The 122,700-nt window shown below is 36.8% G+C and overlaps 3 protein-coding genes, 1 long non-coding RNA gene and 1 pseudogene across 4 annotated transcripts; 2 read left to right on the top strand and 3 right to left on the bottom strand.

Moving 5' to 3' along the window:
• Positions 1 to 1,406: 1,406 nt before the first annotated feature.
• Positions 1,407 to 2,997, top strand: LOC132605235 (uncharacterized). The gene is made up of 4 exons (XR_009569107.1): positions 1,407 to 1,633; positions 1,806 to 1,886; positions 2,528 to 2,567; positions 2,705 to 2,997. It is a non-coding gene; the product is annotated as an uncharacterized LOC132605235 (long non-coding RNA).
• Positions 2,998 to 3,671: 674 nt separating this feature from the next.
• LOC132606570 (isoflavone reductase homolog) lies at positions 3,672 to 32,336 on the top strand (annotated as a pseudogene).
• Positions 20,317 to 26,433, bottom strand: LOC132606571 (uncharacterized). Its single transcript, XM_060320143.1, has 2 exons — positions 24,962 to 26,433; positions 20,317 to 20,600 (listed from the first exon to the last, which is right to left on the bottom strand). The coding sequence occupies exons 1-2, from the start codon at positions 25,388 to 25,390 to the stop codon at positions 20,520 to 20,522; spliced, it is 510 nt and encodes a 169-aa protein (XP_060176126.1). The 5' UTR covers positions 25,391 to 26,433; the 3' UTR covers positions 20,317 to 20,519.
• Positions 32,337 to 36,231: 3,895 nt separating the features above from the next.
• Positions 36,232 to 41,484, bottom strand: LOC132606568 (isoflavone reductase homolog). Its single transcript, XM_060320142.1, has 5 exons — positions 41,222 to 41,484; positions 39,335 to 39,469; positions 37,087 to 37,324; positions 36,728 to 36,931; positions 36,232 to 36,627 (listed from the first exon to the last, which is right to left on the bottom strand). Exons 1-5 carry the CDS (start codon positions 41,402 to 41,404, stop codon positions 36,461 to 36,463), a joined length of 927 nt encoding a protein of 308 aa, XP_060176125.1. The 5' UTR covers positions 41,405 to 41,484; the 3' UTR covers positions 36,232 to 36,460.
• Positions 41,485 to 67,912: 26,428 nt separating this feature from the next.
• Positions 67,913 to 69,724, bottom strand: LOC132605234 (transcription factor RADIALIS-like). Its single transcript, XM_060318448.1, has 2 exons — positions 69,216 to 69,724; positions 67,913 to 68,139 (listed from the first exon to the last, which is right to left on the bottom strand). Exon 1 carries the CDS (start codon positions 69,491 to 69,493, stop codon positions 69,230 to 69,232), a length of 264 nt encoding a protein of 87 aa, XP_060174431.1. The 5' UTR covers positions 69,494 to 69,724; the 3' UTR covers positions 67,913 to 68,139; positions 69,216 to 69,229.
• Between the last annotated feature and the right edge of the window lie 52,976 nt (positions 69,725 to 122,700).

Raw genomic sequence — 122,700 nt, 5'->3', positions numbered from 1 at the left:
AATATATATCAAATTTAACAAAACTTCAATAAGTCTCACTCAAGCTTCATCCTGATCAAGCGTTTCGAAAAATGTTATTTAATTCGGACATTGGAATAATACCTTTATCGATCTACTGTAATTAGATGTGTTCATCAATCGACTCGATTTAATTATGCAAGATCTTACTTGTAAGTTTCAAATAAATTTTCAATAAAGAGGTGACTATATTTAATTACTTTTGATTAATTAATATCGAATTTGAACAAAATTTCACTAAGTCTACTCAAGCTTCATCTTGATCAAGTGTTCCGAGAATTCATGTTATTCGACTCGGACATGATCTATCAGAACAATGCATTTATTAATCTAGTGTAATTAGAGGTGTTCATCATTCGACCCGATTTAATTTTACAGGTAAGTTTTAAAAATGCTTTCACTAAATAGGTGATTATATCTAATTAATTTTGATTAACTAATTATATCGAACTTAAATAAAACTTAACTAAGTCCCACTGAAGCTTCATCTTGATCAAGAGCTTCCAGAATTGGTAACCGACTTAGACTTGTTCGACTAGAATAATCCATTTATCGATCTAGTGTAATTAGAGGTGTTAATCATTCGATTCAATTCAATTTTATAGCTTGTAAGTTTCAATATTACTTAAATAAATAAGTGATTATATTGACTTCGATTAACTAATCATATCAAATTCAAACAAAATTGCAATAAGTCTAACTCAAGCTTCACCCTGATTAAGAATTTTGAGAATTATTATTTGACTCGGACATGATTTATTGGAACAATACCCTTATCGATCTAGTTTAATTAGATGTGTTCATCATTCGACTCGATTTAATTTTACATGATCTTACTTGTAAGGTTCAAATATAATTTAAATAGAAAGGTGATTATATCTAATTACTTTTGATTAACTAATTATATCGAATTTAAATAAAATTCCACTAAATCTCACTCAAGCTTCATCCCGATCAAGTGTTTCGAGAATTCATGTTATTTGACTCAGACATAATCTATAAGAAAATATTTATCAATTTAGTGTAACTAGTGGTGTTCATCATTTGACTCGACTCAATTTTGCAGGGTCTTACTCGTAAGATTCAAATATAATTTAAATAAATAGATGACTATACCTAATTAACTTTATGACCTACTACTAATTCAATTACTTAATGATTGGCGTAAAATTATAAGTAGTTGAACTAAGGATTAATAATTTGGTATAGTTAATATAGAAGGGTATCTATATACCGTAATTTATATCAAATTAAGTAATGTTGATTAATAAGTTATAAAATAAAATGGAAAAAATCTAATTACTATATATGGAATGTATAGCAACGTATTTTATTATGAGATTTCTTACCAAAACTTCTTTTTATTGTTATAATTATTAGGGGGAAACATGAATTCACAAATTCAAGACTTGGAAAAAAAGGAATTCCCTCCTAATTATTTCGGTCTAAAATTTTTGTGCCTAAATTATAGCCTTCTTCATCTATTAGATTGAACAGTAAGATTAGAAAATCAAAAACCCTACAAGCCTAAAGCTTTCAAAATCAATCATTTATAGAGAAGGAAAATTTCTCATTAATTACTCATGTGAATCAACCTAATATCCCCAGAAGAAAGGTTCCGTCTTCTTCTTCTCCTCTGTCTCAATCTCCAATTTCAACCTTTACTTTTTTTTATTATTGCAAATTTTAATCTTAATTTAAAATTTCTCACTTTTCTTGTTCTTAGATTGTCAAACGGAATTGGGTTACTCCAACATCTGATGTTTTCTCTATTTGTCTTCTTACAGATTCGAGGCTTTATAGCGGATTCATATAGCTCAACGACTAAATTACTCTTACTATGCTTTTGGACTACACAGGTTCTTAAGGTCCTTATCTTTGACATACCATTTTGTTACACTCTGTGTGTATATATATATATATATATATATATATTGCTACTTGTCTCATTCATCATTGCTTTTAGAGAATTTTAATTGATTAACAAATGTTATGTACAAAAACAGGAAGCATATTTTTTGTAATTGAATTGTGTACTTTATTTTTTGAGTTTTTTTTTTTTTTTTAAAGATTTTGTGTCATACCCATAAGGAAAAAGAACTCACTCCAACTTCATTGAAAAAGATGTGGCTATATAATGGGTACAATATCTCTTAAAATTCATACTCCGTGATATTATAGACTTTGTTGTTATGGACCATCTTTTTTAACAACAATCATTTAGTAGTACTAGTGTAACAGATTTATATTAATTACTCTAGAATGGTAAAATTTTCAATTCTACATTAATTATGAATTCATTTTAGGACAATGGTCACTACTTCAAAAGAAACAGTAACTATTGCTAACTTTTGAAATCATTTTTACATGACTAATACAGAATTGGACAAAGGAAGAAAACGTTAAAATCCTGCAATATTGAATAATGACAATTTGAGCTTGTGATTTGATACTTGTATTTTTAAGTTGGCTAATTTTTGTATTCTCTTTGTTGGGAAATCTGTCAAAGGAGGGAGGAATTGAAGACTAAGAGGAAAAAGATTTTACCTGTGAGTTTTACTGATTATTGCAATGGTTTTATATATATATATATATATATATATATATATATATATATATATATATATATATATATATGTATGTATTGTTTCTGCTTTCTGATGTTAAAATACTTTACTACTGATAGGTAAATTTATGGAATTAGAGCAGAAATGACAAGCTAAAATCGATGTTGATCCAGCTAAGGTACACTTGGAGACCCTGAGCGGAGAGAAAGAAGAAGACTATGAGACTCTAGATCTCAAAGAAGATGGTGTTATAGAGGAATTCTGTATTGTGAATGTATTTTAATTGAAATTTAAAATTATGTGTAACTTGAAACATGTTTTGGAATCTAAAAACTTTTGAATTCTGTTAGCTGCATTATTAAGTTCTCAAAACTAACAATGCTTGTGGCAAATTCTTCAGTTTGTAGCAATAAATTTTTGAATTCATAGCTAAAGGTATATATAATTGCTACGTAACAAGAAGTTTTTGAATTCGTAGCTAAAGGTATATGTAATTGCTACGTAACAAGAACATAGCAAGACATTTTTACTTTCCGTAGCAAAATGCAAAAAAACTTTAGCTATAATTCCATATATTTCATGGCAAATGGTATGGATTCTTAGCTACAACAGAAAAATATTTGTGGCAAATTCTTTTACTCATAGCTATTAATTTTTTTATTCGTAGCTAAATACGAATAATACTGCCATGAGATTAAGCTGTATAAATAGCGACAAAACATGTGTTTGCGTGGCAAACAAATCAAAAAATTTGCTACAATAAAACACTTTGTGGCTACAATATGAAGACAACTACAACTTTTATCTGTCATGACAAAAGAATACGATTACTTGCTATAAGTATATATTTCGTGGCAAAAAAGTTTTACCATCACAGCTACGACACAAAAATATTCGCAGCAATAAGTATTAGTCCTTAGCCACGAACCATGTAAAGTCTGTAGTTAACCTTTAGCTACGCTACATTTTGCTACAAATGCTACGGAAAAAAATATTGTAGCTAAAGTGTTTATCTACAGAAATTTTCATGTTTAGCTACGCTATATTTCGTAGCTATATATGTGTAATGTTGTAGTGACCGATTCAATGGCCGGAAAGAGTAAGATTCTTTTCAACGGAGGTACTGGTTACATTGGAAAGTTCATTGTGGAAGCAAGTGCTAAAGCTGGTCACGACACCTTGTCTTGATCAGAGAATCTACTCTTTCCAATCCTACCAAAACCAAACTTATCCATACTTTCAAGACTTTTGGTGTCACCTTCGTCCATGTATGTACACTCATTTTTCTTTTGCAGTTATTTCTGTTGGGATCGAAATAACAAGAAAGTCACGCGGAAGCTAATAATTGGAAACATTTATCGATAATAAATCAGACAATAAAGAAGAACATATTAAAAGAAACATAATGTTCTAATATGGCTTGGTCAATTAATCTACATATAAAAAACTAATATAAAAGCATAAAATCTTTTGAGAGAAAAGTCTAAACGATTACATTGTGGATTGTATTGCATTATTTGTGAGAAGAAAAGATTTCTATTTATAAACGTCCAAAACTTTCCTACAAGAAAAATGATAGATCATTTCCACAAATAAACTCTTTTCTAGCAAGTAAACCTTTTTGAGGTAAAACACAATTATGGTAGATTACAAATAAGGTAGGAATTCAGGGCAAACATAACAGTTTCAGGATTTAAATTTAAGTATATTCAGAACTGCACTTTTCAATATTTATGTGTTCAGACTAAATTCCTTAAATTCTGATGTTTTTCTATCATTTCTTAAATTCCTTTCTTAATTTACGTTCACTCTGTTTCTGAGAATTATGCACTGTGTAACCCAATCCGTTTGTACCTTCAAGATTTCCAGTGTAACCATCGCCCATGCACATATAATTTGTTCAGTTCAAATTAGAGGTGAATCTAATTTTTGAACCTGGTGGATATAATAATGTACTGTGACAATGGAATCGGACTTAATATAATATAAATATATATCTTTAAATATTCTCAACTATGTTTGAGAAAAAGGTTGGTGTGATCAGTGTTGTTTTTACGTTCATTTTGATTTGTTAGTATTTTTCACCGTTTTATCTGTTTTCGGGAGAATGGTTTCAGTTGATAAAATGAGGATTAATTGGTGGTGAAATGCAGGGAGATTTATATGATCATGAGAGTTTGGTGAAGGCAATAAAACAGGTGGATGTTGTGATTTCTACTGTCGGTCATGCCCTTTTAGCTGATCAGGTTAAGATCATTGCTGCTATCAAGGAAGCTGGCAATGTCAAGGTAAATCATTTTGTTTCATCATTTACGTAAAATTGAGTTAAAAGAATTAGGAGGAGCCGATGAGGTGATTAGACAGGGCATGACACACTTTTAGCTTACGACATGACACTAGATAGAAAGTTGGGAAGGTCGAGGATTAGGCTAGAAAGTTAGTAGGTAGCCGAGTGGTCTCCTTATTAGTACTATTATTAGTTAGTAACCGCGTAGTTTTTTTCTTCAATGTGTATTACTATATGTTGCCCCATTTGTTTTTTATCTTGCTATTTTATTGTCATATTTTTCTTGATATCATGCTTCACATCTTTGTCTTTTCTTTTGAGCCAAGGGTCTATTGAAAATAACTTTTCTACCCCACAAAGATAGGGTTTAGTCTTCGTACATCCTACCCTCTCTAGACCCCACTTATGAGAATACACTGCGTATGTTATTGTAAACCTGAGATAAAAGGAGGTGATGTGGTTATTGGCTTTTTCGTGCATCATTTGTGTTGTTTTGCTGCACTCGTTGCCTTTTTCTCAGAAATATACATATAAGTGTTTGGAATTTTGTTTAAATAAAATTAATCATAAGTATTTTAAATGAAGATGTGTCTTTTATGGATTTTGGGGAGAGTGCAAGCCAAAGAACCCATGTTTGATAATTGCTAATGGCATAAACATGCATCTCTTCAAGAAGAGATACAAGACTGGAGTCAGAGAAGGTTTGGCATGGCTCAACTAGAGTAACACTGCATTAATAGTGATCAAAGCAAAGCAATGATCGGGAAGAAAGTGTCAAAATTCTTACTTTCTTAATTCTATTTATTATTTTTTTTATATAATTTCAACCCTTCGTGAATTTATTTTCATAAATGTTAGGGGTAGATACACCTATGATAATCTTCAAATGCTTGCTAATTTTAAAATGACATTCTTATGTGATCATTGTTATTCATTATTCTTGCATAAAGATCATATGTGAAGTTTACTTTCAAGTGGTAGGATGATGTGAAATATTACATTGTTTAAAAGTACATGTCTATGCTTGAAAGTTGTCATAAGAGTTTGAGATATAGAGAACATGAGTTAAATGAATTGAGTCACTTGATATGTTCAAAGTTTGGGGGTGTTTGGCATGTGATATTTAAAAGACAACATTAGAATGAGTACGTATCTAATATAATTGGAAGAACTTAGATATAATCTGGTGGATATTGACACATATAAGAGTAATTATTTTGTGTTAGCTCTATATATATTGATGATATGTTAACATAATAGAAACGATGAGGTTTCTATCTTCCACATTCGAAAAGAAGCATCTTGAAAAGCTGATTATATATATTGTTTATCAAGTTTAAAAAATAGTGGGTGTTATGTATTGAGTCCATCTCCTTAAATTGAAAAAGTGCTACTAAATTTATTTAGTCACTTAACATAAAAGAGATTAATACCCTATTTTATCCTACGAAAAAGGCTCAAATATGTCATCGAACTATCGAAAATGGCTCAATTATGCTACTCGTCAATAGTTTGGCTCATTTATGCCATCGACCTATCAAAAATGACTCACTTATGCCACTCATCAATAGTTTGGTTCATTTATGTCATCGCCGTTACCAAAATGACTCATCCATGCCACTTTTCATTAACGCTGATTTTACAATACCAGATATGATACGTGACCTCCAACTAGATGATTGTGGGTGGGTCGGGTGTATGGGTCAAATTTTTTATTAATTTGAGATTTAAAATTGGCTGATTTAATTAAACGACGTAGACCTCTAATTGAAGGCCACGTGTCATATCTAGTACTATAAAATTGGCGTTAATGAAAATGGCATGAATGAGTCATTTTGGTAATGGTGATGGCATAAATGAACCATTTCCAATAGTTCGATGGCATATTTAAGCCTTTTCAGTTAATCCTAAATCAAATTAACTAATAATGATGGAAGAATTGTGACTTAACTTGTGTAAACAAGTGCTATTGAAATGGCCACTAGTCGAGTTCTTGATTTATTTATTTTTTAAAAAGACTAAAGAATTTAAGAAACTCTAAGTCTCATAGTATTTTATAAGGATATACCAGTGCAAGTTGGATATCGAGTATGTGAGAAAATAAACTTATCACATGATATGTCATTTACTTTGGGAGGGAGTGCAATTTCTAGAAACCAAGAAATAAACTTGCATTAGTAGAGCAAGGAAAGGAGTTGCGTAGTTGAGGATTTTTTTTTTTTTAAATCATTAGTTTTGCAAAATATGAGCTCAATTTTGTGATAGTCAAGTTGTTCCAGCTAGAACATATACAGATTATATAATGGGAGTCAAAACGCATAAGTCTTTGACATAATTATGTGAAAAAGTTAAAAGTTAATTCAAGATGGAATAATTTTCTATCGCATTGGTGGAGTCAAAAGAATTTAGCTAATCTATTTACTAAATTTCTTAAAAGGAAGTTGATGAATACAACTTCAAGTTTGATTATGTTTAAAATCCTTAATCAGGTCCACCAATAATGACAATCCTACCCAACACTATGAAATGAGTAGTTATGGGTTCATAGGGTAACAATAAGTCATTGATACGTGGATGTTTCAGTACTTAAATACTAGTACTGGTTGTCACAGATTAAAGGATTGAGTTCTTGTACTCTTAATGAAGTTCAGTTCAAAGAACAAATGTCTCAAATGCAACAAAGTGACTGAAATAACTTCACCTATATGAACATAGAAGTGGTGTCACTTCAATTGAGTGATACTCTCATAAATGTTCTTGACTTATGGATAGCACATGGCCATAAAAGTGCTAAGTATGTTTGAGTGGAAAGCAAAAAATAAAATGTTTATGTGTACAATGTCACCGATGTTATCACAAGGAATAACATGGTCAAAGCAATTATGCTACATAAGATTTCGATTTCGTCTTGTGACATTGTACTAACGTAATGTTCAAATCGAAGGATACATTACTCTATGTGTGAACATAACTTAATCTTTGTGTCCTAGTTTATATTTAAACAAGTGGGAGATTGTTGAAAATTTGTTTAAATAAAATTGATAATAGTATTTTACATGAAAAAGTGTCTACTAAATGAAGGGTTGTATCATTTCATAATTCGGTTACCAGTTACCTCACCAATTCTATTTAAATCCAAATTCTTTAGATTTCAACATTAACTTTTACAGAGTAACTTTCTTCTCATTGCAAAATAACTTTTTCTCTAATTTCAAAGATCAAAGTCCCATAGTTCTTGCTTTAGAATAGAATTTCTTCACTATTTGCTTAGTGCAGAAATTCATAAGCTTGTCATATCCACTAAAACTATGCGCGTACGATTCCGTAACAATCTTACAAAGGAGATGGAGCAAACATCATTTCCAGAAAAACGTTTCGTATGTGTTTCAAGCATTTAATTATGAGTTCGTTGTTCATATTGTCAAATCTCATCTTTGCATTCTTCTTCATATATTTTTTGTGTTCTTGGTTTATATTTTCCAACAATAAGCGCCTATTCTATGTCAGGTACTTTAAATCCTAATTAATATGCCTCTCTCGGCCGTTAGTGAAATATTGGTAAGTTATTAATTAACTCAAATAAGCTGTAGTAACATGTTGTAATCAACTTTAAGTCATACAATTGGGTTTAAGAGTGACGAGCACAAAATACAGTATAATTTAAGCGCTTCGTTAGTCAAAGATAGTATAGTATTTAGATCGTCTCCACATAGATTGGTACAAACAATTACTCAAAAAATACTTGCTTAGTATTATGCAGTTGATCAAAACTTGAGTTATTGTGGTTATAAACCACGGTTATCAACTACAAATATAACTAGAGATGAGAGCAACAATTACTATTAATATAAGAAGTAAGGGTAGTAGACAAGACAAATGCAAGATTTTAGCAATTAGCTCCGATTCGTTTTATTATTCTCTTCAAATATTTATTGAGTCTTTTGAATTCAAGTAATTAGTTTACTCAAGAATTCTGATAAACCTCTTCCGATTATTTATTCAAATTCCAAAAATTAAACTAATTCAAGCCCTGAGAATGTGCAAAAACTATGAATAGAAATGATCTTCAAATGACTTCTCACAAATATCGTCAACTTATAACCCAAGATCAATTATTCAAGAGACTCTTCCGATTACTCCACAAAATCACTCAATAATGAGCTAAATTGCATTTATATTAAGATAATTCATATGACACATATCTCAAGAATCAAATAAAACTACTATCCATAAGTTCAAGACTAATGGAAAGTCCTGTGAACATATGCCAGAAAACATTATGGGTTTAGTCTCAAGGAAAATGTCTCTCAAATATTTTCCTAACTTGGCTCAACCAATAATTTAAGAAGCTCTTTCGATTACTTAGAAGAATCACTAATTAAAACCAACCAAAATAATGCAAAAATATTCACCACTATTCCTCTTTCGATTAAATAAAATAGTAAATAACTCTACAACTCAATTCAAAACTCCATTAACGAATTCAAGCAATAAAACAAGAATCAAATATAAAATGTCAATCAATACATCATGTTTGTTAAAATCCTATAAGAAACAACTCCATAATAGAATAAAAGGATATAGAAGAAATAGAACTAGAAAATATTACAACTGAAAATTGATCCAAACTTCCGTATTGAATCGAATCGGGATGGAAAGTAATGAATCCAGATGTTTGAACTCTTCTATGCACCTCCAATGCCTCTTAGGTCAAAAGTCCCTTCAAAAATTTATTTTTCATATATTTATAGGATACCTCGAAAGTGCTCAAACCAAAATACAGCTAAAAAATCAAAAAATCGAAAGCAACCCGAAATTAGCCTACCATGTCACGCAGGGCGTCACACCAGACGGGGCTGCAGACCATATTTTTAGAACTTGAGATTTTTGGCAATGCTGCAGGGAAAAGGTGCAGGCGCTGCGTGGCCGCGTCGCGCCAGGAATCCTTGCAATGTCCTCTAGTTTCTTTATTTTTTCACATGTATATTCGGTCCTCGAAACCCAAACTTGTTCCCGATTTATTCGTTGGATTTCTACTTGGACTTCAAAGTGCCAAAACCTCCATTTAAGCTCCAGAAATGCTCATTTGCTCGGGAACAAGTCCTACACAAGAAAACACACGTAATAAGTATAAAATAGTAACATTATAGCTCAAAAACGATTAAAGTGTAGTAAATAAGAGGCAACATATAGCTAAAAACCCGTCTTTATAGCCTATCATCAAGAACCTATTCATTGATTATAGAAAATTCCATCTTAGAGTTATGAATAACTTATCTTATACTCCCTCCGTCCAAAAAAGATTGTCTTAGTTTGATTTAACATAAATATTAAGAAACAAAGAAAGACTTTTGAAATCTGTGGTCCAAAACAAGTCTTAGATATTTGTGTGGCTATAAATCATCTCATAAAGTTAATTTGTTTCTATATATAGAAAGGAGTCAATCTTTTTTTAACAGACTAAAAAAGGAAAGGAAGACAATCTTTTTGGGACGGAGGGAGTACATGGTTTGATTATATATTTTTTATTCAGTTTTGTTTTTCCGTTTTTTTCATTCCTAAATCGGATTGTCTTTTTTGTTTCATTATTTCCTTTTTTTCATGCTTTTTTTTTTGTTAACTATCAAACTTTTATTATTTACCAGTGAAACATTACAAAACTAGCTAAGACAACACAGCTTGCTAAGGTCTATCTCAAACACATTAACACTACACCAAGTTACAAGATACAGCTAGCATCAAGAATTGTAAACTACAAACTAATTGTTGGAGCCCAACTGGAGCTCGGGCAGTGCTTATGAAGGCCACATCCTTGACCAAAGCTTCCATTTCCTTACTATTGTTCTCATATCTTCTCTGATTCCTATCAATCCAAATTGCATAGGAGCATTCTGCAAAGGTTAACTTGAAGAACCGGGCAGTTGCGCTTTACGCTTGGAAAGTCTGGTACCCAATTGAATAAAATCGTCCCAGTTAGTAGCAGTACAGTATGGGAATTTTCTCCATCTCAATGCTCTAGATCACACATTTATGGCTTCTGGACAGTGCACAAAGAGGTGCTCATTTGACTCGGGTTCTTGTTGACACAGGCTACAATTTGGAGAAGCTGCAATTCCCCATTTAATCAGCCTATCAGCAGTTAAGAATCTTTGCTGCAACATCAACCACATTGTGAAACAAGCTTTTGGTTGTGCTTTGTTACCAAACATCAAGCATTTCCAACTAACCCTTGGTAGATCACCCAACAGTGTCAGATAGTAAAATTTAATCAAACTCTTATTTTTCCCGGGAGGGTCAGTTTGCTAAAGCACTATGTCTCTTGAAGCAAAAATCTTCCAAGTCATCCAACTTGCTTGTTGAGGAATTGCATAATCCCTCAATTGCTGGTCTTGATATAGATTGCATTAATCCATTTGATCCATAATTTGTCTACTTTGTGAGCTAAGTCCCAGCATAATCTTGTCACTGCTGCTTGATTCCATTTATGTAAGTTAAATAAATTTAGGCGGCCAGCTGAGACAGGACAATGTAGCTCACAAATGTAACTTCTACAATTACCATCTATCAACTTCAGTACTTTGGAGGGGATAAGGAACAGTTGGGCCCTGTATGCTTGAACACCAAATAACATAGACTGAACCAGTTGAACTCTACCCCCATATGACAGTTTTTTTTAATGTCCATGTGGAGATTTTAGCAGTAATCTTCTCTATGAGGGGGAACCGTTGCATAATAAATAGTTTTTAGTGGACAAGGGGATCCCAAGATATTTAAAAGGCAAAGAACCGATAGTGTACCCCAAATGCTGAATAATAGCAGTTTGTATCTCATGTTTTACCCTTCCACAGTATATATAACTTTTACCCAAATTAGCCTGTAGCCCTAAAGCCTTTAAGAAGACCTGGAAGCATTGTTGCATGGCTTTGACAGAGTTAAGATCTCCTTTGCAAAACAATAATAAGTCATCAGCAAAATATAGGTGGATGACTCCAAGTTTGGCACATTGAGGGTGAAATTTAAACCCCGGGGAGTTCTTCAAGTCAATTAAGGTTCCTACTAAGGCATTCCATAGCAATGGCAAATAGAAATAGGAACATAGGGTCCCCTTGCCTTAGCCCCCTAGCTGCTTCAAAAGGAGAGGTGTATTCACCAATCACAATTATAGAGTAACTAATTGTTTTGACACAAGCCATTACCCAACCAATAAAACATATGTGGAAACCCCAATTCCTGCATCACTTGTTCCAGATACACCCATTCAACAAATTCATAAGCCTTTTGCAAATCAATTTTTATCATACACGTGCCTGAGATGTTCTTCCTACTATAAGCCTTAACAAGCTCATGAGGTAAAATGATATTATCTGATATTCTCCTACCAACCATAAATCCTGCTTGGGCCTCACATATGACAGAGTCAATCACCTCATGAATCTGTCACGACCCAACCGGAGGGCCGCGACGGGCACCCGGTGCTAGCCCACCCGGGCACCTCTAAACATACCTTTTTATTTACATCTAGGTGAATCACATAATAAATCATGCTTTCTACTCATCAATCGTACTAATCCCGTTGGACAATCAATGCATTTATATCATCATTTGCAACTATGCCCACATCAATGTACATAAGCCAACGAGGCTAACAAAATGATATACAAAATATAGGCCGACAAGGCCAAACACATCTAACTATATACACATGTCTACGAGCCTCTAAGGAGAGTATGTCATATCATATAGGCGGGACAGGACCCCGCTATGCCCATAAATATGTACACAAAAGAATCAATACCAAAAGTTATAGCTCCGAATGAGATGCAGCTTCGCTATGTAGTCCCTGAGAAATATAGCTATGGATCAAGCTTGTTTCCCTGGCCACTTGCGGGCATGACGCAGCGTCCACAAACAAAAGGACGTCAGTACGAAGAATGTATTGAGTATGTAAAGCATGATCAATATCAATATAGAAGCATAATAAGCAACATAAGAAATAGCATAAGATGGGAGATAGAAGTATCATCATCATAAGCACTTACTTGCCTTTCATAGGGACTTACCATTTCTAGTGCGTGATTGTGTACATACATCCGTATCTGTATCCGTACTCATTTACATTCGTATCCATAATCATATTCATATACATATTCTTATTCGTATTTGTATCATATCCGTATTCATACTCATATCTATATCATATACATATCCATATCATATACACATCCATATCCTATACATATCCATATCATTTACATAGCATACCCGACCACGAAGGTTCGGTGTTTCACGTACCCAACCATGGTTAGGCTCGGTGATCATACATACCTGGCCAACCAAGGCTCAATGTTACACATACCTGGCCCTACCAAGGCTCAGGGTTATCTGTACCCAACTGCAGTGGTGCGCGCGCATCGTCATATATATATATATATATATACGTCTATATATATTCTACCCAGCCATATAAGCTCGGGGTTTCATAATAGGCACACATACATATAAGCTCATAGACATCTTTAGCATTATCACTACTATCATCGTCATCATTATTGTTATCACTACTATCGTCGTCATCATTATCATCATTACCATTCTCGTCGTCATCATTATTGTCGTTTATTACATCTATTCTTATAGGATTATTCATCATATGAGGAATTTAGTACAATCGTAATACATATCAAGAATTATAAGCTTGGTAGCTTTTTGAAGATAGAATCATTTGGAGAGCGTCATAGGCTCATAGAAGGATAGATATTTGGCCAAAGAACCATGCCTTATGAAAGAAGGGTTAGCCTTACATACCTTTCCGTTCAACTATTTTATCACTTGCACGTTCTCCTTCAATGCTCACGTTTCTACCTTCATTAGAGTTATACTATCATTAGAAAACCGATAGCTAGCATACATAACTAACGCTAGAGAAAATTGGACAGCATCTCCTTTATTTATACGACATTCCTCCATATCGTAAATCAACTCCCAAACGTCAATAATACATTCACAATATCATAACAATAGTCTTTATTTATCCACATTATCTATTTTTCTCAATTCACTTCCAATCACACATATCCATGGTCATAACACACGACTATGTTCATTCATATACAATGCCTATCCCATGTTCTTAACATCATTTATAACATAACCATATCACAACACATCAAGAATCATGACTCAATTCAAGCTATTACTCATAATGGCACTATTTCCGCATTCATGACCCATTTTTCTATATCCTTCTACAATCCAAGTGTTTCAACTTTCAAATACTTTAAACAACATGGGAATACCATAAATCTTACCTTAGATGGTGTAGGGATGAACCTTGGGTGAAAACACCTCACTTGAGCAAAACCCTAGTTTCACCTTCACTCGGATTCCTTGCCTTGAATGAACTTTAATGGGTTTCTTACACTTGATTCACTTAGTTTGATGTTGTTGATCACTAATACCTCTTGAATTTTTGTGGGAGAAGTGTAGAGAGATGTTTTAGAGAGAAGGGGTGTGAAAGGAAATGAAATGAAATAAGACTTGGATCCCTTATTAATAATACATATCTGTCCCGACCAGTTTCTACAGACCAACATACGATCCGTATAAATTATACTGACCGTATGTCTGGCCGTAGATTTGGTCCAGAGAGGGGTGCCAATCTGGGCTGATTATACGGTCCAACATACGGTCCGTATGTTTTATACGGCCAGTATGTTTGGCCGTATAATCCCCAGTTTCCCGAAATTCGTTTTTGTCGACTCGTTTGATCTCCAATCCTTATGGAACCTTCTTAGCACTTGTTTATCACCTCATTAGCAATCTAAGAGACATTATAACTCTTCTCCAAAGCATTATTAAACCCTCGTTAACTTGTTACTCACAATTCCTTTTCGATACCTATCGTATGCCTTGCCTTCTCTTGGCAAACTTTCTTCCCTTATCTCGAACGTCTTTGAAATCTTAATTAGGGTCATCAAATGTTATTCCTTACTTATTGAAATACCGTATACTCGTGCTCTTCATTGGTCTATTCACTGTACATCAACGGAAAAATTTTCGAGGTGTAACATTCTCCCCCCTTAAGAACATTCGTCCTCGAATGTTAAGTCGTCGGGGATTCTATAAAAATTTCGCCAGAGTTTCCCATGTAAAATGGCACTACCATCCTGTCACAACAGCCTTTAATAACAATGCCTCACAGGGCCACAACATAATAGCAATAGAATTTGGCCACACACGACCCAAATGCATAAAAAGAAAACATACATACCTTATGATCTTGATGTCTCGTCTTGGATTTCTTCTAGGGGCTGAAATAAATGCGGGTACTTGGATCTCATAATTTCTTCCGCTTCCCAGGTCATTTCTTCTCGTTTATTGTTTTTTTCCATAAAACCTTAACTGAGGCTACTTCTTTATTTCTAAGCCTCCGTACTTGCATATCTAGTATGACAATGGGTATCTCTTCATAAGTCAGCTTTTCTGTCACTTGAACATCATTTACTGGCACGATCCTAGCAGGATCTCCCACATATTTATGAAGCATCGAAACATGAAAAACTAGGTGAACTGACTCTAAATCAGGAGGTAGATCTAACTCATAGGCCACTTTGCCTACTTTGCGCACAATCTCATAAGACCCAATGTATCGGGGACTAAGTTTCCCCTTTTTGCCAAATCTCACTACACCCTTCATTGGTGACACTTTTAAGAATACCCAATCTTTCACTTGGAATTCTAAGTCCCTTCGACGATTATCCGCATAGTACTTTTGACGACTTTGAGCTGCTAATAACCGATCTTGTATGAGCTTGACTTTCTCTATGGCTTGCTGGACCAAGTCTGGCCCTATCAATTTAGTCTCTCCTACCTCGAACCACCCAATAGGGGATCTACACTTTCGCCCATATAAAGCCTCATACGGTGCCATTTGAATACTAGAATGATAACTATTATTATAAGCAAATTCAATAAGGGGTAAGTGATCATCCAATTACCTCCAAAATCTATCATACATGCCCGTAAATATCCTCAAGAGTCTGAATGGTACGTTCAACTTGTCCATCAGTCTGCGGGTGAAATGCCGTGCTAAGACTCACTTGGGTCCCTAAACCCTCTTGGAAGGACTTCCAAAAATTAGTTGTAAACCGAGTCCCTCTATCAGAGATAATAGATGCTGGGACACCATGGAGTCGCACTATCTCTTTAACATAAAGCTTTGCATAATCTTCCGCCAAATATGTCGTTCTAACTGGTAAGAAATAAGCTGACTTCGTGAGTCTATCCACAATCACCCATATAGAATCATACTTACGTCGAGAATGGGGTAAGCCTGTAATGAAATCCATGTTAATCACTTCCCACTTCCAAGTTGGGATTTCTATAGCTTGTAGCAATCCGCCCGGCTTTTGGTGCTCGATTTTCACTTGTTAACAGTTGGGACATTGAGCTACGAATTCCGCTATATTTTTCTTTATCTCATTCCACCAATATATAAACTTAAGATCATGGTACATTTTTGTTGCTCCGGGGTGGACAAAATAACGGGAACAGTGAGTTTCTCTTAATATTTGGTGGCGTAAACCTGCCACGTCAGGAACACATAATCTGCCTTGACATCGAAGAACTCCGTCTCTTGAAATCTCAAACGATGACTCCTCCTTCTGAGGGAGTGTATCTCTGTAACGCATTAGCATGGAATCTTCGTATTGTCGCTCTTTCACTTCCGCTACTAGCGACGAGACTGCTGAATTCTGAATGGTAGTTCCCCTGCTACCTGAGTCCACTACTCGAACTCCTAGGCTAGCTAACTGCTGGAGCTCACGAGCCATTTCTCTCTTCTCTGGTCGTACATCATACAAACTTCCCATAGATCTACGGCTAAAAGAATCAGCCACAACATTTGCCTTTCCGAGGTGATATAAGATATCAACATCATAATCTTTTAGCAATTCCAACCATCGTCGTTGCCGCAAATTCAACTCTTTCTGCTTGAAGATATACTGAAGGCTCTTATGATCTGTATAAATATCCACATGGACACCATATAAATAATGTCTCCACATCTTTAATGCATGAATCACTGTAGCCAATTCTAGATCGTGGGTTGGGTAATTTTTCTCATGTTTTCGCAATTGCCTTGAAGCATACGCAATCACCTTACCATACTACATCAACACACAGCCTAGCCCAATGCCTGAAGCATCGCAATAAACAACATATCCTTCCAATCCCTCTGGAAGTGCCAAAACGGGGGCAGAAGTCAACCTCTCTTTTAGCTCTTGAAAACTACGTTCACAAGCATCTGTCCATTGAAACGTAGCTGATTTCTGGGTCAACTTTGTGAGTGGTGCAGAAATAGAAGAAAAACCTTCAACAAATCTCCTGTAATAACCTGCTAAACCCAGAAAGCTACGAACCTCCGTAGGAGTTGTGGGCCTTGGCCAAGTCTTCACGGCCTCAATCTTTTGGCTATCTACCCGAATACCATCGGCTGAAACGATGTGCCCCAAAAATGTCACGGAGTTTAACCAAAACTCACACTTAGAAAATTTAGCGAATAGCTCTCGAGTTTGAAGAATTCTAAGGACAGTACGCAAATGTTCCGCATGTTCTGCCTCAGATCTAGAATACACCAAGATATCGTCGATGAATACAATCACAAATAGATCTAGGAAGGGCCTGAACACGTTGTTCATCAAATCCATAAATACTGCCGGTGCATTAGTTATCCCAAATGACATTACCCGAAATTCAAAATGACCATATCTTGTTCTGAAGGCTGTCTTAGGGATATCTTTCTCCCTAACTCTCACTTGATGATACCCGGACCTCAAATCTATCTTGGAAAACCATTTGGCACCTTGTAATTGGTCAAATAAGTCATCAATCCTCGGAAGAGGATATTTGTTCTTAATCGTCACCTTATTCAATTGCCGATAGTTAATGCACATTCTCAAGAAGCCATCTTTTTTTCGGACAAACAATACCGGTGCTCCTCACGGGGATGAACTAGGCTTAATAAAGCCTTTCTCAAGCAAGTCTTTCAATTGTTCCTTCAACTCTTTCAATTCTGCGGGAGCCATTCTATAAGAAGGAATAGATATAGGCTTAGTGTCTGGCAACACATCAATAGCAAAATCAATCTCCCGCTCGGGAGGAAGGCCTGGAAGCTCTTCCGGAAACACATCCGGAAATTCAATTACTACGGGAACTGACTGAAGAGTCAGCGGTTCAGCTTCTACATCTTGACCCCGCACTAGCTGATAAATGCAACCTTTTGTGATCATTTTCCTTACCTTTAGATAGGAAATAAACCTACTTTTTGGTGACGCAGTATTCCCTTTCCATTCTAAAACTGGTTCTCCCGAAATTTAGAAACGAACCATTTTCATTGTACAATCGACATTGGCATAGCAAGAAACCAACCAATCCATGCCCATAATAACATCAAAGTCTACCATTTTTAACTCATGCAAGTCAATCATAGTACGACGGTCACAAACCACAACTATAAATTTTCTATATACTCGGCTAGCTATTACCGATTCACTAACAGGTGTAGACACCTCAAAAGGTTTGATCGACTCCGGTTCGACTCTAAACCGACACGCAATATACGGAGTAACATATGACAATGTGGAGCCCAGATCTATCAAAGCATATACATCATGAGAAAATACCGGTAATATACCTGTGACCACATCAGGAGAAGACTCAAGATCTTGGCGTTCAGCCAAAGCATAAATATGGTGCTAAGGACCGCTAGAACTGAGGACTCTCCCTCTGCCTCTACCATGGCCGACTGGCGCATGTGAACCTGGCCCCATAGGGCATACAGATGATGAAGATCCGGCTACCGACCCTGAAGGCTGGGTCCTACCTCTACCACCAACTGAGGGGAAATCACGCATATATGGCCTGATCAACCACATGAGTAGCAAACCCGATCGGCACTGACCCCAATGTAACTTCCCACACTGGGAATATCGTGGTACCGGTGGCCTCGCCTGACCCGAATCACCTCTGAACTGAGATCCTGAAAAACTCTGACTCGGCCCGGAATGAGTAGATCTATCGAATCTCTGGCCTGAAAACCGTGGAGGCGCACTAGTCATAGAAAGGCCTGAATGCCTAGAAAACTACTGTCTATGCCAGCCTCTAAACTCACTTATCGGACCCGAATATCTAGCCCTCTTGTTATGTCCCCTATCATGCTCATGCTCACTTCCTTGCTATTGTAGGCTTTCTTCTAAATTCTGAGCATGGGCCTGAATGCGTGAAATATCCATATTGTCCTGAAGGGACGTAGTCAAGCACCTATCCATCAAATGTGGCCCTAGGCCTTTCACAAATCGGTGCACTCGGTCACCCATATTCGCTACCATGGCCGAAGCATACCTAGCCAAAGAATTGAAGCGGATACTATACTCTATAGCACTCATGTTTCCTTGCATCAAATTCAAGAATTTATCGGCTCTAGTTCGCCAAACTTCTTGAGGCAAATAATGTCGGAGGAAAGCATCAACAAATTCTTGCCATACCGGGGGAGGCGCATTGGCTCCCCGTGAATCCATCCAAACTGTGTACCAATGAACCGCAACATCCCTCAATCTATAGGATGCTAATTCCACCGATTCGGTGTCCGAAGCATGTATCAAGCGAAGCGTTCTCAACATTCCATCAATAAAATTCTGAGGGTCCTCATCCGGCTTTGATCCAAAGAATTTCGGAGGGTTCAAGCTAATGAAGTCACGAGCCCTTGCACTAACAGCCCTATCACCTTGCCCTGTACTTTGCCGCTGAGTCTGGGCAGCAACCAATTGAGTAAGCAAATGAATGACCTCTTTTACATCTTGTCCTGAAGCATCTGGTGGAGGAGCCGGAGGTGATGAAGCTGGGGCCGAGGCTCTCTCACGCTCCTCAGAAATAGGTACTGACTGGGAGGACTGAGATTGAGCCGCATTCTGGGACTCACTTTCCTCTACAACTGTTGGCGGTGCTCTTTCAGCCCGCTTTTCTGCCACTGTCTTGCCCTTTTGGGCTGCTATAGCCTTTCTCTTTACAGGCATCTCTGAAATACATAGCACACTGTTAAGGAAAAAAAAGTTCTTATGTCATAGCTCTATCGCACGATCTTATGAAGAAAGAAGGTCATTCATTCCTAAAAATACCCGCAACCTCTTATTTATAAGTGTGGCGCACAACACACCCATAACCAAGACTCTATTGGACACGACTCGTAGACACACCCTCGGACAGAACTGCTCTAATACCACTTTTGTCACGACTCAACCGAAGGGCCGCGACGGGCACCCGGTGCTAGCCCACCCGGGCACCTCTAAACATACCTTTTTATTTACATCTAGATGAACCACATAATAAATCATGCTTTCTACTCATCAATCGTACTAATCCCGTTGGACAATCAATGCATTTATATCATCATTTGCAACTATGCCCATATCAATGTACATAAGCCAACGAGGCTAACAAAATGATATACAAAATATAGGTCGACAAGGCCAAACACATCTAACTATATACACATGTCTATGAGCCTCTAAGGAAAGTATGTCATATCATATGGGCGGGACAGGACCCCGCTATGCCCATAAATATGTACACAAAAGAATCAATACCAAAAGTTATAGCTTTGAATGAGATGAAGCTCCACTATGTAGTCCCTGAGAAATATAGCTATGGATCAAGCCTGTCTCCCTGGCCACCTGCGGGCATGACGCAGCGTCCACAAACAAAAGGACGTCAGTACGAAGAATGTACTGAGTATATAAAGCATGATCAATATCAATATAAAAGCATAACAAGCAACATAAGAAATAGCATAAAATGGGAGATAGAAGTACCATCGTCATAAGCACTTACTTTACTTTCCGGTTCGGTGTTTCACGTACCCGACCATGGTTAGGCTCGGTGATCATACATACCTGGCCAACCAAAGCTCAGTGTTACACATACCTGGCCCTACCAAGGCTCAGGGTTATCTGTACCCAACTGCAGTGGTGCGCGCGCATCGTCATTTATGTATATACATCTAGATATTCTACCCGGCCATATAAGCTCGGGGTTTCATAATAGGCACACATACATATAAGCTCATAGGCATCTTTAGCATTATCACTACTATCATCGTCATCATTATTGTTATCACTACTATCGTCGTCATCATTATCATCATTACCATTCTCGTCGTCATCATTATCGTCGTTCATTACATCTATTCTTATAGGATTATTCATCATATGAGGAATTTAGTACAATCGTAATACATATCAAGAATTATAAGCTTGGTAGCTTTTTGAAGATAGAATCATTTGGAGAGCGTTATAGGCTCATAGAAGGATAGATATTTGGCCAAAGAACCATGCCTTATGAAAGAAGGGTTAGCCTTACATACCTTTCCGTTCAACTATTTTATCACTTGCACGTTCTCCTTCAATGCTCACGTTTCTACCTTCATTAGAGTTATACTATCATTAGAAAACCGATAGCTAACATACATAACTAAGGCTAGAGAAAATTGGACAACATCTCCTTTATTTATACGACATTCCTCCATATCGTAAATCAACTCCCAAACGTCAATAATACATTCACAATATCATAACAATAGTCTTTATTTATCCACATTATCTATTTTTCTCAATTCACTTCCAATCACACATATCCATGGTCATAACACACGACTATGTTCATTCATACACAATGCCTATCCCATGTTCTTAACATCATTTATAACATAACCATATCACAACACATCAAGAATCATGACTCAATTCAAGCTATTACTCACAATGGCACTATTTTCGCATTCATGACCCATTTTTCTATATCCTTCTACAATCCAAGTGTTTCAACTTTCAAATACTTTAAACAACATGGGAATACCATAAATCTTACCTTAGATGGTGTAGGGATGAACCTTGGGTGAAAACACCTCACTTGAGCAAAACTCTAGTTTCACCTTCACTTGGATTCCTTGCCTTGAATGAACTTTAATGAGTTTCTTACACTTGATTCACTTAGTTTGATGTTGTTGACCAATAATATCTCTTGAATTCTTATGGGAGAAGTGTAGAGAGATGTTTTAGAGAGAAGGGGTGTGAAAGGAAATGAAATGAAATAAGACTTGGATCCCTTATTAATAATACATATCTGTCCCAACCAGTTTCTACGGACCAACATACGATCCGTATAAATTATACTGACCGTATGTTTGGCCGCAGATTTGGTCCAGAGAGGGGTGCCAATCTGGGCTGATTATACGGTCCAACATACGGTCCGTATGTTTTATACGGCCAGTATGTTTGGCCGTATAATCCCTAGTTTCCCGAAATTCATTTTTGTCGACTCGTTTGATCTCCAATCCTTATGAGACCTTCTTAGCACTTGTTTATCACCTCATTAGCAATCTAAGGTACGTTATAACTCTTCTCCAAAGCATTATTAAACCCTCGTTAACTTGTTACTCGCAATTCCTTTTCAATACCTATCGTATGTCTTGCCTTCTCTTGGCAAACTTTCTTCCCCTATCTCGAACGTCTTTGAAATCTTAATTAGGGTCATCAAATGTTATTCCTTACTTTTTGAAATACCGTATACTCGTGCTCTTCATTGGTATATTCATTGTGCATCAACGGAAAATTTTCCGAGGTGTAATAGAATCCTACTTGCAATAATTTAGAGATTATTAATTTTATAAAGCACAAAACTATAGGCAATAGGTCTAAACTCTTTAACAGTGGCAGGCCTTCTGGTTCTGGGAACCAAGGGCACTTTGGTACAGTTTTATGGCTTATGAAGGATGCTAGTGGTAAATTCCAGTACAACAGCAGTAATATCATCCTTAATAGTGTTCCAGGATTTTTTTTTAAAGAAATAAGCATTATAACCATCAATATATGGTGCCTTATCATCACCAATAGCCTGCAATGCATCACACACCTTCTCAGCATTCACTGCAGCACATAAACTAAGCTTTTGTGGCTGACTCAATGTTGGAAACTTCCATATGATATATGCTTATTAATAGCAGGCAATGAATTAGTAGCAGTTCCTATCAGACTTTTGTAAAAGCTAACAAATTCCTCTTGTATCTCCTTTGGTTCTTTACTTTTGAGACTAGCAAGAGAGATGATCTCCAAGATCTGTTTTCTATGACTTCTCTCTTTACTGATTGCTGAGAAATACTTATTATTAGCATCCCCAAGCTTAATCCATCTAGCCCTTAGTTTTTGCTTTAGAGCACTCTCTTTTATCAGTGACCATTTCTTAAGGTTAAGGAGGAAGTTTTTCTCCTGGTTGATCTGCGAGTCATTGACCTGTGATGATAATTTCTCTTGGTTGATCTGTGAGTCATTGGCCTGTGATGACAATTTCTCCTGAACATGGACTAACTCTTGCCTTGCAAGATTAATCGTAGTTCTGATAAACTTGAATTCATTATTTTTGAGTTGTCTCAGTGCAGGCTTTAGCTTCTGTTACTTCATCCACACATCCTTCATTCTATGATTATTCATTCTCTGCTGCCATACTCTCCCCATAATCTGTTCAAAATCCCCATGTTCAACCCATACATTAAAGAACTGCCCTAATGAGGCTGCCGATTTGTGATCATTGGAGCATGGTCTGAGATGTAAGGCAGCTCATAAATGGTCACTACTTGTCCCCAAGTGACCATCCATTCAAAGTTGCCAAAAACTCCATCAATTCTACTAGCAATGCTGTCTGATCCCATATGTTTATTTGACTAAGTATGATGATCCCCCTGCCAAGGTAATTCATGAAGTGCAGTTTGTTGGATACAATCAGCAAAATCTTGTACTTCAGTCAGAATAATAGGACTACCACCTTGCCTATCCTGTGGGGCAAAATTGTATTAAAGTCACCAGCTAAGAGCCAAGGTTGGGAAATACCTTGACTTAGAGTGTTCAAGTCACTCCACAGTGTCCTCCTTTGCTGTATAGTATTGAAACCATAGATCACATATATTAAGAAACTATGATCGTTGGTTATATCTCTCACCAAACAGTGCACTAGTTGAGTTGTTCTATGCTTAAGGGTAATCTCAAACCAATTAGGATCCTATATGAACCATATCATACCATTTACTGCCTCCCGGTAGTTTGTATGAATATTCCAACCTGGTGCAATATTGTGCAGTCTCTTTACCATATTATAATCCTTTACTCTTGTTTTTACCATACTAGCTAGCCTTATCCTTTTATTTCTGAGCTATTTCTTAACTCTTTCTGCTTATACCTCTTATTTATTCCTCTAATAGTCCAAAATAACCAAGTCATTAGACTGTTAGGTAGGGGTGGGCATGGTACAGTATTGGAAAGTTCGGTACTGTAATTTCAGTTTTCGGTTTTTAAACATACTATACCATTACCATACCAAATTAATTCGGTATGGTTCGGTATTTTTAAGTTCGGTTTCGGTAGTTTTCAGTACGGTAAATCGGTAACCATAGTTTGTTCGACTTTGACCTACATATACTTATATAATAGATAATTACGACTTCGGCTATTCAAGAAACCTCTCAATTATATTGTACCAACACCTTACACATGTAAATATATTCAAAAGAAGAACAATTAATCCCCTTTGTAAATCAATTACACAAAAGGGCATTTCAATTAACATAGACTAATCAAAATTCCAACGTTTAAACAATTAATTTTGTACTAATACGTGTTTATATATTTGTTGGTATTAAAATACTAATACATATGACTTGTATATGTGACTATATACTTCGGTATGGTATTCGGTATTTCGATATATTATTTATAAATACTGAATACCAAACTTTTTAAAAGTGCATATCAAATACCGTACCATATACCACAATACCAAAACCACGGTATAAAAATTTTGGTTTCGGTATGATAATCGGTAATTCGGTATATACCATACCATACCCACCCTTACTGTTAGGGGTGTTCCACCTTTCTACACTTTTCCCTTTATGTAGTATCTCAAATCCTTTTTTGGTAAACACAATTGACAGCACATGAAAATTTGCAAGATTAAATTCAGGACTAGTTGAAGTAGTAGCACTTACCGGCGGATTTCTAGGAGCAGTTTGTTTCCCCTGCCTTCCTGTGGAGGCACTAGCTACATTATTCTCATTTTGTGCCACTTCTTGTACCACATTTTGGTTTACAACATTCTCATTACCCTGTGGAGCATTAGGGACACTTGTGTTCTGTACTACCTCTGGGATAACAACCCCTTTAGATTTCCATTCTTGAGTAACTTGTTTCCTATGTCTTCTTATCCTTACTAGTTCAGGTTTTTGAGCAGGTGACTGCTCCTTGCATATATGTCCCACTTTTTGGCATTGAGGACAAAATTCAGGTTTCCACTCATATTCTACACTTTGGCATATCATTTGTCCATTGGGATCTCGAACCATAACAGCAGAGGGAAGGGGTTTTGTCACATTCACCTCAATTAGCATACGAGCACCGCAAATTTTTGTTTGTTGCATTGTGCACTCATCAGCAAATAAGGGTGAACCTATTGCACTAACAATTCTACATTATGGTCCATATCCCTAACAGTTCAATGGCAGCTTAGGAAAATTAACCCATAGGGGAATTTCAGACATGAACACAGAACTGAGATCAAAATCCTCAGACCAGGGCTTCAAACTTATGGGCTTATTATTGATAATGTAAGGCCCTGCATACAGTACTTTATGCATATCTTCAAAAGTCAGAAATTTAATTATATAATACCCATCATCATGAAGATACAGTACAAGATCAACAACATTATTTGCCCAATTCTGGGAGATATACCGAGACATAGCATTGTATCCCGGTCGTTCCCGAAAAAAAAGGCAATTAAAGCACAGTTCCATTTCTCCTCTTCTACTTTCACATCTTCTTCAAACAATTGAACTACAGTTTCACCATTAACAACTAGAGGAGGAATAAACTTTAATTTCATACCATGTGATGCCGCCCTGTTTTTTTTTTTTTTTTTTAACAGATTCACCCAATTCTCTATTGGGGTTTCCTCTTCATGGTCACTTGGAGTGAGAAAAACTGAGTCCGTACCTTAGTTGCTTTTTTCTTCTCTGGAGCTTGCACAGTTCCATTAGCTTCTTTTACCATAGATCCACTCATAGATGTCAGATCCTCCAGGGTTTTGGGGCTGAGAATCAGCTTCTTATAGCCTCCTCAGTACTACTCGCTGAAGGGCCAGCTGCCATTTCAGTAACTTAAGCATTTGGATCTGGAATCTCTTCACTTCCAGGTTGATTTCGCATCTACAGAGATGACAAATGTTGCAAGAGGTCCCTTACCTCGACCTTGTTCTTGCTCTGGAATGTGAGCTTGTCCTCTACCTTTTGCCTTCCCCTTAGCCATGGTTTAACTCACCTGCGCACATTAACTAGCGTAAGCCGGCACCATTAGAGAGAGAATGCCAAAAATATTTTCATGCTTATTGGTTGTGTAAAATTCACCAAAAAGAAAAAGAATACTATTATTTTGAATATAAGCAATTCATATACGTCCTTGTATAGATTATGAGAAAAGGGCTAAAATGATCTCTTTATCTATGGGAGTAGGTTTATTTTGATCCCTTAAATATGACTTGAGCATATTTAATCCCTTAACTTTACTAAAGTGGTGCACTTTTTATCTCCCTAACGGAACCGTTTAAAAGTAACGGTCATGTGACACTCACGTGACTCTTAAACCCATCTGGAAAAAACTAATAAACTCAGTTGGCTTCCCCCCAATTCCATACGCGCCAAAAAAAAACCCTAGCCACTATGAAAATCTTTTGATTTGCTGGAACAAGAAAACTCAAGTGAAGAAGCTGATTTTTTCTTCTACAATAATGATTATTAGATCTCATGATAGTGAAATACCCAATTATGGTAAGATTTTAGCAAGAAACACTATCTGGGTATCATTAAATTAAAAAAGTGATTCTTCACTATATGTTGATTCTGTTTCTCATTCTTTAGTATATTTGCTAATTTTTATGCAGTACATGATAGCTTCAGTATATTATAATAAGGTTACTAGTAAATAGTATTAAATTTCTTCAATTATTTTGTGCAATGCATGATACAACATAAGCTTTTTGAATAAAAAATTGAAATAAAGACAAGAAATAAGGAATAAAAAAGTGTCTCTGACATAGGATTTTGTGTTTGTCATTGTTTAATCGTTGGTGAATTTGGTCCGACATTAACATGTTTTTTTCTTCTGCTAAATGCCAATCTTTGTAGGCTATTATTAGTTCTGTTGCAGTACTTTTTATAGTTTATATTCTTTTTCCATTAGAAAAAGGTCTAAGATAAGTTCAATTGTTGTGCAGACCCTGCATATGAGGCTTCTTTTTTCAGTATAAAAGTAATACATGGTGGTACGATGAAGCATCAGCCTAACAAATATTATCTTGGTGGGCGTGTAGATTTTATTGACTATGTTAATGACACAGAGTTGAATTTGTCACAATTCAAATACATGGCAGAACTATGTGGCTATGAGGGAGATTCAGTTACTTTCTGGCATTTGTGCGGGAGATATGGTAACCGAATGCGACTTATTTCTACTGATGTGGAAGCAACTATTGTAGCCAAAAGTATTCCAGATAACAAGGTGGTCGAAGTATACTTTGAACATCTTGATTCATATATTGGAAGGACTATACATACTAATGAAGTTGGTAGAGCAGAACAAGAAAAAAAAGTACACAGTGAGCATTCTTCGGGTGATGATGAATTTGAAGACTCAGAAAATGATTTTGTAGATGATGATGATCTCTTGGGAAGCAATACCAATGTGAATCATAGATACGAAGTTAGTGAAGAAGTTAAAAAAAAGATGGCAGCTGAAGAAGGTGATTCGGATTGTGTTGACTCAGACGATACAAAGAGCTTAGAATGTGGCTCTGATGGTGACAGTTTCAACTTTCCAAAGTTCAATCCTAAAACAGACGGGGATAAACCAGTGTTGGCATAAGAACTAACATTTGAAAACAAGAATGAGTTCAAATATGCTGTAATAACTCATGAAGTTAACCAAGGGAAATACATAAAGTGGTGCAAGAATGATAGGGAAAGAGTGAGAGCAACTTGTGGTCATCCAGATTGCAACTGGGAGATTTTAGCTTCAAGAATACATCGAGATAGCGCATTCCAGATCAGAACATACAATCACACTCATCGTTGTAGGAATTGGAACCATCGTAACAAATCAATTAATTCATCTTATATTGCACGAAGATACCTTAAGGCCATAGGCTCAAATAGGTCTTGGGCAATCTCCGAATTCAGAGATCACGTTAGTATGGAGCTCAAGAACAAGCCACCTACTGAATGGTCTAAATCTCACTTTTCCGAAACTGTGAAATGTGATACCTTACTCAATAATATATGTGAATGTTTTAATAGCATGATCCTTGAGGCTAGAGATAAGCCGATTATCACTCTATTGGAGAAGTTAAGGTACTTACTTATGTCGAGGATGCAAGCAAATAGGGATAAAGGTGCCCAGTGGAATGTTGGTGATATTTGCCCTAGGATTAAGGATGTATTGCACAAAAATCAAGCTAAGGCAGCTGAATTTATTCCTAGGAAATCAAATGAGTGGAATTATGAGATAATAGGGGCAAGCATAATGAACAATTGGGCTGTGGATTTACTAAATAGAAAATGCAGTTGTAGGAGATGGGATCTAACAGGAATTCCTTGCAAACATGCCATTGCCGCAATTTGGGCTAAACATGATGACATTAACTCATACGTGGATGATTGTTATAAGGTAGAAACTTATAGAAAAATCTATGCATTTTCTATTCTACCTATGAACGGTCAAGAGATGTGGCCTAAGTCGAAAAACATACCTCCTTTGCCTCCACGGTTGGTAAGACAAAGTACCAAAGGAAAAAAACAAAAGCAGCGGAGAAAAGAACCAGATGAAGTGGGAGCAAGTAGACAAAAAATGAGAAGGAAGCAAAATAAATTGGACTGTAGCTTATGCCACAAACCAGGCCATAATATAAGAACCTGCAGTTTAAATCGTGTGTATCCAGATTCTCATGATGATGAGACAACGCAACAAGGATTGTCATTTCCTATTGTACCTTTTGCTCCTACAAAGCTTACGGTATAGTTTAATTACATATAACACTCTTTTTAGTTATGTTGTTATTTAGTTAATCTTGATATTTTTTAAAATTGTAGGTGAGAAGAGGACCTGCTAGCGAAGAACATATGAAAGCAACTCAAGAAAGTGGAGTGTCTGACAACTCATTTTTTAGTATGTAAATTGTTGCTGTTAAAGATTGTGTTTTGCTGCTGTTGAAGGAAAATTTTTGCTGCTATAGAAGGATAAGTTTTGCTGCTCTAAAAGGATAGTTTTGCTGCTGTGAAAGGTTAATTTTTGCTGCCGAAGTCTGGTGTAAATGAGTCGATGTTGCTGTTGAAGACGATGTGGACAGGTTTATATGCATAGCAGACTAAAAGGGATAGGTTGATATGCATAAAAGGGTTAATTTTTTGTTGCTAAAGATTGATGTAAAAGAGTAGATTTTAGTAACTCTTCATTTTGGTTTAGTTACTGTACAGAGCTACAGTACTATATTTCTCAGAAGATGGATATTATCTATAAAGGAGATACTTTTATTAGCTCCTTATTTAATTTTGATTTAGTTTTTGTTACGTTGGCAAGTGAAGACAAAGCATATGAAAGTTTAAAGTAACTTTGGAAACTATTTATTGACTATTTGGAAGGATCTGCTCAATCAGCTATGATTTTAAAAGGATTTGGTTCCTTGGTTCCTTTATACTAAGAAATAAAGAAGGCATGAAGAAATAAAATGTTCATCAATCAAGAAAGAAGATAGCACTGTAAGTTGAAACTAAATTATCCCTACCTTTACTTTTTAAACGGGTTCCGTTAGGGAAATAAAAAGTGCACCACTTTAGTAAAGTTAAGGGATTAAATATGCTCAAGTCATATTTAAGGAACAAAAATGAACCTACTCCCATAGATAAGGGATCATTTTAGCCCTTTGCTCTATAGATTATACACTCAGATATAATAAACAATGTCATAAATCCACAAATGCTTTCCAATTTAGATCTCAAATCTGAAAGTTTATCGGATAATTATTGACGAATCTGACAAAAAAAAAAAAAAATCCTCCGACTATGTCTATTTCTTTTCTCTATAGCAATGAATTTGGTCGGAGATTCTTTTCTCCCGCAATGTCTCTCTCTTTTCTCCACCAGATAGCAATGATTTGGTTTTAAATTTTAAGAACCGATGATATTTGGTTTGGTAAGGTTTTATTAATAACAGATCGAATTAAAACCGAACCAAACTGACAAAATAATATGCACAATTTTATAATTATATATACACAATGTATTAACTTTTATAAAAACAATTGAATTCTTTGTTTACTTTTTCATCTAAATTTTCTTTATCTCTATTATTCTAATGAATTTTACACCTTAAGCCCATTTATTAAAAGAAATCCATGATACCAAACTCATTTATATAAAGAAACAACTATGAGTTTTACCTAATAGATGTTGTATTTCTTATAAACTTTATTCACTTGATTAAAGCTTATAAATCTTAAGACATTTTCTTCATAATCCAAGAATATTATAGCTCCCAACATAAAAGGGTAATAACGGACTATAAATTGGAAAAGGATGGAAAGTCTTTCTTAATCGTAGGGAAAAAAAGAAGAGAAAAATTCCATTAGATTTCTTGAAAACCGAAAAATGGAACAAAACCGATGTATATGTATTATATTTGGTTTGGTTTTGGTTTTAATAATTAAAAACCGACTAAATTGATTTGGTTTTGCTTTTATGCAAAAACTGACCCATGAACACCCCTACATACAACGTGGGCTATTCGGGTAAGAAGATTGAATTTGGGCTTGAATTAGTTAGAAAAACACCCCAACCTGTACTTTCTTGTAATTTTCTCTAAACATAATGCTGACTTTAGTTTTTTTTTTTTTTTTTTTTTGTAAAATTGGGGGTAGGAAAATGGGAATTGAGAAGGGATTATAAGGTGGGAATCGTACTCTCACAGTTGATAGTTCAGATAGCCAACCAACTGAGCTACTAAGATTCCCTAAGTTGCAGCAAGTTACATTGTCTTATTTTACACCAGGTGATTCCTTATCTTTTTGGCTATGTTCTGTGTCTTATTGTGACAAATATAGTCTTTCTTGTCAGCAAATGAAGGTGCTTTTGTTTCATTAATGACTCTTTTTAAGAATACCTCGTACTTAATTAAAAGATAATAGCAATGCAGCACCTCTACATTCAGAACTATTTGATGCTCAGTCCCTAAGGTTACACTTGGGGGATAACAGCAATGCAGTACCTCTACATTCAGAAATATTTGATGCTCAGTCCCTAAGGTTATACTTGGGGGACCTTTTCAGCTACGTGGGAAATTCTCCCTTCTGCACTTGATTCAGTAAATATCGATCGAATTAGCAAAATAAACTTTTTGCAATGCTTATGCTCTCAGAGATTCTTTCCTTCTGAATTTGGGAATGACGTAGACCGTCTCCATGCTGTTGAGCCTGCTAAAACAACATTTAATGCTAAAGCTCAAATTCACCGGACTATAGAAGCTGAAGGAATACCATTCACTTATGTGTCCAACTTCTTTTCTGCTGATTGGTTTCTTCCAAATTTAGCACAGCCTGGATTTGCAGGTCCTCCTACGGACAAGGTTGTTATCTTAGGAGATGGCAATGCTAAAGGTAAACACGATTTGCTTCAAAATTTTCATATGAACATGTTCCAGTAAAGTTATTTTTCATCTTTGAAGTGTACTTATTAGATTTCTCATTCATTGGATAATTATTTGCTTCTTGAATCATCTGTCAATCATCTAGTAGTAGCTGATAGACACATTTTACAAGAGAGCCATTGAACTCCTTTTGCATCTACAGCTGTTTTTAACAAGGGAGAACCGGAGAAGACATTGGTACCTATACCATCAAGACTGTGGATGAACCGAAAACACTTAATCCTCTATATTAGGCCTCCATGCAATATAATTGCATTAAATGAGGTTGTATCCTTGTGGGAGAAGAAAACTGGAAAGAACCTTGAAAGAGTATACGTACCCGAGGAACAAGTTCTCAAGAACATACAAGGTGAAACATTCTGCCCTTGAGCTCTTCTTCACTTTAGGTCTAAGTGATATTTTATCAGTCAACATAAAAGTCTCATTAATGTACTAATTATATTTCTTGCAGAAGCCTCGTTTCCATTGAACATGGCATTATCGATCTCACACACAGCTTTTGTGAAGGGTGACCACACTAATTTTGAAATTGAGCCGTCATTTGGATTAGAGGCATCGGAGGTTTATCCTGATGTTAAATATACCCCGGTAGACGAGATTCTCATCCAATATGTGTGAAACGGTGAATATCAAGAGTTCCTTGCTGTTAGGCATATGTTAGCTTCTTGCCTTTCTGTAATGCATAGTAGTTTTTAGATGTAAACCATTTGAGATGTTTCTACATAGAAACACTTCAATTTCTTATTCAGTTTACCTTGGTATTTTGGGTTGAAGATTGCAAACCTACTAGTTTCAAGTAGGACAGTTTGTACTCGGTTTTTAGAGAGATTTTTTTTCTCAATTAATTTTGTCTATTTCCTGTGGCACCCACTTTTTTTAACAGTGATTTCCAGGTCAGCTCCCTTGCACCTCGACTATTCCATCAATTATATGTTAACTCTCACCAATATAGATACCAAGTAACTCTAAAAACCAAGGTTTGAGCAAATGAAAAAAGATCAAACCTATTTTTAATTGGTATTTGAACCGAGTTATAACTTAACCTTGTTGAGATTCTTCAAGGACGTGATTGGCTAATCTGCAAAATAACAACTGACAAGTATACTATCTCAAATAATTTCTTTGGTTCATGAAAGTGAACATCAAATTAAACAAAGATCCTTTATTCAAGCAAATTTAGGATGAGTGAACTGTCGAATTGAGGAAAGTAACACTGCGGGAAAAGTCTTATTGATGTAAAGAGCGACCTTCTTGTTTTCAAACAGGTAAATGATAGGACAGTGCTTTCCTTATTTATCGGTTTTATATTCTCCAACATTTGCATATACTTATGTCTCGGTCAGTGTTTTAAAAGGTAGGTTTGGAACTCGCCCTAGGGTGGGGCACTGGCAAAACGCCTCGGGGTTTACATGTGGGGCTTTGTTATGTTAGGCTTACACCCTAAGTACCCGACTATCCGCTCTAAACACGCCTAATGCTCAAGGCTCGCCTAAAGGTTTTTACACAAATTATGTGTCAAATTCTTTAGCCTAACAGTTCTTACACAAATTATGTGTCAAATTCTTTAGTTTAACACTGCTGACCCTCATAATTCTTTAATAAAATGATGTTTAATAGTCTTTTCATCTATAGAAATAAGAAGATTGAGAGTAACTCAAGTTACAAGCCCTAGTATTGCATACTTGCTAATTGAGAACACCGTGAGGTTGAATAGCATTTAACATTTATTTTAAAAATAGATAGACGAATTTTACATCTTCACTTATCATCGGTCTTCATGTTTTTGTCCTATATCTCAAAATTATCATATTTTATTGTTTCACTATATGAAAGTAATTTTGCTTTTATTCCGGAAGGAGTGATGTTTTCATTATAATACAAATAAGGTTTATTGATTCTTTTCTTTCGGGGTCGGGGGGTGAGGGTGGTGCGGAAGGAATTGCATGGTATAAAAGTGATGTATTTTAAGAAATTGTGATTCTTTTATTGTTTGAAAGTAAGATGTTAGAGTTGATTTGCATTTCATAATAACTTTTATATCATTGCATTATTTATAATTGTAAAATCATGTTAGAAGTTTTATTTTCTATGAGATTTCTTTAATGTTTTTCATTTTTTTAAAACTATTAATGTATTTTTTATATATAATTTTTGTGTTATTTATAATATTTTACTATATATAAATTAAATAGTTAAAGATCCATGGGGCCTCAGGGCTAAAGCCTCGCTTCACCTTATGCCTCCGCCTTTTAAAACATATCTCGGTCACCTGGAGATTTTAATATTTGGGTTAATACACATAAGGCCTTCCAAGTATAACCAATTACTCACTAAAGTCTATTATATTAATATTTTTCATTTTTTTTAAAACTATTAATGTATTTTATATATATAATTTTTGTGCTATTTATACTATTTTACTCTATATAAATTTAATATTTAAAGATCCGTGGGACCTCGGGGCTAAAGTCTCGCCTCGCCTTATGCCTCCGCCTTTTAAAACACTGTCTTGGTCACCTGGAGATTTTAATATTTGGTTTAATAACACATAAGGCCTGCCAAGTATAACAAATTACCCACTAAAGTCGGTTATATTAATTTTGTACCAACAAAGTTATTCAAATTAAACCAGCTTACCTACAAAATCATTATAATCAGAAAACTTTCATAAATCTTCCCTTAAGTTTAGCTTTATAACACTAATTTGATTGTACTTTATGATATTATGCTGCCTTCCTTATTTTAATTTTTTTAGTAACAATTCTTTTGACCTGATTATTATTACTATAAAAAATTGTGATTCGACTAATTTATCCTTCATGATATTATTGTTCGAGATTTGCCTAGGTCAAATATGGATTGGATCAAGTAGGCCATAACTCAACACGCACAATATCTTCATTTGGATATTGAATGGAAATGGGGCTTTGTATATGGCTGGGCTATATACCAAAGATATTGAGCCGTTTGAGTTATCACTTATTTGATCCAATTCATATTGACCTAAGCAAGCTTTGAACGGTAATATCATAAAGGATAAATTAGACAAATCATAAAATTTAACGTAATGATAATCAGGTCAAAAGAATTGTTACTAAAAAGTTAAATTAAGTATGTAAGCATAATATCATAAATTACAAGTGAAATTAGTACTATGAAACTAAACTTAAAGGGAGATTTATTTGTTTAGTTCTCAGACTATAATGGCTTTGTAGGTAAACTATAGTCTAATTTGAATAGCTTTGTTTGATACAAAATAAACATAGCTGGCTTTAGTGGGTAATTTAGTGTACTTGAATGAACATGTAAGTTATTAACCCAAATATTAAAATCTCCAAGTGACCAAGACACAAGTATTTGCAAAAGTTTTGAGAATACAAAACCGATAAATAAGAAAGCTCTACACCCGCGCACACAGAAAAAAGTTGCTTACTATTACTTACCAGTTTGAAAACAAGGTCACTCTTTAGATCAATAAGACTTTTGCCATAATGTTACTTTCCTCAATTCGACAGTTTATTCTACCTAAATTTGCTTGATTAAGGATATTTGTTTACTTTGGTTTTTCACTTTCATGAACCAAAGAAATAATTTGAGATACAATCAGACCTCTTTATAATGGCATCCGCATATAACAGCATCTCTCTATAACAGTCAATTTTTTTCGGAAGTTTATGTTATATTTTACTTCTCTATAACAACATTTTACCTATAACAGCAACAACCAACTTTATATTAGTACGCTCTTTGTAAAATTACCCCCCATGTAACAGCTATCTTCTTTTTTTTGGTAATATAATAATTAACCATTTTTATAAAAATAGAATATCTTGATTACCAATAATAAGTGTAGAAATTTTGACTAAATATTTGATCCTTTAATACAATATTTATGACAAAAAATATCATATGAATATATATATATATATATATATATATATATATATATATATATATATATATTGTCATCATTAAAAGATTTTCCTTCATTATACAAAATGTGATTAAACTTAGAATTTGACAGTTTAAAATGAAAAATTAGATTTTATGCATCTTTTTTGCCTATAACAGCAAAATATTATTTAAATGTCAATGCTGTTATATGTATATAACAGCAATTCTCTATAACAGCCAACAAATTTCGGATCCAACGATGTTGTGATAGAAAGGTTTAACTGTAATATAATTGTCCGTTGTTATTTTGCAACAACCAATTTCGTTCATTAGTTTGGATACTACAGATAACACCAAATCACATCCTTGAAGAATCTCAACAAGATAAAAGTTTATGACACAACTCAATAGTAAATTCACGTGCTGTGGAACAAGGGTTCAAAAATACCAATAGAGAAAAAACCTTGATTTTTTTCATCCGACTAAACTTTGATAGAGTTACTCGGTCGGTACCTTTATTGGTAAGAGGTAACATATAGTCGGTAGAATAGTCAAGGTACAAGCCAACTGACCTAGACACCGCCATTAAAAAATGTAGACGCCACAGGAAACAGACAAATTAGTTGAGAAAACAATCTTCCCGAAAACCGTGTCCAGAAACAGACAATTAAGCTGTCCTGCTTGAAACTAGGAGGCATGCTTTCTTCAAGCAAAAATACTAAGGTAAACTGAGTAGGACTTTAAAGCGCACCCATGGAGAAATATCTCAAATGGTTTAAATCTCAAAACAACTATTGTACACAGAAAGGTAGGAAGCTCCTTATGCTATTGCAAGGAACTCTAAATATTCACACATACTGGTTGAGAATCTCATCTACTGGGGTATATTTAACATCAGGATAAACCTCTGATGCCTCTAGTCCAAATGACGGTTCAATTTCAAAATTAGTGTGGTCACCCTTCACAAAAGCAGCATGCGAGATTGATAATACCACGTTCAATGGAAATGAGGCCTCTGCAAGAAACATAATTACATTGAGATTCAAGTTTATGTTGACTGATAAAATGTCACTTGCACCTAAAGTGGAGAAGAGCTCAAGGGCAGAATGTTTTACCTTGAATGTTCTTGAGAACTTGTTCCTCTGGCACATATATTCTTTCAAGGTTCTTTCCAGTTCTCTTCTCCCACAAGGATACCAGCACATTTAATGTAATTATATTGTGTGGAGGCCTAATATAGAGGATTTTGTTAAGTGTTTTTGGATCATCCACAGCCTTGATGGTATAGGTACCAATGTCTTCTTCCTTGTTAAAAACAGCTGTAGATACAAAATTGGTTCAAGGAATCAATTAACAAACAGGAAATCTGATAATATACTATAAATAAGGGGCAGCAAGTGAAATAACATTTTCGGTGGAACATGTTCATATGAAATCTTTTGAGGCAAACAAAGTTAAACGAAGTCCTGTTTACCTTTCGTATTGCCATCTCCTAAGATGACAACTTTGTCTCTAGGAGGACCTGCAGCTCCAGGCTGTGCCAAATTCGGAAGAAAATAACCAGCAAAAAAGAAGTTGGCCACATAAGTGAATGGTATTCCTTCAGCCTCTATAGTCCGGCGAATTTGAGCTTTAGTGTTAAATGCTGTTTTAGCTGGCTCAACAGCATGGACACGATCGACATCATTCCCAAATTCAGAAGGAAAGAATCTCTGGAAGCATAAGGCACTGAAAAACAGTTATTTTGCTAATTCGACCAATATTTACTGAATCAGATGCAGAAGGGAGAATTTCCCATGTATGTAAAAAGGATCCCCCATCAAGTATCTCTCAAACATTAACTAGATCACACATGAACCCCTTATAATAGAGATCACAGATGACCAACTTATAAAATATTTGTATAGACACATGATGAAAAGGGTTAAACAGTGTCTGCAACAATTGAACTCTTTCATTACTCAAGAGTAGGACCAGAATTGTTCACTGCAAAGGCTCACAGATCGCTCACAGATCACTGAATTAAGCACCATTCAGGAAAATACATGCCAAAGAACCACATAAAAAATCAAATCAAAAGTCTTGCAAAACTGCATTTTTTATGTTACTCATTTGTCCAACATGTATATCTTAACTTAAAGTGGATGACAGAAAAAAAGTATCATGGCTTGTAAGTGTGAAGTGGAAGACGCACTATTACTTTCAGATGATTGAGAATCTCTCCAACAACTACTACAACATAACTGGTGTGATCCCACAAGTGGGATTTGGAGAAGGTGGGGTGTACGCAAATCTTACCCCTGCCTCTGTGGGGTAGAGAGGTTGTTTCCAATAGACCCTCGGCTCAAGAAAAGGGTTTTTCAAAGCAGGTTTGAAAAATACAGAAGTAAAGAAGTTATGATGAAAATATCGAAGAAAAGAAATATTGATTGCAAAAATAGTAAAGATAATCAAAGTAAAAGAAACAACAGTAGTACTAAAATTAAAGAATAAGATAATGATAGAACAATAATAATAATATTGGTAAGGAGAAGAGGGAGCAAAAAAGGTGCTTTGAACTAGTACCATGCCCCCCCCCCCCCCCCCCCCCCCCAGAAAAGATAGAAATGCTCGACTACCTACTAATCCTCAAACCTAATCCTCGACCTCCATGCTCTCCTATTTAGAGTCATGTCCTCAGTGAGCTGAAGGTGTGCCATATCCTGACCTCTCCCCAGTTCTTCCTCAGTCTACCTCCACCTCTCCTTAGGCCTATCACTGCCAACCTCTCGCTCCTCCACAGGGGGCATCTGCAGTCCTCCTCTTCACATGCCCAAACCATTTCAACCTCGCTTCTCACATCTTCTCCACCACGAAGGCCACTCTCACCTTGCCCCGTATATCCTCATTCCTAATTTTCTCTCCTAGTATTGCCAAACATCGAGTTAAGGAGATTTAAGTTGCTAGAGGGTGAAATATTTATCTAAGCTAATGACTTCCACATATGGCAGTTATAATCTTAGGGACTGAGCATCAAATAGTTCTGAATGTAGAGGTAGTACTAAATCACTGTTACTCCTCTTTTTGTTTAGAAAGAGGTAATTCTTAAAAAAAGACACTAATGAAGCAAAAGCACCTTCCTTTGCTGACAAAGAAAGACTATATTTGTCGCAAGAAGACAGAAAATAGCCAAAAAGATAAAGAATCAACTGATGTGAATAAGACAATGTAACTTGCTGCAACCTAAACTCAGCATTATCTTTATGATAAGCTATTCATAACTCTAAAATGGAATTTCCCTTAATCAATGAATAGGTACTTAAATCCCATCTTATGACTTAAAGTTGATTACAACAGGTTACTGCAACTTAGAGTTAATAACTTATAGATGATTCACTAACGGCCGAGAGAGGCATATTAGGATTTAAAGTACGTGACATAAGAATAGGCGCTTATATGTATATGGCCAGTGGCGGAGTCAGGAATTCAAGCAACAAGAGTCAAAAAAAAAAAAGATTTTTGTGCCAAGGGGATTCAACTTATATATATATATATGTAATTTAACCTATTAACATATTATAATTTTTCAACAAGGGGGTTCAACAACCCCCTTGCACCCCTATGCCTCCACCCCCTGAGAAGATAGCAATGAGTGCAGTAAAACAACACGAAGGATACAGGAAAATGCCAACCTCATCTCTTTTATCTCAGTTTTACATAAAAGATGAAAGAAAATGATTGACCTTGACATTGCCAGCTTCCTTGATAGCAGCAATGATCTTGACCTGATCAGCTAAAAGAGCATGACCTACAGTAGAAATCACAACATCAACCTGCTTTATTGCCTTCACCAAACTCTCATGATCGTATAAATCTCCCTGCATTTCACCACCAATTAATCCTCATTTTATTAACTCAAACCATTCTCCGAAAAACCGATAACACCGTTAAAAATACTAACAAGTCCAAATGAAAGTAAATCAAGAAAAAATAACATAACAAATCATCAATATATGTTAGAAAAATTGTCATTATCACTGACAGGGGCGGAGCCATTCATTGGCAAAAACTTACACTGTTTATACATAATTAAATTATCTATTAATGTATATATAGTAGATGTTGTACCCCTTGGCTTCTTTGTGTGTTTACTTCTTTATATTTGAACCTCCTTGGTGAAAATTCTAGCTCTGCCACTGATCACACCAACCTTCTGCTCAAACATCGTTAAACATATTTTAAAGACATACTATATTTATATTATGTTAAGTCCGATCCCATTGTCTCACTACATTATTGTATCCACTGGCTTCAATTACTACATACTTATCTGATTTCAACTTAACAAAATATACATACACCAGCGATGGTTATGCTGGAACTTTTGAAGGAACAAACAATTTCGGTTTACAGTGCACAATTCTAATAAAAAAAGAGTGACCATAAATTAAGAAAATGGAATTTAAGAAATCATAGAAAAATATCAAAATTTAAGGAATTTAGTCTGAACACATAAATATTTGCTCCCTCTATTTCAATTTGTTTGTCTAGTTTTGACTTGGCATGGAGTTTAAGTAAAAAAGACTATTGAATCTTGTGGTCTTAAACTAAAGATATGTTGAATGCGAAAAAATATATTAAATGGGGATTGATCCCTAATCACTAGGTAAATAACTCAATCTTTAACCAAATGAACCATTTAACCTTTTTATAACATGTGTTCCAACAGATAATACTATACCAATTTTAGAAAATATATACATAAATATCTAATTTTACGGAGAGACCACATTATTCACGTGCCCCAAAATTAGTACACTTAGCTGAAGCCTGAATGTACTACAATGCAATCTTATTGTCTTAAAGATGTCACGTGAAAAGTTGAAACTAAAGAGTTGCCAAAAAGAAAAAGATCATTTTTTACAAACACACTAAAAAAAAGTACTAAGACAAACAAATTGAAAGGAGAATTATAAGGACCCGTTTGGACATGGTTTGAAACCTGATTTCAAACCATGTTTGGACATACAATTTGAATATTTTAAGTTGTATTTTCTCTTATAGACATAAAAACCCACAAATTGTGAAAACTATCAAAACATTCTCAATTCTTATACAATCTTACCAAATGAGCAAATCATAGTTTATAACAAAATTAGTACACTACTCGAAGGCTTTTCTAAATAATGCAACATCAATTAATTAAACTTTACTTCAATAAAATAAAAAATTTAACATGAATAGTAACGTAACTACTATTTAATATAATCTTTCCACATAAATTAAAGGTTGGTGAAAGTTAATGAGATTGGTAAATGATTGATGGGGTAATTATTAAAAATATTTACCAACTTATGAGTTTTTTTTACAAAATATTAACTTATGAGTTAAATTTTGTATTTAAAAAGGTTGAAATCATGGTTTTAAATCCCAAACCATGCTTTTTGAATGATTTGGGTTCAAACTATGATTTCAAACCATGACTGAAAATTGATGACCAAACGCTGGTTTGAAACCATAGTTTCATTGATGGCCAAACGCCTACTAAGTGTAGTGGTACTCTGAATTACTTTAACTTAAAAATCCTAAATCCATCTCCGAATTGAGAAAAAGAAAACGAGTGTACATACATGGATAAAGTTGACACCATAACTCTTGAAAGTATCGATAAGTTTGGTTTTGGTCGGATTGGAAAGTGTGGATTCTCTGACCAACACAAAGGTGTCATGACCAGCTCTAACACTAGCTTCCACGATGAACTTTCCGATGTATCCTGTACCTCCGATGAACAGAATCTTACTCTTTCCTGCCATTGATTTCTGAACTGCTACTAGAAGCTTCTCAAGATTAGTAAAGCAAATTGAGTGATTTCTAAACGGCCAACTCTTCTATAGTAATCCGACATTTTCATTTTTAATTGTCACTTTTAATATATTTTTTTATTATTTTTTCCTTGCTATTAATTATTGAGATAATTTTAGTATTTCCTTCGTTTCATAATAAGTAAGTGACTTTTTAGCTTATGCACGTCCCTTTAAAAAGTAAAAGTTAGAAATATTTTTACTAACTTACTCCTAAATAAATATCTAGAAAAAAAAAAACTTAATGATTCTTGATTATTTAAATAAGGGTCATATATAAATCTTAAAGCACCACTTATTTTGAAATAAAATAAAAAACCTAAAAAATCACTTATTATGGAATCGAGGGAGTAATATATAATACAACATAAAATATTACATCCACATAGTCATATTTTTAATTTACATCCGCATAGTCAACTTTTTCTGCAATAGTGTTTATACAATATTACACAACAATATACACTTACGGTAGATAATGTATCAACCTTGTATAAAAGTGTATAAAAGAATCATTTCGGATAATATTAGAAATATGGGTCATTTTGAATAAATATTTTCTCCAATTAGACATAGAGTGTTATTTTCTCTTAATTACTTATTTTCCAAATTAATTCGCAAAATTTAAGACTAAAGATCAATTAATATGAGCAGCCATTAATATAGATATTGTGGTAAAATACTCATTTCAATTACTATATCTTAAAGAATATGCTTAGTTGAAGTTGAACAAGTTAAAATAAATGGAGGGAAGTAAATGCTACTGATTAGACGACAGAAATACTAGGAGCCTGTTTGGAAAGCCACCTGGTAATTGGAATCGGTGTAATTACTACCCTATCCCAGTAATTACAAAGCCTAGTAATTACACAGTATTATAATTACAACGATTTGTTTATTTGTCATAATGTAATTACAGTGTAATTACAAGCATGTTGTTTGGTTACACAAGTGTAATTACACAGTTAGTTTAATTTAAAAATAAATTTTAATTATAAAAAATTTAAAATTAATATTTAAAAAAATGTTCCTTTATAAATGATATTAAATTAGTTATTTAATGATACATTGTTTCTTGAAAATATGTTAATTAATAATCATATATTTGTAACTAATATTGTAAAAAATAATTGATACTCCCTCTGTTTTAAACTGTGTAATTACACTCAATTCCAATTACCTGGGTGACTTTCCAAACAGGCCCTAGGGGTTTAGATTATGGAAATGCCCTTTTACTACGAATGAATTACCGAAATGTATGCAGTCAGCTCGTTGGGGGATTTCATGAATCTGTCCAAGTTCAGACTTCAGCTACCAAATGCTTTATCCGACAATTAGATTTTAAGCCCATCATCATATTATATCATGATCATCATATTATATTAAAAAATTGAAAGATTTTAGATAAAAACTTAAATTTTATTTTAAAAGCGACATGGCTTATTGTGATTGGCACATATATTATTTAATTTAAAAATTAAACCTACCCACTTTTAAATTCAAATCCGCTAACTAGTTTTAAACCCACGCGAAGTGCAATCAAGCGGACACCCTGAGCGATCACGAGCCCTCTCACACGGCCGTGAAGCTTCAGGCCACAATCTTCCTCGATCACGACTTCTAGCCACGCAACCGCAAAGGCCAATTGCCGCATTAGAAGAAAAATAAAATCCGGTGCAGCCCTACCGTGGTTTTAGCCCTCAAAACTCACCTGAACCTCTCAGGTTCTCCGAGTATAAGTACAAGTCCAAAGTCATGATACATACCTAATAGCAACATTCAAATCATGAATCTAAGTCCATATATTTAAATTTTGACTTTGGTCAACTCTAAGAACTTTAGGCCACTAGTTCAAGTTCAAGTTCAATTGCTCCAAAACGTTCCCGAGCTCTTCAGACCCCGTCCCACTCATACCCTCAATTCATAAATCACCAAATGAATCTAAGAGAAGTTTCAAATAGAGAAAAGGAGTTCTAGAACTCTTAATAAACGATTGGATCGTTACATGATTATGATATTGAAATGCAAGTAACAATGGTTGGATAGTGGTCTTGTAATTTAAATTCGTATAACAAGTGTATTCATATTGTTACATGTTATACATTGTTATACAACGTAAACATATTATTTATAGTTGGTTATATAGCACAAGTACCTTATTTACACACTGTATATTTAATGTATATGTAATATATGATGGTGTATAAAATGTATATACTTTATTATACAATATGTTATATAGATTTGAAAAATGGAGAATGAAAAAGTGAAGATGAATCTGTGGGGGCTCGGGAAGAAGGTTAAAAAAAAAACAAGATTTGAATTCATGAAATTTAATGTAAACATATGTTATCTAGTCAAATTGTAAATAATTACATGATTATGCAGACTGTAAACGATTTGTTTAGGTTGTATATTTGCAGAGAACCCCAAGAACTCATACATGATTCTATAGCAAGGGAATACAAATGAAGGGAATCTTAGTAGCTCAGTTAGTTGGTTATCTGAACTTTCACCTTGTTGGTGAGGTTCGATTCTATTACACCCTGTACTTTTGTACGCTAAGCATCTTCGTGAGTTGGTGGCTATAGATTTGGAGAGCGAAATTATCTTCGAAGTTTTACAAGGTTAGACGTGTTCTTCTTGAGTATACGAAGGTTTGCGTTCATGTTTGGTATGTGTTGGAAGTATTAGGGGATAAAGGAATCGAAGAGAATACGTTTTGTCGAATTTGTGTTTTGGCAAGTGGAAATACGGACTTTATATTGGAAATATGGACCGCACTTTGAAATACTATCCGTACTTCAATAGACAAAGAGGGCGAAATTTTTGTTGGGAAATACGATCAATATATACGGACCGTATATATATACACGGCCAGTATTTTGGACTGTATATATATATATATATTTATATATACGGCCAGTATTTTTTGGCCGTATTTTATGCATGTCCCAACTCTTTCTTATATTTATTTTTGTATACTCCTCATTGTACCTCATTTTCTTCATTTCCGCTGACCTCTAACCTTCTAGAAAACCCCCTCTAACATATCTAATCAATTCCTAATTGACAATCAAGGAACAAAAGAGAAGATCAAGTGCCTAAAGGTTCTAAAGTGTTGTGGAAGCTTGTTTCTCCTCTTGGTAGTAGCTTTGGAGGATACTTCAAGGTGAAGTAATCTTGGAATTGAAGTGTTCTTGAGTTCTTGAGGTAAGATTCAATCTTAGTTCCATGTTTATGAGTTTATGTGATAGTTATACTAGGTTTGGAGGGAAAGAAGTTGGAGGGAAGGTTCAAATATGAGCTTGAGTTTATGTTGAGAAGTAATCTAAATTGAGCCATGTTGTTAACGTGTTTTTGAGATAAAATCTTGTTGTATGGACAGTAGTTGACGTTGAGATTGTATTGAGGATGTTATACTTGGTAAAGTGTATTAGTGTCGTATACAAAACGTATATTGGGTTATTTTGATGTAAGTGAGTAGTAATGTGAAATTAAGAGACTTATATAACGTTGTTGTTGTGTTTCTGGCCGTCAGGTGTGCTATAGTGACAAAGGAGATTGGAGTACTAGTCCGACAGACTCGTTGTGGGGTTGTGTTGACAACTTGAGGTATGTTAAGGCTAACTTTCCTTCTTTTGGCATGATCCGTAGGAACGAAATGTAAACGTAACGTTACTCCATAATGACTCTATTCTTAGCAGCTATGGATGTTCTATGTTAATTCATGTTAGAGTAATATTGTTCTTAGCAAGTTCTTCTCCAGATTTCATATGCTTCCTAGAGTCACTTGTTTATCGAAATACTATCTCATAACAATATTTGAACGTGTAACGAACTTACGTCACTCCAACAGATTCAGGATGTACTCTTATCATACTCATGCATTGCATATATATACTCATACTCTTATCATACTCATGCATTGCATACAAGTTGCATAACAAGTGTTATCATGACCCTCAGAGGCAGTTCAGATGTACAGGTTGCATTTCGTTCATCCTATGTACCTTTATGTTACTTTCATGCCTTACATACTCAGTAACTTGTCCGTACTGACACTCCTTTCTCCTGGGGGACGCTGCGTTTGATGCCCGCAGGTTCAGATAGACAGGGTGACGGTCCGCCTCCGTAGGTTACTGTTCAACTGATATTGGAGTGCTCCCCTTGTCCCGGAGTTGTTGTTGTGTTTTGATAAGTTATCTTTTGTTGTACATATGGGTGTGACGGGGCCCTGTCCCGACCTTATCGTGTCTTTTACACTATTAGAGATTTGTAGACAGTTGTGGTACATTTAGATATTGTATGGCCTCTTCGGCCTATATTTTGTTGTATAGTTGTCTATGCTGGCTTTGTCGACTTGTACAGTTTTGCCCAGCATGGTTATATATGTATGTCCTTTAGGCTCGCTCCTTTTCAGTATATTTCTCTTTTGATCTAGCAGGTTGTCACCTGACGACCCTATTGGTTCACCTTTGTTTATATTATGATATGAAAACATGATTAGCGGTGCTCGACAAATAAGGCCCGGGTGCCCGTCATGACCCTCCGGTTTGGGTCGTGACAAACTTGGTATCAGAGCAGTTCTGTGCTAGAGTTGTCTACAAGTCATCTCTAGCAAAGTCTTATTTATGGTATGTTGTGCACCACATTTACAAATAGGGGGTTGCAGGGCATTTAGGATGGTTGTCCTTCTTCCTTATCTTAGATTGTGCGTTAGGGCCTTATTAGTGGAATTCATTTTCTAATAACGTATTCTGATATCAGCGATGCCTGTGACGAGGAGAGCTTCAGCTAGCCAGAGAGGTAAGGTTGTGACGGATGAGGGTACCAGTCGGGTTCCACCCGTAAATGTGGGCCAGGGTGAGTCCCAAGTGAGGCCCCGTCTCGGTCTTCTCATAACCCTTATGTTCTAAAGCGGCCCAGAGGGGTTGCAGCTACAGAAATCCAGTTCCCTCACATGATATACCCGGCTAGGAAATGCGGGATGTTATTCGGTTATTGACTCAGTTAGTGGTCGCTCAGGCCCAGTGTCAGGGTACGGGTACCGATTATGTTGATAGAGATATTAGTGCTAAGGTTTGATAGTTCATCAATTTGGACCCTCCAGTATTTACAAGATCGAAAGCAGATGAGGGCCTGCAGAATTCTTTTAGATCGGATGCAGAGGACATTGAGAGTAATACATGCTTCTGATACTGAGTCAGTAGAGTTATCTTCCTACTGTTTGCGGGATGTTGTCGTTCAGTGGTATAAGACTTAGGAGTTTTCCAAGGGGACTAATGCACCTCCAGCAGTATGAAAAACGTTCACAGAGGCTTTTATTCGACCCTGTTTGCCAGCAGAGACCCAATGGGCTCGAGTTGATAGATTTTTTAATCTGCGCCACGGGAATATGAGTGTTCGGGAGTATAGTCTTCACTTTAACTCACTAGCCAGGTATGCTCCCACGATATTAGCTGAGATAGAGGATCAGGTACACCGGTTTGTGATTAGACTTGGGCCGCATTTGATTATTGATTGCATGACGACCTCATTTCAGGAGGGTATGGATATTTATCGTATTTAAGCATATGCTCAGGGATTAGAGAAGCGGAAACAGCAACAGAGCTGATTGAGAGCATGATAGGGGCCAGAGTAAGAGAGCTAGATTTTTTAGTTCTTTTGGCGAGTACCGGGGCGGTCATAGACAGTAGTTTTCTAGGCGTCCAGCCTATTCAACGGCTAGTGCGCCTTCACAGTTTCCAGGAACGAGATTTGATCGACCCACTTATTCTGGGTCAGGCCAAATTTTCAGGGCTTCCGGTTCACGGTTCAGGGGTGATTCTGGTCAGATGAGGCCATCTCTGCCACGATGCGCTCACTGTGGTAAGTTGCACGGTAGATAGTGGCGTTTGGGTTGGGATGTGTGTTATACTTACGGCCATCCAAGCCATATTATGCGAAATTATCCGTCGAGAGGTGGTGGAGGTGTAGTTCAGCGGACAGGAACTCCAGCTGGTTCTTCGTCATCTATACGCCTTCCTGGGCAGGATCTCAGACATCGGCCGGCAGTAGTAGAAGTAGAGGTGGAGCGTCCAGCTCGAGCAGTCCGGAACTACATCTATGCATTGATTGGTCGGTAGGATCTTGAGTCACCGCCTGATGTTGCTACAGGTATATTATCAGTTTTTTCCCATGACGTGTACACATTGATCGACCCAGGTTTGGGATAGAAACTGAGATGATTAGGCCTTTTGAGGTGTTTACACTTGTTGAAGACCCGGTGATAGCAAGATGAGTATACAGGAAGTGAGTACTTATAATATGTAATCGTCATACCGTAGCAGACTTGATTAAGTTGGATGTGGTAGACTTTGATGTTATTATGGGTATGGAGTAGTTGGCTTCGTGTTATGCTAATATGGATTACAAAATAAAGATGGTTTGATTTCAGTTTCCAGGAGAGGTAGTTCTAGAATGAAAAGGTAATACAGCTTCGCCGAGGGGTAGGTTTATTTCCTATCTCAAGGCAAGGAAGATGATTGCAAAAGGTTGTATTTATCACATTGGTCGAGTCCAGAATACAGAAGCAAAACCACCAACCCTTCAGTCTATTCCAATGGTTAATGAATTCCCAGATGTATCTCAAGACGAACTTTCAGTTATTCCGCCAGAGAGGGAGACTGACTTTGCTATTGATGTGCTACCAGATACTCAGCGGATATCTATTCCCCAATATAGGATGGCCCCTACTAAGTTAAAGGAATTGAAAGAACAGTTGAAAGATTTGCTCGAGAAGGGCTTTATTAGGCCTAGTACGTCGACGTGGGAAGCACCAATGTTATTTGTAAGAAAGAAAGATGGCTCATTACGGATGTGTCTAGATGCAGAAACTGAAAAGGGTAATGAAAAAGAAGAAGAAGCAGAATCTACAGATCACATGTCAACGACCTTGGCCGAGTTAAGAAAAAAAAGAAAACATAATGTGGATGCCAATATTCTTGAGTCTTCTAGTATTGCCACAGATCCCAATATACCTTCCATTGACGAGGTCGTCAAGAGCTTCAACATCGAAAAGTACGGCGTGAGGATGCCGCTGAATGGAAATAATGATTTTTCCAACGATATTGTGGTCAAATCAAGCATGGGCAAAGGCTTTGAAAAATTTAGGGGCATTCTTCAGTAGCAGGGGTTGGAGAATTTCTTTAGGGCTAGCTGCTTTGGGGTATATTTAGATTTGCCAGAAGAAACCGGTGCGCGGTTTCAAATGAAATTGGTGTCTGAGCTTTTGAAGCGTAGGATTATTTATGATAGAAAGGATGAGGTTTGGATCAATTAATGTGGCATGCCGATTTGATTTAGCATGAAGGAGTTTTCCATAGTTACCGGATTGAGATGTCATCCTTTTAAGCCTCTTCCTACTGTTGTATTAACCAAGCCAGCCCGGACTCCCAAGGCAGCCAAGAAAGCAAACGGTTCCAAAGCTAAGAATGATGTTTCTTTGGTAGACTTAGTGGGAAAGAGCTACATTCAGAAGAAATTGTTGGAAGATTTGGAGTCTAAAACTTTCTCGAAATAGCACTAGAAGGCACTGTGCTTAGTTTGGTTTGTGCACAATGTTCTTTGGATAAGAGACATAAACAACAACATACCGCTTAGATTGATTAAACTTGCTGAGGACTATGATGCCTTAAACAACTATTCCTGGGGTCTTAAAAGCTTTAGGTTGACTGTTGAATATTTGCTGAAGGAATTGAAGCCAACGGGGAAGACTCTCAACCTATATGGCTTCCCTTGTGCTTTCATAGTAAACTTTCTTCAATATTTTATCTTTTTTTTTTTGTATTTCAATCACTATTTTTATTTTTGATGGCATCTTTTTTTCTAGGCTTGGGCATTTGAAGCCATTCCTCGCCTCCGGCATCAAGTTAAGGAATACTCCGAAGAAGTTACCTTTCCAAGAATTTTTAAATGGCTGCTTGCCAGGAACAACACAAAATTGAGTGTTGACCTTTTCAACCCCCCTAAGGAAGCTATAAGCATTAGAACACATTCATATAGAATAAACTTACTTTTGTAAGCTGAAATAATTTACAACAGATAACTAGTTGTTGCAACAACTTTTGTAATATGTTGCAACAAAACATGCATCTGTTGCAACAAGTTATGAATCTGTTAGACAATGCCCAACAGATGAGTAACCTGCTGCAACAAGTTACCCAACAGATGAATCTGTTATAACATGCAACTAGTTTTTTACAACAGATGAGTAACCTTCTGCAACAAGTTATCCATCTGTTGAAAAATGTCCAACAGATGAGAAGACTGCTGCAACAAGTTACCAATCTGTTGGACAATGTCCAACAAGCACCACAGTTGTTGCAACAGATCACTTTATTTGCTAATCTGATAACTTCTGAATTTGTTACAGTAAGTTTGTACAACAAGTACAATAATCTGCTGCAACAAATTATTAATCTGTTGGACAATATCCAACAGATTAGTAACCTGCTGCAATAAGCTACCCATCTGTTGGAAAATGTCCAACAAATGAGAGACCTGCTGCAACAAGTTACCCATCTATTGGACTTTGTTCAACAGATGTGTAACCTTTTGCAAATACCTGATAACTTATTTTAAATAAGTTTTGCTTTTCATGATTTAGCACCATTTTGATTTATCTACTTTCTTGTTGTAGGTTATGAACCCATGGTTTGTCCCGACAATAAGAGAGTTGGAGATGTCATGCCTTGTCACCTTTGTGCCCATAGAATCTGTGCCTGACAGATTGATTGATGGGTTCAAAGGAGAATTGGATGGAGTGACAGCCATCACTAGGGCTGATGATATTGTTGCTGGTGGTGGTGGTCTTGTTAATGCTGGTGGTGAAATTTTTGTTGATGCTGTTGGTGGTGTTATTCAACCTGTTGATACTGTTTGTGGTGGTGGTGTTGGTGATGATGTCCCAGCAAGTATTGCTGGGGGAAAATTAAGAGATGATGATGTTGATATTGGTGGATTTACTCGAGTTGCTGGAGTTAGTGGTGTTGGAGGATTTGGTGGTAATTTTTGTGGTGGTGGATTGAGTGGTAGAAGATTTGCTAATGTTGGTGCCGGTACCTCTAAGGTGCCCTCATGTGCTTGTGAATGCACCACTTGCAAGGAGAAAATGGTTAATTTGGTTAGAAAGGTTGAGGAGTTGGCGCAGGCCCAAGAAGCCACAAACACTTGTATCCAGAGGTTGATATCCAAAAGGGGTATCAATCCATCACAGAACCTTTCCTCACCCTATACTCATGTTCATGTTCGGAGGAGGGTTAAAGCAATTGCCAAGGCACTTGCATCAGTTAGATCAAGGAAACCTGCTGCTACTCCCAGTAAGTCAATTGAGACCCCTCTTCTTGATGTTGGGCCAAAAGTGCTAAAGAAGGTGGACATTTTCAAGCCTATACATGCCCAAAGAAAGAAAAAGGCTGAGACTGCAATCAAAGCCAAAAATAGTGGGAAAACCATGTACTCAATACATAAATTTGGAGCCCCAGACTTCAAGGCTTTGACAAGCATGGAAATTTGGTGCGAGGATTGGGTAAGTTTCAACACTTGTGTATATCTATCTAATTCAGTATATTGTTACAACAAGTCCTTTATTTTGTTGAATCTGTTGCAGCAAGTTAACTAGCTGTTGCAACAGGTCCTTTATTTTGTTGAATCTGTTGCAGCAAGTTAACTAGTTGTTGCAACAAGTAGATAATATGTTGCAACAAATTACTTATTTTTTACAACAAGTAACTAACTGTTTTACTACTTTTACTTTAGTATGTAGATGAAGTCCTGCTTCTAATGCGTATGAGGCAAATAAATTTCCCTAAGTACTATGATTACACTGACATAATCCTGGACCTCAACTTTTACAATAACATTCTCAAGAGGTACACAAAATTGACAAATGAGAGTATAGTTTCGAATGTCGTGCCTTTGGAGGTTAGACTTATTGAATTCAAGTGGGATGATGAAGTGGTCGATTATTGTAGAGGTATTAGACCCTACTCGGGTGGCTGCTCGTGGGCTGGTGCAAAGAGGGTTTTAATAGTGATGAATATTGATGTCACACATTTTGTCATTCTTAAGTTCAAGATTGAAGAGAGGGTGGTAAATGTGTATGACTGTAACGTTTTTGTCTACCCAGATGATGCTTTCTTTTGTTTCATGCAGCCTGTAATGGAATTGTGGCCCAAGTTACTGAAATAGAGTGCATGTTCGCACACTTGCCTGCAAAGTTACTCAATGAACCGTGGGAATTCAATAAGAGCAAGAATCTCCCCCACAATATCACTAGTAGGGCATGTGGTTCGTGGTCACTTGCTTTTATGGAGGCTTTGCTTACCTACACAACTGTGACAAAACCCAAAAGTCTAATCAGTGACAACTCTGTGGGGAGGATGTAATGGAGATGGGCCTTAGGTGTGATTGAAAAGGTGTTGGAGCCCTAAGATAGGCAAATAAACAATTTATTAATTTTGTGTTTTTTGGAGCCCAAATGTGGCCTGTTGAACAATTTAAGTATATATTAGGTGTTTTTTGATGACATTATGTAATTTAAGCATATATTAGGTGTTCAGTACCTTTCTAAGATATTTTGTTAAGTATATATGGTTATACCCTATTTTAACCTAAGTCAAAATAGTTTACAACATCCCGGTAATTCCGGGGTTAATTAAAGTTAAGAGTCGCCACCTAATTATTTATGGTGAATCAGGGCACCTAAGGTTAATTAAAGTAATTATCTAAAGTTGATTTTATGTTAAAGTCTACGAAACCAAATGATTCTAGGTACGGGTTCAACTAACCTAGAGGGAAGGTATTAGGCATCCTCTAAATTCCATTAATAATGGTTAACCGACCGGACTCAAATTTAATTAGGCTAAGAATGTAGATGTAATATTTTATAATATTTAAGAAAATATCTTTATAAGTATTGCTAAAGCTATGGATAGATGTATAAGAATGCTATTTAAAATAAGATTGATAGAAAATAATGATTTGCATAAAAGGGTTTAGTTGTGAATAAACTGAGAAAGTGCGGGATGTATAACGTTTTGTAAATGTTTGGAGAAAATGAGTTATGCTAACTAACAAATTAAAAAGAGTTATTGTAAGATTAATATCGGTAAGGTTTAAAGTTTTTATAGAAAGACTATTAATTCAATATAGATTATGTAAAGGTTGTTTTAACAAATACATGTTTCAAGTGTTAAAAAGAGCTAAAGTGAAGAAGTTATCCACAGAACTAGTTTGCCTTTTTATTTCTCAAATAAGTTAACGTTTGTGTAAAATTTGTAACGTTTAAATTTCTAAGATAATAAGAATGAATCTTGATTCTTTTAGCTCAAAATATGTAATTATGCTATTTTGAAAATCAATTATTCCAATAAGAAATAAATGTTATAGATACTATGAATAATTTAACATAAAAAGGGAATGAGACCTATGAACTAATTATTAGTTTCTCTTTTAGATTAGCTACCCATTATACTAAACTATCCCAACAATTCCGCTAAGGTTCATTCTAGCTAATTAAAAAGAAAAATGAAGTGATAATCAAACAATCAAATACACAAAGATGATAGAATGGTGGAAATGTAAAGAAATTCAAATGGGCTTGGCCCATTTTGGGCCGCTGCCGTCCATTGCCACTGTTATGGGCCTTTGCGGATGGGCTGACTCGAGAAGAGAGTTCCGTTGGGCTCTAGCCCAATATTGATTGCGGGAAAGGACGAGTCCCTTGGACTCGTGTGCGAGATGGTCATGCACAAAAAAAAAATGAAAAGAAAAAGGATTAGTATGTGATCAGATACTTAGTAATGCAAAAAATTTCATAACTCAAAGAAGAAAACTTCAAATACCATCATCTAAAGGAAATGACATATCAAACCAACAAATATGCAGAGGCAAGGTCATGGCAATGGTTCAAGATTCAGCAGACCGCATGTGTGTGTGTGTGTTTCTAACTTAGTTAGATGAGTATTAGAGTATGCGTAAGCCCAATGACATGTACAAGTAACAAAAGAAATGAATAAAGCAGACCCAAAATAAATGAAGCAGTTTCAGTTTGGTCACGGGCAGAAATGGCTTAAAACAATATGAAGCAAGATAAGATGTGATCCAAGGAAATTAGATTTCGGATCTGAGGGCAGAGTGATGCAAGCAGTGCCAGATCGACATTTTGGTTCATGATAAACATCTCATTTACAACTACAGAGAAGGCGTAAATGGACATGATTCATGAGCGCATTTTAGAGATATACAATCTTTTATACTAAGTATACTATAGTGTCTATGCACAGGCCGAAAATGAAAATCACTTGTAAGGCGAAACTTATGCCCAGCTTAGACATAATACATTAATATCCTATAGTAGCATACAGAAATCGACGAGAATATCCAATTTGCATTCAAACCATACGAATTTTAGACTAAGCATGTACGGCATCAAGTAGATTCGGATAACATATAAGTAGGCAGAAAGTTTAACAGTACAATATGGTCTTAAGCTTAAAGGTAAAACTGTAACAATCAAGCAACAAAATTACAGATAGCTCCTACTAGTCCCTATGGAAGCTAACTTAAATAATCTTTAAGCATGCTATTGTATCACATTAGCTTCACAACAGAACAAAGAGAATAAGATCTTGAATCACACTATAAGTAGGAAACAAGGCAGACTTAAGTTAACATAAATATGTGTATCCAGACTAAACTACAGTATTGGCAGATTAAGATGAATCAGGTTTTTAAAACAGGCCTAATCGAATACTTAACAACATATATTAAGACTAACACAAGCCTGCTAAACAAACTGAATTTACTGTCATGGACACAAATTTCACAAGATAGCATATCACGTAACTAATAGATTTAAACAAATCAAATTAGACGGACATGCATAAACATTACTTAATTACCAGCAAAACCTCTTCGATTACACTAACATAATGGACTGCCTAAATCAGGAAAATAACCAAGATACACACAGGGACTCGACAAGAGATACAAGTAATGAAATCGATGAACAAATTTAACCATACGCAGGCCAGATATCATAACCTAAATAACGACGACTGCATGAATCAAGCTACTACGTACAAGTTTGTAACTTATATTCAAATATCATCGATAATCAGAAAACGAACATTCAGAATTTCATGCTACTTAACACATAAAAATTCGAAGAAAATCCAACAGCCCCAAACACATGACGGAACATGAACACATCAGAAACTTTAAGTTCTAAATAAAGAGAAAACACTGATCTTTTGTTGGTGCAATGAATTGGGATCGATGGTCGCGAATCCACTCTCGTATTGACAGATTCGAAACCAATATAGAGTAAAACAAATTAAATGTCTTGTATTTTAAGATCGATGTCAAGAACTAAAGTAAGACTGTTTTTGTATTTTTTTCTTTTAGAAAATTCAAACTGCTCAAGAAAAATCCCCCCCTCGGCTGAGAATTCAAAGACACTTTTATAGGTGATAGAGGCTAGGGTTTCACTCCTTTTTTTTGGGCAGGATTTGAAATTGAATTGCTTTCAAAAATCAGAACGTTAGGGCTTATTCTGATCAGAAACAGGGAAATGGACAAACCCATTTAAAATTTGTACTTGAGAAAATCAAAGAATTTGATAAAGAAAGATTTTTTCCTTCATAAATGGACAAAAACCATTAAAATTAAATCAGACCGCGAACAGGGGACTGCGAAAGAAAACAAGAATCCGAACTTTCACCCGTTGAAAATCTGGACCGACCATTAATTGTTTTTCCTCAAATGGTCATGCGTGGTCTGTTTTTTGCGAAATTTTACTGCGATTTTACCGAATTTGTTGAAGGAGAGAGAGAGAGAGAGAGAGAGAGAGATGAGAGAAGGGGAAGAGGAGCTGTGCGTATTGCACGAAAATGGAGTGGCAATCTGCCATGGTTGAAGGCAACTGAACCTTTGTTCAAAATAGGAAAGGGATGAGAGAGAAAGCAGGTTGAAGAGAGAAGGAGAGGAGAGATGCGGCTGTGGTTGAAGAGATTAGGTTTACCGATGAAGTGTAGTGTATTAATTCGTTGGGCCGGGTCGGGTAATTTAGGATGTGGGCTGGATTGGGTCGGGCAGTGGGTAGAAATAGTGGACCGGGTATGGGCTGGTCGGTGATAGTGTGTTGTTAGGCTGGCAGAATTAATGGGTAATGAACTGAGTTGTTTTTAAACAGATAATGGGCTTGCTCGTTTGGGCCATTAAGTGGCTGAAAATATTGATCCTTCCTCCTCTATTTTAATTATTTTTTTGGGCTTCTAATTTAATAATTAGTACAATCTATACTATGATAATTAGTGATTAATATGTAGAAAATAAAGGACTTGATAAAGTATAATTAATTTAACGAAAATAAAGTGATGACGAACCTTTTTGAAATTTGTGATAAAGTGATGCTAGTAATAGTGAAAAATGAAAATAACGATATTAATTGTGAAAAATGTTTAGCTCGCCAATAAATTTAGAAGCCCGCAGAAAATTTTAAAAAAATAGGAATAAAGGAGGGACAAAATTGGGTGTCAACATATATTATGTGTTCAGTATTTAAGTTGTGTTCAGTACATTATGTTCAGTAGTTTCAAATAAGTTGTTGAAGAAGTTGCAACAAGTTGATAATCTGTTGCAACAAGTTTATAATTTATTGCAACAGAAGGGTCAGTTGTTGCAACAAGTTGATAATCTGTTGCAACAGATGTGTCAGTTGTTGCAACAGATGCGTCAGTTGTTGCAACAAATCTAACAGCTGTTGAAGAAGTTGCAACAAGTTGATAATCTGTGGCAACAAGTTATTGATCTGTTGCAACATATACGTCAGTTGTTGCAACAAATCTAACAGTTGTTGAAGAAGTTGCAACAAGTTGATAATTTGTTGCAACAGATGAGGTAGTTGTTGCAACAAATCTAGCAGCTGTTGAAGAAGTCACAATAAGTTGTTTATCTGTTGCAACAAGTTGATTAGCTATTGCAACAAGTTTATAATCTGCTGCAACAGATGTCTCAGTTGCTGCAACAAGTTGATAATCTGTTGCAACAAGTGGATTATCTGTTGCAACAGATGAGTAACCTGTTTAAAAAAATTACTTAGTTAATCATATGTCATGACTCATTGGTTTTCTTTGTTTACATCTAAGTATGGGTGAATCAAGTAGTTCTCATTAAATTACTCCAACGATCGCTCGATTTAGGAAGAATACACTTAGAATTACCCATCTAATCAATGAAATTACAGTCTAATCCATTAAGGATGTTAGTAGATAAATGTATTGATCACTAAATATCATTGAATCCTTTTGTTTAACACTAAATATCATTGATTCCCTTTGTTAATCACTAAATATATATGACTCATATCCTGGCTGTTGCAGCAATTGCATAATCTGTCGCAGCAGTTGCATAATCTGTTACAGCAGTTGCATAATCTGTTATAGTAATTGCATAATCTGCTGCAGCAATTACATAATCTATTGCAGCAATTGCATATTATGTTGCAGCAGGTAACATAGCTGTTGAACAAGTCATATCACTTGTTGGATAAAACACAAAAAGTTAGGGTGTTTCTGCAACAACTCATTTCATTTGTTGTAAAAACTCAAAACACCAAATAACTTGTTGTAATAAGTCATGTCACTTGTTGAAAAACCAAGTTAAGTAACTTAGTTGCTGCAACAAGTCTGATTACTGGTTGGGAAAATCCCAACAAGTTACAGAGCTGTTGCAACAGAATTATTACTTGGTGGAAACTGTTCAGAAATTGCAAAATCACAGAACATACATTGGTGATTTGAGCAAGATCAACATATCATATAAACCAAGTTCACTAACACAAACAACAAAATTTTCCATTATAAGAAAAAACAACATAAAAATGCCATAAAATCCAATATCACAAACACCAACAATAGGAATTATTATTACAAGACATTGCAAGATTAACAACTATGGACCAATTCGATTTGGGCATGTAGTTTTTTTATGACCAGCTGTTTTGCATATGGAGCATTTGTTTTTCCTCGTTGCAAATGATTCCCCGATTCCACGCCTCCTCTTTGTCCGTCTTCTTCTCGGTTTGCTTGGATCAACATGTGGAGGAGATATTTCTCTCTCTAAAATCTCCATAGGAACTTCCCAAGATTCTTCAGAAGGCACGAAATTCATTTCCTCACAGTATGCAATTATGTGATTCTCCACCCTATAATACTGAGATGAGTAGTCAAAAATCCGCCTTCCAAAGTCTTCATCATATTGGACTCGAAGAGCTGCCATAGCATGTGGACAAGGTATTTTGTCCAGGTCAAAAACTGTACAAGTACAAGATCTTCTTTGCAGATTGACTGTTGCAACTAAACCGTGGTCGATGACGCTGAACTTGTAGTTGGCAATTTGATAGGCCAATAACTTATTCCCAAGTTGACAAATTTTGATATTTTTTTCCATTGAGGGAATAAAAATGGTTGGTGAGTCGATGAACTCCATATGCCTCTCATGAAATTTCTCAGCAAACCTCCTATTTATGGGATCAAATAGAGCAGTAATGAGAAATTCTCTTTCAACATTGAACATTGAGTTCACCGACTCAGTAGCGTTTGTCGTCGTAAGATTATACTTAACAAAACAAACATATTAGTGTTGGAACGGGTGGCTCAGCTGTTGGAAAATCATAACAAGTAGAATACTTGTTGCAACAAGTAACCTATTAGTTGCAGCAGATGTGTTACTTATTGGAAACAGAAATGTGCAAATACCTATTTCCGGGGGAGAATGCCCTGCTCTATCTATGGAATCCAGTACGTTCAAGATATTCAGCGGCCCCAGGAACCAAATCTCTGATTTGATTGAAATGTCATTGAAGACATCAATGTTGCATGCTTTTGCTGCTTTATAAAATTGAGATACGACTACCCCATTGTGAAAGGTGGTTCTCAGATTTTCCTCTAGGTGCCTCATGCAAAACCATAATGACACGTAGGGAACACAATTGAAACCGCCTTTTTTGATACTTGGATGTCTATCATAAATTATGCACAACTCAGGGGTATCCTCTATATAGCTTCTCATTTGTTCAAAAAAATATTTGTACGAAGCATCACACTCCTTGTCCACTATACAAAATGCCACCGAAAAAATATGATCCTCCGCATCTTGTGCGACTGCTGACAACAACGCTCCTTCGTACTTGCTCCTCAAGAATGTCCCATCAACAGCTATGACTTTTTTCATTTGCGCAAAACAAAGCATCCAAGCCTTATAGGCTACAAAAAAGTACTTGAACTTCCTATTTTCATCAACCTTCTATGCCGTCTTACTTTCTGGATTTGAAGAATGAAGCATATAACGGTACGCATCAAGCACCGCATACCCGTGTTCATGTGTCCCCCTTGTCAAAGCCTTTGCAATCTCCATGCCCTTCCAGACCTTCCAATAACTTACCTTACAACCCAAATCTATATGGATTGATTGACTCATATCTTTTGTAGATGGTCCTTTACCGTAAGGAAACGTATCTTTGAAGTATTCACTAATGACTTTCGCTGTAGCGTATGGATTATGGCTCGTAATGTGCTCAGAATCACAGTGTGATACTTTATGTAGGTTCTGATACAAAATCTGTCAGAACTTAAAAGCTTCACAGCCCTCAGCCACCACATGCACTCCGGATGTACACATCTGAAGCGATACACAGTACGCGAATTAATCACCTTCTTCATTCTAAAATCTTTCTTCAAGCAAGCAAGTTTCAACAAAGTTGCTAATGCTTTCTTGTTTTTGAATGACATTCCTTTATAAAAACCTGTTTCATCATCTTGAACATGGAAAGACTGTGTTGATTGTGTAGTGCCCACTGTATTGCTCGCAACTTCGGGTAAAGGAATCTGGGCAGCCCCACTTCCATTACCTGGGATATCCACATCCACCTCATCCAATTCATTATTTAACACACCTTGTTGGTCTTGAGATAAATTGTGACTTTCTAACGGGATTCCAACAACGTATACCTTTAAAATGGGCTTATCTACATCATTCAAATAAGCACGCAAACAAACCTGATCAGTTATCTTAAATGGCAAGACCCTCTGATTTTCGAAAGAGTTGTGCACGTAAGTGATGGCAAGATCTTTTGGTTCACAAGTTAATTCGCAATAGGTGAGGTTCACAAAATCATCAAACACAACATCTCTTTGGACAGTCATCGCTATTGTCTCTAACGTGTCACTACCCTTCCATCACAAATATATCGATTGTTCTTCTCGATCCATTCACCATGGCAATCAACCCCTATTTTTATTGAGTCCCCCATTAGTGGTGTTCGAGGTACGTGAAGATATTTTGTTTAAGAAAAACTTGGTCATGAAAGTACATACCAAACTATAACAAAATGAAACAGCTGCAGTAGTTGTTCCAACAGATTATTGACTTGTTGGAATAAGTGGACTACTTGTTGCAACGGGTAATAAACTTGTTGCAACAAGTCACTAATCTGTCTGAGTCAACTTCAATTTTTAAGGGTACTGTTTCAGACTGTAGAAGATGTCCAACAGATTAGTGAGTTGTTGCAACAGGTGTATTACCTGTTGCAACAAGTAGTCCACATGTTGCAGCAAGTCAATAATCTGTTGGAAGCAGCTTCAGTTTTTTGGGTTCTGTTTCACACTGTTGAAGATGTCCAACAGATTAGTGAGTTGTTGCAACAGGTGTATTACCTGTTGCAACAAGTATTACACTTGTTGCAGCAAGTCAATAATCTGTTGGAAGCAGCTTCAGTTTTTTGGGTTCTGTTTCAGACAAAAACTGAAGCTGACTCCAACAGATCATTGAGTTGTTGCAACAAGTGTACTACTTGTTGCAATAACTCACTCAGTTGTTGCGGGTTTTTTATACAATAACGTATTTAGCAATGGTTGCAACAATTACAACAACTACATAATCTGTTGTAGAAGTTACAACAACCACATTATCTGTTGCAACAACTATAACAGCTATTGTAAGTTGTTGGAAAATCAGTAGATTTATACCAAGATGAAAAATTGAAATAAAATAGCATTTGTTTACTTACCAAATGAGCGAAAAACACTTATGAAGTAATTTCCAGTGCTACACGAACAAAATCCAGTCAAAAAATTGCAAAATCGGGTGGTCTCGTTTTTTTCTTTCTTGAGCAACAATGGCTGACGAAGAAGAAGAAGAAGAAGAAGAAAGCAGAACAATGGAATGAGAGGAAAACACTTATGAAGCAATTCCTAGTGCTACACGAACGAAATTCAGTCAAAAAATTTGAAAATCGGGTGGCCTTGTTTTTTTCTTTCTTGAGCAACTATGGCGGACGAAGAAGAAGAAGAAGAAGAAAGCAAAACAGTGGACGACGACGAAGAAGGAGAAGAAGAAGAAAAAGAAGAAGAAGACGAAACCAGCAGAATAAGAAGAAGAATAAACTAAGCAAAAAAGAAAAGGCAAAAATGGCGGAAACGGCGCAGGCAAAAAGAAAAATTGGCGCGTTCTTTTGCTTTATAGGGATAATATGGGTTGAGTCAAAGTATTAAAAATAAAACTTGGGGGCAAAGTGTAAAAAACAAAGCTTGGGGTCAAAGTGTTAAAAATATAACTTTGGGGCAAGTCAAAACTCCCTAATCACTAATCCAAAGTTTATCACCCCTACTGAATTAAAAAAATTAGAGTTACCCCAACTCAATTTTGAGACTTTTTTTCACTCTTAATTAAATGGCCCAAGTTACTACTCTGCATCAAATATGCTCCTAGCCTTTTTTTTAAGCCTTCTCTTTTAGATCTAAGGCCCTAATTTCACCTTTTGAGCTATTTTAATTTAATCTTGGGCAATTCACTGGAATGCCCTTATTTCGGGGTGGTCTTTAATTTTTGCCCATCAAATTGAGTTTTTTTTTTAATTTTTTCCCTTCACCTAAAAATTCCTAGATTCCAGGGTCGAACTCCCGCTCAGTCAACAATTAAAAAACAAATCGCAAGGTAGAGTTTGGATTCACAAGACAAAGTTTGTCTTACAGTAACATTGCAGGCAAACTCTTCCTTGTATGTAAACTTTGTCTTATAGCATCACATGCAAACTCTGCCTTATACGACAGAGTTTGCCTTAAGGTAGCATTGCAGGAAACTCTTCCTCGTATGCAAACTTTGCCTTAAGGTAGCATTGCATGCAAACTCTGCCTTGCGAATATTTTTTAAATTTTTGATTGAACTGGAGTTCGAACTCGAAAGTTCGAGATATTTTCAGCCATTAAGGGTCAAAAATTAAAAACCAGCGCCTTTGAAGGGAAAAAATTAAAGACCAGCACTTTTGAAGGACAATCCGTGCAAACAAAATGTTTATTCTTCAGAGATTCATGTATTGACTCATTTCGGTTAACTCAAACTTTTGGCATTAAACTACTACTTTTATTAATTTAATTTATGTGAAATCCATGCATTATTTTAAGTGAAATAACCTGTAAAATAAAATCTGTGTATTAATAACTTAGAGGCAACATTGTTTAGAGGAAAAAATACATTTGATGTAAGGAAATTTTGTAGAAAATAAATTTCAGAAACATGGAAGAAATAAATTGGTTTTTATAGTGTAATCATTTTCTTTAAGGAATTTAGAGCCTATTTGGATTGGCTTATTTTAGATATTTTTAAGTCAAAATAGCTCTTAGGCACTTTTGTAGTGTTTGGATAAGATTAAAAAAAAATGCTTTTAAGTATTTATTTTTAAGTCAAAATTGCTAAAACAAGCCAAAAGTCATAAGCTATAAGTCATAAGTTAGGGTTCCTAACTTATAAGCCATAACTTATAAGTCTATTCAAGCAGGCTCTTAAACCTTCCATTATGTCGCTACAGCGATTCTGGTAGAAGTCCTTCAGGATAAATTCAAGTTCCAGTTAGCTATTAATTCTAATTTCCTACAAAAATATTTTTTGGGATTACAGAAAGCAGTAGAAGAGGAGACGATAAAAATCTGATGATTGTGTATTTCGTTTGGGGAGGAAATAGATATTTATAAAACCTCTTCGTGCATGTTATGACTAATAGACAAACCTTTTCATAAAAGCCATCTCTTAAAACTCAACAATCATCTTATTTAACTTCAAAATCTGTTAAAACTATTTTTATTAGAATAAAAACTGTTTAAAAAGATGACTGAAATTTAATTAATTTGGGGCTACCCAAAATACCGTGTTTGCCTGTTTAATCATATAGTCAAACTTTGATTTTCCTCCAAAACTTTCCTCAAGTAAGACAAGAAGTGTTTAAAAACACTAAACACTTCTACTACCTTCTTCTATTTTAGTAACGGAAAAGGTCCAAAAATACCCTTAACCTATTTAAAAAAGGCTCATAAATACCCTCCTTCCACCTTTTGGTCTAAAAATACCCTTCCATCCACCTTTTAGGTCTAAAAATACCCTTAAGGCTTGTTTTTGGCTCAAATATACCCTTTAAACTAACATAATATGTTTTTTTGTTTTTTTTTTATTTCATTTCGTGAATAAAAAAATGAAAAGTAAATTATAAATTTTTCTTTTGGAAAAATTGCCAGATTTAAAAAAAATTAAAAATTTAAAAATATGAACGAAACTGTTTTTTTTTTTTGCATTTCGTGAATTAATCAACGAAATATGTTTTTTTTTTTTTTTTGCATTTCATGAATAAAAAAAATGAAATAGGAAATTATAAAATTCTTTTTGCATTTCGTGATTAAAAAAACGAAATAGGAAATTATAATTTTTGTTTTTTTGCATTTCGTGTATTAAAAACGAAATAGGATTAAAAAAAAAAAAATCGTTCATATAAAAACGAACTTGGAAAATATATATACCAACGAAATAAAAAAAAATATATATATATATATATTCCAATTTCGTTTTTATATGAATGAAATTAAATTTTTTTTATCCTATTTTGTTTTTTAATACACGAAATGCAAAAAAAAAAATTATAATTTCCTATTTCGTTTTTTTATTCATGAAATGCAAAAAAAAAAATCAAAAACAAAAACATATTTCGTTGATTAATTCACGAAATGCAAAAAAAAAACAGTTTCGTTCATATTTTTTAATTTTTTATTTTTTGTAACTCTGGAAATTTTTCGAAAAAAAAAATTTATAATTTACTTTTCATTTTTTTATTCACGAAATGCAATAAAAAAAACAAAAAAAAACATATTCTGTTAGTTTAAAGGGTATATTTGAGCCAAAAACAAACCTTAGGGTATTTTTAGACCTAAAAGGTGGATGGAAGGGTATTTTTAGACCAAAAGATGGAAGGAGAGTATTTATGAACCTTTTTCAATAGGTTAAGGATATTTTTGGACCTTTTCTGTTTTAGTAATAATAATGATGAGGGACAGACATCATTTCTCTTAGATACTCCCAACAAACACTAATGTAACAATCTCTACAGGATTTCAATATGTTATTTGTCATATAAAAATTCTGAGTTAATTCCCTAGATGATCACTCAAGTTTGGGAAATTGCTTACAAATAACACTTTTATTTTTTTAGGACAACAAAGTCACTCAATTATCACTATTTTTCTCAAAATACACTAAACACCTCAAAAGTTTCCTTTTCTCCTAATTGGCATGCATGTCATTAAAGCCCATTTTGAGGAAAAGAGACTTTTGAGTTGTTTAGTGTATTTTAAGGAAAATAGTAATAGTTGAGTGACTTTATTGTTCTAAAATAAACAAAAGTGATATTTATAGGCAATTCTCCGAACTTGGGTCATCCTCTGGGAAATCAAAAAAAATTACATTATTATTTTATTCATCGAATAACAAGTTGTCTATTATTATCTGCAGTATATTTATCTTTCCATAACTAATCGTCAATAAAACCATGTGCTATTGCGGATCTAAAGGAAGTGAGTTGGGATTAAATTAATAGTCGTACATAGTAGTCTCGAGCAGTGAAATAGGCAATAGGTAGTTCAACAAACTGTACCAAACGGTCGGCACTCGGCAGCCACATTTGGCGCACTCCTATCTCTTTCTATTTTCCTCTTCATTGGGTGTCTAGTATCCGCATTAGCGCATTCCTATCTCATTCAACTCTTAAACACCTCAATCATTGCTAAGGATTAATAGTATATAATGAGTAAATATTTGCCCGTTCCCGATGTTTACGTTAAATAAATTCAAGTTATTATGGTTCAACTAATTAATAAAGTAAAAAAATTACTTATTATTAATTAATTATGGTTACGTGCCTTTTCTATCCTGGATTGGTGCCTTTACAATTCTCGATCAATTAAATCGTCGGTTGGATTTAGAATTTAAATGGTGTAAGTTTAATTTTGAATTAAAAATATGAAATATTTTATTTGTTTTTGCCCAATATGTAAGTTCGATTGGGAAGCACAAAATTCTATCAAATTCGCAAATTCATGATTAGATTACCACTAACTCTAAGCACGAATTATGTTAAATCCAAATGATAGTAATTAAACAACAAATAACTGGTGCTGCTGTTGCTATTCTAACCACAATTACGAGATTCATATTCTTAGGATCTGATCCTCGTATCTTCAATCTATTCATAGTATGTCCAATGTATTTCTCCTATTACTAAATATGAGTCTCAATTGAAATCAATCGTGTTTCACATCGAATATGCAGAAAGAGCTTATTGAAATATATAAGAAAAGAAAAATAATCTTTTATATAGTAAGGAATATTTTTTTTTTTTGGTCCATTATAGTAAGGAATATCTCAGTGAATAAGCTCATGAGATCCATCAATTTAAAAAGACATTACCTCTTCCTTCAAAATGTCAATCTAAAACCTCGAATTATCAAGCATAAATGAATTAACTAATAGAAAAAGTTTTGTTGAAGTTGTGTGACCATCAATTAGCTCAAAGCTTAGGACGTTAGAGCGAGCATATTTTTTTATTTACTGAATTATTCTCATGTCTAAAATTTTTTCTGTTCATGATCCAAATATGTGAAATCTCATGTTCAGAAGATGAAAGTGGCGGAAATGAGAATGCTGCGATGGATGTGCGGGCACACTAGGAGCTATAGGATTAGGAATGGAGTCATCCGAGACAAGGTTGGAGTAGCCTCAGTGGAAGACAAGTGCGGGAAGCGAGGCTGAGATGGTTTAGGCATGTGATGCGGAGAGATGCAAATGCCCCAATGCGGAGGTGCGAGAGGCTGGCTAGCGACGGTTTCAGAAGAGGTAGAGGTAGGCCGAAAAAGTATTGGGGGGAAGTGATTAGACAGGACATGACACATTTCCTGCTTACCGAAGACATGACCTTAGATAGGAGGGTATGGAGGACTCATATTAGGGTAGAAGGCTAGTAGGTAGTCGCGTTTATCCTTTCTTACGAGTAGTTATATTGCTCTATAGTTTCTTGTCTCTTGATTTCTGCGAGTATCTGTTGGTTTATAATGACTTATTTACTTTCATTGTTTTCATTTTCATAATTGCTTTGATTTGTTTGTCTGTATCTGACTTTTCTTATGCTTTTTCTTGAGCCGAGGGTCTTCCGGAAACAGCCTTCCTACCTAAGGTGGGGGTAAGGTCTGCGTACACTCTACCCTCCTCAGACCCCACGCTGTGGGATTCATTGGGTATGTTGTTGTTATTGTTGTATCCAAATATGTGAAAAAGGTTTTTTTTTTTTTTTTTATGGTGATAGTGAGATTCGATTTCATGACCTTGTTGGGACTTAGTAGCTCAGTTGGCTGACTACCTGAACTTTCACCTTGTTTGTGAAGGTTCGAATCCCCACATTGTAATCCCCTCCCCTACCCCAATAAAAAAAAAAAAAAATCCATGACCTTTGCTTGCTCTGCTGTCATATTAAAATTGTGTTTTCTGCTCATGTAAATACTTAAGTTATTAAATAGAGAGAATTTTATTTACTTAATTATATTCGCAAATAAATATAACTCTCAAGTTAATAGACGTTGTCCGTACAATCTTGTAATTTTTTAAATTTAGCAAGGGATAAAGCATTATTATTAATTCTCATTTTTCAAGAATGTAGGTATTTGCTTTCAAAGCGAACGCCATGCAGCCGATGATATGCCAGGATTCTTCTGTCCAGATGCAAATATTAATTATATGAGGTCCAAATATTGTTCAGGTTACAAGTGGAATATTTTAGTTAGTTTCATGTTTTTTTTATTTGAATTCCTTTTCAACTAGTAACGAATGGAGAATCTGGGAGTTGATTTCTCATACGGTCACTTAATTATCATAATTGTAACACAAAAATCATTTAATTTTATTTTGTAATTGAAAAGTCACTCAACTTTCATCTTTGTAAACATAAAAATCACTTAATTTTGTTTTTGTAACTGAAAAGCCATTCAACTTTCATTTTTGTAACACAAAAATCATTCAACTCATTTTAGTCAATTTTTGCTGACGTGACATTTTTTTAAAAGTTAAATTCTTATTTAATATAAACCCACCTATTTTTATCATTTAGTGTTAACCCCACTAAATCGACCTGCTATCAACATTTTTATAACAAAACACTAAGGACTGAAACTTTGCTAGTAATTTTTTACTGGTAATGTTGTTGGATTTTCCTCCCTACTCAGGCCTTAAAATTTTGCCTCAAGTTCATTTGGTTATTATGACACTATTGTTAAGCTATTTGCAAGTAGTAACAGTTCTTCCAGGAAATTTATACACTCTATTAATAAAATATTACGCAAATCAACTGAGTTTAGTTGTATCTTTGTTCGTCTTTCATGTATGATATATTCATAATACAATTCCCTTGGGTAAGCAGCTTGAATTTTACAAGGAATACCATAAGAAGATGGTAGTGCAGGGAAATTAAATGTCATATTGATAATCAACGTTTCAATTCACTTAGTTAATGCAAGAACCAAGAAGTAGTAATTTTGTTCAAAATTAGTATATTAATCCTCTACTCTACAAAATTTACACTACTGATCAGTTTTCAAACATCCTCATCAATCCCTACACTAAATTCATTGGATAGCGAGTCAGGTCAATGGGACGAGTCACTAAATGGTAAAAATGAGTGAGTTTATATTAAATATAAAAAATGTCACGTTAGTAAAAGTTGACTAAAATGAGTTGAATGACTTTTGTGTTACAAGGATGAAACTTGAGTAACTTTCCAGTTGCAAAACAAAGTTAAGTGACTTTTCAATTACAAAATAAAATTAAGTGATTTTTGTGTTACAATTACGATAGTTGAGCGACTTTCTCAAAAATCAACTCAGCGTTTGATATAATCATTAATCAAATAGTATTGTCTTTTCTTCTGATCCCTCTAACGTATTTGCATTTTACTGAATAAAGTAATGGCAAATAGTTTGGACACATAATATACACGTTTCATTTAGAGGAACAATATTAATTGATGTTACAGGACGAGTACTAGAGCAGACAGAATTCAAATGATTCCTTCAGTAGACAATTATAAGACTCACAATAGCAGTCTTTAAAAGTAATTAGATGAAGAAATTAAATATACAACTTGAATTAAAAATTAAGAAAGTCGGGTTCAAGGCAAAGGATTTTGCACTTTCTTGCAGCCAGATATAAACTCATTGCTGAATATTTTTTCTGTCTGCTTATTGACGTCATTGCTTTAATGAAGTGTTAGATTTTGCATCCTGCATGTGTACATATATACAAAGAGAAATAATTAGAATAAATTAGCTAATAAACTCGAACTAAAGATATTCTTAAAATCTGCATGCAGAGCACAAATGTTTGTAGGAAGTACTGAGATAAGAACTACTAATTTTTAACGTGCAAAGAAAAATTTACCAACTTGATCTTACAATTAAGAAGATAATTACCAACTCTATAGTTCACATTCTTGATATACCTACTCCACCCACACAGGATAACTAAGAAGTATATAGGGACTTAACGGTCCTTCATATTTGTTGGTAGATTTTTTTTTTTCCATTGTCATGGCGTTCGGATCAATTTGTGTCTACACATCAATTATTCAACTATAGATCTGTTATCTTCCACCAGTATAGATATCAAGTGTCTGTACCACCGAAATTTGTTGGTGTCACCAAAAGCGAACTCAAGATTTAAATTTGATGGATTCAATACTTATGTTATCACCGCTAAATTTATTGTACCTTCACAAATATGATTCAAAACTAAGTATTTCTTCATCTTTTTTGTGATTTTACTCTTATATATCTATATTTCATAAAATAAAATATTAAGTTCAATTGACCCCATGGAAATCAAATTACATATGCTGGAGGTGTCACTATTATGATGTTCGTGTTAAGAATATTTAACAATTAAGTAGGTATGTTCCCTGTGAAGGTGACCCCAACCTAACCCTACTATCCCCGCCTCTGTTCTTTAATTGTTTATCACTTTTGCACTATAGTACGTTTTAATGTTAGTGATACCTGCATGGTTTAAGGTAATGTCCAATACCACATAGTAGTACATTGTTTTGGTTTTGAGGTGCAAACACATAACACGACACTTTATATTTAAGCCATTACATTCTGAAAGACCAATTTCATATTATATTCTACTAGCATTAGCTTATATATTTGACCATAAGAATTTTTCAAAAACCAACTATGGATAATTGGTCCTGGACAAATGTAGTACCCTCGTACAACCAGTTAAACTATACCGATGATCAATCCATAATGTCAGTCTGTATAACTTAAATTTGTTTGATCGTATAGACCAACATACATACCTTTAATAATAGTGTTAGTCAGAAGTGGAATGGCTTCCTCCAGTATTCTTGTATTTGGGGAAGGGCACCCTACCACTCTCGATATAAAAAACATCCTCCAGAAGTTTTTCGTAGTGTCGTTTCACTTCTTCAGCAGTTTTACCTCCAACTGCTTTCGCAATATTAGACCAACGATCACGAGTTTCCTTGTCATACACTGCCAATGCCTTCTCAAACGCCTTGTTCTGTTTTGCTGTCCACGACCCTGAAGAACCATGTTGAGACGACATTGAGCTCATGATGAGGTATTTTTTGTTGACTTCAATAAGTTGTGAAAATGGATGTCAATGGCTTGAAGCGAAGAGCTTACAAGAAAAAGACAGTTAAGCAGAGTTGGTATGTTGTGAAAACAGAGGTCGCAAAGGGCTACTTATATAGGGAGTGAGAATGCACCTAGGGTATGGCATGATAGGCAATAATAAAGTTTGTAAAAATCTAGGGAGATCAAAGATTTGTGGACATATTTACTCGGTACCTGATAGAGAATATCGGCTATTTTGGTGAAATAGTCAATGTGCAAATGAGTTGACGCGTTATCAAGAAAGTGAAAAAAAGGGTGAGAGGGGGGTCCAAAAAGTTATTGCAAGAATTTTGGTGATTTGTATCCTTAGGAACCACAAGAGAAGCTGGAGAAAGAACATTCACATAGCCATGAGCATGAAGAATCAGTATCCCCTGAACAAAATTTTCAGTTACACCTCTTCTTTTCATATAGATCTTTTCTCTATTACAAGAGCCACAAAAATTACAGTCATACAGTGTACTCAAAATCCAATGAGTTTTACTAGTCCTTTTCTTCCATATAGCATATTAATAAAAAATAATAACCTCAGCTTATTGGGACTTAGTCACATGGTTGGTTTATGGGGATTAATGCCTAGTAACTCTATTATTGTAATTAGATGGATGCAGTAGATTAGTCCTTGAGGAATAAGCACACTACTTGGCAAAAAAAATATCTGCAAAAAGAACCTCATCGCTGTAGATATATCTTTAATTTGTTACGGCAATCGAGAATCATTATTATCTGGTTTAATTTATATATTCCAAAATATTGACTTAAAAAATGAGATAGGGCCCAAATTAACTAGCCGTACAGCAGGAGCTTTCACGAGAGTGCCTCAATGCTAGTTACAGAGTTCAGTCTGATGAAGAGATTGCCTTAGATATCATTAGCATTCGAACTAGAGCCCAGCTAGCTAGAATTAAATTTTATGAGTACTGAATTGACAACTTTAAGTATTAATTAGTGAATTCTAAATTTATTATTCGTAAATTTTAGTGAATTTCTTAGCACAAATATAATATTTGAGCAAAAGCTATTGAGTTTGGCAGAATTTGTATCCAAACCAGTGTTTTAAAAGCGGGGGCGTGAGGCTGAGCGTTTTGCTTAGTACAGGGTGAGGCGTAAGCCCCGAAGCAAGGAGCGTAAGCAGGGGCGGATCCACCCTTTGGGGTGGGGGCGGTATGGCACCCCCTCGATTAATAATTTCTTTATATACTTATGTTGTAATTTGCTTAAATTAGGTTAAATATTTGATCCTGCCACCCCTAATCGTAAATTAGACAAAGGTGCCACGGCTGGTAGACACAAGTTTGAATATATCTTTAACATTTTCCGATTCCCGTTTTTCTTTGCGCTTTTTACTTCCTTTGTACCAGTAATTCCCTTTTCGGCCCTCCCAATTTTCTATTTATCTTTTATTATTTATATTGTCTTTCTCTTTTCTATTGTTTTATCTGTGATCTTTAGCGAGAACACGCAAATAGAAACTTCAAAATCCCTTAAATTAAGCATTTCTCTTAATCTTAAATCTGTGAGTATTTAAATAAAAAAACTTGAGTTTCAATGAGAATTTTGGATTGAGATCAAAATTCATTTTTTTTAATAATTTCTTTTGTTTATTACTCTCTCCGTCCATGTTTACTTGTCTATATTTGACTTGAGACACTCTTAATAAGCAATAAATAAAATGAGAAATGAATTGGAGTACTTACTAATAAGGGTAAAATAGGTATAAAATGGTAAATTATGTCTTGGTTTTTCAAACTATATAACTTACAAGTAAAAGTGGACATATAATTTTATTATAATGGACAAAGAAAAATGGACGGAGGGAGATTATAAAAATTTATGTTATTCTATAATTGTTAAATTCAATTTAAATCACTCTACTACTTAAATTGTGATGGAAACTTCGTAAGCACTGCTTAGAAAAAACATGAAATTTATGATTTGTTGTTGAGAACTTGTAGTTTATCTAATTCTACATTTACTTATGGGGTGTATTTACATATTGAAGAGTTTTTCTATTATTTTTCTTATTTTGATTGGTGTAATTCCCTTATTGAAGATGTTATTTTACTTGTGCAAATTCATTTTTTAATATACATAAGAGATGCAAGTTCCTCGGTGAAAATGTTGATTTTACTTCTGTTGTTAATGGGTGTTAATGAGTGTGATTCCTTGTTTAAGATGTTAATTATGTTCGTTTCTTGATTTTTGAGATGTAATTTTCATATTTGCAAATAAAAAAAAGCCTATTAAGTTGACTCGAATAAACTAAAAAGTGATGGACCCGACCCAAATACACGTTCCTAACAAGATGTACATTGAAAAAAATTGTGGCACCCGCCACCTTTAATTCTAGATCCGCCTCTGAGCGTAAGCCCCATGAATCTTTAATTTTTAACTTTATAATGTTGTACAATAGTGTAATAACACAAAAATCATAAAAAATATATCAATTATTTAAAAAATTCAAAACATGATTAAAGAAACTTATAGAAAACAAAACTTCTAACATGAATTTACAAGTATAGATAATGCAATGATTTAAAGTTATTATGAGATGCAAGCCAACTCTAACATCTTAACTGTCAAAAAATAAAATAATCACAATTTTTAAAGCATATTACTGTCATACTATGTAATTTACCTCCCTAAAAGAAAAACAATCAATAAACTTTATCATATTATAATTAAAACATTACTCCTTTATGAATAAAAACAAAATTACTTTCAAATAATAAACTATGATAATTTTGAGACAGAGAACAAAAACGTGAAAACCAATGACAAGTGAATATGTAAGATTCGTCTATGAATTTTTAAAAGAAATGTGAAGTGATATTCACTCTCACAGTGTTCTCAAATAGTCAATATGCAATACCACGGCTTGTTATTTGAGGTATTCTCGACCGTCTTATTTCTATTGATAAAGAAAACTATTAAGCATTATTCATTTAATAAAGACTTATGAGGGTCAATAATGTTAACTGATGAATTGGCACACAATTTGTGTAAGAATTTTTAGGCTGGTCCCGAGCGTTAGGCGCTAGGTGTGCTTAGGGCGTAAGCCTCACAGAACTAAGCCCCACACTTAAGTCCCGAGGCGTTTTGCTAGTGCCCAGGCGAATCCCAGAACTGCCTTTTAAAACACTGATCCGAACTTTTAGCTATGCCATCGAACACAGCTCAACTTACTAATTTTCAGCCTTTGAGATGGGTGTTATGATAGTTGAAACATCTTCATTTTTAATTAAACGTTTTAAGTTCAACTCTGAAAATCGAATACAGCATTTACCTCATCAAAGGACCTATCAATGCGAATTCAGATGAACCGAGGAATGAACTTCCGGTACTTGATGATTAAATTGAAAAAGGAGAGAACACTATGATCTTTGGGTACATATTTTGTAATATTGTGTACTTTCTTATGAAAGTAACTTTTCCAGATCGTAAAGCTGCCCACTTCCTGGCCGTCCGTACAATGATTGTGCAGTGTTATCCTGAACCTTTGTGTTTTTTAGCAATAGTAGTACAAGCAAATCCAAACCTGGTGTCTCTCCTGATTGGCTTTTTGCATCAGTCCACAGCAATCCTATGTACAGTTTAGTTTAATTTCAAAGATGGTCATCAAACTAATAATCTATACAACGAAAGTTCTAACACTAAATATCAATAACAAAAAAAACACACATCAAATATATAATTAGCCGGGAGTTGGGTGGGATGAGTAGGATTTTTCCACCCCAAATCAAAGTTTTGAGTTCGAGTCTTGAGAATATATTATTTATTTTTTTAGTAAGAGCGGTTGCCTCTTTAATGGGTCTCAAGTGACGCAATTTCGAATCAGCTGAGCCTCAAAAAGGAAATCAAAACTAGGTGCGAAACTAAAAAAGAAATATTGTCCCTACATTTCACATAAGCTAAAATTGTCGGAATTAAAATACACCAACCGGGCGCTCGAAAGCAAAACTAAGCTACCATATATGATAAAAATATTCTCCTAATCTCTTACCCCTACTAATATAAACAGGGGTGAATTAAAAATATTATAAAGATGGATGCACTTTTATGAACTTGTGATCCAAAGCAATTTTTGAATCCCATTTGCAACTAAAATTCTCCTTTTATTTTAAGAGGATTCAACATTACCTGAAAATTTTGTTTAATTACTTTACTTGTGCAGTATAACTTTTTAACGAAGAGAATTCAATTAAAATTGTTTCCCACTATCTAATTCCGGCCATGTATGTGCTATACATGTTAGGCGATTTGGCCCCTCCTCAAACCAAATAATAGCGAAACCTTAGTGTATAGGGCTGTTTTTTTAATGAGGTCTACCACATTGACCATACAGTCAGTAATATGGCCAGTCAATGTATATCATTAAAATATGAAAGGTAGGCACATTGACCGTAGGTTATTATTCCCTCCGGATTAAAAAAAGTGTTTACTTTTTTTTTTTTGTTAAAAAAAGTGTCCACTTATCAAATTAAGAAAGAATTAATCTTATTTTTTCAAATTTGCCCCTATTAAATGCTATATGATCAAATCTCAGGATAGTTTAGTCAAATTACTTATTTTTGTCTAGGAATTAGTATTTTCTTAAGGGATGTGCAAATAGCTAAGTGAACTTTTGTTATGATCCGGAGTAATTAACTTTGAAAATATGATGTTGAATTATCAATAGACCTAAAAGGGTTTGCATTAATGGGGAGGAGATAAAAAATATCTCATGTGTTGGAATATTAAATATGAAGGGACAGCAAAATCAAAACGTTTGCAGTGCAACACCATACAATATGAGGCAGCAAGTGGATGAGACTAGTTAAATCTTACGGTCCTTTGATTGTCGGCTAAATAAACCTCCCAAATAGACTATACTTTGTGTCTTTTTCCATAGTAGAATCCATTCGACCACCTTTTTGATTTGATTCGACTTAAATTGCACCAATTGGCTGAATAAAAAAAATTCGGTGCTATCTCTTTCATTCTTGATTATGCCACTGTTCACATTTTACTTGACTTTAGACCATGCAATTAAAGCAAAAAATAACCAATTTCAGTAGTACTGTACGTAAGTAAAAGGTTGTATTAATGATAAATTGACAGGTTATAAGCTGAATTTGGACAGACAAATTAATCCGTCCAGATATTATTTGGGATGAGAATTGAGATAAACTAGATTGAAATTAGCCAAATAATGGATCGTAATTCAACCCGCACAACTTTTACCAGAGTAATATTTATTTATTTTGTTATGATTATTTAGATGAGTTGAATTGGACAATTCAAAAAAAAAAAAATTGAGTTAATAAATTGACGGTCAATACCCCGCTCAAACTTAAACGAATCATATTTTCATGGGATAGTCTTGCTACCACTAGTATCTACCTATGTTACAGCTCGAATTGTATGTGAATTTGGATTCGGGGCTATGGAGATTCTAATGCTTTGTTTTTTTAATCCCAAATTGATGATGTTTGTTTTGCTTTATATTTGTTCCATGAACTATTGTCAATACAAATATTGAACATTGAAAAAAAAATCAACTGAAAACAATAGAAAATATAAGTATATATTACACATTTTAAAAAGAGTAATATTTTATTGACAGAAATGTTTAGCGAATTTTACGGTGAAACGGCGTTGGATGACACTTTTGGCGAAGACAAGAAGAAATTTGTTCTATAGCCGCTTAGAAGACTAGCTTTATAGATTCTCTACCAACCTTGTATATTGTTCACTGCGCAGAGACAGGTAGGAGGAAGGAGGTTCATCGAAACTCCCTTTGATAGAAAATTATGGGTATATATAAGGTTAAAATTACTTTGTTATGTATATAAAATTATTTTATATATAGAGAGAGAGTAAATATTAAATTCTCTTGGCTTCTTCGTGTGTTTAATTACTGTTTCATAGTTTGAACCCCCTTAGTAAAATTTCTGATACCGCCACTGAATTTGTTTATCCGTTTACTACAACGTTGATTAATAAAATGATCTAAAACATTCCTCAAAAGGATGAATAGCTTCAACTTCAAACCATAAACAAATTAACTTTAGGACAAAGGTGGCGGAATACAGGCATAAACAGCGGAAGCAAATAACCAGGATCGAACTTACATGTAATATAAACAACACATAATTACAGATTTTAATCAAACATAAAATCAATACTTATCTCTTGAAGCGTGACCGCGACCATGAATCGAACCTTCAATCATGAGCAGAAACCATATACGAGATCATTCTCCAGTTCCACGACCTGCAGTCCTCTGTTATGTAACCTAACTAGCCTTTGGACTGTGAATACTTGTGTGGGCAAGTATTACGGCTCAGGAAAAAACGTCGCTCTTAGGGCCGAAAAGCATAGTATATATAACCACGTTTTAGGGTGCAAACCTTAGTCCAAAACGCGAGGGCTTGCTTTTTCCTAAAGAATATTATTTTTCAAGTCCAAGAATAATTAAGCATAGCAGGGACCACAGATTTAATAATGAGACTTCCAATTGTGGTATTAATTCAGAATATGAATGATTAATCCTACCAAAATAAATTACAATTTATTCCACTAAAAAATTATAATTGCACTCCTCAGTTTAATTTTGAAATCTTTCATTAAATCTTATTTAACTCCCCATGTTAAGATTACAAATACCAATCAATTAAATTAAATTAATGACAATTTAATTCATTGACTAATCTAATCCTTTATATTTTCGCTTAACTTATATCATGTGATAGATACAAAATCCATCTGCAGGGTTTTCATATGAGACTTATAAGCATTCATAAAGGGGTATCATCAATCTCAAAGTCAAGACATGGATTCTATTAACTAATTATTATTTCACAAATGTATTTTGTCATTATCCAGTTTACCAGGAATACATAGGCCTACAATTGAGTCGTACCTTGTAATAAATCAAAATAATGAACAAATCACATTGATCTTAATAATTATATCAAGATTAAGAGTATGAGTACATTTAATGAACTAGAGAATTTGTTTTATATATTCAGTACAAAAACACTTATCTCTACTTGATCCATTCAATACATACAAAATGTACTAGCACAAGAAGACGAAACTATACCGTTCCCATAATGCAGATACATTATATTTAATCTTGTGCTACAATTATACTGATGGCTTTGTCCAATTTCCATCTTAGATTGTGAACATAAACTTTATACTTATAAAAACCGATGACTTAATTTTCCGTATATAAGCAAAACTCTATACACTAAATCTACTATATAAGTAAATGACACACATACTAGTACATGATCTATTTAACTCTTTATTAAAAATTAAATAAATAATTGTTCTATAATATTTATTATATTCAAACACATGATTAATAATATATATCTCAACAAAAGGAAAGTGGTTTGTGGCCCTCCCATCAAGTAGCTAGCTAAAAGGTTAATTTGCACCACTTGTATTGTATCCGAACAAGGGCTATTTGCTTATGATTAGTTGACAACTACTGGAGCAATTTTTGAAGAATATTCCAAAGTAAAAAACAAGAAGAAATTAAAGCTTCAAAGAATACGCATTTTCTGGAGATATTTACATATAGTATTCCATTTTTGTGAAGCAACATATGTGGAGTCCTTTCCTTTCTGAGTCTCCTGGGCCCTGGCTAGTGAGATCTAGGGTGGTCCATTTCCAGCTTGCAGTGCGCGAACCTTGTATGGTACATGGTCCAAACTCCAACCCATAATCCAGGAAAATACTCGTTGGAAGAAAGAATAAAAATTGAGTAGTATCTCTAGAGAAGAATAAAAATTGAATGGTATCTCTAGAGGAAAGGATCCCTTTTTTTCAAAAAAGTAAAATTGCCTCCGGTGAATATAGACCGGTTTGATTCGGCTTTTTTATTTATCAAACCAAACCAATTATATTAGCTTTTTAAGGAGCCATTTGGACATGGTTTGAAACCATGGTTTGAAATCGTGTTTGGACATGTAATTTGGATATCTTAAATTGTATTTTCTCTTATAGACATAAAAACCCACAAGTTGTGAAAACTATCAAAACATTCCAAATTCTTGTACAATCTTATCACATGAGCAAGTCATAGTTCATAACAAAATTAATACGCTACTAGAAGGCCTTTCTAAAAAATACAATATCAATTAATCAAACTTTAGTTCAATAAAAACGAAAATTTAACATGAATAGTAACGTAACTACTCTTTAATACAATCCTCCCACATAGTAGACATAAAAATAAAGGTTGGTTGAAGTTAATGAGGTTGGTAAATCGTTGGTGAGAGTAATTGTTAAAAATATTTACCAACTTATGGGTCTTTTTTTTATAAAATATAAACTTATGGGTCAAGTTTTATATTTAAAATTTTTGAAACCATGGTTTCAAACCCCAAATCATCAAAAGGCATGATTTGGGGTTTCAAACCATGAGATGAAATGCATGTCCACACTTGATTTCATCTTATGGTTTCAAACCATGGTTTCAAACCGCATGTCCAAAAGCCTACTAAATATATAAATCAAATCAAGTCGGTTTTTTCGATCTCAATTCTTTTTATTTTTCGATTTGGTTCGATTTTTTAATATTTTCAGTAAGGTCTGGACTTTACGTCCAATCACTCTGAATGACGCTTGCATTCTTTGCATTACCGCGATTGTTGGCATAGAGTTAGTCAATGCTTACTTCTCAGATATTGTCATTGCTTCTTCTCCGGGAATAAAGGTTCACGACCCGTGGGCTTTCTACCTACACGCGGCATTGATCCGTATGGCTTTAGCCCATTGCACAACACAAAACATGAGTGCTCCCAAGTACTCCTTCAGTCCTAATAAGATGTCACAATTATATTGTGCTTCCCAACGAAATAACACAAAATGTGAGATGAGTCATTAAGTATATATTTTAATAATGATAATTTATCAGAGTACCAGACTGATTTGGTGAATTTTTACAGGGACATTCAAGACAAGCTGACTCGCTTGAAGAGATGACTAAATCGACCAAAGCCCAAAGAACAAGTTGGGCACTCAAGACAAGTTGACTGACTCGAGGAAGATGACAAAGCCCAAGCATAAGAAAGTGATATCCAAGTCCAACTGACTCAATCCAACTGACTCAAGGAATTTTAGCAATCAAGCTGAAATGAAAGTTGTCACAAGATTAATGCAAACAAGTTCAAGATGACAATCTCAGTCCAATCCAAAGAGGAATCTGAAGGCATGCTCCAAAACTCGGAAAAATAATTTGAAGAGAAACCAAGTCAGTTGCAGCATTGAAGACAATCCTTATACCAAGACTACTGCTATAAAGTCTCTTGGGCTACTCGTAAAAATAGTTCCAATATTATCTTGGAACCAAACAATACTACCTCGTCACTTATAAAAGAAGTCAAAATAATCAATTGAAATTCTGAAGATTGAAAAACGGCTAGCCACAATGAAGACTATAAAATCTGAAGATCTTCTCAATACACCACACACATGTTCCATCTCAAACAAGACCACTCTCTTTCAATTTTCTAGCAAGCATTATAAACGAGATATTATAAGTGTATTAAAGCAACAAAAAACAAAAAAAAAATAGGGTGAGTGAAAAAAAAAAAGTTGTGTCAAGAATTAAGTTTTTTTGGTGAGATTGTAAAAGCGTTGAGAGAAAATCCTTGGTGGTGAATTGGTTCTAAACAACAGTTGTAGTTGACTTGAAATTGAGAAGAAATAATATAACCTTGTAGCCCAAGAGGACAGGATGTAGGCTGGGGCGGAGCTAGGTTGGGCCGGGGGTTCATCCGAATCCCGCTCGGTAAAAAATTACACTGTATATATAAGATTAAAATTATTTTATATATATTGAACTCCTTTGCTTTTTCGTATGTTTACGTATTTATATTTTTGAAGACCCTTAATAAATATCCTAGACGTAGGTAATATGTACCACACTGGGAAAAGAAAATATAACTTAGTCGACTAATTTTTAATAAAACACAATTCACCCTTGATAGAAACTAAGAGTCCACCAAACAGTATAGAGAACCAGGTTCTCTATCTGTTCACTCAAGTAAACGACAGGAATTAAATAACACGAGATATTTATGTGAAAAATTCCTTGCTCAAGGGATTAAGAACCACGACCTACCCCAGTAGGATTTTCAACTTCACTAAATTGAGCAATTTCATATTACATCTCATTGCAACGTAAGAATTAACCTCTTAATCCCTCACCGCTTACAATAACTCTAGTGTAAGCTGTCACGACCCAACCGAAGGGCCATAATGGGCATCCGGAGCTAACCCACCCAGCTCATGACATACATCTCATAATCATATCTAAATGGGCCACAAAGCTAACTCATAAATACCATGATCTGTAAGGGACACGAGTCCAAGAGATATATGCACATTTATATACTCACCATCAAATTATGCCCATATATACAAGCCGACAAGGCTGCCAAAAATGATATACAAAATATGAACCAAAGAGGTCATAGAACATCTAACTATATACATCTGTCTACGAGCCTCTACATGGAATGCATAACATCATAAAGACGGGACATGACCTCGCCATGCCCATATATATATATACACAAAAAAAAATAGTAGACAAGCGGAGCGCTCCTGCACAATCGTTGATGAAGCAGCCTAGGGGTCTGGTCCATCTCCTTATCTACCTGCCGGCATGAACGCAGTGTCTACAACAAAAGGACGTCAGTACGATTAATGTACTGAGTATGCAAGGCACGAATAACAACATAATAAGGATATGAGAGAAACATGAGATAAGAGAAATAACTTGTACATCTGAATGTCTTTTAAGACAGATGTAATGCATGTTTAGCTTTTAAAAAAAATAAAAAAATTCATACATACATATATAATACCCAACCTGGTCGTATAGGCTCGGTGTTATCATAATATCATCATCATCCCGCGTCCGGGGTAATATCATAACCTGCCCACTGCAGTGGTGTGCCCATCTACCTGCCTGCTCGGCCGACTATAGTGCGGCGCGGTGTGCGAAAATACATACATATATATAAAGCATGCATGAGAGCCCAAATAAAAGCTATGACTCTATCGGAGTGACGTATGGTCGGTAAACCTCCGATTATCATTATGGAACTATCATCATGGGCTATCTCACCTTGAAGGAACAATAACCATAAGATGAGATAACATCAATGAAAAAATCAATAATCATATGATAAAGATCAATAAATCATGAAACAATTATCAACAATATCATAAGAACCTCAAGAATCATAAGCTTCTAGCATTTTTAGGAATAGGGACATTATGGATATTATGTGTAAGTTTACAACAATGGGATCATGCCTTAAGAAAGAAAGGGGCAACCTTAACATACCTAGTCGTCTCCTTAACTACTTAATGCTTATCCTCCCAAGCTTGTAAATCTACATTCAAGATGATTCATACTGGAGTTAAGCCTTGATAGCTCTCATAAGGTCAAACTAGAGTAATTAGTAAGCTAACGAAAATTGGGCAGCACTTCCCCTATTTAATCTACTTCCACCAAATTCCAAAACAATTTCCAAACAACAATAACAACATCAAAAATACCGTAATCAAGAGATTTCATTCAAATTAAACTTAAATCAATCCAACATCCTTTTTTCAAAATCAGCCCATAGCCATTAACTTCAACTTAATACCTTGCAACTTTTCTACTATGATTCTCTTCTTTTATAGGACTTGTTAAACCTTTAAATCAACTTAATAATGAGAAATAGGATGGAGAACATACCTTACACTAGAAGAACTTCACCCTCTGAACTTTTTCCAAAAACAAATTCATCACAACAATAAGTAGAGACAAGAACAATCATTTTCCATGAATTAGCTTGGGGTTTTGGAGTTTGATCCTCTCTTGTGATAGTATAGAATGTTTTGGAATAGTGGAGAACCTTCAAGAGCATTCTTATAATGTGGAGAGAGAAGTGTGGAAAGTGTGTATGAAAAATGGGACCTTTTTCATACACACTTTCCACAGTTTTCCGGCCAGTTTCATTATATTCCTTCCTTGTCTTTGGATCTGTTTCAACACCAACCTCATTTTTCTTCATAGGAACAAAAGGATCATCATAGATAATTTCCCATAACTTAGAGTCCTCAGTCATGCATCCTTATCTTCCACCATCCATAATATTTTTCACTGAATCTTGGTGGTCTTATGCTAGATTTTCCTTCCTCTAAGTTTGGTAGAGCAGTCATAAAAGAGATCCTTTCTAGGTGTTAACATTTTAGAAAGAACCCATTCTGATACCAATTGATAGAAACTGAGAGTCTACCAAACAGTATAGAGAACCAGGTTCTCTATCTGTTCCCTCAAGTAAATAATAGAAAGTAAATAACACAAGATATTTACGTGGAAAACTCCTTGCTCAAGAGATTAAAAATCACAACCTACCCTAATAGGATTTCCAACTTCACTAAACTGAGAAATTTTAGATTACAACCTAATGCAACTTACGAATTAACCTCTTAATCTCTCACCCCTTACAATAACTCTATTGCAAAGCTACGAACCTTGACTAACTCTAGCCAAGAAAATAAAACACAAAAGGTTGAAATCTGTCCTACAATGACACTTCTTGAAAGTAGTGTAGGGTTTGGTCGTTATAGTCTTTCCGGCATTTTTGCCCTTTTCTCGAGCATTGATTAACTCACTTTTGACCCAAGAGGACCGTTAACACTCTTCTCGAGGTGTCTGGATCGGATTCGGGAAACTTTTGAGAGATAAAGACTTAAAGTGAAAAATGTTTGACCCGAAGTTGACTTGAGGGTAAACGAACCATTTTTGAAATTTCATCAATTCCGAGAGGTTCGGATGGTCGTTTAGTACTTATGTGTGTATTTGGTTTGGTTCCCAATGCACTCGGATGCATTTCGGGACTTGGGTTGGGAAATTGGAATTAAGGCATCGAGGGTTGACTCGGTCAACGAGACCTCTGTTGGAAATTCTTAGGCCACGGGGGCATTCACAGCGCGTTTTTTGTGTGTCTAAGTATATGGTATGCGAGTACATGGCCTCGGGAACTAGTCGAAAAATAGGATCGAATGGTGAAACTTTGGGAGTTTTCTGGTGGCTGGTGCCCGCTTTGGCCGCACCAGCACCGCGGCAGCGACACCGCTGGAGAGGTAGCCCTGCCTCTGAAGCGGTCAAGTGACCGTGAAGCGGCACCGCTGGTGTCACACCCTGATCTTATTAGGGTGTGATGGGCACCCGACCCCACATACGGAGCCGAGCGAACCCGCAGACCCTGATTACACACCTAAATTTTTTTTTATTTTTTTTTGAAAGTCAATTACAAATAAAATACATGTTGTGCTTTCGAAATCTTCTGCTTACTATTTCCAGAATTTAACAAATCTGTAATTATACAAAATTTATTATATAGCACACCAAATAGCATATCGGCTGATGGAGCCGCTTACAGACTGACTATCATTACCCACGACGCTGTCTGCAAAGTCTCTAATACTGATCAGACATCACAACATACATACCCTGACTCGGCAGTACTCCTGGAGGAAATGGAGCCCGCCAATCCGTTGGGCCATCTTCAGCTCATCTCGTCTAACCATTTGTGGGTACCTGCGCGGCATGAAACGCAGCCCCCGAAGAACAGGGGGTCAGTACGGATATGTACTGAGTATGTAAGGCATGAGTACAGAAAACGAAACCATGACTGATATAGACAGAACAACATACAAAAGCTTATTCAGAAATATCAAACACTTATCGTTTTTCTTTTCCAGACACGAATCATACTTACTCACCTCGTATACTAGACAGATTACAGAACGTACAAATTGTTTAAATGACATCATATAGCAGACGGAATACAGAATATACGGAAGGTCAGAATACTTACTTTCCAACGTAAGTCATACGTATCAGGATCGGATATCGTATCATATACGCGGCAACCCCGGGGACAAATAACCCGCCGGGACAAGTGCCATATCATACAGACGATAACCTCGGGGACAAATAGCACGCTGAGGGACGGTCACATCATATCATATGCATGGTGGCCTCGGGGACAGATAACACGCCGAGGAACCGATGAACAGTGCCAATGAATGCGCACGATAGCATAGGAACGTGGCTGCCACTCCTGCCTTTGGCGCCACAACACATCTAACTTCCAGAAGTTTTTCTCCGTTCTCCGTCACACATCACACATAACCACGGTACCCGGGGGCGGACAGATAACACAGCACCCCGAGCCCGGACACATCATACTTCGTAACATAACCTCGGTAACCGGGGACGGGCAGATAACACGGTACCCCGGAACCGGACACATCATACTTCAGAATTCATATATGGAACCCGTCCCTCAACAGAGGACTCGGCGAACCATCCGCACGATACATACCGGCCCGGGACTCGGCGAAGGAAGTCATAACATATGCACGAGCAGAGTCGTGAAGAATCAAATGCGCATAACTCAAGCTCAATAAGTTAATCAAACGTATTCTCAGAATGTCCATACAGATCACTTATTACAGATTACTTATAGATTATTCAAACATATTCTCGGAATATCCATAACAGATTTCTTATTACAGAATACTTTATGTCAAATTACTTTTAACATAATATTTCTATCAAAGTACTTATCGCTTTTACTCAATCAGAATACATGTTCCAAATTGCTTGCATCGGATTACCCATAACCGACTACTTATGTCCGAATACATATATAAAAAGGGTTATGACGGAATGCTTATAGACATGTGGGGGTCCAGAACGAGTTTCGGGTCAATCGGAGTTAGTATACAAAAATTACGAGCGTTCGAAGTACAGAACGCTCTATAAGCATTTCAGAAGCTTTTCTTGGAAAACCAAGGCCGTAATTAGGTTAACCACCTTTTAGACATGATTATGGATCAAACCAAATAGAACTCTTGGAATCATACGTACGTCGGAACACTTAAGTCAGAATAAATATATCAAAAGGGTTATGCCAGGATACTTAATTCCACATATTTATATCGGAATGTTCAGATCAGAGTACCTACTTGTATCAGAATTTCTCATATCGGAACACTTATGCCAAATACTTACATCAGAACATTTGTGTTGGCATGATTAGCCCAGAAGGTTTACATCAAAATACTTAGATCACGATTCGCCTATCAGGCTCATTTGACACTTAAGTTAGGGAAAACATACAGATCACAGACAAACTCAGAATTACAGAATGGAGTAACCTCAAGATACATATCATATCATATCCTACATGGCTCTAGGGCATGCCAAGGAAAGAAAGGTAAGCCTCACATACCTGAGTGACGACCAACTAGTTGCGCTTACGTATCCAACTTGTTTGCTTACATGCAAGAGAGTTTATCCATCTTGTCAATCTACGTCCAAAAGGATTCATTCATTCGTTAGACTCGTTGTCACATACTTGCCTTAACCTTTCAAACACGTTTACTTATGTTCTGCCGGAATTTCGGCAGCATCTCCCCTGTAAATCTACCAACCCCGAGAATAAGGCTCGGCCCCAAATCAACAACAACCATCCGGGAATTTAACCCGGTCAAACCAACAAAGATACTAACAACACCAATAAGAGGTTCAAAACACATTTTAACATTAGTGACTCTTTGCTATACAATTTGGCAATATTCCGTTTTCACTCAAATCAACCGCATACGATCGAACCAACATCAATATTCGTACACTCAAGTGCTAATCCAAAACACTTAAACAAGATTCAAAAACACTTCGGACAACCCACAAAATGTTCAAATCAGCCCATCCAATACACAAACAAATCCGAAATCTTCCAAGTCCAAGAAAACATCAACAATACATTTATTTTCTTCCAAATTCATCAACCACACTAACAATCCATAATTTAACAACATTAGTCTTACAAATACAAGAAACCATATTAAGATCACATTAGGTACCAAAACAGCCCACATGATTTCGACTTCACTTTGAATCATTAAGCTTTCATTTTACAACATAGGATCTACAACACAACAACCCAAACATACTAAATAAAATTAATTCATTCCTTGACACACAAAACAGACCATTTTCGGCCAGCACTATATCCACACACTACATGCACAATTCCATCATTTCCTTCACCCTACAACATATACAAATCACCCATAACACAAACAACACTCAAAATACTAGATAAAACAATTGAATCATTGTCTTGTAAGCTACATATGCACACGGCCACATACCAATACACACATATTTCATAAATTTCACTCATTTCTACATACTACAACACTTCAACAACATCCATAACACACGAAGGAGGATTGGTTCCTTACCTTCATTCTTCAACTTCTCCACTTGGTTATGACTCATGAATCATCCATATGAGTGCTTTGCTTGTTCCAACAATTCCACCATGTTAACAAGCACCTTCCACATAGCAAGAAAACTAAAAGAAAATGATCCTCCATGATCAACTTTGAGGGGCTGGTTTCGGCCAGCCCGTAGCCGACTCCTCCCTCTTATTTTTTTTTTTTTCACTTCTCCTCTCTTGTCTTAATTTAGAAGGAACCCATATATATATAGCCACATAATTTAAGCATGTGAGGGGCACGTGCCCCTTTCTAGAATAGTCTTAAATTTTCTTGAAATTGTTCTAGCATGAAAGATGATTCAAACTCTTGTCATGCACACTTTGGCCCCTACATTTTCCATCATATGGCCAATGTGATCCTTTTGGACCTTCATGAATTTTTTATTTTTTTTTGTGAAATTCCCGTTTCGTCCCTCGACTTTTCTCAATATGACCATTTTACCCCTAACCTTCCACATTATTTCCATTGATCATTTTGCAATTTCTCTTCTTGCCCTTAGCCTCTCACAATATTTTCATACTAATAATGGTCATAAATGATATTCTTAACGACTTGCGCATTAATGTAGTTTTTGAAAAATGGTTTCGTCTTTAACTTCCTACGACGACTTTGAAATATCCAAACGTTCAAAATACGAGCTATAACATCCTCCCCCCTTTAGAACATTCGTCCTCGAATGTTCAACTGACCTTATGGGGTATTATAGTACTTCGGGAGGGTCCGTCCTATAGACGCATCTTCTCTTTATGCCCGTTCTTCATCCTTTATCTCATTCTCCTTACCCTTTTCACGCGTCCTCATTTCACGTTGTAGGTTTCTTTTTCTAATGCTTGAAAATATGGCGACCCCTTGTTGTCCTAAGATAATATAGTCTCTTCCCCTTTAAGGGATTCCTTATACGTCAACAGTTCCTTTCTTCGTCTCGGTGCACGACATAGCGAAATTTCTTCCATAAGTCTTCCTTTTACTTCCAGTCGACGACATCATTCTCGTCAGCATTCTCATGTCTTTCCATCCACCATTGATCCTTTCGCACATTTAGTTCGCTTACTTACTTGTAGATTTTCCTTAACCGTGCTCTTGTATCACAACGGCGCATCCGTATTTTGAGCATTCCACCGCTCTTGTTTTCAGCATCGACTTAAAGTTTATAATGTATTCCTTCTAGTGTACAAATTTGTCCTATCCCTAGATCACCTTTCTAGGAGAGTTCTTCCGTACTCGAGGAGACCGTATTAGTGTAGCTACTCGTTTATTCCCTTACGCATCTTTCAAAAGCCGGGATCTCTTAACATCGTCACAAGACCTAATCATTCTTCTCTCTTATCTCACGTTCCTGATCATGGCCGCTATTGTTTTGGCTCTACTCATTCAGATTGGTCTTCAACCCTTGCACACTTTTCCTTTGTTCATGTTGCCACACTTTGTTCCTTTTACGCACCTGTGCTTGCAATTTCATCTCAGATAATTCCGTGTTCTTCCAGTTATTCCCCCTTTTTGGAGGTCTTGTCCATTCATGTTTCTTATCTTTCGCTCCTTTTGGATATTTAATCTCTTTAGCTTCCACCTACTTACTTATTTTCTTCTTCAAACATCATAGTATTCAGACTTTTCTATCCCTAATCCATAACGAAAACAACGGCTCATCTCGTGGCGCTTGCACCATTTGTTTCCTTACTATTGCTCAGGTTCCGGTATCCCTCTTTCTATCGTAGCATAGATCGTTGGGGGCACACATGTCCACTGGTACCTTCACACAGGAGATATCACACACGTTCATATACACATACACACATAATCAATACCACTAATCCGCAAAACACTTTCAGACGCTATTCAAGCCTATCCGAATTCCTGGGCTGTGAGGTACTCTTTGTCTCTTTACCGAGCTGAGCTGCCTCGTTCTACGCATCCTCTTAAGGTTTCCAGTCATCCTATATACTATAGTTTCACTTAGATTATTCTGGGTTTTCATTTGTCTTTTATATCAAAATATGTAGAATTTCTTGTAAACTTCCTAGGGGGTCACCCATCCCAGGATTGCTCCCACCTGAGCACGCTTAACTTCAAGACTTCACTGGGATTCGATGTCTTAATGCTGATATTTTCGCGTCAACTTCTGCGCATGATCTTTACTACATAATTTGAGGCTAGTCGAGGTCTTACAGATCCCGGGACACCCTCGTAACGCGTCTTTTCTTTCACAATTACCATTTTACCCTTTTTGGGCCTCAGAGCTCATCTTTCACTTCCGTGTATAACTACCTTTCATCCTAGATTCTCAAATTCCTGATGGTAATGGTTATGGCCTCGTTGCCATTATTTTATGGATGCCCCGATATCAGTCCGTTCGAATTTCTTACTTACCGTCTTTTCATAATAACCGACAGCAGGATTAATTGTCAACTTTCTGAACCCTCCATCCGACCTTGTCTCTCTTATACCATACTCCTGTATACAGCAAATACCAGTGGCACCTTACAGAACATACAACTATACCACGTTCTGGCCATCCGAAGCTGTTCATTCCAGATGATAGATCAAATACGTCAATGCTTATCCTTGTGACTTTCCGGGTTGCTACTTACTTTTTCCGTCGTATGTGAGACCCATATAAGATATCTCATTTCCTATAGTTTGGCTCTATCGCACGATCTGAGACAGAAAGATGGTCAACAATTCCTAAATGCCCTGTAGTCTCCTGTTTATACATGTGGCCGGCAACACACCATAAACAGGACTCTACTAGACACGACTTTGCAGACACCCACGGACAGACCTTGCTCTGATACCACTCTGTCACACCCTGATCTTATTAGGGTGTGATGGGCACCCGACCCCACATACGGAGCCGAGCGAACCCGCAGACCCTGATTACACACCTAATTTTTTTTTTTTTTTTTTGAAAGTCAATTACAAATAAAATACATGTTGTGCTTTCGAAATCTTCTGCTTACTATTTCCAGAATTTAACAAATCTGTAATTATACAAAATTTATTATATAGCACACCAAATAAAATATCGGCTGATGGAGCCGCTTACAGACTGACTATCATTACCCACGACGCTGTCTGCAAAGTCTCTAATACTGATCAGACATCACAACATACATACCCTGACTCGGCAGTACTCCTGGAGGAAATGGAGCCCGCCAATCCGTTGGGCCATCTTCAGCTCATCTCATCTAACCATTTGTGGGTGTTATACCCCATTTTAACCGGGTAGAGTTGAAGCGGAGTACAACATATTGGTGATTCCTAAATTGCTTTGTTTTAAGGAGTCGCCACCTAATTAATTTTAACGGTGAATTAGGACACCTAGATATTAACTAAGGTAAAGTTAAAACTAAACCTCTGCTAATGATCTGCTTAACCAATGTGATTCTAGGTAAGGGTTCTATATTATCCTAAAGGGAAGGGGTTAGGCATCCTTTAGAATCCGCTAACTTACGGTTGTCCGGCCAAACTTGGGTTAATTAATTGGGACGAGATACAATGTTCAAATTTTAAAATGACTTACATGTATTGCTTAGGTCTTAAAGGAAAGTAATGTTAGTTAAGATTTATGAAAAATAAGATAATTTGCACAAAAAAGGACTTTAAATGCTATTTAAAATAAGACTTATAAATATTGTTTAGGTTTTAAATAGGAAAGGCTATTGAAATAAGACTAATATCTTGTATAAAGGAATCTTAAAATAATATTTGAAATAAAATTTATAATAATTGCTAATAGTTTTTAAAGGAAGTAGCATAATAAAGATGAATTTACGAAATATAATAATTTATATATAAGTAGGAAGAAGATGCAAACTTATGCAATATTTTAATAAACATTTAAACAAAACTTGACCACGAGGTATTAAGTGAGTATGAGTTTTAGTAGGGTGAATAAGAATACGAAATAGCTAATAGATTTCCTTTACCCATTTTTTTTTATTGATCCTTATCAACTATATTTACTTAAATATGCGTGGTTAAATCAAACTCGGGGAGTCATTTATAAAATATACCAAAGTTCATATTTGCATATTAATGATGTTTGAAAATTTGTAGTAGTAAGGATAAATCCTTTTAGCTCGAAAATGTAGTCATATTGTTTTGAAAATCAATTATTCGAATGAAGATATAATACTACGAATATTATAACTAATTTTAACGTAAAAAAAAATAAAAGAGAGAGAAGCTTACGGCATTAGTTATCGGTTTAACTACCCGTTAGTAGCACTAAACCTATGGATTCAACTATGGTTTGTCTAAGTCAATGAGATAAAAACAAGCAAAATAAAGAGTTATACATGCAATACAAACTAAATACACAGAATAAAAATAGGAAAAGGAAATAAGCTAAATGGGTTCAATCCATTTGAGGACTGCTGATGCTGTTCTTCTTTTATTTGGGCTTTAGCCCAGAAATCTATTTTTTTCTTATTCCCCTTGGTTGTGGCAGAATTGATGAGCAAGGACCCAGGAAGATTGCGTTGGGCTTTCAGCCCGACACCGAGTGCGGAAAGAGAACGAGTCTCTCGGACTCGTATATGAGGTTCATGCAAAGAAATGAAAAGAAGGAAGGATTAGTATCTAATAAGTGCATAAATTAAACACGCGCATATACAACATAATCAAATACGGCGCGTGTGGAAAAAAACATATGTAATCCTAACAAATGCTGAGAATAAATATACTTTAGCGGTGCGATACGAGGAAGAGGAAAACAAATTTTAGCATAAACCGATCTTAAAATCAAACTGTCATGAAATGAAATGGGTACGTCAAAGTATTTTGGGTTCACTGCAAAGTTAGGTGTTTAAAGGATTCTCATATAGCTTCCAAACACCACAGAAGTTAGAACACCCACATATTTTAGACCAAACCAATTCTAAAATGATGAAATTATTATTTAAAAGGTATCAGGCAAAACCAAATCTAGACAGAACTAGTAGTACTCCTCAAGTCATGCTTAGCCAAATCATCTTCATGAGAAACGATACTGAAGCAAACTGATCCAAACAATGTCTATTAAACTGAGATTTACTAAGCCACTGATTCCTAACAAAACCAAGCTTATAGCCATCCCACAGCGTTAGTAACAAATACTTATACAGTTAAACCACATAAATAACATTCGAACTAAAAGAATCTATGACTATCCTACACCTTAAATAAATGAGTTGAGCTAATTGACAGTCATATTGGTAGTGCGCCAAGCTCACGGTTTAAGCTAGAATAGAATCAACAATATATGGTTATATTCCGAACGCAACAGTAAGTAAGCTAGACATACAAAAATCCTTCAAATAACGTGGCAGTTCGAAGAGAAGGCAGAACTGATTTCGAACAAGAGGCATATATGGGCTGCAGGCATAACTGACGTAATGGTCCAACCATATAAATACCTTATCTACAACAAAGGGTCATGCTTATCAAATAGTTTTGTATTTAGGCTGAAACAAGAGGGAGGGAATAGAAACACATACATTTCGTTCAACTTGTAAAATAGTAATCAGTTTTGGACCTCAATTGTCATGGGGAATGTTAAACAATTTTAATGCTTAAGTGTTTCAAACCATCCTGTACTAGTCAAACAGTCAGAGAGCACCAGCTGAGCCAACACAACAATAGAATCCCATACTATCCGAATAAAACTAAACCCCAGCAGTTCAGGCAAACTAAAATGAGCAGGAGCTAGTAGAGGAAGATAGACTGAACAGGGATACTGGAGGGAAACATATAGTTCAAAACAGGACATTAACCACAGTAGAGTTATTGGCCCTTGCTTATTTCAATTTTATGCCTTCAGTTCTGTGTATTCCCTGTACATTACACAAGCAACATAATCCTATGTTTAAGTATTCCTGGAAAAATCATGTCTCTAACTATATAAAGGTTCCAAACAACAAATTAACAGAGAATCCATATCTGCAATGCAACATTCAACTACGGAGGGGTATTCAAAACAATTCGAGCCTATTCAATTACAGGTCGATACAAATGGACGAAACAGAATAAGGAAAGCATGAGCAAAAGGCAGGGGAAACTAGCAGCAAACAGATTTGTGTGTTTGATGATCATAGGAAATCTGTTTCATCAATTTATATCATACATATGCCTAGTTATAGCTGTGGATTCTCTAGTTTCCAGGATGCCTAAGGATTGTTGAAGTTTATGATAAACACATGATTACCTTGACATATCTCAGTCAATTCCTGGTTCATGCCGACACAACAACTCTGGAAAGCATACAGATTGGACACAAACACAGACCTACACCAATGACGACCTACCCATTTTTTACTTGAACTATCGTAGAACTATCTCCACTTCTCTTTAGTAACATCAAATCCCATCTATATGAATTATCAATTATGTGCACACCTAACATTAATCCTTAGATATACAGCAACAGTCACTATTAGTGGGTTGAACACACATGAAAATCTAACAGGTGAGATATTACTACTAACATCATATTCTTAACATAACAGGGGATCGAATCATTAAACAAAATGGTAGAGGAATGCGGCTAACCGAGACTTCAAACTAATTGCTATAAACACATCTAAAAATAACCTGCTATTAAACTGAAAAATAAATCAACAGCGACAGCCAACATATTCGAACACACAAACATTTGTCCAATATCAGACTGAAAACCAAAAAAACAACAACTAAAAGGGAAGTTATTTACCTTTTCCGAATGCAGCGAACTGGGTATGAAATCCTCGATATACACTCGAAACTTCAAACAATAACTCGATTCTCGGAAATAAAGACTGTTAGAGTTGAAATTTTTGCTTAGGAGATTTTTGGCAACAAACGAAAGCTTTGATTTCTATGGAATCTTTAGGTGAAAAGACTCGATTTTTCAAAGGGGTTTGTGCGATTTAAGAACTCAATTCGTTTGGGGGTTTCTGAATGTGTTGTGCTCGTCTCTGTTCCTGTTTTTTCTTGTTCCTGTTCGTGTTTTTCTCCTTCGTTCTCGTTGTTTTTCTCCTCCCTTTTTTCTTCGTTCTCGTTTACTGTTGCTCTTTATAGGTTTTTGTTTTGTTGTTTTTTGTACTGAAAAGGGGAAGGAGGAGCGGGAGAGAGAGAAAAGTGGGGGACAAGGGTGAGTGGGGAACGGAGAAGAAGGAGGGAAAGAGGGTGAGTGGGAGCGGCGACGAGGGTTTTCGGGGTAAAGGGCGACGAAGGAGAGAGAGAGGGAGAGGAAAGAAGGGTGCGGCGGTGATATGGAGGAAATGAAGTTTCCCTCTTTTTGGACGAAAATGGGCTGGGTCAAATTTCGGACTGGGTATTGAAAGAATGGGCTAGAATTAAAACATGGACTGGTCTAAAAAAATTGAGATAGAAAATATGGTCTAGTCCAAAAAATATTAAGAATTAATCGGACCTTGATTTGGGGTTTGGTAAATCAAAATACGGACTGAGTGCAAGAAATAGTTTGGCTTCTAAATTTGAATAAGAGACACATTTTGATTAACGATGTACTAAGGGTGCCAGAATATCACCTAATATAGAAATATGTAATTTTAAAAAGACCCGGGTAAAAATTATATGATGTCGCAAATGACCGTGCAATAATATTTAATAACAAACGCTATCATTAAAATGTGCGAAGTAAATGCGATGCGTATGCGGAAGTTGGTAGAAACGTTGAGAAATGCAAGTTTGAATAATACTAAATAATAGCAGCAAATAAATAGCGGTAGTAATACTGCTAATAACAATAATGATAATGGTAATAATGATAATATTGATGATAATGGTGATAAAAAATAATAATAGATATAATAATAATAGTAATAACAAATATTGATAATTAAAAATGATAATAATTAATAATAATAAAGATGATAATAACTAATAATAAAATAATAATAATAAATAACAATTATTGATAGTGGCAAAATGTTAATAAATTAATAATAATAACAATAATAGTGGTAATAATAAGATAATAATGATAATAATAATAAGAAATAATAATGATGATAATAATAATAATAAATAACAATTATTGATAAAACAATGATAATAATTAATAATAAAATAACGATGATAATGATGATTAATAATTGATAACAACATAACGCTGATAATAATGATTAGTAATTAATAATAATAATAATAATGGAAATAACAAGAAATAATAATTAATTACAATTAGTAATAAAATGATAATTTAAGAATAATAATAACAATAATAATAATAATAATAACTGCAGCGGAATAATAAAACGTGGGTGTTAATAAAAGACTAATAATTATAGTAAAATTTAAATGCATATTTTTTAATTTCTCAAAACACTAGAAGTATTAATAGGTATTTCGGGGGGAGAGGCGGGACAAAATTGGGTGTCAACAACTTGTCCCTCTTTGCCTGACAATGATGAAAGAATTTTTGGGCAAAGACGTTGACTTAGTAGCCTATTTTGTCACGGCTAAAGGATTGTGAAAGACTAAGGGTAAAGAAAATTATGGCCGAACTCTGGTCTCTGAATCGCCTACATATCTCGGGTTGCACGAGAATCAGGCCGTGTGTAGTTCTGGGAAGACTACGACACCTATGACTGGCGACTCATGATTTGATACGAATCTTCGTAAAAATATTGTCCCAGTGTCGAATTATGATGACACTGGGTATTGTGATAGAACCCTAAAAATTGATTGTGCTGGAATGTGAACGGGAAATTCGAATTTGGAGCCAAGTGTTCGAGGTAAATCTTTGACCCTTGTCGAGAAGTCTGCTTGTCCTTCCCGACGTATTGCCCCAGTTCGCTGCCGAAGAAATAGTTCCACGTTGCGCTAAAGCTTCTGCGAAACTAAAAACTAGATGAAAATAGTTAGTAAGAATAAATATTGAAATACAGCGATGCAAATGCGGTGTAATGTGGCTGCGAGCATATGCAGGGTATTAATAAAATAATAATAAAACAAGGCAGGTGCGGTGCAATGTCTTTATGCGGAAATTTTAAAGGGCGGTGCATGGCCCGTGTAATATATGAAAGCGATGCAAAGGGCTGTGCGCAGCCCATGCATCATATGAAAGGCGGTGCACATCCTTATGCAGAAATTTACAAAGGGCGGTGCATGACCCATGTAATATATGAAAGCGATGCGAAGGGCGGTGCGCAGCCCATGCAGAAATTTAAAAGGGCGGTGCATGGCTCATGTAATGTATGAAAGGTGGTGCTCAGTCTTATGCAGAAATTTACAAAGGGCGGTGCATGGCCCATGTAATAGATGAAAGCGATGCAAAGGGCGGTGCGCAGCCCATGCGGAAATTTAAAAGGGCGGTGCATGGCCCATGTAATGTATGAAAGGCGGTGCTCAGCCTTATGCAGATATTTACAAAGGGCGGTGCATGGCCCATGTAATATATGAAAGCGATGCAAAGGGCGGTGCACACCCCATGCGGAAATTTAAAAGGGCGGTGCATGGCCCATGTAATGTATGAAAGGCGGTGCATGGCCTTATGTAGAAATTTAAAAGGGCGGTGCATGGCCCAGGCAATATATGAAAGCGATGCGAAGAGCGGTGCGCAGCTCATGCATCATACGAAAGGCGGTGCATGGCCTTATGCAGAAATTTAAAAGGGCGGTGCATGGCCCAGTAAATATATGAAAGCGATGCAAAGGGCGGTGCGCAACCCATGCATCATATGAAAGGCGGTGCATGGCCTTATGCAGAAATTTAAAAGGGCGGTGCATGGCCCAGGCAATATGAAAGCGATGCGAAGAGCGGTGCGCAGCTCATGCATCATATGAAAGGCGGTGCATGGCCTTATGCAGAAATTTACAAAGGGCGGTGCATGGCCCATGTAATAGATGAAAGCGATGCAAAGGGCGGTGCGCAGCCCATGCGGAAATTTAAAAGGGCGGTGCATGGCCCATGTAATGTATGAAAGGCGGTGCTCAGCCTTATGCAGAAATTTACAAAGGGCGGTGCATGGCCCATGTAACATATGGAAGGCGGTGCTAAGGGCGGTGCGCAGCCCATGCAGAAATTTAAAAGGGCGGTGCATGGCCCATGTAATATACGAAAGGCGGTGCACAACCTTATGCAGAAATTTACAAAGGGCGGTGCATGACCCATGTAATATATGAAAACGATGCGAAGGGCGGTGCGCAGCCCATGCAGAAATTTAAAAGGGCGGTGCATGGCCCATGTAATGTATGAAAGGTGGTGCTCAGCCTTATGCAGAAATTTACAAAGGGCGGTGCATGGCCCATGTAATAGATGAAAGCGATGCAAAGGGCGGTGCGCAGCCCATGCGGAAATTTAAAAGGGCGGTGCATGGCCCATGTAATGTATGAAAGGCGGTGCATGGCCTTATGTAGAAATTTAAAAGGGCGGTGCATGGCCCAGGCAATATATGAAAGCGATGCGAAGAGCGGTGCGCAGCTCATGCATCATACGAAAGGCGGTGCATGGCCTTATGCAGAAATTTAAAAGGGCGGTGCATGGCCCATGTAATATATGAAAGCGATGCAAAGGGCGGTGCGCAGCCCATGCAGAAATTTAAAAGGGCGGTGCATGGCCCATGTAATGTATGAAAGGCGGTGCTCAGCCTTATGCAGATATTTACAAAGGGCGGTGCATGGCCCATGTAATATATGAAAGCGATGCAAAGGGCGGTGCACAGCCCATGCGGAAATTTAAAAGGGCGGTGCATGGCCCATGTAATGTATGAAAGGCGGTGCATGGCCTTATGTAGAAATTTAAAAGGGCGGTGCATGGCCCAGGCAATATATGAAAGCGATGCGAAGAGCGGTGCGCAGCTCATGCATCATACGAAAGGCGGTGTATGGCCTTATGCAGAAATTTAAAAGGGCGGTGCATGGCCCAGTAAATATATGAAAGCGATGCAAAGGGCGGTGCGCAACCCATGCATCATATGAAAGGCGGTGCATGGCCTTATGCAGAAATTTAAAAGGGCGGTGCATGGCCCAGGCAATATGAAAGCGATGCGAAGAGCGGTGCGCAGCTCATGCATCATATGAAAGGCGGTGCATGGCCTTATGCAGAAATTTACAAAGGGCGGTGCATGGCCCATGTAATAGATGAAAGCGATGCAAAGGGCGGTGCGCAGCCCATGCGGAAATTTAAAAGGGCGGTGCATGGCCCATGTAATGTATGAAAGGCGGTGCTCAGCCTTATGCAGAAATTTACAAAGGGCGGTGCATGGCCCATGTAACATATGGAAGGCGGTGCTAAGGGCGGTGCGCAGCCCATGCAGAAATTTAAAAGGGCGGTGCATGGCCCATGTAATTTACGAAAGGCGGTGCACAACCTTATGCAGAAATTTACAAAGGGCGGTGGATGACCCATGTAATATATGAAAACGATGCGAAGGGCGGTGCGCAGCCCATGCAGAAATTTAAAAGGGCGGTGCATGGCCCATGTAATGTATGAAAGGTGGTGCTCAGCCTTATGCAGATATTTACAAAGGGCGGTGCATGGCCCATGTAATATATGAAAGCGATGCAAAGGGCGGTGCACAGCCCATGCGGAAATTTAAAAGGGCGGTGCATGGCCCATGTAATGTATGAAAGGCGGTGCATGGCCTTATGTAGAAATTTAAAAGGGCGGTGCATGGCCCAGGCAATATATGAAAGCGATGCGAAGAGCGGTGCGCAGCTCATGCATCATACGAAAGGCGGTGTATGGCCTTATGCAGAAATTTAAAAGGGCGGTGCATGGCCCAGTAAATATATGAAAGCGATGCAAAGGGCGGTGCGCAACCCATACATCATATGAAAGGCGGTGCATGGCCTTATGCAGAAATTTAAAAGGGCGGTGCATGGCCCAGGCAATATGAAAGCGATGCGAAGAGCGGTGCGCAGCTCATGCATCATATGAAAGGCGGTGCATGGCCTTATGCAGAAATTTACAAAGGGCGGTGCATGGCCCATGTAATAGATGAAAGCGATGCAAAGGGCGGTGCGCAGCCCATGCGGAAATTTAAAAGGGCGGTGCATGGCCCATTTAATGTATGAAAGGCGGTGCTCAGCCTTATGCAGAAATTTACAAAGGGCAGTGCATGGCCCATGTAACATATGGAAGGCGGTGCTAAGGGCGGTGCGCAACCCATGCAGAAATTTAAAAGGGCGGTGCATGGCCCATGTAATATACGAAAGGCGGTGCACAACCTTATGCAGAAATTTACAAAGGGCGGTGCATGACCCATGTAATATATGAAAACGATGCGAAGGGCGGTGCGCAGCCCATGCAGAAATTTAAAAGGGCGGTGCATGGCCCATGTAATGTATGAAAGGTGGTGCTCAGCCTTATGCAGAAATTTACAAAGGGCGGTGCATGGCCCATGTAATAGATGAAAGCGATGCAAAGGGCGGTGCGCAGCCCATGCGGAAATTTAAAAGGGCGGTGCATGGCCCATGTAATGTATGAAAGGCGGTGCATGGCCTTATGTAGAAATTTAAAAGGGCGGTGCATGGCCCAGGCAATATATGAAAGCGATGCGAAGAGCGGTGCGCAGCTCATGCATCATACGAAAGGCGGTGCATGGCCTTATGCAGAAATTTAAAAGGGCGGTGCATGGCCCATGTAATATATGAAAGCGATGCAAAGGGCGGTGCGCAGCCCATGCAGAAATTTAAAAGGGCGGTACATGGCCCATGTAATGTATGAAAGGCGGTGCTCAGCCTTATGCAGATATTTACAAAGGGCGGTGCATGGCTCATGTAATATATGAAAGCGATGCAAAGGGCGGTGCACAGCCCATGCGGAAATATAAAAGGGCGGTGCATGGCCCATGTAATGTATGAAAGGCGGTGCATGGCCTTATGTAGAAATTTAAAAGGGCGGTGCATGGCCCAGGCAATATATGAAAGCGATGCGAAGAGCGGTGCGCAGCTCATGCATCATACGAAAGGCGGTGTATGGCCTTATGCAGAAATTTAAAAGGGCGGTGCATGGCCCAGTAAATATATGAAAGCGATGCAAAGGGCGGTGCGCAACCCATGCATCATATCAAAGGCGGTGCATGGCCTTATGCAGAAATTTAAAAGGGCGGTGCATGGCCCAGGCAATATGAAAGCGATGCGAAGAGCGGTGCGCAGCTCATGCATCATATGAAAGGCGGTGCATGGCCTTATGCAGAAATTTACAAAGGGCGGTGCATGGCCCATGTAATAGATGAAAGCGATGCAAAGGGCGGTGCGCAGCCCATGCGGAAATTTAAAAGGGCGGTGCATGGCCCATGTAATGTATGAAAGGCGGTGCTCAGCCTTATGCAGAAATTTACAAAGGGCGGTGCATGGCCCATGTAACATATGGAAGGCGGTGCTAAGGGCGGTGCGCAACCTATGCAGAAATTTAAAAGGGCGGTGCATGGCCCATGTAATATACGAAAGGCGGTGCACAACCTTATGCAGAAATTTACAAAGGGCGGTGCATGACCCATGTAATATATGAAAACGATGCGAAGGGCGGTGCGCAGCCCATGCAGAAATTTAAAAGGGCGGTGCATGGCCCATGTAATGTATGAAAGGTGGTGCTCAGCCTTATGCAGAAATTTACAAAGGGCGGTGCATGGCCCATGTAATAGATGAAAGCGATGCAAAGGGCGGTGCGCAGCCCATGCGGAAATTTAAAGGGCGGTGCATGGCCCATGTAATGTATGAAAGGCGGTGCATGGCCTTATGTAGAAATTTTAAAGGGCGGTGCATGGCCCAGGCAATATATGAAAGCGATGCGAAGAGCGGTGCGCAGCTCATGCATCATACGAAAGGCGGTGCATGGCCTTATGCAGAAATTTAAAAGGGCGGTGCATGGCCCATGTAATATATGAAAGCGATGCAAAGGGCGGTGCGCAGCCCATGCAGAAATTTAAAAGGGCGGTGCATGGCCCATGTAATGTATGAAAGGCGGTGCATGGCCTTATGTAGAAATTTAAAAGGGCGGTGCATGGCCCAGGCAATATATGAAAGCGATGCGAAGAGCGGTGCGCAGCTCATGCATCATACGAAAGGCGGTGCATGGCCTTATGCAGAAAGTTAAAAGGGCGGTGCATGGCCCAGGCAATATGAAAGCGATGCAAAGGGCGGTGCGCAGCCCGGGCATCATATGAAAGGCGGTGCATGGCCTTATGCAGAAATTTAAAAGGGCAGTGCATGGCCTAGTAAATATGAAAGCGATGCGAAGAGCGGTGCGCAGCTCATGCATCATATGAAAGGCGGTGCACGGCCTTATGCAGAAATTTAAAAGGGCGGTGCATGGCCCAGTAAATATGAAAGCGATGCAAAGGGCGGTGCGCAGCCCATGCATCATATGAAAGGCGGTGTATGGCCTTATGCAGAAATTTAAAAGGGCGGTGCATGGCCCAGTAAATATGAAAGCGATGCAAAGGGCGGTGCGCAGCCCATGCATCATATGAAAGGCGGTGCATGGCCTTATGCGGAAATTTAAAAGGGCGGTGCATGGCCCAGGCAATATGAAAGCGATGCAAAGGGCGGTGCGCAGCCCATGCATCATATGAAAAACGGTGATTAATGCAGGTGCAGTGCAATGCGGCTGCAAGCACACGCAGTGGCATTTAAAAATAAAAGCAATGTATTCGAAGGCAATACAAAATATTTGTGCGTTGATATATATTTGAAGAAAATAATTTGCAAGATTAGCTTATTGTGATCGCCGAAAGTTATTTATATTTGAAGACATAATTGATAGAAGAATGCTCAAACCGTTTGACGCGCCATCATTACAAGGTCATGCCTATTTCTCTCCTGCAACTTGGCAACCTGCATCCAAAGAAAATTTTGTAAGTTTGGGGAGGGGTTGATTCGCGTTGACTAGGGGATCTGGCTCTTGCGCTTCGTGCCTCCAGCTTCGTATGAACTTGTAACCTCCGCTCATTTTAAGTCTTGACCGACTAGTAAACAGTCTGATTAGAATCACATTATTTCGAAAAAAATAGACATAGTAAACTATATGTATGGTGATAAATAATTTTGCTGAACTCGGAACTGTGACACATTGTGAAACAAAGCGAATGCCCCTTTTCCGAAGTTTTCTTCTGCCTGACGACTCTGTTGAACAATATTCTCCCGAATCTGTCGATGTTGTCTTACGGTGATCCCTTTTAAAAACAATTGTCCCAGTTTCTGGTGCAAGGGATGTTGATCTTTTCAAAATGGCGAGACCGAGCCTACATAGGCTGCCTACGTATCCCACTAGGGAAATCAGGTCGAGCGTAGTTCAAATTACAAGCGGAAATGCAATTGGGGAGAATAAATGATGTGACCGAGGCCTATGCGGGCCGCCTACGTATCCCCCATGGGAATCAGGTCAAGCGTAGTTCAAATTACAAAAAGGATATTGAGGTTTTGTGAGAATGTGACCGAGGCCTATGCGGGCCGCCTACGTATCCCCCGTGGGAATCAGGTCAGGCGTAGTTCATATTACAAAAAGGATATTGAGGTTTTGTGAGAATGTGACCGAGGCCTATGCGGGCCGCCTACGTATCCCCCGTGGGAATCAGGTCAGGCGTAGTTCATAATACAAGCGGAAATAAAATTGGAATTTTGAAGTGATGTGACCGAGGCCTATGCGGGCCGCCTACGTATCCCCCATGGGAATTAGGTCAGGCGTAGTTCATAATTACAAGCGGAAAAAATAAAATTTGAGAGAAATTCTATCTTAAAGACCTAACCCGATATAGGTTTGTCATGCGTCCCGCTACGGGAGAGTAGTGCTATTACATGGAAAAGTGTTGAAGAATATTTCATGCAAATAAAAGAAGGTTTCTAAATATAATATCTCTTGACGGCATCTGCGTTGATAGCTTTCGGCCAAATTTCTCCATCCATTTCTGCTAGGATTAATGCTCCTCCAGTCAATACCCGATGAACCATATAAGGTCCCTGCCAGTTAGGTGCAAATTTTCCTTTGGCTTCATCTTGACATGGGAATATGCGTTTCAGTACCAATTGCCCTGTTTTGAATTGCCTCGGTCTTACCTTCTTGTTGAAAGCTTTGGCCATTCTGTTCTGATAAAGCTGTCCATGACAAACGACATTCAATCTCTTTCCGTCAATGAGCATCAATTGTTCGTATCGATTCTGCATCCACTTAGCGTCACTTAACTCAGCTTCTTGGATGATTCTCAAAGATGGCATTTCTACCTCAGCAGGTAACACCGCCTCTGTCCCATAGACCAAAAGATAAGGTGCTGCCCCCGTTGAAGTTCTCACAGTAGTGCGATAACCGAGGAGAGCTAATGGCAGCTTTTCGTGCCAATGCCTGTAATTATCGATCATCTTCCTCAGTATTCTTTTGATGTTTTGTTGGCTGCTTCGACTGCCCCATTCATCTGAGGGCGATAAGGAGTGGAATTGCGATGAGTAATCTTAAATGTCTCGCAAATCTCCCGCATTAGATCACTGTTAAGATTAGCTCCATTATCTGTTATAATTGACTCTGGGATTCCGAATCGGCAAATAATGTTGCTCCGAACGAAATCTGCTACCACTTTCTTTGTTACCGACTTGTGCGAAGATGCTTCCACCCACTTTGTGAAATAATCAATGGCTACCAAAATGAACCTGTGTCCATTCGACGCGGCTGGCTCGATAGGACCAATGACATCCATACCCCAAGCTGCGAAAGGCCACGGAGAACTTGTCACATTTAATTCATTTGGCGGAACCCGAATCAAATCACCATGAATCTGACATCGATGACATTTCTGCACAAAACGGATACAATCTGATTCCATAGTCATCCAGAAATAGCCTGCGCGAAGGATTTTCTTGGCCAGAGTAAAGCCATTCATATGAGGCCCACATGTACCGCCATGCACTTCTTCAATCAACCGAGCCGCTTCTTTAGCATCAACACATCTTAATAATCCTAAATCTGGAGTCCTCCTATACAGGATTTCTCCACTTAGGAAAAAATGGTTTGCTAATCTCCGAAGTGTTTTCTTCTGAACACTGGTTATGCCTTCCGGATAGTCTCCTGTCTTAAGATATTTGTTAATGTCGTAGTACCAAGGTTCTCCATCAGGCTCCTCATCCACATAGAAGCAATGTGCCTGTTGATCGTGCACATTTATCTTGATAGGATCTATGCGATTCTTGTCCGGGTGCTGAATCATAGAAGACAGAGTGGCCAAAGCATCAGCGAACTCGTTCTGTGTTCTTGGAACGTGTTTGAATTCCACCCTGATGAATCTCTTACACCAATCTTTCACGCAGCGCAAGTACGGAAGTATCTTCCCGTTCTTAGTGGTCCATTCGCCTCGTACTTGATGAACCAGTAAGTCTGAATCGCCTATAACCAAAAGTTCTTGTATATGCATATCAGCGGCCATTCTGAGGCCAAGAATACAAGCCTCATATTCTGCCATATTATTGGTACACGGGAATTTGATTTTGGCTGAAATGGGATAGTGCTGGCCTGACTTTGAAATCAAAACTGCTCCAATGCCGACCCCCCTTTAGCATTTGCCGCCCCATCGAAAAACAGTCTCCACCCTGGGTACTCTTCTGCGATATCTCCCCCGATGAACAACACTTTTTCATCCGGGAAATAGGTTTTAAGGGGTATGTATTCCTCGCCCACAGGATTTTCTGCAAGATGATCAGCTATCGCCTGCCCTTTGACAGCCTTTTGAGTAACATACACAATATCAAACTCGCTCAACAACATTTGCCATTTAGCTAGCTTCCCCGTAGGCATAGGCTTCTGGAAGATGTACTTGAGTGGGTCCATCCTTGAGATGAGGTAAGTAGTATATGCAGACAAATAATGTCTCAACTTCTGTGCAACCCAAGTCAAAGCACAACAGGTGCGTTCCAATAACGTATACCGTGCCTCGTAAGGTGTGAACTTTTTGCTCAAGTAATATATTGCTCGCTCTTTCCTTCCTGTTTCGTCATGTTGACCTAATACACATCCAAACGCGTTCTCCGATACGGACAAATACAATAGCAAAGGTCTTCCAGCTTCTGGAGGCACCAAAACATGCGGGCTAGACAAATATTCTTTGATTTTGTCAAAGGCTCTTTGGCAATCTTCAGTCCATTTGGTAGGAGCGTCCTTCCTCAATAAATTAATTATTGGTTCGCATATCACCGTTGATTGCGCTATAAATCGACTGATGTAGTTGAGACGCCCGAGGAAACTCATCACATCTTTCCGACTCTTTGGGGCAGGCAACTCCTGAATGGCCTTTATCTTCGAGGGGTCTAACTCTATGCCTCTTCTGCTCACAATAAAACCCAACAACTTCCCTGCAGGAACACCGAATGCACATTTTGCGGGGTTCAACTTCAGATTGTATCGCCTCAACCTGTCGATGAACTTTCTCAAATCCGTCAGATGGTCTGAGCTCTTTCGCGACTTGATGATGATATCATCCACATAGACTTCAATCTCTTTATGGATCATATCATGGAAAATGGTGGTCATGGCTCTCATGTACGTGGCCCCTGCGTTTTTGAGCCCGAAAGGCATCACCCGATAATAGTACACCCCCCAAGGTGTGATGAATGCTGTTTTCTCTGCATCTTCCTCGTCCATTAGGATTTGGTGATATCCCGCGTAGCAGTCAACGAAAGATTGCAACTCATGCTTCGCACAATTATCAATGAGCATATGGATATTCGGGAGGGGAAAGTCATCTTTTGGACTGGCTTTGTTGAGATCCCGATAATCCACGCATACCCTAACTTTGCCATCCTTCTTTGGCACGGGAACGATATTGGCTAACCAAGTGGGGTACATCGTAGTTCGAATGACCTTCGCATCAAATTGTTTGGAGATCTCTTCCTTGATTTTTAAGCTCAAGTCTGATTTAATGTTTCTTTTCTTTTGCTTTATCGGAGGGCAGGATGGATCAAGAGACAACTTATGCGAAACAATGTCAGTGCTCAATCCGGGCATATCATCATAAGACCAAGCGAACACATCTATATATTCCTTCAGGAGTTTGATCAATTCTTCTCTCTGCGGCGGGGTCAAATGGACACTGATTCTCACTTCCATCATGATTTTTGAATTACTCAAATTTATAATTTCCGTTTCATCCAAATTTGGTTTCGGCTTATTTTCAAAATACTCAAAATCCTTAGTTAATCCCTCGGGTTACATATCTCCTTCATATTCTTCAGAATCTTGCTCGGCATTTCGTACGGGCTTGCTTGTTTCATTATGTGTCACATTCACAGTATTGGCAGATTTGTTAATTTGATTGCTGAAAAATAAAAGAAAATTAATTAAGCAAAGACGGAAAAAATATAAATAAAAGCATGGCTTGAAAATTGCATTTGAACTTCAAAGTTTAGAGGCAAAAATAACAAAAGCATAGACACGATTCAGGCCTCAATTTCAAATCGTGTCTGTTTCATCAAATGCTGAATACAATTAGTCTACCAAGACTCCCGGAGGAACGGGGGCGGGTTACAAATCCAATTGTTCAAACGACATCCTGGCTCTGCATCCCGGATAGTCGGGTCTTCAGAATACCCATCCGAAACCATACTGCATTTAGTTTCTTCTTCGGTGATGAATAAGTGTTTAAAACTTTCCAGGAGGTTGTCTTCAAGCGTTTCCTCTAGTGCTTGGGCAGCGGAAGCCTTAAGAAATGACTGATTCAGGCAAGGAACAGGCTTTGGCAAGGGAATGTCACTTCTTCTTTTGAGACTAGCCGAAGCAATCTCTTCGGGGGTGGGCTCATATCCGAGACCGAAAGTATGCTTGTGCCCGGGCAGTTGAATTGGTTCCACAATTCCATTCAAGTTCGGACCAAGGCCTCGACCGGGTCGGAAGCCATTCTTCAGCATCTCCCACGCCACCATCATAAGTACTTGTGGCAATTCCATTCTCTTCACTTGAGCAGTGCACACATTCTCCTTAATATGAAAAACCGATCCGTCTAGCCTTTCCACACTTTGAATAGGAGGAATTGAACATTCCCGGTATAAAGAATTGTTGCCTTCTCCATGGATCACTATTTCTTGGTGATTCCACACAAACTTCAGGCTCTGATGCAAAGTGGAAGGAACCGCGCCAGCCATGTGGATCCATGGTCTCCCGATCAGCAGGTTGTAACAAGTAGATATGTCCATCACTTGGAACTTCACAATGAACTCCACAGGCCCAATCTCCAGAAACAAATCGATCTCTCCAACATCTCTTTGGGCTCCGTCAAATCCTTTGACACTGACTTGACTGTCACGGAGTTTCCCGACGTCTATCCCTAATGCTCGTAGAGTGGCAACATGACATATATTCACAGCAGAGCCTCCGTCGACCAATACTTTGGAGATGAACTTATCCCTGCATTTGATGGTGATGTTCAATGCTTTGTTATGCCCCAAACCTTCAGGTGGCAACTCGTCGTTATGAAAAGAGACCCGGTGGGCCTCAAGGATCTCCCCTACCATAGCCGATAATTTCTCACTGGAAGTCTCGGCCGGAACGTAGGATTCGTTCAGTATTTTCACTAGAGCGCTCCTATGAGCTTCAGAACTCATCAATAATGCGAATAAGGAAATCTGAGCTGGCGTTTTCTTCAATTGTTCTACAACAGAATATTCCTTCGTTGGCATTTTTCTCCAAAATTCTTCGACTTCAGCTTCTGTAACGGCCTTCTTCGGACCATTTTCCTTGCTTGACGCCCCTCGTGCTATCACTTCGGGGGCATAGCACCGTCCAGACCTAGTCATTCCGGTGGCAACGGTTTCCACGACTACTCTTCCTTTCCTTTTGTCTCTTTCACCAGATTGATAATCCCAGGGGACTGCTTTGGTGTTGCGAGAAGGTGTTGGGGCAACAAAAGCTGTGATCCTGGGCCTTGGGGTGAGCACTTCGAATGGGGCCCTCTTTTGAACCGTGATTATTGGAGCAACACAAGCCGACGATTCAACCTCCTCCCTTTCTTTAATTGGCACGATAGTCCCATCCAGATTGCAATCTTCATCAAGGGTGATCATGTGCACATTTGCATCGCCGTGATTCGGCAGCGGATTGTTGTTTATGTTCGGGGGAGCTTCCTTAAGCTGTATGACCCCTTCCTTGATCAACGTCTCAACTCTATCCTTGAGAGCAAAGCAGCTTCCGGTATCATGCCCTGCAATTCCTGAATGATATGCACAATGTTTAGTCCCGTCATACCATCCCGGGATGGGATCAGGAGTTCTTCCTTGAATCGGTTGGAGTATCCCTGCCATTTTCAGCCACTCGTACAGTTAGGCTAAAGGTTCGTCTAATGGTGTGTAAGTTTTGGTTGGTCTTCTTTCGACATTTGGGCGTGGTCTAGGGGTGTTTTGTGGGCGGTTTGGTGAATGGTACTGGGGTTGCGTTGCGTAGGTTGGACGGTGTTGTGGTGGGTTTTGGTAGGAAGGTGGCCGGGGTGAGTAGTATGTTGGTTGAGTATGATAGACCGGAAGGGGGGTAGGTGGGGGTTGGTAATAAGGCTGAGGTATTTGGGTGTACTGGCTGTAGTGCGAGGGCTGGGGTGAAGAATATTGGCGGGTTGATTTTGGGGTGGGTCTTTGATCTTGGATGGCCATGACCGGGGATACTCCGTCTCTCTTCTTCTTAGCAGGGTCCGCCTGAATGGCCTTACTTGTGGCCTGCAAGGCCGCAAGATTTGTAACTCTTCCTGTTTTTATCCCTTCTTCTATGAAGTCCCCCATCCTGATGACTTCAGCAAACTTCTGCCCAATGACACTTAACATTCTCTCATAATATGTGGGGTCCTTTAGAGATTGTACGAAAAGCATCGTCATTTCACTCTCTGCCATTGGAGGCTGGACTTTTGCCGCTTCTGCTCTCCAGCGCATAGCGTATTCCCGGAAAGTTTCTGTTGATTTTCTCTCCAGCTTCATCAAATAAAACCGGTCCGGGATAGTCTCAGTGTTGAACCTGAATCTGTCCATGAATTCCTGGGCCATATCTCCCCAACTGTGCCACCTCTGCGGGTCTTGGTATGTGTACCAATCGAGTGCCTCTCCAGTTAAGCTCCTTATAAACAGTTTCATTCTGATAGCTTGATTTTTACCCACTCCGATAAGCTTATCGCAATATGATCTCAAATGAGCCCGAGGGTTTCCCTTCCCGTCGAACATGTCAAACTTCGGCACCTTATATCCAGCAGGTAACTCAATGTCCGGGTGAATGCACAGATCTTTATATTCAAGTCCTTCACATCCCCTGTTGGTTTGGATGTTCCTGACTGCTTCCCTCAGACTGCGAAGCTCTTTTGCCACATCTTCGTCCGCTCTTGCCCTAGCTTCCCTTTCCAACTCTTCATAGGGGTCAACTTCTGGATGTTGCAAGGCCTGTGCCTGGGTAGTGAAAGGATGAGCTTCTGCCGCATACTGTGTGTTATGGCTGGCAATATGCGCCAATGGTGTATGGTGAACTGCTTGGTAGTTTTGGGTATGTGGGTTAATTTGGGTAACTGCAGGTTGAGGAATGTAAGGAGTAGCGAAAGGTTGTGAATTGGTTTGTTGGAAGTTAATTTGCTGGAGGTTGGCTTGTTGCTGGTCATTTGGTTGTGAAGTAGTTTGTTGTATGTTGGCGTGCTTCGGGATGGTTTGCTGTTGGACAGTTGGTTGCGGGATGGTGGGTTGCGGGTGGATCCGGTGTGGAATGGCCTGTTGTGGATTCGATTGTTGGGAAGTGGATTGTTGTTGGTTAGTTTGTTGGGGATTGGAGGTATTTGGATGGACTGTGTAAAGCGGAGGGTTTGACGGAGAAGGCTGTGGAGCGGGTGAATCGACAGGCGAAAAGGATGGTGGAATTGTCGTGTTTGTTCTTTGTTCAGGGTGGGGAGCGTTCAGGGTGATGGACAGGTTGGTGAGATTTCACAGTCGCTCAATTTCGGTTTGCATGTTGGCCATTTGCTGTAACAATTGAGCAATGAGCTCATCATTTCCCCCTCCTGAAGCCTCAGGTTCCTCTCTTGGAAGAGTGACGAGTCCCAATCCGGTTTGTTCGGATGCCCCTGAATCATTCATATTGCCGGATGTTCGTGCTTTTGATCTCGTGAAGTATGGGTGGTCTGCCAGTTCGCAGTCAACGCGAATCAACCTCTGGGGGATAATAAGAAATAAAATAAACCTAAGCATATATCCGCCATATTCGGACGCTGATAAAAGTGTTCCATTGCCCACATCTGAAGGAGAATATTGCAACCCTCAAAGAAACTCGATTTCCCTCGTCTACATTTCCCTAAAGCCCGAAATATTTCTGCCAAAATCATTGGAAGTAAAGCGAGTTGCGCGCCATCAACCCCTTCAAAAAGTGCTCGAGCCACAGAGCAAATGCAGGTGTTGATCTGGCCGTATTCACGCGGGAATACCAAAATCCCAAGTAAGGCTACAACGAATACGACGGGTCGTCTAGCTTGCCAATGAGCGGGAGTGCATGAAAATTCTTTTTTGAACAATTTATACCCATCCTGGCGCCCATACCTCTCATACAAATAATCCAGAGATACCCAATTATTTTCGAAACACCGAAGTTCCTTTGTGTGGTTCAAACCCAAATAACGGAGAAATTTCTTCCCCGATTGACTGTGCGGGATAATCTGACCCCTCCCTTGGTATTTCAAGTTTGTAAAGTAGCTTATCTCCTCTAGTGTGGGCGTTAGCTCGAAGTCTTTAAATTTGAACACTACTCGGTCAGGGTCCCAAAATTGGAGTAAAGCCCATATTATATGCTTGTCCGGAGTGATCTGAAACAACAAAGGGAGGAACTTTATCATCCTTATGACCGCCAGTCTGCTACCCAAATCTAAATCTTCCCACCATACGCTCAACTTGCTTGGGACACCACTAACCATCTTGATTTTAGGGATCTGCGGGGTGAAATCCATCCTTTAAAGAAAAGGAAAAAATAAAGATTTTCTCCAAACTCGAAAAGTCATGTTTAGGCTTCGACCCTTCTATCATTATCACGTTACACACAATATGCTTATGGTTGTTGGGTTATGAAACCCGTCAACATTTTGGTAGGTTTCCTAACTGCGGAGTCGATACCAAGGACCGATCCACCTAAGGCTTATGCATGCATGACTTAAGTAGATTGGTGGCAAAGCTCTATCTTAAGGTTTTCTGAGATTTGGCTTACTAGACACAAGGTTCCCGAGCGGACTACTCGAGTGAGAAGGATACGCGGTCCCCGTTACTCGGGCACCCCGCGCATACGCCAACTCTCCTAAAATTTGGATTCTACGAAAAAATTTTGCGGGTGCGCAAAACACACCTCGCGTGTACATGTGATAATGTGAGTTTTCCAAAAGTGGAGGAAATATGAACGGAATGCCAATTTAAAGAAAGCGGTAACATATTATTACACAGAAAATTTCTCATAATAAAGCAAATACTTAAAAGAACATAAAAGAAACAAACAAGGCAACAATAAAAGCAAGCATAAAGAAAACAACCAAACATCCAACAATTTAATTATTAACCTAAGTTTGTTATGGTTAGAACCTAGAATTCCCCAGCGGAGTCGCCAAGCTGTTATACCCCATTTTAACTGGGTAGAGTTGAAGCGGAGTACAACATATTGGTGATTCCTAAATTGCTTTGTTTTAAGGAGTCGCCACCTAATTAATTTTAACGGTGAATTAGGACACCTAGATATTAACTAAGGTAAAGTTAAAACTAAACCTCTGCTAATGATCTGCTTAACCAATGTGATTCTAGGTAAGGGTTCTATATTATCCTAAAGGGAAGGGGTTAGGCATCCTTTAGAATCCGCTAACTTACGGTTGTCCGGCCAAACTTGGGTTAATTAATTGGGACGAGATACAATGTTCAAATTTTAAAATGACTTACATGTATTGCTTAGGTCTTAAAGGAAAGTAATGTTAGTTAAGATTTATGAAAAATAAGATAATTTGCACAAAAAAGGACTTTAAATGCTATTTAAAATAAGACTTATAAATATTGTTTAGGTTTTAAATAGGAAAGGCTATTGAAATAAGACTAATATCTTGTATAAAGGAATCTTAAAATAATATTTGAAATAAAATTTATAATAATTGCTAATAGTTTTTAAAGGAAGTAGCATAATAAAGATGAATTTACGAAATATAATAATTTATATATAAGTAGGAAGAAGATGCAAACTTATGCAATATTTTAATAAACATTTAAACAAAACTTGACCACGAGGTATTAAGTGAGTATGAGTTTTAGTAGGGTGAATAAGAATACGAAATAGCTAATAGATTTCCTTTACCCATTTTTTTTTATTGATCCTTATCAACTATATTTACTTAAATATGCGTGGTTAAATCAAACTCGGGGAGTCATTTATAAAATATACCAAAGTTCATATTTGCATATTAATGATGTTTGAAAATTTGTAGTAGTAAGGATAAATCCTTTTAGCTCGAAAATGTAGTCATATTGTTTTGAAAATCAATTATTCGAATGAAGATATAATACTACGAATATTATAACTAATTTTAACGTAAAAAAAAATAAAAGAGAGAGAAGCTTACGGCATTAGTTATCGGTTTAACTACCCGTTAGTAGCACTAAACCTATGGATTCAACTATGGTTTGTCTAAGTCAATGAGATAAAAACAAGCAAAATAAAGAGTTAAACATGCAATACAAACTAAATACACAGAATAAAAATAGGAAAAGGAAATAAGCTAAATGGGTTCAATCCATTTGAGGACTGCTGATGCTGTTCTTCTTTTATTTGGGCTTTAGCCCAGAAATCTATTTTTTTCTTATTCCCCTTGGTTGTGGCAGAATTGATGAGCAAGGACCCAGGAAGATTGCGTTGGGCTTTCAGCCCGACACCGAGTGCGGAAAGAGAACGAGTCTCTCGGACTCGTATATGAGGTTCATGCAAAGAAATGAAAAGAAGGAAGGATTAGTATCTAATAAGTGCATAAATTAAACACGCACATATACAACATAATCAAATACGGCGCGTGTGGAAAAAAACATATGTAATCCTAACAAATGCTGAGAATAAATATACTTTAGCGGTGCGATACGAGGAAGAGGAAAACAAAGTTTAGCATAAACCGATCTTAAAATCAAACTGTCATGAAATGAAATGGGTACGTCAAAGTATTTTGGGTTCACTGCAAAGTTAGGTGTTTAAAGGATTCTCATATAGCTTCCAAACACCACAGAAGCTAGAACACCCACATATTTTAGACCAAACCAATTCTAAAATGATGAAATTATTATTTAAAAGGTATCAGGCAAAACCAAATCTAGACAGAACTAGTAGTACTCCTCAAGTCATGCTTAGCCAAATCATCTTCATGAGAAACGATACTGAAGCAAACTGATCCAAACAATGTCTATTAAACTGAGATTTACTAAGCCACTGATTCCTAACAAAACCAAGCTTATAGCCATCCCACAGCGTTAGTAACAAATACTTATACAGTTAAACCACATAAATAACATTCGAACTAAAAGAATCTATGACTATCCTACACCTTAAATAAATGAGTTGAGCTAATTGACAGTCATATTGGTAGTGCGCCAAGCTCACGGTTTAAGCTAGAATAGAATCAACAATATATGGTTATATTCCGAACGCAACAGTAAGTAAGCTAGACATACAAAAATCCTTCAAATAACGTGGCAGTTCGAAGAGAAGGCAGAACTGATTTCGAACAAGAGGCATATATGGGCTGCAGGCATAACTGACGTAATGGTCCAACCATATAAATACCTTATCTACAACAAAGGGTCATGCTTATCAAATAGTTTTGTATTTAGGCTGAAACAAGAGGGAGGGAATAGAAACACATACATTTCGTTCAACTTGTAAAATAGTAATCAGTTTTGGACCTCAATTGTCATGGGGAATGTTAAACAATTTTAATGCTTAAGTGTTTCAAACCATCCTGTACTAGTCAAACAGTCAGAGAGCACCAGCTGAGCCAACACAACAATAGAATCCCATACTATCCGAATAAAACTAAACCCCAGCAGTTCAGGCAAACTAAAATGAGCAGGAGCTAGTAGAGGAAGATAGACTGAACAGGGATACTGGAGGGAAACACATAGTTCAAAACAGGACATTAACCACAGTAGAGTTATTGGCCCTTGCTTATTTCAATTTTATGCCTTCAGTTCTATGTATTCCCTGTACATTACACAAGCAACATAATCCTATGTTTAAGTATTCCTGGAAAAATCATGTCTCTAACTATATAAAGGTTCCAAACAACAAATTAACAGAGAATCCATATCTGCAATGCAACATTCAACTACGGAGGGGTATTCAAAACAATTCGAGCCTATTCAATTACAGGTCGATACAAATGGACGAAACAGAATAAGGAAAGCATGAGCAAAAGGCAGGGGAAACTAGCAGCAAACAGATTTGTGTGTTTGATGATCATAGGAAATCTGTTTCATCAATTTATATCATACATATGCCTAGTTATAGCTGTGGATTCTCTAGTTTCCAGGATGCCTAAGAATTTTTGAAGTTTATGATAAACACATGATTACCTTGACATATCTCAGTCAATTCCTGGTTCATGCCGACACAACAACTCTGGAAAGCATACAGATTGGACACAAACACAGACCTACACCAATGACGACCTACCCATTTTTTACTTGAACTATCGTAGAACTATCTCCACTTCTCTTTAGTAACATCAAATCCCATCTATATGAATTATCAATTATGTGCACACCTAACATTAATCCTTAGATATACAGCAACAGTCACTATTAGTGGGTTGAACACACATGAAAATCTAACAGGTGAGATATTACTACTAACATCATATTCTTAACATAACAGGGGATCGAATCATTAAACAAAATGGTAGAGGAATGCGGCTAACCGAGACTTCAAACTAATTGCTATAAACACATCTAAAAATAACCTGCTATTAAACTGAAAAATAAATCAACAGCGACAGCCAACATATTCGAACACACAAACATTTGTCCAATATCAGACTGAAAACCAAAAAAAAACAACTAAAAGGGAAGTTATTTACCTTTTCCGAATGCAGCGAACTGGGTATGAAATCCTCGATATACACTCGAAACTTCAAACAAGAACTCGATTCTCGGAAATAAAGACTGTTAGAGTTGAAATTTTTGCTTAGGAGATTTTTGGCAACAAACGAAAGCTTTGATTTCTATGGAATCTTTAGGTGAAAAGACTCGATTTTTCAAAGGGGTTTGTGCGATTTAAGAACTCAATTCGTTTGGGGGTTTCTGAATGTGTTGTGCTCGTCTCTGTTCCTGTTTTTTCTTGTTCCTGTTCCTGTTTTTCTCCTTCGTTCTCGTTGTTTTTCTCCTCCCTTTTTTTCTTCGTTCTCGTTTACTGTTGCTCTTTATAGGTTTTTGTTTTGTTGTTTTTGTACTGAAAATGGGAAGGAGGAGCGGGAGAGAGAGAAAAGTGGGGGACAAGGGTGAGTGGGGAACGGAGAAGAAGGAGGGAAAGGGGGTGAGTGGGAGCGGCGGCGAGGGTTTTCGGGGTAAAGGGCGACGAAGGAGAGAGAGAGGGAGAGGAAAGAAGGGTGCGGCAGTGATATGGAGGAAATGAAGTTTCCCTCTTTTTGGACGAAAATGGGTTGGACCCAGTCCATTTGTGGACTGGGTCAAATTTCGGACTGGGTATTGAAAGAATGGGCTAGAATTAAAACATGGACTGGTCTAAAAAAATTGAGATAGAAAATATGGTCTAGTCCAAAAAATATTAAGAATTAATCGGACCTTGATTTGGGGTTTGGTAAATCAAAATACGGACTGAGTGCAAGAAATAGTTTGGCTTCTAAATTTGAATAAGAGACACATTTTGATTAACGATGTACTAAGGGTGCCAGAATATCACCTAATATAGAAATATGTAATTATAAAAAGACCCGGGTAAAAATTATATGATGTCGCAAATGACCGTGCAATAATATTTAATAACAAACGCTATCATTAAAATGTGCGAAGTAAATGCGATGCGTATGCGGAAGTTGGTAGAAACGTTGAGAAATGCAAGTTTGAATAATACTAAATAATAGCAGCAAATAAATAGCGGTAGTAATACTGCTAATAACAATAATGATAATGGTAATAATGATAATATTGATGATAATGGTGATAAAAAATAATAATAGATATAATAATAATAGTAATAACAAATATTGATAATTAAAAATGATAATAATTAATAATAATAAAGATGATAATAATTAATAATAAAATAATAATAATAAATAACAATTATTGATAGTGGCAAAATGTTAATAAATTAATAATAATAACAATAATAGTGGTAATAATAAGATAATAATGATAATAATAATAAGAAATAATAATGATGATAATAATAATAATAAATAACAATTATTGATAAAACAATGATAATAATTAATAATAAAATAACGATGATAATGATGATTAATAATTGATAACAACATAACGCTGATAATAATGATTAGTAATTAATAATAATAATAATAATAATAATGGAAATAACAATAAATAATAATTAATGACAATTAGTAATAAAATGATAATTTAAGAATAATAATAACAATAATAATAATAATAATAATAATAACTGCAGCGGAATAATAAAACGTGGGTGTTAATAAAAGACTAATAATTATAGTAAAATTTAAATGCATATTTTTTAATTTCTCAAAACACTAGAAGTATTAATAGGTATTTCGGGGGGAGAGGCGGGACAAAATTGGGAGTCAACAGTGGGTACCTGCGCGGCATGAAACGCAGCCCCCGAAGAACAGGGGGTCAGTACGGATATGTACTGAGTATGTAAGGCATGAGTACAGAAAACGAAACCATGACTGATATAGACAGAACAACATACAAAAGCTTATTCAGAAATATCAAACACTTATCGTTTTTCTTTTCCAGACACGAATCATACTTACTCACCTCGTATACTAGACAAATTACAGAACGTACAAATTGTTTAAATGACATCATATAGCAGACGGAATACAGAATATACGGAAGGTCAGAATACTTACTTTCCAACGTAAGTCATACGTATCAGGATCGGATATCGTATCATATACGCGGCAACCCCGGGGACAAATAACCCGCCGGGACAAGTGCCATATCATACAGACGATAACCTCGGGGACAAATAGCACGCCGAGGGACGGTCACATCATATCATATGCATGGTGGCCTCGGGGACAGATAATACGCCGAGGAACCGATGAACAGTGCCAATGAATGCGCACGATAGCATAGGAACGTGGCTGCCACTCCTGCCTTTGGCGCCACAACACATCTAACTTCCAGAAGTTTTTCTACGTTCTCCGTCACACATCACACATAACCACGGTACCCGGGGGCGGACAGATAACACAGTACCCCGAGCCCGGACACATCATACTTAGTAACATAACCTCGGTAACCGGGGACGGGCAGATAACACGGTACCCCGGAACCGGACACATCATACTTCAGAATTCATATATGAAACCCGTCCCTCAACAGAGGACTCGGCGAACCATCCGCACGATACATACCGGCCCGGGACTCGGCGAAGGAAGTCATAACATATGCACGAGCAGAGTCGTGAAGAATCAAATGCGCATAACTCAAGCTCAATAAGTTAATCAAACGTATTCTCAGAATGTCCATACAGATCACTTATTACAGATTACTTATAGATTATTCAAACATATTCTCGGAATATCCATAACAGATTTCTTATTACAGAATACTTTATGTCAAATTACTTTTAACAGAATATTTCTATCAAAGTACTTATCGCTTTTACTCAATCAGAATACATGTTCCAAATTGCTTGCATCGGATTACCCATAACCGACTACTTATGTCCGAATACATATATAAAAAGGGTTATGACGGAATGCTTATAGACATGTGGGGGTCCAGAACGAGTTTCGGGTCAATCGGAGTTAGTATACAAAAGTTACGAGCGTTCGAAGTACAGAACGCTCTATAAGCATTTCAGAAGCTTTTCTTGGAAAACCAAGGCCGTAATTAGGTTAACCACCTTTTAGACATGATTATGGATCAAACCAAATAGAACTCTTGGAATCATACGTACGTCGGAACACTTAAGTCAGAATAAATATATCAAAAGGGTTATGCCAGGATACTTAATTCCACATATTTATATCGGAATGTTCAGATCAGAGTACCTACTTGTATCAGAATTTCTCATATCGGAACACTTATGCCAAATACTTACGTCAGAACATTTGTGTTGGCATGATTAGCCCAGAAGGTTTACATCAAAATACTTAGATCACGATTCGCCTATCAGGCTCATTTGACACTTAAGTTAGGGAAAACATACAGATCACATACAGACTCAGAATTACAGAATGGAGTAACCTCAAGATACATATCATATCATATCCTACATGGCTCTAGGGCATGCCAAGGAAAGAAAGGTAAGCCTCACATACCTGAGTGACGACCAACTAGTTGCGCTTACGTATCCAACTTGTTTGCTTACAAGCAAGAGAGTTTATCCATCTTGTCAATCTACGTCCAAAAGGATTCATTCATTCGTTAGACTCGTTGTCACATACTTGCCTTAACCTTTCAAACACGTTTACTTATGTTCTGCCGGAATTTCGGCAGCATCTCCCCTGTAAATCTACCAACCCCGAGAATAAGGCTCGGCCCCAAATCAACAACAACCATCCGGGAATTTAACCCGGCCAAACCAACAAAGATACTAACAACACCAATAAGAGGTTCAAAACACATTTTAACATTAGTGACTCTTTGCTATACAATTTGGCAATATTCCGTTTTCACTCAAATCAACCGCATACGATCGAACCAACATCAATATTCGTACACTCAAGTGCTAATCCAAAACACTTAAACAAGATTCAAAAACACTTCGGACAACCCACAAAATGTTCAAATCAGCCCATCCAATACACAAACAAATCCGAAATCTTCCAAGTCCAAGAAAACATCAACAATACATTTATTTTCTTCCAAATTCATCAACCACACTAACAATCCATAATTTAACAACATTAGTCTTACAAATACAAGAAACCATATTAAGATCACATTAGGTACCAAAACAGCCCACATGATTTCGACTTCACTTTGAATCATTAAGCCTTCATTTTACAACATAGGATCTACAACACAACAACCCAAACATACTAAATAAAATTAATTCATTCCTTGACACACAAAACAGTCCATTTTCGGCCAGCACTATATCCACACACTACATGCACAATTCCATCATTTCCTTCACCCTACAACATATACAAATCACCCATAACACAAACAACACTCAAAATACTAGATAAAACAATTGAATCATTGTCTTGTAAGCTACATATGCACACGGCCACATACCAATACACACATATTTCATAAATTTCACTCATTTCTACATACTACAACACTTCAACAACATCCATAACACACGAAGGAGGATTGGTTCCTTACCTTCATTCTTCAACTTCTCCACTTGGTTATGACTCATGAATCATCCATATGAGTGCTTTGCTTGTTCCAACAATTCCACCATGTTAACAAGCACCTTCCACATAGCAAGAAAACTAAAAGAAAATGATCCTCCATGATCAACTTTGAGGGGCTGGTTCCGGCCAGCCCCTAGCCGACTCCTCCCTCTTTTTTTTTTTTTTTTTGTTTTCACTTTTCCTCTCTTGTCTTAATTTAGAAGGAACCCATATATATCTAGCCACATAATTTAAGCATGTGAGGGGCACATGCCCCTTTCTAGAATAGTCTTAAATTTTCTTGAAATTGTTCTACCATGAAAGATGATTCAAACTCTTGTCATGCACACTTTGGCCCCTACATTTTCCATCATATGGCCAATGTGATCCTTTTGGACCTTCATGAATTTTTTTTTTTTTTGTGAAATTCCCGTTTCGTCCCTCGACTTTTCTCAATATGACCATTTTACCCCTAACCTTCCACATTATTTTCATTGATCATTTTGCAATTTCTCTTCTTGCCCTTAGCCTCTCACAATATTTTCATACTAATAATGGTCATAAATGATATTCTTAACGACTTGCGCATTAATGTAGTTTTCGAAAAATGGTTTCGTCCTTAACTTCCTACGACGACTTTGAAATATCCAAACGTTCAAAATACGGGCTATAACAGCTGGGGTGGTCCCAGTGCCGCTGACGTGGGTGACGGGCAGTTTTGTAAAGTTAATGAAGTGTTGAAAACCCTTAGACCCTCATTATGTCCCATTTCGATATTTGAGCTTCAGGGAAATGTTCTTAAGGATATTTAGAGCAGAATCTTGGACGTAAATCTTACTTATTTCTTCACTCTTCCTTTAACTATAATCATGTTAGATTCCCCCTTTTCTTTAATAAACCCATGGTGATGGGAGTTGAAAGAGGGTTTTGGAAAAGCATTGTCCCTAGGATTATTAATGATAAGTTGGTGATGTTTATGTTAGATATTGAATAATCTAAGCTTATTAATCAGATATCTTCCACTTTTAGCGTTGAATTTCTGAATCAAAGACTTAGGGTTTATACCCAATTTGGGGGTTTTGCTTGAAATCATAAATTAGGATAATCCTTGAGTTAAATCAACAATTAGTGGTTGGGTTATGATCACCTAGTACTCAATTTGGTATTTTGCTTCCAAATTTTCCGTTTTGCCCTTGTGGGCCCCTTTCCCCAATTTCTAGGGCTAGAAATTGACCTATTTGATTTATGGAAATATTCGTATCATTCTTCATGATTTCTAATAGATAATTTGATTATGTTTAGACTACTTTGGTTTTGAGGTTCAACGAAAAGGCAAGGCAAATGAGTGAGTTGTTGGTGTAGCGGTTCGGCCATCCAGGTAGGTTATGGCTTACCCTTGGTGAGACTTCGTATAGCGAAGCACATATTGATTATATTATCGGAGACAGCATGTGAACCTTCGTGTATGAAGTTGGGTTGGATGTTACCTTAGGTTGGGCCCTGTTGTGTTGTGCTTGCCTGTTCTATTGTAGCTTGAAGCCATGAGTGATTAGTAGATATTAGATCCTGTTATTTATCTTGATTTGGATATATTGTTGGCATACCCACTATTGGTATTTTGATATTGATATATTATTAGCATACCCACTATTGGTATTGTGACATTGATATATTGTTGGCATACCCACTATTGGTATTGTGATGTGATACATTATTGGCGTACCCCATTGTAGTACTTGTGATATTGAACTTGATTGTTGATGTTGATTCACGCATTTTCACTCATTCATGATGCATGGCCGATACCCGGTGATGATCCGGTATCGTTGATTGTGTGAAACTGATATTTGACAGACTCTTTTGATTGAGTGATTGTGAGAAGGCCGATGTCCGAGGTTCAATTCCAGAATCATTGATTGTGTGAAAATGATATTTGACAGACTCTTTTACTTGAGTAATTGTGAGATGGCTGATGTCCGATGATCTATTCCGGCATTGTTGTTGCATGACCGATTCTGATGATATTCCGAAATCATTGTTAGTGCATGGACTCCGCGAGTTCTCCAAGGTGGTGTCGGTGAGAATCCCCCATGGGCAAAGATCTTGTTATATCTCGTATTTTTATACATTGGGATATTTTAAGCTAAACGCGACAAGTTAAGATAAGACTATTTTAAGGCGCGAGGTAGAGACTTTTAACTCCCGATTTTGTTTCAATGCACAAGTTGCCTATAAATTTTATTGATATAGAAATATTATTGGAGATTAGGGGTAAAGTAACTATGATTAGATTATTAAGTGAGATTAAAATTTAATCACTTCATTAATTAATTAAGCCTAAGGGCCCATGTGGTCCCCACCCGAATATAAAAAAAACATAAAAGAATCAAAAATCAGAAAATTAACAAAACAAGTGCAATGTTGAATCATCAAGTGGGGGAGTACGTGTAACATGATGGGAACCCATATATATAGAATAAGGCATAGTGCAAATGACATTTTCCAATGCATTTGTTGGATATCAACTTTCAAGAACAAGAAAGCATATGCATGACTGCTCACGGCCAGATTGAGGTTTAAAAAAAAAAAATCAGTTTGTAGATTAATAAAATTCTAAGGAGAAGACAAGGAGATAGAGGTGGAAAAGCAAGAACAAGTATAAAGATTTAAGATACAAATTGGGGCCAAGTATTCAAGGTAAGAATTGATCATTTCTTTTACATTTAGAATAAGTTTGGATGTATTGTGAATATGTATACATGTGAATTGAGTGTATGAAAAAAATTGTGCATGAAGATATTGGATTATTGTTGTTGAATTTTTAAGTGAGTCGTGGAATGGGTGTATGTGGAGTAATGTTTAAATTTCTTGTGCATGTATTGAAGATGGTTTGAATGTGGTAGTGTGTATGGAAGGAATGAAAATTTTGGAAGTTTGTATGTTTGGCATTGAAGCCATGGAGGAGCTAGGTTAGGAGAGATTATGGACTGTTTTATGTGAGGCTTTAGTTGTTGATTGTTATGGATATTGTGGTGTATTGTTTGCATTGTAAATATGTGAGTTAAGATGTAAAAGAAATGATATATGTGAAGTAGGAAAAAACAGTCCAACCGTGGACTGTTTTATGTAAAAAGGATGGGCTAATTTATTTGGAATGTTGATTGTTGTTGTCATGGGTTCTAAAATAAGAATGAGGATATTGATGGTTAAAAATTGAAGTAAAGTCATTATGGGCTGTTTGTACAAATTAGTATGTTGTTAATATAGTTTCTTGCGGTTATGTAAACAATGTTGCTAAACGTGTTGTTGTTGTTTTGGTTGGAGTTGGACAATTGCAAGTTGTTGTGGTTCTTGTAAACTTGATAGATATGTGTGGATCACAAGAAATTGTAAATGGTAATGTTATGTTACTGTTTTGGCCGTGAGTAGGAGCTGTTTTTGGGCAAGCATGATAGTTAATTTTAAGTAGAATTATAGTGGTTGTTGTCCCGAACTATATGGCGAAAAGATTGGAAAGTTAAAGTTGAAATTGTGTTGATACGACCATATTGTCGTTTTTATTGAATTAAAGGAATTGAAAGTATAAGTGTGCCCATATATTGTTGCTGGTATTTTTGTGTCTACAGGAGCACAATTGGAAATTTGAATAGGTGAACCTATAAGGGGAAGTGCTGCCGAATTTTCGCCAAAATGTTAGATAATAGAAAACTTAAAAAAAAAAAAAAAAAAAAAAGAGGAATATATAGAGACTGGAATGTAGGTCCTATAGGAGAATGAACTATAGAGTGGAGAACTAGAAAATATAGTTACTAACGATAGCGTCACTTTTATATAAATAGGCGAAAAGAGCGACGAGGCAAAAAGGATTCACGGATAGTCGTCGACAGGTATGTAAAGCCTATCCCTTCTTTCTTTTGGCATGTCCTAGATATAAGTAAGATATAATATGAGCCTTGGGGTAATCCTACTCTTTAGTTCCAAGCATGACTCATGATTTTTATTCGTTTCTTAATGTTAGAACTTTTAGGATAGTCGAGCTATTGTCTCGAGTCTATTATATGATTGACTAATATATGATGTATAGAAGTTCCTACTCATAAGGAATTCCATAATTAGAGGTGTACTTGACTTTCATAAGTTATCTCATGCTAATTTGATACATGTATATGATCCCTGAAACGTTCCTTGTTATAGTTTGTGATGATATTTGGGAAGAACTAATTATGATTATTATCCTGATACTTGAGAGCTGATTAGTTTACTTATCTATTGAGTCTCAAAGATGATTTGTATGTATATGGTTGCTTATCACTCTGCTCGTGCTTACCGTTATATCCTTCACT

This window comes from Lycium barbarum, chromosome 8, assembly GCF_019175385.1.
Source record: "Lycium barbarum isolate Lr01 chromosome 8, ASM1917538v2, whole genome shotgun sequence".
Classification (NCBI taxonomy): domain Eukaryota; kingdom Viridiplantae; phylum Streptophyta; class Magnoliopsida; order Solanales; family Solanaceae; genus Lycium; species Lycium barbarum.
The sequence above is the reverse complement of the archived record's forward strand: the minus strand, read 5'-3'. Positions and strand labels throughout refer to the sequence as shown.

Excerpts from the sequence above, each read along its gene's own strand:
- LOC132606571 (XM_060320143.1), bottom strand. The coding sequence starts at position 25,390 with ATGCAACAAACAAAAATTTGCGGTGCTCGTATGCTAATTGAGGTGAAT. Across the intron at positions 20,601-24,961 it reads CTGCTCCTAGAAATCCGCCG|GTGGCCAGGGAGACAGGCTT; the intron begins GTAAGTGCTACT and ends TCATGCCCGCAG.
- LOC132606568 (XM_060320142.1), bottom strand. The coding sequence starts at position 41,404 with ATGGCAGGAAAGAGTAAGATTCTGTTCATCGGAGGTACAGGATACATC. Across the intron at positions 39,470-41,221 it reads ATGGTGTCAACTTTATCCAT|GGAGATTTATACGATCATGA; the intron begins GTATGTACACTC and ends GGTGAAATGCAG. Across the intron at positions 37,325-39,334 it reads AGGAAGCTGGCAATGTCAAG|AGATTCTTTCCTTCTGAATT; the intron begins GTCAATCATTTT and ends TTATGCTTCCAG.
- LOC132605234 (XM_060318448.1), bottom strand. The coding sequence starts at position 69,493 with ATGAGCTCAATGTCGTCTCAACATGGTTCTTCAGGGTCGTGGACAGCA.